This window comes from Ornithorhynchus anatinus, chromosome 21, assembly GCF_004115215.2.
Source record: "Ornithorhynchus anatinus isolate Pmale09 chromosome 21, mOrnAna1.pri.v4, whole genome shotgun sequence".
Classification (NCBI taxonomy): Eukaryota; Metazoa; Chordata; class Mammalia; order Monotremata; family Ornithorhynchidae; genus Ornithorhynchus; species Ornithorhynchus anatinus.
Window position 1 is genome coordinate 572,396 of NC_041748.1, and position 104,771 is coordinate 677,166.

Genomic DNA, 104,771 nt, shown 5'->3' on the forward strand with positions numbered 1-104,771 from the left:
CCGAGGGGCGGTCCGCGGAGCGGCGCGAGCACCCCGGAGCCGCTGCGGACGCCACCCGAGGCCTCGGGGGTCGGACGCACGGTGCCGCTGGTCCGAGCCCCGGGACTCATCCCGGTGGCCCTTCGGGGACCGGCCGGGCTGTCGCCCACCGAACCATCCTCACCGTGACACACGCACGCAGACACGCACGCACGCACTTCTCCTGGGCTGGATCGGCCCTCCTGATCCAGTCACACACAACCGTCCGAGACGCAACTCCCCATCTTCCCACCCAAACCCCGTCCTCCCCCGACTGTGCCATCACTTTAGACGACACCGCCACTCCTATCTCACAAGCCTGCGACGCCGGCATTCTCCTCGACTCATCTCTCCCCTACGACCCACCTATTCCACCTGTCCCTGAATCCGCCCTTTCCTCTCCACCCCAACTGCGACCGGGCCGATCCGAGCGCGTCTCCCGGCCCACCGCCGTACGAGCCTCCTCGCCGACCTCCTGCCCCTCCCCGATCCTGACCATACTTCACTCTGCGGCCCGGATCGCTTTTCTGAAAAAAAAACAAACCCAAGCCGTCGAGCCCACGTCTCCCCGCTCCTCGAAAACCTCCGGTTGTTGCCCGTCCACCCCCGCGGAAAATAGAAACTCCTTTCCAGGGGCTTTAAAGTCCTCGCCCACCCGGCCCGCCCGTTCAGCTCCTCCAGCACCAGCTTGCTCACGGTCTTCCGAGCTCGTCCGTTTCGCTGCCAAGCCCTTTCCCACGTCCTCCCCCTCCTTACACGCCAGACCACGGCTCTACCCGCTGAAGTCGCAACTCCTCCGAGAGGCCCTCCCCGATTAAGCCCTCTTTTCCCCCGACTCCTTCCCCCTTCCGCGTCACCTCCGGCCTGGGATCAAGTGCCATTCAATTCGCCATCTGCGCGCTTACGATTCACTCCACCCTCGGCCCCACAGCCCTCACGTAGAGATCTGTGATCCACCTCTTTAACGCGTCTTCCCCCGCCTCCGGACTCCAAGCCCCTCGTGGGCAGGGAACGTGTCTACCGACTCTCTTGTACCGTCAGGCGCTTCGTACGGCGTCCTGCGCACGGTAAGCACCCGCTGATCCATTACGCCAAGTCGCACATAAACAATCGACTGACGGACGGTATTTAGCGAGCGCTTCCTGTGCGCAGAGCCCCGGCCTGAGTGCTTCGGAGAGTCGGCAGACCCAGTCCCTTCCCACGGTGGGCTTACAGTCTATAGGGCGAGACGGACAGATGCGCGGCACTTATGCCCATATCTGTAACTTATTGATTTCTATCGGGGTCTGTCTCCCCACTCTAGGCCGTAAGGTCACTGGGGGCAGGGGATGTGTCTGTTATTACAGGGCATGCTCCCAAGCGCTTAGCACGGTGCTCTGCACAGAGCAAGCGCTCAGTAAGTACCGCTGATGACTCTCTAGACCGTCAGCTCGCCGTGGGCAGGGAAAGTGTCTCCCACACCTCTTGTACTGAATTCATTCATTCAATAGTATTTATTGAGCGCTTACCATGGGCAGAGCACTGTGCTGAGCGCTTGGAATGGACAATTTGGCAACAGTTAGAGACGATCCCTGCCCGGTGACGGGCTCACACTTTCCCAAGTGCTCAGTACAGGGCTCCGCACGCAGTAAGCGCTCAATAAATACCACTGATTGTTCTTTAGACTGACAGCTGGTTGCGGGCGGGGATCGGGTCTCCCAAGCGCTCAGTAATACGACTGACTGACGTGGATAGAAATCGTTTATAATATATGATGATTTGGGTGGGTAGGTCTATACGCCCCCCCCCCCCGCCCCCCCCCACGCACCCCAAATCGGAGTAGCCACTTCCAGTGCTGGTGGGGAGGACTGGGCCCCGTATGGGTCCCCGGACTCCTCCATCCTCGCCGGGGAAAGTGGGGGGCCGGTGTCCCCGTCAGAACCCTTCCCCGGCCCTCTCCTCCGCCCCAAGCTCGGGCCCGGCCCCGGCTGCCCCCCGTCTCCGTCCCCCTGCCCCTCTCCTTGACCCCCGCCCCCGGTCGCTCCCCCCCGGACCCCCATCCCCTCCGCCCCCTGAGCAGAGGGAGCCGGCGGAGGTGACGGCCGCCGCCTCCTCCTCCTCCTCCTCCTCTTCGGCCCCCGTGGAGCCGCGGGGCCTGTCGCCACATGCCCGGCCGGCCCGGGCGGGGCCCGGTCGGGCAGCGTGGCGGCCAGAGGGCAGGCTGGGGGCAGAGCTCCCCGCCTCGGCCCGCTCCTTCCCCGCCCCTCCCGGGCACCCCCGGCTGTCCGTTCTCGGAACGCCTCGGCCCCCTCCCCACGCTCTCGGGCTTTCTCGGGGGGCCCCGGCCGCCGTCTCCTCCGCTCGGCCCCCCGCCCCTCTCCCTCCCATCTCGGAGTTGGACAGGTTCCCGTCCGCAGCCGAGTCTTGGGACTCGGATCTCTGGCAAAGCGGGGGTCCCGGGGCTGGGGGGCGGGGGGGCCTCGAAACCACCGCCTGACCACTCAAGCTCCCGCCGGCCACCCCCCACACATCACCGCGTGTCCCCCCTCGTCCCTCAGTCCATCCCCGTGGTTCCCTGCTGGCCCCCGGTCCTGCACGCCAATCACCCACTAATAACCGTGGGATCTGTCCAGCGCTTACCGTGCGCCAGGCACCGTGCTGAGCACCGGAGAGGATACAAGCAAATGAGGTCGGACGCGGCCCCCGTCCCGCTCGGCGCTCACGGTCTGAATCCCCATTTTACGGATGAGGGAACTGAGGCACGGAAAAGTTAAGGGACTTCCCCAGGCCGCACAGCAGACGGGAGGGCAAGTTGGGCTACGGACACACCACCCGGCGTGGCTTTGTCCCGTTTCCTGTAGAATCCCGCTTCTTATTCCTCCAGTTCCCAGCGTTTGGAAATCATTTCCGTCCGTGCGCCCACCCCATCGGAACCTTACGGGATGCGTCAAACGCTCACTGTACGCCCATTCGACCGTAAGCTGCTTGCAGGTGGGGAGTATCGATCTTTCCTTTAATGGCATCGACGGGCTTGCCGCGCTTCCGACGCCGTTCTAAAAGCTGGGGTGGGAATAGGTTAATTAGGTCAGGCGCCGTCCTCGCCCCATCTGAGGCTCCGGGTCCCAGAAGGAGGGCGAACAGGTATCCCCACTTCACAGTGGAGCAAACGGAGGCCCGGAGAAGTGAGACGAATACTGTCCTTATCCCCCTCTAGACGATGAGCTCCTTGCGGGAAGGGAACGCGTCTACTGTCCTATTGTACTCTCCCAAGCGCTTAGTACGGTGCTTTGCACACTGTAAGGGCTCAATAAATACGATTAGATGAACGAATTTGCCCAACCGGGAGTAGGACCCAGGTCCTTCCGATGTCCGGGCCTGAGCTCTCCCCACTAGGCCGTGAGCTTTTCTTGTGCCTTCCACCCTCGTCCCAGCGCTTAATACAGTTACTCCGCCCTCGGTAGGTGCTCAGTAAGTATCCACGACGGACAGGCTGAGAGAGAGAGGGATCCAGGCCGGACCCTATCGGAGGCAGTCTGCTCCAAGGCCAAAAGTCTTGGAGGGGTCGCGGGGAGTCGGGCGCAGAGGAGGGGCGGCCCCAGATTAGGCCGGGGTGGGGCTGGGGTGGGCAGGGGAGGCCCCGGGGTGGGAAGGGGCAGAGCCGGAGGGAGGTCAGGACGTGCCGGGGTGGAGCCGGGCGGGGGCTCGGGCGGGCCGGTCTCCCCTCTGCCTCGGTGGCCCTGCCCCAGCCCCGGCTGCCGGCCCCGAATCCCCCGGAGGATGCCCAGCGGGGACGGGGCGGGGAGAGGGGGGGCACAGACTCCCCGGCTCCTCCTCCCAGACGGCCCGGCGCCCCGGCCCCGACTGCCGGGGGCCCCGGGGGCTTCAACGAGGGCAAGCTGGGGACCCCCAGCGGGTCTGAGGGGCTGGACCTCCCACTCCTCCAGCCACCAGTTCAAAACGGAACCCTTCCCCGACGCGCGCACACGTACACGCCACAATCCTACCCCCCTCCCGTCCCCCGTTCCCACCCAAGACGGAGCCCCCTCTCCCCCGCAGGCCCCCGCAGGTCGGGCCCGCCCTGGTCCCACCGCTCCCCGCCGGAACCGGGGACGGCAAGTCTCTCCCGCGTCCCCCGGCGTCGCCCTCCCACCCGCCTCGTCCCCCATCTCACCTCTCCGCCATGGCCTCGCACGGCCCGGCCCGCGGCGGGCTCCGGGGCCCGGGGGTCCCCCCCCCGGGGGCGCCTCCGGCAGCCGGAGCAGGGACGGGAGGAAGAGTAGGGTGCGCGCGTGTAGCCGTGCGAGTGAAATCCGATCTCGCCCGGCCTCGCCCGGCCCAGCCGGGCACCGAGTCAAACGCCTTGGCCCGGCGCCGCCCCCGCCCGCCCCGCTCGGGCCTGCCCGGGCCGAGGGGCCGGGGGAAGGACGAGGACGAGGAAGAGGCGAAGGAGGGGACGCCGGCCCGGCCCGGCCCCGTCGTGCCCTGCCCTCCGGGGGCTCCCGCTCTATCAGGATGGCACAGCCGACGCGACTCCCATCAAGCCCACGGGCCAGAAGGGACCCGGGGTCACGCTCGGGATAAAAGCCGCGCTCGACCGGAGCCGGGCAAGCGATCGAATCGACCGGTCCCGTTTACAGGAGGGGTTACTGCGTGCAGAGCACCGTACTAAGCGGTTGGGAGAGTTGACTACTAATGAGGGTATTGGTTACGCGCTGCGTGTCGAGCACTGTTCATCAGTTAGCGTCGGTATTTGTTGGGCGCTTACTCCGCGCCGAGCACCGCTCCGAGCGCCGGGGTAGAGAGGGGACCGTCAGGTTGTCCCACGTGAGGCTCCCAGTCTGAATCCCCGGAACTGAGGCCCAGCGCCGGGAAGCGACTCGCCTAAGGTCACCCGGCAGACGAGTGGCGGAGCCGGGACGAGGACTGTGAGCCCGTCATTGGGCAGGGATCGTCTCTATCTGTTACCCAACGGTCCATTCCAAGCGCTCAGTACAGTGCTCTGCACATAGTAAGCGCTCGATAAATACTACGGAACGAACCCAGGTCCTCCTGACTCCCAGGCCCGGGGTCTGTCCACTAGGGCAAACCGCTTCTCTGCGACAGAGTTGACAGACCCAGTCCCCGCCCGCAAGGAGCTGAGAGTCTAGAGAATAATTCATGGTATTTACTGGGCACTCACTGTGTTATTGCCCTATTTATTATGTTAATGAGGTGCCCCTCCCCTTGATTCTATCTATCGCGATGACGTCGTCTTGTTTTCGGCCGGCCGTCTCCCCCGATCGGACGGTGAGCCCGTCGTCGGGCAGGGGTGGTCTCTATCTGTGGCCGAATTGTCCATTCCAAGCGCTCAGTACGGTGCTCTGCACATAGTAAGCGCTCGATAAATACTATCGGATGGATGAATGAACGCAGATCGCCGTATTAAGCGCTTGGGAGAGTTCAATAATAATGTTGGTGTTCGTTAAGCGCTCTCACTAAGAGCCTGGGCTTCGGAGTCAGAGGTCACGAGTTCGACTCGCGGCTCGGCCGCTTGTCAGCTGTGTGACCGTGGGCGAGTCACTTCACTTCTCTGTGCCTCAGTTCTCTCATCTGGAAAATAGGGACTAAAAGCGTGCGAGCCCCACGCGGGACGACCTGATGACCCCGTATCTCCCCCAGCGCTTAGAACAGTGCTCGGCGCCTCGTGGGCGCTTAACGAATACCAACATCATCATCATCATCATTATTATTATTACTACTCCGTGCAGAGCACCGTTCTGAGCGCTGGGGGAGACACAGGGCAATCAGGTCGTCCCACGTGGGGCTCACGGTCTTCATCCCCGTTTTCCAGATGAGGTCACTGAGGCACCGAGAAGTGACTCGCCCGCGGTCACACGGCTGACAAGCGGCCGAGCCGGGATTCGAACCCATGACCTCTGACTCCAAAGCCCGGGCTCCTTCCCACCGAGCCACGCTGCTTCCCTGCCTCAGTGAAGACGGTCAGCCCCATGTGGGACAGGGACCGTGTCCAACCCGATGACCTCGTATCCGCCCCAGAGCACAGAACGGCGCCTGGCACTTAACCAGCGCTTAACAGATGGCATAATTATTATTATCACGTTCACGCTAATAGCGGGGACGGTAGAGCTTATTCAGAGCTTATTCCGGGCCAGCCCCGGGGGCAGAGAGGGGACCATCATCGACTGGGACCCGTTCCGGTCCCCCGCACTCTAAGATGGAGGGGCGGGCAGGCGTCTCCTCCTCTCTCTCTCTACGGACGAGAAGGCGGAGGCCCGGAGAGGTCAAGGGACTTGCCGGGGTCACACGGTAGCCGGAGGCCAAGGTGAGATCAGAACCTCGGGCCGCCGGTCCCCCGGGGCCCCGCCGACCTCCCGGACGTCGGCCCCGGCCCCCCGAGGCCCATCAGTAATGATAACGTTGGCATTTGCTAAGCGCTCACTACGTGCAGGGCGCCGTTCCAAGCGCTGGGGGAGATACGGGGTCATCGGGTCGTCCCGCGTGAGGCTGGCGGTCTCCATCCCCGTTTGACAGATGAGGTCACCGCAGCCCAGAGAAGCGAAGCGACTCGCCCACGGTCACCCGGCCGACGGGTGGCCGAGCCGGGATTCGAACCCATGACCTCTGACTCCCGAGCCCGGGCTCTTGCCACTGAGGCATCGATGCCCGCCTCCCCATCGGTCCAGCAGCTCCCGGAGGGCGGGGAGCTACCGTACCTACGGGGAGAAGTGCCGTGGCCTAGGGGAAAGCGCCCGGCCCTGGGGGTCGGCGGGACCTGAGTTCTAATCCCCGTTCCGCCATCCGCCCGCCGGGTGACCTCAGGCCAGTCGCCTCGCTCCCCCGTCCCTCCGTTTCCTCGTCGGTCAAATGGAGATGAAGACGGTGAGCCCCGTGTGGGACGGGGGCCGGGTCCAACCTGATTGGCCTCCATCTACCCCAGCGCCCGGGACCGTGCGCGACGCGGAGGAGGCGCTTAACCGCCACTCTCGTTATTATTATTTGAGAGAGACGGAGACAGAGCGTGTGAGCGAAGGGGGCGCGGCATGGAGGGGGGTTCTTGGCAACCCGGGGGCCGGTTCGCCCGCCGGTCTCCCCGTGGCCGTACCAGTCCGGCGGGTCCTGGGGCGTCGGCCCCACGGCTCCATCACCCAGAATCCTTCCGGATCAAATGTCAGATCCCAGAGAAGCGCGGCGGATCCCGATTATCCCTCTGAGTCACGGAGCGGCCCGGCTCCTCTCTCCTCCCCCGGCCCGCTTCCCCCGCCCCCCGCCCGCCCCGGCCTCGGATCACCACGCCCCGGCGCTTCTCGTCTTCGGGGGCCACGCCGACGCTCACCTCCCGGCCCCGAGGGAAGCCGGGGAGCCCGTGCCCCGGGGGGGGGGGGGGGGGGGAGACTGAGGCACCAAACCGCTCGGGAGCCGGTCCCCGGCCCGCGGGGAGTGGGGCGTGGAGCTGCGGCGGCTCTACGGCGCGGGTCCAACCAAAGGCAGGCCAGCGAGGGGAAAGGAGACGCTGGGGCTGCGTCCGGGGGAGCCCGGACGCCAGCGAAGCGCCGAGGGAGGGAGGCCACGAGGCGGCGGGGCCTAGTGGACGGAGCCCGGGCCCGGGAGTCGCGGGAACTGGGTTCCGTGCCCGGATCCGGCCGCCTGTCTGCCGTGTGACCTCGGACGGGTCACTTCCCTTCCCTGGGCCTCGTCCACACGACGGGGATATAGATCTCCGTTCCTCCTCCTACTTAGACGCTGAGCCCCATGTGGGACGGGGACTGTGTCCGCCCTGATTTCCTCCTATCTGTCCCCAGCCCTTAGAACAGTGCTGGAAATTCAGTAAAATCTTAACGAATGCCACTCCAAAAAAGGAGGGAAGCAGCGTGGCCCAGGGGGAAGAACCCAGGCCTGGACTCAGATGAGCTACGTTCTGATCCCAACTCCGCCGCTTAGCTGCCGCGTGACCTTAGGCAAGTCACTTGACTTCTCTGGGCCTCAGTTCCCTCGCCTGCCCAAGGGGCATTCAACCCCTGGGCTCTCTCCCGCTTAGGCTGTGAGCCCCACAGTAATAATAATAACGTCGGTATTTGCTAAGCGCTTACTCTGTGCGGAGCGCTGTTCTAAGCGCTGGGGGAGATCCAGGGTCATCGGGTGGTCCCACGGGAGGCTCCCAGTCTTCGTCCCCATTTGACGGATGAGGTCGCCGAGGCCCAGAGGAGCGACTCGCCCACAGTCACCCGGCCGCCAGGTGGCGGAGCCGGCATTCGAACCCATGACTTCCGACTCCCAAGCCCGGGCTCTTTCCACTGAGCCACGTTGCCACGGGGCGCCTGATGACCTACCATCCGGCCCAGCGCTCAGTACGACGCGCGGCACATAGAAAGCGCTTAAATGCCGAGTTGTTATTGTTACGAAAGGAAGGAGGCAGGGAGAAGGGAGGAGAGAGAAAAAAGGAAGGAGAAGGAGAGGGAGGAGGGCGAGCACTTACCGCGCGGCTTTTAATCGGCTCTCTATCCGAGGCAGGGCATCAGTCGGGCAGTGGTATTTACTGAGTGTTTACTCTCGTTTCGAACCACATTCCCTCCAACCCCTTATTTCCCGATGAAATCATAGCAGCCGCGACACGGCGCAACGCGGGGGTGAGGCGGAGGCAGCGGACTTATTATTACCGAGGTATCTGTGAGGCCCTTATTACGTGCCAAGCACTGTACCGAGCGCTGGGAGAGACACTAGATCATCGAGTCGGGCGTCGCCTCGGCCCCGCCTGGGGCTCACGGACCGGGTAGGCGGGAGAACGGGTATTTACTCCCCATTTTCCACACGAGGAAACCGAGGCCCAGAGAACCTTCAGGACTCGCCCCGGCTCCCACTCTGACGCTCGGGCGAGGGGCTTCACTTCTCCGGGCCCCGGTCTCCTCATCTGGAAAGTGGGGATGAAGACCGAGAGCCCCACGGGGGACAGGGGCTGTGTCCAACCCGATCTGCTTCCATCTACCCCAGCGCTGAATACAGAGTCTGGCGCCCAGTAAGAGCCTAACAGATACCATAAAAATAAAATAGAATATACCAGGTCCTTCTGACTCGCGAGCCCGTGCTCTTATCAGTTCGAGGAAAACGGAGGTGGACGGTCCTGCCGTCGCCAGAAGAAGCAACGTAGCCTAAGGTCTAGAATCCGGGCCCGGGCGTCAGGGGGGTCGGGGTTCTAATCCTGGCTCCACCGCTCGTCCGCTGTGTAATCGTGGCCGGGTCACCTGGCTTTTCTGGGCCTCAGTGTATCTGGAAAATGGGGGCGAAGCCCGTCAACCCCCCGTGGGACGTGGCCCGTGGCCGGCCTGATTAGCTTGCACCTACCGCAAGGAGCGTAGCTGTTTAACGAAACCATAAAGCCCTCTAGGCTGCAAGCTCGTTATGGGCGGCCAACGTGTCTGCTAACTCTGTCGCACAGTGCTTCGCACATCGTAAGCGCTTAACCAACGCCATCGTTATCATTACTCTGCCGACAGCTTAGAACAGCGTCCCACCTCCAGCTTTTTTGGCCACTTTGATCCCTTTCTCACATTCTTTCTCTCTTTCTCCATCCCTACACTAATAATAATAATAATAACGGCATTTGTTAAGCGCCCACTGTGTGCCAAGCGCCGTGCTAAGCCCTGGGGTAAGTACCAGGTAATCCGGTTGTCCCACACGGGGCTCACGGAATTGATCCCCGTTTTCCAGATGAGGGAACCGAGGCCCGGAGAAGTGAAGCGACTGGCCCGAGGTCACTCAGCAGACAGGTGGCGGAGCCGGGATTAGAACCCACGACCTCTGACTCCCCAGCCCGGGCTCCTTCCACTGAGCCGCGCTGCTTCTAGGCTGATCCTCGGGGACGTCGATATCCACACAGATGTTCCCGCCGACCCTTCCGCTGCCCGCCTTCGATCGCTCCTCAACTCCGCTGCTCTCCTGCTCCGGCCCGGCTCGTCCACTCACCGATCTGGACTCAATCTCATCATCTCTAGTCACTGCACGATCTCTCCGCTCACCGCCTCTGAAATCCCTCTGACCACCATCTCCTCACCTGCCCCATCTCCTCCACACCTCCTCCCCGCCAATCTGTGCCGTTCCCTCACGGAGACCTCCTCTCTTTTGGCCCCGTCCAATTTTCTCTCATCATCCCCCACCCGGCCTCCATACCCAAACCACCCGCCCTCGACGACCGAACGGACGTTCTCACCGCCACCCTCTCACCTAAACTCTACTCGCCTCCCCCCGCCCCCCAGCCCGCCGTCCGTCTCGTACCGCCGACCCACGGCCCCGGCCCGCCCGCGCGGTTCGCCTCCTCGGCTCCCGTGCCCAGGCCGCGGAGCGCCGCTGGCGGAAATCTAGCTATCGGGCCGTCCTCGACCCCTTCAAGTTTATCCTTACCTGCTTGAACTCTCCCCATCTGCCCGGCAAAATTATTTCTCCATCCTTATTGACCCCCACGCCCACCGCCCTCGCCGGTTGCTCCCGATCTCTGACTCCCTCCTCAAACCCCCGTCCCTCCGCCTCCCCCAGCCCTCACCCCTAATGACCTGGCCATCTACCATGTTGAGAAAATCGAAATCATCAGGCTTGATGTCCCTAAAATCTCCCCTGCCCCGCTCCTTCTTCAACTCTCCCGTCCTTCCCCGCAGAATCTCTAGAGGAGGTCCTTCTCTCAAAATCCACCCCCTCCGACCTTCGCACCTTATCAAACCTCTTGTCCCTGCCCTTCTCCCCCCCCACCCCCCGCCGTCTTCAACCGTTCGCTCTCCGATGGCTTCTTCCTCACTGCTTTCAAACACGTCCGTGTCTCTCCATCCTAAAAAAACCCCTCCCTTGACTCCACAGCTCCCTCCGGTTATCTCCCTCCTCCCACCATTCCTCTTCAAACTCCTTAGAAGTCGCTAAAAGTCATCCACACCTTCTGTCTCGAGTTCCTCTCCTCCCATCCTCTCCTCGACCCCCTCCCATCTGGCTTCCGCCCCCTTCGCTGCACAGAGACGGCCCTCCCCGAAGTCACCAGGGATCCCCTTCCGGCCAAATCCGACGGCCTCTACTCCGTCCTGCTCCTCCTCCTCCACCTCTCGGCTGCCTTCGACGCCGTCGACCGCCCCCTTCTCCCGGAAAGGTTATCCAACGTCGGCTTCTCCGACACCGTCCTCCCCCGGTCCTCCTCCAACCTTCCGGTCGCTCATTCTCAGTCTCTTTCGCGGCCTCCTCCGCCTCCCACCCCCTAACTGCAGGTGTCCCTCAAGGTTCAGTCTGGGGTTCCCTTCTCTCCTCCATTTACACCCACGCCCTTGGAGAACTCTTCCGCCCTCACCTACCACCTCCGTGCGGATGATTCCCAGATCTCCACGTCCAGCGCTGATGTCTCTCCCTCTCTGCGGTCTCGCACTTGCTCCCGCCTTCAAGACTCGTCTCCTCGGATCTCCCCCGCGTCGTCACCTCAAACTCGACACGTCTAAAACAGAGCTCATCCTCCCACCAAACCCCGACCTCCCCTTGACCCTCCCCTCCCCGTGGACGGCACCGCCGACTTTTCCGTCTCACGAGCCCGGAACCTCGGTGTTATCCTTGACTCCCCTCTCTCGTTCAACCCACGTAGTCAATCCGTCACTACATCCTTGCAGTTTTCCCTTCGCGACATCATTAAAATCAAGCGCTCAGTACAGGGCTCTGCACACACTAAGTGCTCAACGACTGAATAAAATCCACCCTTTCCTCTCCATCCGAACGGCTACCGCATCGGTCCAGGCACGTCTCCTATCCGCCTCGATGACTCTATCGTCTTCCTTACTGACCTCCCTCCCTCTTGTCTCTCCCCACTCCGGTCCGGGCTTCACTCCGCTGCCCGGATCATTTTTCTACAAAAACGTCCCGTCAACGTCTCCCCAATCCTCGAGAACCTCCCGCGGTCGCCCGTCCACCTCCACGTCGAACAGAAACTCCTCACCATCAGCTTGAAAGCACTTCGATCGCCTTGGCCCCCCTTCTGCCTCACCCCACTGCTCTCCTACTCCAACCCGGCCCGCGCGCTTCGCCGACCTTCTCGCTGTCCCTCCGTGGCGCCTATCGCGTGGCCGACCTCTCGCCCGCGACCTGCCTCTGGCCCGGAACGCCCTCCCTCTCCACATCCAACAGGGCCTCTCCCCCCTTCGAAGCCTTACTCGAGGCACATCTCCTCCAAGAAGCCTTCCCTGACTGCGCCCTCCTTTCCCCTCCTCCCACTCGCTTCCGCTTCGCCTTGACTCGCTCCCTTTATTCACCCCCACAGCATTTGGCACATATCTCTAATTTTATTCCTTTATATTAACGTCTGTCTCCCCCTCCAGACCGCAAGCTCACTGTGGGCAGGGAATGAGCCTGTTATTTTGTTATACCGTACCCTCCCAAGCGCTTAGTACAGTGCTCGGCACGGATCGATAGATTTAAAAAAAAAAAAAAAAACAACCCAGAAAGCCATTCACGCGACCGAAGACTCACGTAAGCGACACGGAGCTACGCGTCATCGCAGAATTCGGCCCCCCGCAACAGCCCGCAGACGCCGCGATAGACAAGGAAGCAGAAAACTGAATCGGGCGTGCCCGCACGCCCCGTGGGAGGTGGTCGGGGCCGGGTGGCAGGGTGGCACCCGACCAGAGTGACGTTCTCCGGAGGCACAGTGCTCCCCCCGGGCCGGTCGGGGCCCGGCGCGGGGATCACCTCCGGTTCCCTCAGCCAGCCGTCTCGCCGGCCTTACCCAAGGGCCCCGATCAACCGGCCAGACGCCATCACGGACCGTGAACCTCTGGACCAAAACAAGTCTCCAAGCTCCGCTCGCCCCAGCGTGGCTGGGTGGACCCCTTGGGGAGGATGGACGACAGCACGAGGCGCCCGTATCTACCCCAGCACTCAGAACGGTGCCGGATACCTACTAGGCGCTTAACCGGCACCGTAATCGTTATCGTCATCTACCCCAGTGCTTAGTACGGTGCCTGGGACATAGTAAGCGTTTAAATACCGTAAAAAAAACCCAAAAAAACCAACATCACTGACGGATTATTTGGTGATTTTACCATCGGTGGCATCTTCTTTGAGGAGAAAAGGCGGTGAAAAACCACCAGCTTCCTAAAAGTACCAAGCTTCGGCTTCTCTTCCGAGACTCCTCTTATCTGAGAAATTATTCCAACCTATTTTTTTTCCCGTCGTATCTGTTCAGCTACGTGCCAGGCACCGTCCTTTGGGCTGGGGGTACGAGCAAGATTATCACGTTGGGCACAGTCCCCGCCCCGGCCTAAATCCCCGTTTTACAGATGAGGCAACCGAGGCACAGAGAAGTGACTTGCCGGATCTCTGGCCTAACGGTCATTCGTAAACACACAGGAAACCCGTGACTTCACCCCCACCCCCACCGTCATCGCCGGTGGTACTGACTGGGCGACTGCTGAGCGCAAAGCAGTGGGCTAAGCGTCCGGGAGAGTCAGAAGCAAGACAAAATTCACTTCCGGGCAAGAACTGACAATTTAATGAGGGGCACAGACCAACGTTAATGGGGGAAGAATAGGAATTAGTAAGAACGTATCAGGATAAAGTAGTTGAATAAGGCAGCGGGCATCCAAACCGATAACAGAGATGAAAATATACGCGGGCTCAGAAGGAATGATCTCTCCTGTTAGACTGGAAGCTCCTGACGGGCAGGGAATGTGCCACTTGGGAATTCTGTCCTTCCCAAGCGCCTGGCGTGGGGACACACAGCAAATGAGCGCTCAGTAAAGGCCGCTGCTACTGAAAGTGCTGAGGAGACGAAGGAAATATAGGAGGGCTGAAGACGGCGTTGGATTAACGTCACCGGGGGCCTTTCGAAAAGGAAACGTTCGGCATCATTCAACGGGCGCGTCGAGCGCCTTGAGACAATGGAGGAAAAACACGTTCCCTGCGAGAAAGGGAATATATTGCTCTCCACCAGCTCCCTCCTCGACCTTCAACGGCGACTTTTTCTTCCCCATCAAGGCACCAACGCCGCATCTTCCCCGACCGTCGAGTGGCTCCTCGTACCCAAAGCCAAATCCATCCCCTGGACTGGAAGCTCCTTGCGGGCAGGCGACCGACTCCGTTCTATCGCACTCTCCCAAGCGCTGAGTACACTGAGCTGCACACTGCGCTCAGTAAATACCACACTGACGCCGATCCTCCTGACCGGAGGGCCTACGTCTTACTTGTAAATAACAGTAACGATAGGCCACGGTTTTTGCCAAGGGCTTCCTACGTGCTAAGCTTCGCACCGAGCACCGGGGTAGATACGAGGTCATCGTGTCCGACACGGGCCGCGACCTACTTCCGCCGTCCCGGTTTGCGGGGGAGGGAGGCTTAGACCGTGAGCCCCGGGACGATCTGATTAGCCGGTATCTACCCCAGCGCTTAATAACAGTAGCCGGCGCATAGTGAGCGCTTGACGAATCCCATTAAAAAAAAAAAGGGGACGACAGGTACCCAAGCCCCATTTTACAGACGAGGAAACCGAGGCACGGAGAAGTTGAGTTGGAGATCCCAGAGCAGATATCCAGTTAGTCATTTGGCAACTTCATCCCGATAATATCGGTACCATTTTCAATCTGATTAGCCTTCACCTACCCTAGGGCAGAGTTTAGTGCCTGGTACATCACAGACGCTTAATAAATACCATGATTATGGTTCCTACTCCTTCTTTTACCCCCACTCCCCATCTCCAGTACTTACGTACGCATCACCGTACCCCATTTCCCCGAGCCGCGATTTATTTTAACGTCCGTCTCCCCCGTCTAGACCGTCGGCTCCTCCCGGGCAGGGATCGCGTCAACCGAGTCTGGGATATCGCTCTCTCTCGAGCGCTCGGTACGGTGCTCTGCACGGACTAAACCCTCAGTGAGCGTTCGGTACGGTGCTCTTCACCTAATAAGGGCTCCGAAAGCACCCCCGATTGCCCGACAGCCTGTTCCCCCTCTCGCTCCCACCAGTAACGGATGCGGGACCAAGCGGGGAGGACGGCAGCAAGCAGGTGAAGTCTCTTCTTTCCATGAATCGGTGGGGTTTACTGGGAATTTACCGGGTGCAGAGCGCTGTTCCGAGTGCTTGGGAGAGTGTGACCCGACAATGACAACTGTGGTGTTGAAGTGCCGACCGCGGGCCGGACACTACTAAGCAGCGGGAAGGATACGAGGAAATCGGGCTGGACACGGTCCCTGTCCCACAGACGGCTCACGGTCTCCATCCCCATTTTCCAGATGAGGTCGCCGAGGCGAGGGGGGAGAAAAGAAGCGACTTACCCAAGGTCACAGAGCAGATAAGCGGCCGAGCCGGCACGGGAACCCAGGGCCTTCTTTCCCCCCAGGCCCGGGCTCTGCCCACTAGGCCGATCCGCTTCTCACGACGGAGTCGGCGGACACGATCCCCGCCCACGGGGAGCTCGAAGTCTCTTTCTTTGTCTCCAGCGGCCTCTCCCACGTCGCCATCGTGGCTCGGCACAGAAATGGGTGGGTTTGGAGGAAAGGGCGGTCCTCCAGCTTTCTGGCGCACCGGGAGGTGAGGGAGTCCGGCCTCACGCTCGCCAGGAGCGGCAAGAAGTAACGGTATCTATCGAGTGCCTCTCTAGGAGCAGCACTGTGCTGAGCACTTGGGAAAACACACCGGAGTTGGTAGCCTTTTTTTTTTTAAGGCACTACCTGTAAGCGCTCACGACGTGCCGGGCACTAAACCACGCGCCGGGGGTAAGATGGGAAGCCGCGCGGCTTTGCGGAGAGAGCCCGGGCTGGGGAGTCGGAGGGCGTGGGTTCTAATTCTGCCTCCGCCACTTGTCTGCCGGGTGACCCCGGGCCGGCGACTTCTCTTCCCTGTGCCTCGGTTGCCTCGTCGGTCAAAATGGGGATTAAGACCGTGGGCCCCACGTGGGACAGCCTGCATCTACTCCAGCGCTTAGAACGGTGCTTTGCACGTAGGAGGCACTTAAATACGACGACGATTATCATCGTCATCGGGTTGGACACGGTCCACGTCCCCCATGGGTCTCGGTCTCAACCCTCATTTTCAGAGACGAGGTAACCGAGGCCCAGAGGAGTGCAGTGACTCGCCCGAGGTCACGTGGCAGGGCCGGGATTAGAACCCAGGCCCTCCCGAATCCCCGAATCCCCAGGACGCGTCGCTTCTCAACGTGATCCCTAATCTGAAGGAGCTCCCAGGCTGGCAGAGAAAACGGACGCTGGAATAAATTACAGGTAGAGGAAGGACGGAGTAAAAGATCTGGACGGGGAACGTGACCGCTTATTGTTGCGTTGTACCCTCCCCAGTGCTCAGCACACGGCGGGCACTCAGTAAATACGATCCAACGAGTGAATTTGGAGCCTGCCCCCGCAGAGCGGGAGGGATAGGGCACGGGAGCCGTCCGTCCGTCCGGGTGCGTGCGGCAAAGGGGCCGGGGCAGGGGCGACCGGGGAGGGGGGCAACAACCGGCCGGCACCGGGGGCGGGGGGCAGGGCAGGGGAGACGGTGCCCGGGGGAGGGTCGGGGCAGAGGAGAAAATGGGCGGCGGGGTCGTCGAGGCAGGGGAGACCACGTGCGGAGGGGCGGACGGGGCAGGGGAGACGGCGTCCCGGGGGACGGGGCAGGCCCGGAGAGACGGTGCGGGAGGGGAGGGGGGTCGACGGGGCAGGAGAGACAAGGTCGGGGGCAGGGACGGGGCAGGGGGGACGGTCCGGGGGGCGCTCCTGGGCCACCTTGGCCGCGGGGCCCGGGCCGGGGAAGCCCGGACCCGGCCGGGCCCGTCAGCCGCGGGCGCTCGGTCCTCGGCCCGGAGGGTTTCGACGACGACGATCACGGTGCCGGTTGAGCCCTCACTGCGTGCCCAGCGCTGTCCCGAGCGCTGGGGGGGATCCGAGGTCGCCGGGGTGTCCCGGGCGGGGCTCGCCGTCTCCATCCCCGTCTGACAGATGAGGGAACCGAGGCCCAGAGAAGGGAAGTCATCCAGCGGACGAGTGGCGGAGCGGGGATCGGAACCCACGACTTCCGACCGCCCAGGCCGGGTTCCACCCACGGAGCCAGACTCCCGTTCGGGGGGCGGGGAGGGGGCGGCGGGCACCGCGTCCCCGTCTTCCCCGGGGGGGGCGCGGGGGACGTCCTAGGCGGTGCGGCAGGAGTCGATGGGGCGGGGCGGGCCCCGGGCGGGGGCGCGGGGGTCGGGCAGGGGGTCGCGGCGGGTCGGGGGTCCGCCTGCCAGGGGGTCGTCGGGGAGGGCGTCGTCGGGGAGGGCGTCGTCGGGGAGGGCGCCGCGGGTGAGGGCGAGGTAGGAGGTGACGGCCTCGCGGAGCCCGGCGCTGATGGGGGAGGCCTCGTCCGGGGGCGACGCCGACGACAGCAGGTGGCGGCTGCGGGGACGGAAGACGGGGCCGGAGGGTTTGGGGGGCGGCCGGGGGCCGGGGGGAGGGGGGGGGGCGGGTCAGGGGGAGGGGGGCGGGGTCAGATCCACCCCCCCCCCGCCTCCGGCCCCGGGGGGTCCCGACCTGTCCAGCTCCTTCCAGTTGACGGCGGGCCTGCGGACGACCGCGGGGGGCGGGAGGGGCTTCCTCGGGACGTGGCGGGCGGCGAGGGGGGCGCAGGGCTCCGACAGCGGGCAGCACAGCTCGTCCCCCACTTCTGCGGCCGGAGGTCAGGGGTCGCGGGGCCTACGCGACCCCCGAGGACCCCCCCCCGCCCCCTCCTTCCCACCTCCCCTCCTCCCTAGTACTATTACTACAGCGTCCGCGAAGCGCTCACTGCGTGCCGGGCACCGTCCTGAGCGCTATTATCGGTATCTGTCAAGCGCTTACTACGCGCCCGGCACCGCTCTGAGCGCCGGGGGAGACACGGGGTGATCCGGTCGCAGTCTTCATCCCCGTCTGATAGACGAGGGCACTGAGGCCCAGAGAGGTGAAACGGCTTGCCCCGGGTGACGCGGCGGGCAAGTGTGTGTGTGTGGGGGGGGGGGATTAGGACCCGCGACCTCTGACCCCCGAGCCTATTCCGTTTCCGCTAAGCCACGCTTTCTCCGGCCTCCCTTCCTCCCTTCCTCCGTTCAGTCGTATTTACTGAGCGCTTTCTATGTGCGGAGCACCGTCCTAAGCGCTCGGAATGGACGATTCGGCAACAGACAGAGACGGTCCCGGCCCAGTAACGGGCTCACGGCCTCCCTGCTTCCCTCCCTCTGGCCTCCCCACTCTGGGCCCCGCTCCCGCCTGCCTCCCTGCCTCCCTCCGGCCTCCCTGCCTCCCTCCCTGGCGCTCGGACCTACCGGAATAGTAATCCACGAGGGCCTGGAGGGACGGGAAGGTGACGCGAGGGGCGATGTAGAGCCAGCCGTTGTCCAGCCGCCGGATCTGGTAATGCCGCACCGAGTCCCAGGCGGCCGCGCGCGGCTGCCGGACCGACAGCGAGTAGCCGCCTGCGACGGGGCGGGGTCAGGGCCCGCCCGAGGCCCCCCGGCGGCCCCCCGAGAGCCGCCCCCCGGCCTGGAATGTCACCCATCCCTGCGATAGCGTTTATGGAGCGCTCACTACGTGCAGAGCGCCTTACTAAGCGCTTGGGACGGCCAATCCGGCGACAGATGGAGACAATCCCTGCCCAAGGGCACGTGTGTCTCGACAGTGTTCTGGTCTACTCTCCCAAGCGCTTATTAAAAGAGGACTTCCCATTCGTTCGATCGTATTTACTGAGCGCTTACTGCGTGCAGAGCACCGCACTGAGCGCGTACTACGGGCCAAGCACCGTTCTACGGGCCTGGCTGCTGCATGACCTCGGGCAGGCCGCTTCACTTCTCTGGGCCTCGGTGACCTCATCCGTCAAAGGGGGACCGGGACTGGGAGCCCCACGGGGGACGACCCGACGACCCCGTATCTACCCCGGCGCTCAGCACAGCGCTCGGCGCGTAGGAGGCCCTTAACAAATACCCTAAATAGAAACGGACGGTAAATTCCAAGCGCCGGGGTGGTCGCCGGCCCGTCAGGTTGTCCCCGTCCCACGTGGGGCTCACGCTCTCAATCCCCATTTGGCAGATGGGCCAAGGGAGGCCCGGAGGGGTGAAGCGACTGGCCCGAGATCGCACGGGTGGCGGAGGCGGGATTAGAACCCGGGCCCCACGCCCGCGCCCTAACCGTTACGCCGCGCCGCTTCCGCACCCGGTCAGGGTTCGGTAAACACGAACGAGTGAACGAAGGGCGAGGCTCCCCGCGGCCGGGCCCGCCCCATCCCCCCCCCCCAACCTCCCGCCCGCCACGGTGGCCGGCCTCGACCCCGTGCCCGGCGCGGGGCCTTCGGGTCGCCGCGGTGCGGTTTCCTGTTTGCGCTGTCGCAGCGCGTCCCGTCCCGCCCCCCCCCCCCCCGGGTCCTCCTCCCCCGGCTCCGGGGGGGGGCTTCCGACCACCGAGGCGTCCCCGCCCCCTTCCCTCTCCTCCCCATCGCACGCAGGGGGCGCGCCCCGGCTGGGGATCGGGGGACCCCTCCCCGACCCCCCCCGTCACCCCGCTGCGGGCGGGGAAACGCGTCTGTCGTATTGCTCTTTCGGACTCCCAGGCGCTCAGTGCGGCGCTCCGCACGCGCTGAGCGCTCGAGCCGACCAAGGGGAAGGGCTCTCCCCGGCCGGAAGAGGAGGCCGGGGCGGGGGGCCGCGGCCGCGACCCCCCGGATCCGCGGCCGCCGGGCCCCCACCTCTCCGGGTCTGGCTCTCGCGGACCAGAAAGGAGCCTCCGCGGTTGCAGGGCAGCAGGAGCAGCTCCTCCGCCTTGTCCCGGCCGAGGCCTTCGTACAGCCACCTGAGGGGAGCCGGGGCCGGGCCCGGCCGGGCCGTCAGTCCCTCCTCCGTCCCGGCCCTCCCTCGGGAATGACAACCGTGCCATCTGTTAAGCGCTCAGGAGGCGCCGGGGACTGGACTGAAGGCCGGGGTGGAGGCAAGCGAATCGGGGTGGAGGCGATCCTTCGTCGTCCCCCCGGGGGCTCACTCATCCTCGTTGGACAGACGGGGGAAGCCGAGGCCCGGGGATGGCAAACGACCGGCCCGGGGCCGCACGGCAGCCAGGCGGCGGAGCCGGGATCGAACCCGGTCCTTTTGCCTCCCGGGCCGGGACTCGGGCCGCCGGGCCGCGCTGCTTCTCAATAATAATAAAAGTAACGACGTCGATGGCAATTAAGGGCTTACTACGCGCAAAGCACAGTTCGAAGCGCTGGGGTTAATACCGGATAGCGACAATAACGACGACGGCATCTGTCGAGCGCTTTACTACGTGCAGAGCACCGTTCTAAGCGCTGGAGAGGATACAGGGTGAACAGGCTGTCCCACGTGGGGCTCACAGTCTTCATCCCCCTTTTACGGATGCGGTCGCCGAGGCTCGGAGAAGCCAAGTGACTCGCCCCAAGTGACCCAGGGGCAGATCAGAACCCACGGCCTCCGCCTCCCGAGCCCGGGCTCTCGCCGCTAGGCCACGTTGCCTCTCGGGGCGACTCCACCCGGCTCCGTCCGGGCCGGGGGAGACCGCCGGGCCGCCGGGGGGGGGGGGGGGGCCGCAGAAGCCTCCCCGGCCCCCTCCCCGCCTCCTCCGTCCCCACGGGGGCCGGGGTCGGGCCGGAGCGGGCCCCCCGCCCCCCCCCCCCCGCGCCCTCCCCCGTCCCCTCCCTCGCCCCCCTACCTGTTGGAGACCCTGGCCACGTGGCCGCTGGGGATGCGATAGGCTTCTCCGGTCACCGCCGACACCACGTCCCACCAGTCGCCGTGGCTGAAACCCAGGCGGAGTGGCCGGCTCAGGCCCGGCTCAGGCCGGGACCACCCGAGCCCCTCGGAAGAGCCCCGGGCCCCCCGGGGCCGGGGAGGCCGAGGGGAAGGGAGGGAGGCGGCCCAGAAGGCCACGGCTGGCCCAGAAATCCTCCCCTCTTCAAAGCCCTACTGAGCCCTGTCCGTCTCCCCCGACTAGACCGCGGGGACCGTCTCTATCTGCGACCCATGTGTCCCTTCCAAGCGCTTCGTACGGTGCTCTGCACATAGCAGGCGCTCAATAAATACTACCGAACGAACGAAGGAGAGCTCGCCTCCTCCAGGACGCCTTCCCAGCCTGAGCCCTCCCTTCCCTCTGCTCTTCCCCCTTCCCCTCAGCGCTGGGCTCATTTGCATATATTCTTTATCACCCTACTTATTTTATTAATGAGGTGCCTATCTCCTAGATCCCACTTAGCTTGACGTGGCCGTCTCGTTCTCGTTTTGTCCTGTTTCGCTTTGCCGTCTCCCCCGTGAGACCGTGAGCCCCTCGGTGGGCAGGGACCGTCCCTCTCCGTGGCCCAACTGTCCATCCCAAGCGCTTAGTACAGTGCTCCGCGCACAGGAAGCGCTCAATAAATGCCGCCGGATGAATGAAACGACGCGGCCGGCGTCCCCGGCCTCGCTCCGGGCCGTTCCCTCCCCGCTGGGGGGGGGGGGTCGGCGTCGACCCCCCCGCCCGGGCCCCCCACTCCCGAGGGAGGGGCCGCCAGGTTCACGGACCTCCGCGGGCGACCGACCGATCTGCCGGGGTTCTGCCTCCCCGCCCCCCGACACTTCACCCCCTCCAGGTGGCCTTCCCCGCGCCTCATTTTTCTCCCCCCTCCCCACCCGTCACCTCCCCCCCCCCCAGAGCCCACCTCAGCACCTGGGCCAACCGCACCACTCCCCACCCTTCACTTTAACAAACCACATACCGTTTAAGCGCTTCCTCGTGCCAGGGCCACCGTTTTACCTCTTTCCCCCTTAGAAATCAGGGTCCGACTCCCCTCCCGGACCCGCGGCGCCTTGAAGGCGGGGATGGTGTCCGCCGACACTGTTTACTGGCCTCTCCCCGGTCCCCAGTACGTCGTAAACGGGTTCGAATCCCGGCTCTGCCACTCGTCAGCTGCGTGACGGTGGGCAAGTCGCTTCTCCGCGCCTCGGTGACCTCATCCGTAAAATGAGGATTAAGACCGGGAGCCCCACGTGGGGCAACCTGATCCCCCCGCGTCTTCCCCGGCGCTTAGCACGGCGCTCCGCACACAGTAAGCGCTTGGCAAATACCAACGTTATTATTATTAAGGCAGGAATCGGGTCTCCTGACTCTATCGGACTCCACCCCGAGCACTGCTGGACACCCTCGCCCGGTACGGAGCTCTGCCCGCAGTAGACCGTCAGCTCCCCGAGGCAGGAAGGATATCAATAACGATATCCGTTAGGCGCCTACTACGTGCCAAGCGCCGGACTAAGAACCGGGGCAGACAGGAGATCAACGGATTCGACCGCTTCGCAGGTGAGAGCCGAGCCCCAGGGGCGGGAAGCGACCCGTCCGGGGTCCCACAGCCGACGAGGGTCTGGAACCCGGGGCCTTCTAACTGCCAGGCTCTCTTCGCCAGGCCACGGCGCTGCTCGCGGCTGCCGCCCGTCCCGTGCTCTCCTCGGGCGCCCAGACCGGAGCACGGACGGGCTGAGGGGCTGGGCCCCGAGGGCGCGACGGCGCTGCCCGGCCGGACCCCCCCCCCCCCCCCCCGGACGTACTCACTCGGAGAGGATGGTCAGCGGCTCGCCCACCGCCAGGGCCGCCTCCGCCCCCGTGGGGAAGGGGCACAGGGCCACGGCCGTGCAGACGTCGGGGCCTGGGGGAAACGGAGGCGTCCGTCAGCGGCCCATCGCCCGCCCCCCCCGGACCTCCCCGCCTCGCTTCCGGACCCGTGGGCGGCCTCACTTCCACCCCCCGCCGATCGCCTCCCGGACCTCCTGGGATGCCTGCCCGCCCCACCCCGGCGAGCCCCACTCCCCGGGGAGCCGCCGGGGCCCGCGGCTCTGCCCCTCGGCCGGCTGCCGGGATCCTCTCCCGGAAGACCCCCCCCCCCCCCTTGGATCCCGGGAAACGGGGTCCCCGACCCACGGGAGGGGCCGGGGACCTCCAGGCTCGGGCCGGCGGTCGCCCACGGGACCCGGGTCCCCGCCACCCGGCCCTCGCCGCCTCCTCCTCCCTTTCGACTCTCGCTCGGCCGGTCCGTCGGTCATCGGGGCCCGTCCGATTTTCCCTTCTGTCGGTCGACCGTATTTCTCGAGAGCGCACTTTGTGCGGGGCACCGCGCCAAAGGCTCGGGAGGGTGGACTGGAACGACGGACACATTCCCCGCTCGCGGCGGTGAGCTTACGAGCTCACAGTCTCGAGGCGAGTTTACGGTCTAGATACTTCCCACGAGCGTCCCCTCCTCGCCATCCTGGTCCAGGACCTCTTTTTCCTCTCCCTCTGCGGTATCTTTTAAGAGCTCACGATGGGGCGGGCGCTGTCCTAAGCGTCGGGGTAGATCCGAACTTATCAGCCCCACACGGGGCTCACAGCCTCAGCCCCTCCAAACCGCACGAGCCCTTCTCTCCCTCTCCCTCCTCGGTGACCGTGTGGGTCTCCCCGCTGACCTCCCTGCCCCTCCGCGCTCCGGTCGAGACCTCCCTCTGCCGCCCGCCTCATTTTTCTACAAAAACGCCCCGTCCGTGTCTCCCCGCTCCTCGGGACCCTCCGGCGGTCGCCCGCCCGCCTCCGACGGAGGGTCCCCGCCGTCGGTTCGGAAGCCCTCCGGCCCCTCGCCCCCTCCGACGTCCCGCCGCCGCTCCTTAGCCCGACCCGGGCCGCGCGCTTGGCTCCCCCGATGCCAACCTTCTCCTCCCTGTCCCGCCATCCGGTCTATCTCGAGGCCGCCCTTTCGCCCACGTCCCGCCTCTGGCCTGGGACGCCCTCCCTCTTCCTCCCCGTCACGCGACGACTCTCTCCTCCCTCGCGGAGCCGTACCGGGGGTCCGTCCCCCTCCAAGAGGCCTGCCCTGACTAGACCCTCGTTTCTCCTTTTCCCACCCCCCGCTCGCCTCCTTCGATCGGCCCTCCCCCCTCCCCCCCTCCCCACGGCACTTAATAAGGTCGGTATCTGTTAAGCGCTTGCCACGCGCGGAGCGCTGTTCTGAGCGCTGGGGGAGATGCGGGGTCATCACGTTGGCCCACGTGAGGCCCACGGTTAATCCCCATTGTACGGATGAAGTAACCGAGGCACAGAGAAGCGAGACGACTCGCCCAAGGTGTCACAGCCAGGTCCTCCTGACTCCCGAGCCCGGGCTCCACCCGCCAGACCGCGCCGCTTCTCGCCTCGACTTGCGCGTCGGCCTCCTCGCCGACCTCCCCGTCTCCTCCTCTCGGGTCCGCGCGTCACCCCGCCGCCCGGATGGTCTTTCGGAGGTTATCCGCCCCTCGACGCGTCGACCGGACCCTCCTCCCTCCTCTACAGTAATTATTACAGTGCCCGTGAAGCCCTCGCCACGCGCCGAGCACCGTTCTAGGGGCCGGGGGAGGCACAAGCTCGTCGGGTCGGACACGCGGCCTAAGTAGGAGGGAGAAGGGGGACCGAATCCCATTTTACAGATGAGGAAAATGAGGCCCACGCGAGTTAAATGACTTGTCCAAGGTCCCACAGCTGGGGAAGGGGCTGACTCCCGCGCCTGTGTTCTTTCCACTCGACCAGACTGTTCCCAATCCCCTCTCTTCCAAGAGACCTTCCCCCATTAAGCCTCGTCTTCCCCGACTCCCTCACCCCCCTCCGCGTCCCCCCTGCCCTCGATGTGGGACCTCGGGGCATTTGCGTCCGTTACGTGTGGCGGCCTTTCCCAGGTGCTTAGTCCAGCGCTCTGCACACAGCGAGCGCTCGTCGGATACGACCGCTTGACGTCTGACCCACTCTCGACCCCAGGTACCCACGTATATCTTTAAATTTTGTATTAGAAATTATTTATACGCGCGCCCGTCTCCCCCCGTAGACCGTACGCCCGGGCCAACCAGGGAAAGCGTCTGCCGGCTCTGTCGTACTGCACTCCCCCGAGCGCTCAGTGCACTGCTCGATTCATAGGAAGCGCGCAATAGATACCATCCAGTGACTTGCTTGCTCCTCACCCACCCTCTTCTCCCACCTCACCCCAGCTCCCGCTCCCGGTTCCTCTCGCGCTAACCTGGGCAAGATTCGGGCCCCGTCTCCCCCCCCGGGAGGAAGCGGGGGGACCGGGGAAGCCGTGGGGCAAAGAGATGGGCCAGAGGCCGCACTCCGGGCAAGTCACTTGGCTTCTACTTCTCTGGGCCTCAGTTCCTCCATCTGTGAAACGGGGATGAAGACCGTGAACCCCAAGTGGGACGGGGACCGCGTTGGAGCCGATCAGCGTGCATCCACCCCCAGCGCTTAGGACAGCGCCCGGCACACAGTAAGCGCTTAACCAACCCTACCCCGATCGTTTGTCGTCTCCGAGAATCTCGCGTGTCCTCGTTCACCCCAGTCCGCCTCCGCCGCTGGACTGTCGGCTTCTTGAGGGCAAGGAATGAGCCCGCCGACTCTATTTTACTTAATAACAACAATAACGTCGGTATCTGTTAAGCGCGTACTGTGCGCCCAGCACTGTTCTAAGCGCCGGGGTGGACACGGGGGGGATCAGGTCGTCCCACGTGGGGCTCACGGTCTTGATCCCCGTTTTACAGATGAGGGAACTGAGGCGCCGAGGAGTGACCGGCCCGAAGTCACACCTGCCCCGGCGCCGGGGACGGCGTTCCGCACCCAACGGGCTCTACGCCCTCGAGGGACGGGGATCGGGCCTGCGAATGCTACCGGGCTTCTCCGAGCCTCCAGTACGGCGCTCGGCACGGGGCAGACGGCCGGGAGGGCGGGGACCGTGCCCCCCGCTCTCTCCCAAGCGTCCGGCACGGCGTTCCGCCCGCTGTCGGCTCGTTGAGGGCAGGGATCGCGCTCGCTGGCTCTACCGTCCTCTCGAGGCGCTCGGTAAAGCGCTCCTCCGACCGCAGGCGTCCATCGAACCATCGGCCAGTGGCCGAGAGCAGGCGGCATCCGATCCGGGGCGGGAGGGTGGGCCGGTTCTTGGTCTCCCGAGGCCCGGGGCCCCCTGAGAGTTGGGGGGGGGGGGTCCCCGTCTTACCTTTCTGCGCCGGGGAAGAGGCCCGGGGCTCAGCGGAGGGGCTCGAAGCTGCCCGGTTTCTCCCTCTGCTGGGCAGACTTCCCATCACGCTTCAGGCGGCGGAACCGGGGCGGACCGGGAGTCGGCGGGGCGGTCATGGGGAGCGGCGGGGAGTCTCGGGGGCGGCCGGGGAGCGGTGGAGGCCGCGGGGAGTCTGAGGGAGACGGACGGGGAGCGCGTCTAGCAGCTCCACCGTCCCGTGCTCCCCCGAGCGCTCAGCACAGCGCCCGGCGCCCAGAAAACCATCGACGAAGAACCACCGGTTGACCGAGAGTCGGGGAGGGATCCCGGAGCTCTGCGGCCGAACCCAGGCCGGGACGCGCCCTCGCTCCTTCGCCCACCCAGGCTGCCGAGCGGCGGGAGGGGCCCCCCCCCCCCCCCCCCCCCGGGCCCCACCTCCCCCTCCCGCGGAAAGCCCCGTCGGCGGCCGACCGGGGCCGGAACGGGACGGGGGTGACGCCCCGGGCCCTTCGGGGGGTCCCGCCGGAGAAGCCGGTCGGGGGGGGGGGGCCCCGTGCCCTCAGAGGGGCAGGTGTCTGTAGCCTCCCGGAGGATCGGGCCTCCTGCAGGATGCAGCGAGGGCGGGGGCGGGAGGAAATGGGGGCAGGCGCTTCACCCCCACACGTCCGCACCTCCCCGAGGCGCTAAACCCCGTGGCGGCCCGGCGGACGCGCCGCAGGCGGGGAGGAGGCAAACACCCCCCCCCCCCCCCCAAATCGACGCCCGGCCTCGCCGGCCCCGACCGGGTCCAGAAACAGCCGCCGCGACGGCGGCCGGGCGACGTCCGCTCCCTCCTCCCTCGCCCCGCTTCTCCCTCCCTCCGGCCGGGCCCCCCGCGGGGCCGCCGTCTCCCCGAGCGGGGACCCCGGGGTGGAGCCGGGGACCCCGCGGGGGGGAGAGCTCGGGTGGACGGAGCCCCGCGGTCCGGGAGATGAGGCGGGGAAGAGGGAAGGACAGAAGGCCGGAGGCGGGGAGGAGAGGAGGAGGAAAGGCCAGGGTCGAGGAGGAGGGGAGGAGGGAAGGCCAGAGAGAAGGAAAGGAGGAAAGGCCAGGGACAGGGAGGAGGGAAGGCCAGGGACAAGGAGGAGGGGAAGAAGGAAGGCCAGAGGCAGGGAAGAGGAAAGGAGGGAAGGCCAGACACGAGGAGGAGGGGAGGAGGGCAGGCCGGGCGTGGGCCGGGATCACGGTCTCACCGGCCTCCCCGAAGCCGGCCCCGGGTGACGGGGCGGAGACCGCTCCATCTACCGAGCCCCGGTGGGGCTCGGCCTCCCCCCTTCCCGGGAGCCGGGGGAGGGGATCGGGGGGCGGGGGCGAAGACCGAGAGGAGGGGCCCGGCCCATCACCTCTAAGGGCCGCGGGACGGGCCCCGGGGGGACGGCCGCCCGCGCCTCGGGCCCACCCCGCCGTCGGCCGCGGACCCAAGCTCACCAGACGGGCGTCCTCAGGCGTCGGGGCTCCGGCCGGGGCCGCGGGCCCACGGCGAGCGGGTCCGTCCCGGGGACGCCCCGCCGCGGCGCTCCGGACCGGTCTCGGGGCGGGCGGCCCGTCCCGCGGCGACCCGAGGTCTCCCGGGGCGGCTCCCGGGCGGGCAGAGGCCCTTCCCCACGCGGGTCCCGGCGGCCTCCCGTGCGGCGCCGGCGCCCTGGGCGGCTGGCGCGCTCTGGGCCGTGCCGGGGACGAGCCCTCTGTGGTTCGCACCCGTTTCCTCTGACGGCAGCAGCTCCGCTGCCGGGTTCCTGTGCGGGCAGGGGACCGCTCCCCCCTCCCCCCGGACCCCCAGACGCGGCCCCGGCCCCCGGCCCCCGGCCGACCGCCGGCTGGGCCCAACTGGGCCGGACGGGTCCGGCTCCTCCGCCCTCGGGCCCGCCGGGCGGCTTGGAGCCGGCGGCTCGGCTCCTCCGGGCCTGTCTGGAGGCGGAAACACCGGCACCCGGCTCCTTCCCCGCGCCCCGAGCCAGGAGGCCTCGCCGGACTGCCGGGGGCCGTGGGGCGGGCCGCCCTCCTCCTACCCGCGGGGCGCCGGCGTGGCCGCCGCCAAGCCGGGCCCTCGCGCCCACCCGCTCCCCGTTCTGGCCCAGGTCGCCGAGGGCGGGGGTCGGGAGGGAGCTCTGAGGTAACCCGGGGGCTCGTGGGCCACCGAGGCAACCGCCCGCTGGGCCCCCGGGAAGCGGCCTGGCGCCGTGGAGCGGGCACGGGCCTGGGAGTCAGAAGGTCACGGGTTCTAATGCCGACTCGGCCCCTCGTCTGCTGCGTGACCCCGGCCGAGTCGCTTCACCGCTCTGCGTCTCCGTTCCCTCATCCGCACGACGGGGATCGGGATCGTGACGGGGACCGTCACCGACTCGATTCGCCCCCATCCACCCCGGTATTTAGTACGGCGCCCGGCCCGGAGTGAGCGCCTAACACCCTCGTCGTCACCACGGGCCGCTTCGCGGTTCGCCCGCGGTGCCCGGGTCCCGGCGGGGCAGCCTCCGGGCGGGGAGGAGAGTCCCCCGGGACGCCGGACCGCGACGCCCTTCGGATCCCTTCCCACGGCCGAGGCGGCGGGCCGGCGCCGAGGACACCCCGACCCGGCGCGGCGGCCCCGGCTCGGCTCCCCTCCAGGGAGAGGAGACGGAAGGGAGCCGGGCTAAGAAGGGAAGGGGCGAGAGGCCAACGGGAGGGAGAGTTTAAAAAAAAATCATCCGCGATGGCGACTCGGCACGTGGCCTCCCTCGGGCCCGGGGCCGAGACGCCGTCCCCGCCCGGTCGCTCGGAGCTCCGGGCGGGCCCGGTCGTCGCTCGCCAAGAGTTCGGCCTCGGCCAGGGCTGGAGAGAGTCCTTCCGGTCACCCGTCTCCAGGACGTCCCCCGACGGCCGGAGGCGGAGGCCGAGCCTGCCCGCGCTTGGTCGGATCCGCGTCTCCCCTCCCGGGCGCGTGGGCCCGGGAGGCCGCCGGCCCCGACCCCACGCTCTCCCCCGGCCGGCCCGGCCCCCCCGCGGCCCCCCCCCCCCCCCCGGTCGCCCCCGAGCCTCCCCGCCGCCGGGAAGAAGGCCAGTCCGCCACGAACGAGACAGGTACGCCCAGCTTTATTGGCCGTCCGAACAAAGCGGCCAGGGGAGAGAGACGAGAGGGAGACTCCCCCCGGTCTGGGGTGACACCAAATAGCAGCGGCAGGAGGAGGAGGAAGGGCAGCGGTAGCCCGGTCTGGTCTCGCGCACCTACTCCCCGGGCCCCGGCGCGGACCTCCGGCCGCTCGAGCGGTCCGGGCCAGGGTCCCGCCGAGGCGGCCGGGAGACCCCAGACCCCTTTCCCGCCCCTCCCTCCCCCATCCGGCGATCGGTCCGCGGGCCCCCGCCGCCCCCCGCCCGGGACAGAGCGCGCCGCTCCGGGCCCCTCCCCCCGCCCACAACAGACACAGACGCCGTGGGAAAAATCCCTTTTTAGCAGAAGCTCGACAAGGAAAAGCGGTTCTACGGGGTCACGGGCCGCGCGCGAACACGCGCGGGGACCCGCGCCCGCGCACACGTAAGAGATCCGCAGGGAGGCGGAGACGGGCCGGCGACGACGGGCCCGCCCGCCCGGGCCCGGACCGTCCCGGCCGCGGCGACGGCCGACGCGGCCCGGGCGGACGGGCCGGGGGGCGAGAGACTCTGACGGCTGCAGGGGGCGCGGGGAGGGGCGCGACCGGGGCCATGCGTGGGCGGGCGGGGGACGACGGGACGGGTCAGTCCGGGGGGCGGGAGCGGCGCCCGTCCTCAGCAGGACACCTCCACGGTCTGCCGGCCCTCCAGGCCGTCGGCGGCCCCGGCCGCTCCCTCCGACTGCGAGCTGGCCAGGGAGCGGCCGTAGACGCTCTCTCCGGAGCCCACGCTGGACATCGAGTGCGTGCGGGAGCGGGCCAGGCGGGTCATGCTGGCGGCCGGGACTGCGGGGGGGACACACGGCCGAGCGTCACCCGGGGTCCCGCGCCGGTCCCCGCCCCCCGCCTTCAGCCGGGACTCGGCCCAAGGGGGCCGGGAGGCGGCGAGGGGGCACGGGGGCCGGCGCTGCGGGGGGGCGGAATACCCGGCCCGGCGCTCGGGCGGGCTGGCGGCGGGGCGGGCGCCCCGGCCGGCCGTGGGAGGTGCCCGCGGGGCACCGGGGCTTCCCGCGAAACCCCTCGGGGGAGCTGGCGGGAGGACACACCGGGCTCGGAGGGCCGGGGGCCGGACGGGAGGGGCGGGGGGAGGACGCGACGGACCGGGCCGGGGGCGAGGGGAGGAGGGCCGACCGACTCAGGAGGGAAGAACGGACCGGTTCGGGGAGGAGCCGGGCCAGCCGGCCCTCCGGCGACTTCCAGCCGGGCCTCCTCCCGCCCAACCCGGTGGAGGACAGGGCACCGTCTCCCCGGCACGGCCCCAGAGGCGCCGTTCGCTCCGGGGGGCCGTCTCCGGGCCTCTTCCGGGGACGGGTGTCGTCCCGTGGCCGGGCCGGGGGGGGGGCGGGGACGAGGACGGGGCCAGGCGGGGTGGGCTGGGATTCGCCTCCCCATCCCAGGACTCGCCGCGTCGGAAGCGCAGAGCCCGAGCGGCTCGGGGAGGCCTACTGGCCCCGGGCCCGGCCGCGGGGCTCCGAGGCAGGACCAGACGTTTCGGAGAGGAGGAGGGAGGGGACGTTTCTGGCCTCGGCTCCCCTGTCCCTCGGAATACTCACTGTAGCCCATTCCCTGGACAAAGTACTTGAAGGCTTCGGTCAGCTTCCCGGGCTGGAGGAGAGGGAGAGAGGGAAACAGAGAGAGACACGCGCACACGGTCACTTGGGGAAGGTCAGGATGGGAAGGGTACGGGGGGGCGGGGGGGGGTGTCGGGTCGGGACGGTCGGGGCGCCGAGGGTGGGGCCGGACACCTTCCGGGGCGGACCCTCACCTGCACGACTTGAGGCAGCCCCCCGCAATCCGCCATCTGCGAGAGAAGAAACCGGTCGCCCGCGGGTAGAGGGCCGGGCCGGGCGCCGGGGAGGGGGACGACGGGACCGGACGGGGCCCGGAAGCAGCCGGTCGCCCGGGGGGAGCGGGCGGGGCGGAGGGGGCCGTGGCTCGCTGGCCTGGGGTGTCGAGGGGGGCCCGGGGTAGGAGGCCGGCCCCCCCAAGGGGCGCTCCCGGGAACACGGGAGACCACTACGCGCGGTTCACGGGAAAACCCAGGTCGGTTGGCCGGTCGTCGGGCGGCCCCCCGGGGCGGTGCTGACCGGCCCGCCCCCGGCCCCCCCAGGCGCCTGACCCGTTCGGTCATTCAGTCGTACTTATTGGGCGCTTACTACGTGCGGAGCACTGGGCGAGGACAACGAGCGGACTCATCCCCTGCCCACAACAATCTCCCACGGCCAGTACCTTGAGTAGCGTTGTGTTGGAGGGGTCCAGGCGTGAATTGCACTCCACCTGAATAATAACGATACGGTGTTCGCTGAGCACCTGCCACGTGCTAGGTCCCGCACTAAGCGCTGGGGTGGGCACGGTTCAATGGGACCGGTCACAGTTCCCGTCCTACACGGGGCTCACGATCTCCATTTGACAAAGGAGGCCCAGAGAAGTGAAGTGGCTTGCCCGAGGTCGCGCAGCAGAGAAGCGGCCGAGCCGGGACTGGGACCCACGCGGGACACCACGAACGAGGGCAGAGGGGGCGGGGAGCGAAGGGGAGGGAAAAGGGGGGATAAACCTCCGCTGGGGCGCAACGGCACGGCCGGAAACCGAGGGCTGGGGTGGGGGTCCCTCGGAGCGGCCGCTCCCGCTCTCCCTTCCCGCCCGCCGGGCCCGGGCCGGGCGGGTTTCGGAGCGCGAGCCCCGCCCCGATCCAGGGAATTCCGGAGGGCGGCCGCGGGGACGGGGGGGGGGCGGCCGGCCGGCGTGAGGTCCGAGCTGAGTTCGGGCGCCCGCGCACCCCGGGCCCCGGCCGCCTCCCGGGCCGTCCGGCAAGCGGGTACTCACCACGGCCTCCACGGCGGGCGAGCCGTCCCCCACCACCAGCAGGGCCGGGCACCTGAGGGAACCGCACGCCAGGCCGGGGCCGCTCAGAGGCCGGCGGCCCCGGCCCCTGGCAGACGCCGCCCGCGCCCGCCCACCCCGCCGCCCCCCTCTCCCCCCGGCCCTCCGTCGACCCCACGCCGCCGTCGCCCTGCCGCGGGCCCGGCGGCGGGCCGACCCCGCTCCCGCGGTCGGGGGGCACGGCGCCGCTGGAGAAAACCGGGGCGCTAGGGCCGCCTCCCTGCCAACCGCCGCCGTCCCCTCTCTTCTCGACTCCACGTCTCTCCCCTCCTCGACGCCGGACCGCCGACTCCTTCCCCCAAACCCCCATTTTATTTGGCAAAATGGAGACGGTCGCATCCCCCCCCACCCTTCTCTCCCCGTTCCTGGCCACTTCTCAGACCCACCCCCGGCCTCCTCTCGACTTCCGCCTCCCCCGCCTGGACCTCCGACCCCATTCGCTTTCATCTGGGACAATTCTTTCTGTCTGTAAGCCCTTACTACACGCCACGACCCTAGGCTGAGCGCTGGGGTAGACGCAGGGTCGTCGGGCCGGACCCGGTCCCCGTCCCACCGAGAGCTCACCGTCTTCGTCCCCGTTTTACAGACGAGGTGACCGAGGCCCAGAGAAGCGAAGCGCAGACACGCGGCGGAGACGGAACGAGAAGCCGGGTCCTTCTGACTCCCGGTCCCGGGCTCTACCCGCTGGGCCGCGCCGCTTCTCTCCCCTTCCGGAAGCGCTCGGTTCCCGTCTCTCTCGCTTCCCGCCCGCTTCCCGACGGCGCCCCCTCTTCCTCCGCCTTCGAACATCTCTGCACCTCCCCTCGACCTTTCTCCGGCTCCCTCGGCACTTCCCGATCATCTCCCCGGCCCCCGCTCCTCGCCCCGGCCCGGACCTTCCACCCACTTCCCGGTCATCCTCCTCCCCGAGCCGGTATTCGTTAAGCGCTTCCTACGCGTCGAGCGCTGCGCCGAGCGCGCCCCGAAACCCGAGAGGCCGACTACTCACTTGAGCGTCCTCGCTCGGCCGTCGGCGGTGCCGCCCAGGACGGGTCTCTCGATCTCCAGGTCCCTGCGGCTGGACGGCCAAGCAAAGCGCCACTCAGGAGGGCGGACGGGCGGGGCCGCGGCCCCCGCCGGGACCCCGGGGGGGGTCTCGGGCCCGGAGCCGGCCGCGCCGGACGGACCGCTCGCTCCCCTGGCCGGGCCCGCCTCCGCACCTGTTGTACGAGCCGAGGAAGAGGCCCAGGTTGTCTTGGTTGATATCCTGGGCGATGTGCAGTCGGTACGTCTGGATCAAGTCCAGGTTGGCCTGCAGTTCCTCCTGGGGGAGGGGAGCCGGGTCGGTCCCGGCGGGGGCGGGGGGCCGCCCGCCCTCCCCCGATCCCTCCCCCCCGGACCGCAAGTCTCCGGGGGAGCGGCGAGGCCGCGGGGGCGCTTACCGGCCCGAAGTGATGAGCCAGAACGATGTCCACGACGTTGGTGGTCCAGCCTGACAGCTGGGGACAAAAACCTTTCCTGTCCCGGGTCGCCGCGGCGGAGCCGGGACCGGCTGGGCTCCTGGGACCGACGTCGGGGGCTCCCCCACGCTCCCACCGTCGCTGCCTCACCCTCCCCGACCCCGTGCCGGGAAACACGGCCCGAGCAGGGGGCGGAGAAGCGCGCGGCCCGCCGCCGTCCGTAAGGTCGACGGGTCAGCTCAGTGGGGGACGCCGCGGATGCGCGTACGTACGCGCGCGCGCGCATACGCCCGTGGGCGACCGCGTTTGTCTCAAGATACCCGCAGGATCAAGCGTGCGCGTGGGTACGTCTGTAAGCGCCCGCCGTGTGCCGGGCACCGCACACGACGCTGGGGTGGATACCAGCAGATTGGGTTGGGCACCATCTCCGTCCCCCGTGGGGCTCACGGTCTCGATCCCCACTTTCCGGACGAGGGAACTGAGGCCCAGAGAGGTGAAGTGACCCGCCCCAGGTCGCGCGGCGGACAAGGGGCAGAGCCGGGATCAGAAGCCACGACCTCGTGACCCCCCAGGCCCGGGCTCTATCTGCCCAGGGCGCGCACCGGGACTCGAGTTGACGGGGCCACCCGGGAGCTCCCCGGGTCCACTGCAGTTTGGAGACGGGGGTCAAGGTCGGGGAAGGTCAGGGGAGGTCGGGGTCCCCACCTTGGCAGCCGCCCAGTCGATCCACCCTTTGGCACAGGGGTCCACGTTGATGAGCACCAGACCCTCTACCAGCTCCGGGTGGCTGAGCTGAAACCAAGCAGAGAAGGCCTCAGGGGACGGGGGGAGGGGGTCTCGTCCCGGCCCCGCCGTCAGGCCCGGCCTACTCACCGCGAACCTGCTCAGGACGTAGGCTCCGGCTCCCACGCCGATCCCGATCACCCCTTTCAGGCTGCGAGCGAGACACCGGGCCGGGGATCAGCCCCGGCCCCCGCCCCTCCCCTCCCCCTCGGGCCGGCCACCCGGGCCGGGGGGGCGCCACGGACGGGGGTTCCCGTTCCGACCGAGCCCGCCTCGGGGCCTCCCGGAAACCCGGAAGCCAGTTCCCGACCCGAGCGGGTGACGCCGTGGTCACTCCCGCCCGGCCCGGGTCACCTGAGGAGAAGCTGACTTCTCTACAGCGTCGCCACCCTGACCCCGCACAGATTCCACTGCCCGGCGAAGACCGCCCCCCCCCGCCCAGCGTCGCGACCCGTCCCGGGCCCGACCGCGCTGGGGACCCCTCCTTCCTCTAGGGTCCCCGGAGGGACGGGGACGGGGGGAGGGACCGAGCAGAGGAGGAAACGGCCCGGCACGCCCCGGCGTGGCCCGAACGGGGAGAAGACGGAGAGCGGGAGGCCCGCGCGGGACGGGTCCGGGTCCGGGCCGCCAGCTCTGAGGGGGGCCCGCCGGCCGGGGACGTACCTCAGGTGGGTCAGGACGGCCGGCAGCATCTCGGCCAGTTGGTCCATGGTGGGGTACTGGAACCTGGAGAGCGCAAGGGGCCCGCCGCGTCAACGCCGGCGGGCGGCCCGGCCCCCCCCCCCCCCCCCCCCCCCCCCCCCCCCCCCAACCCGGAGGGGAACGGGGGCGCCGCCTCTTGCTGGCCGGGGGCGTCGACGTGGCAGACGATAAAGTGCCGGGTGATCTCCTGCATGTCCTCGAAGTTGAAAAACGCGTTGAAGCACGACTTGTCTACAACGGGGGGAGAGGGAAACCCTCAGAAGACCTCACGCCGCCCTTCGCCTCATCCGGGAAGCGGGGAGGGGGGGGGTCCCGGGGCGGGCGTCCGCCCGAGCCGGGCCCCGAAGAAACCGGTTGGGCGACCGGAGGAGGACGCGTGCGCCGGGGGCGTCCGGTCGGGGCCGGGCCGGCGGACGTACGGTTCAGGCCGATGTCGTGGTAGGTGAGGATGACCGGTCGGTTGCCCCGGGGCGAGCCGCGCACGGTGACGTGGACCACCCCGTGGGGGGTCTCGATGTCGTGCTCCTGCAACGGCAAGGTGACCCTCCCTCGCCCAAGCCCACCTTACTAGCCAGCCCGGGGCACCGCGAATCCCTTCGGGGCGGGGATCGGGTCTTCTCGCTCACTCGACGGTATCCGTCGCGCGCTGACTCCGCGCACGGCACCGTCCTCAGCGGCCGGGAGAGGCCGGGCACTCAGGACAGCGCTCCGCCCCCCGGGAAGGGCTCGGCCCACGCGCCTCTGAGGCCGAGCGAGCCGGCCCGCCCGCGGGGGGACCGGCCGCGGGGGCCGGCGGCATCTCGGGACAGCCGGGAGGACCGCCGGCCACACGGGAAACTGAGTCGCCGCATCCACCTCCCCCCTTCTGGGGGTCCCTCTGGCCGCCCCTCCCCGCCCGGCCCCCGCCTCGGGGCCCGCCGGCGTTACCTGGCAGTCAAAGTCCTGGAAGTTGCGGGTGCCATTCTGTTGGCGGAAGACGGAAAACACAGTCGGTTTCCCCACGAGGGCCCCCCCGACCGCTGAGGGGTTTGCGGGCCCGGCGGGCCGGTGATCCGGGGAGGGGGCGGCGGGGCGCTACTCACTGGGCTTAGACCAACGTCCGTCTCCGGGCCTCACCTGCGTCCCTCCGTCCGCCCCTCCCTCCGTCCCTCCCGGCTCCTCGGCGCGCGAGCCGACGGAGAGACCCCGTCCCCGCCACGAGGAGACCCCACCCCCGTCGGCCCCTCCGCCCTTCACCTTGTCGTTGAGGAGGGGCTTGATTTCGGTCAGCTGCACGTCCTGGAGCTCCTCCATGAGGGCGGGCGAGGGTCCCCACCGGATCCGCGGTCGGCGACCCTGGGCCGGGAGGCGGGGGAGAGGGCGGGTCGGGGAACCGGTCCGAGCCCGTCCCCGGCGGCGGCCGGCGGGGGCCGGGCCGGACCCCCCGGGCCGCCGCTCCTCTCCCCGGGGCGAGGCGGGGAGGACGCGAGGCCAGGGGTCGGTCGAGTCGGCCCCGGACGCGAGGGCCGACGCGCGCGGGGCTCCCCGAGAGCCGCCTTCTCCCGCGGTCCCCGGCTCTTCACCGCCGGAGACCACCGGTCGGTCGACGGCTCCGCCGGGCGCTTCCCGTGTGCGGAGCCCCGGGCCGGGCGCCTGGGACGGTGCACCCGACAGAGTCGGCAGACGCGTTCCCTGCCCGTGACGAGAAGCAGCGCGGCCTAACGGCTAGAGCCCGGGCCCGGGAGCCAGGAGGACCTGGGCTCTCAACCCGGCTCCTCCCCTCGTCCGCTGCGTGACCTCGGGCGAGTCCTTTCACTTCTCCGGGCCTCGGTTCCCTCGTCGTGTAAAACGGGGGATCAGGACCGTGAGCCCCACACGGGACGGGGACAGGGTCCACCCTGATTAGCCTGTAGCGATCCCAGCACTTGACCCGGCGCCCGGCACACAGCGAGCGCCTAAACGCAGATCCCCGATCCGCTGGGCCACGCTCCTTCTCCAGTTCCGCCCGTGCCGTGGCCGGGCCACGAGGATTTATGAATCGGCGGCCACACGTCCTTCCCGGGGGGCCGACACGGGATCCCTTGGTGGCTCCCGACTACTGCTCGGCCAGGTGGGGCCAAAACCGGGCGGGGCTCCTGGACGCCTCCGATCCGAGCGCCCCTGCCGGAAGAGCTCCGAGGAAGCCCTCCGCTCTGCCCGATGCCTCCTTGAAGGACTCCTCCCTGCAGTCGCTAGTTCGGCAGCCCCACACCCCAGAAGACCCCCCACATTTTACAGGGGTACGTGGAAGGGGGAGGAGAGAGGGGTGTTGGGGGGGGGGGGGTGTCTCAGAGCTGAGCACGGACAAGGGCGAGAAGCAGCGTGACCTAAGGGGACAGAGCCCGGGCCCGGGGGACAGAGGACCCGGGTTCTAATCCCCGCTCTGCCACTTGTCTGCCGCGTGACCTTGGGCAAATCACTTCTCTGGGCTTCTGTAGCCTGCGAGCCCCACGCGGGACACCGACTGCGTCCGACCTGATTCGTCTGTACCTACCCCAGAGCTTAGTACGGTGCCCGGCCCGGAGTAAGCGCTTAATACCCCCGAAGACAAATCCGGCCGAAGGGTACCCGTCTCGCCTCTCCGCCCCGCTCCCCGGCGCTCTCCAGAAGAGCCGGGGGGGGGGGGACCCCTCCCCTCCTCCCGACTCGAGGCCGAGGGTTCCCCGAGCGCACCCAGGAAGGAACCGGCCCGCCACGGGGCCGCCCGTTAATCGCGGTCCAGAGTCCAGGGGGAAGCGGGAGCCCGTGCAGGGCGGACCGGGCACCTCGGTGGTGACTGTAATGGTCTGCCATTGGGGCCTACCCTGGGCAGCGCTTAGCCCTGGAAGATGGGGGGAAAGGAGTGAAGAGAGGGGAGGGAGATGAGGAAGGAGGGCAGGGAGAGGGATGAGGGGGAAAGGAAGAGGGGGAAAGGGGGAAGGAAGAGGGGTGAGGGGGAAAGGAAGAGGGATGAGGGGTGAGGGAGAAGGAAGAGGGGTGAGGGGGAAAGGAAGAAGGGTAAAGGGGGAAGGAAGAGGAATGAGAGAGAAGGAAGAGGGATGGGGGAAGGAAGAGGGAAGAGGGGTGAGGGGGGAAGGAAGGGGGAAGAGGAATGAGGGAGAAGGAAAAGGGACGGGGGAATGAAGAGGGAAGGGGGAAAGAAGAAGAATGAAGGGGGAAGGAAGAGTGAGGGGCCAAGAGGAATGAGGGAGAGGGAAGAGGGAAGGAGGCAAGGGGGAAGGAAGAGGAATCAAGGGGGAAGGAAGGGGGGAGGGGAGAAGCAAGAGGGGTGAAGGAGAAGGAAAAGGAATGGGGGAAGGAAGAGGAATGAGGGGGCAAGGATGACGGGTAAAGGGGGAAGGAAGCAGGGTAAGCAGGGAAGGAAGGGGGAAGAGGAATGAGGGAGAAGGAAGAGGGAAGGGGGGAAGGAAGAGGGATGAAGGGGGAAGGAAGAGGGGAGAGAGGGGAAGGGAGAGGAATGGGGGAGAAAAGAAAGGGGGTCAAGGGAGAAAGAAGGGGGTGAGTGGGGGAAGGGAGAGGGGTGAGGAAGAATGAAGAAGGGTGAGGAGAAAAGGAGGAGGAGTTAGGAAGAAAGGAAAAGGGAAGAGGGGTGAAGGGAGAAGGAAGAGGAATGGGGGAGAAAGGAAGGGGGTGAAGGGAGAAAGAAGGGGGTGAGTGGAGAAAGGGAGAAGGGTGAGGAAGAATGAAGAAGGGTGACGGGGGAAGGAGGAGAAGGAGGTGGGAGGAAAGAAAAGAGGAATGAGGGGGATAGGAAAAGGGGTGAGGGAAGAGAATGGGGGGGAAGGAGGAGAAAGAGGTGGGAGGGAAGAAAAGAGGAATGAGGGGGATAGGAAAAGGGGTGAGGGAAGAGAAAGGGGGGGAAGGAGGAGAAGGAGGTGGGAGGAAAGAAAAGAGAAGAGGAATGAGGGGGATAGGAAATGGGATGAGGGAAGAGAAGGACGGGGGAAGGGAGAAGGATGCGGGGCGAAGGAAAAGGGAAGGAGGCAGACAGACGGATGAGAAGAGACAGAGCTGGGGGGGAGGCAGGAGGAGGAAGAGAAGGGGCAGGAGGAGCAAGAGGAGGAGCAGGAGCAGGAGGTGCAGGAGGAGGAGGTGCAGGTGCAGGGGGGCTGGAGGATGCTCAGGCTTCGTCCGTCCGTGGGGGGGGGGTCGGGGACCATTTGGGAAGGGGCAGCACGGACGGACGGGTGGGGAGGAGATGATGATGAAGAGGAGGAAGAGGAGGAAGAGCAGGAGGAGGAGGAGGAGGAAGAGGAGGAGGAAGAGCAGGAGGAGGAGCAGGAGGAGGAGGAAGAGGAGGGAGGAAGAGGAAGAGGAGGAGGAAGAGGAGGAGGAAGAGGAAGAGGAAGAGGAAGAGGAAGAGGAGGAGGAGTCCAGGCCCGGGGCCGCAAGGACTGACCTGGACGACGGCCGGTCCTCGAGTGCGGCGGGGCAGGGGCGGGAGGAGGGGCGCGCTGCGCAGGCGCGTGGCCCCGAGCGGCGACTGCGCAGGCGCGTGGCCCGGCGCCTGCGCTCTCCGCGGGACTACAGAGAACATGGCGGCGGCGCGAGGGGCGGGCGGGGCCGCCATCTTGCTTGTAGTCCCCACCCCCCCCCCCCCCCCGCCCAGTCCCGCTCCTTAGCCTCCCTTTCATTCAATAGTAGTTATTGAGCGCTGACTATGGGCGGAGCACTGTACTAAGCGCTTGGAATGGGCAAATAGGAATCACCAAGAATGGTGGCATTTGTTAAGCGCTGACTCTGTGCGGAGCACCGTTCTCAGCGCTGGGGGAGACGCAGGGGAGTCAGGTCGGCCCACGTGAGGCTCCCGGTCTTCATCCCCATTTGACGGATGAGGGAACTGAGGCCCAGAGCAGCGAATAATAATAATGTTGGTATTTGTTAAGCGCTCACTATGTGCAGAGCACCGTTCTAAGCGCTGAGGGAGACGCAGGGTCATCGGGGGCCCACGTGAGGCTCCCGGTCTTCGTCCCCATTTGACGGATGAGGGAACTGAGGCAGAGAGAAGTGAATAATAATGATAGTGTCGGTATCTGTTAAGCCCTTACATGTGCAGAGCACTGTTCTAAGCGCTGGGGTAGACGCAGGGGAATCAGGTCGTCCCCCGTGAGGCTCCCACTCTTCGTCCGCATTTTACAGGTGAGGGAACTGAGGCCCAGAGAAGTGAAGTGACTTGCCCAAAGTCACACAGCTGACAAGGGGCAGAGTGGGGATTCGAACCCATGACCTCTGACTCCCAAGCCCGGGCTCTTTCCCCGGAGCCACGCTGCTTCCCCCCACTTACATCTACCCCAGCGCTTAGACCGATGCTTGGCACAGAGTAGGCGCTTAACAGATATCATTATTATTTTACAGATGAGGTCACAGAGGAGCAGCTTGGCTCAGTGGAAAGAGCCCGGGCTTTGGAGTCAGAGGTCATGAGTTCGAATTCCGGCTCTTCCACCGGGCTGGTGAAACGGTAGCCAGCGGCCTTCTAATCTCCGTTCCGCCGCTTGGCTGCGGAACCTTGGGGAAGCCACGTCGCCCCCCTGGGCCTCAGTGACCTCATCTGTCAAATGGGGATGAAGCCTGGGAGCCCCACGGGGGAAAACCCGATGACCTTGGATCTCTTCCAGTGCTTAGAACAGTGCTCGGCCCGTAGTAAGCGCTTAAATGTTATTAAGAGCCCGGGCTTGAGAGTCAGAAGGTCACGGGTTCCAATTCCAGAACCCACGAAGGTCGCACGGCAGACACGGGATTGGCACCCAAGTCCCGAGGAGAGGGCGTGCGGAGGGGCGGGGAAGGGGAGGCTACCGCCTCTCCGCAAGCAAACGAAGCGGCGCGGCTCAGTGGCGAGAGCCCGGGCTTGGGAGTCGGCGGTCATGGGTTCGAATCCCGGCTCCGCCGCTTGCCGGCTGGGCGACTTGCCCCAGGTCACTTCTCTGGGCCTCGCTTACCTCATCCGGAAAATGGGGATTAAAAACCGTGAGCCCCACGCGGGACAACCTGGCATCCCCCCAGCGCTTAGTCCGCTCCAAACAAAAACTCCTCACTCTAGGCTTCGAGGCTCTCCGTCACCTCGCCCCTTCCTACCTCTCCTCCCTTCTCTGTTTCCACCGCCCACCCCGCACGCTCCGCTCCTCCGCCGCCCGCCTCCTCGCCGTCCCTCGGTCTCGCCCGTCCCGCCGTCGACCCCCGGGCCGCGTCCTCCCGCGGTCCCCGAACGCCCTCCCTCCTCGCCTCCGCCGAACCGATTCTCTTTCCCTCTTCGAAACCCTACTTAAAAATCGCCTCCTCCGAGAGGCCTTCCCAGACCGAGCTCCTCTTCCCCCTCTACTCCCTCTGCCGTCCCCCCTTTACCTCTCCGCAGCTTAACCCTCTTTTTCCCCTTTCCCTCCGCTCCTCCACCTCTCCCTTCCCATCCCCACGGCGCCGTACTCGTCCGCTCGACTGGATATGTTTTCGTTACCCTATTTATTCTGTTAACGAATCGTACATCGCCTCGATTCTATTTAGTCGCCATCGGTTTTTACGAGATGTCCTTCCCCTCGACGCTGTTCATCGCCATCGTTCTCGTCCGTCCGTCTCCCCCGATCGGACCGTGAGCCCGTCAGACGGCAGGGACCGTCTCTATCCGTTGCCGACTTGTTCATCCCAAGCGCTTAGTCCGGTGCTCTGCACATAGTAAGCGCTCAATAAATACTATTGACTGAATTGAATGAATGAATAGTCCAGTGCTCCGCGCACAGTGAGCGCTTAACAGCTACCACGTTATCATTAAAACGCAACGCCGAGCCTGCCGTCGAACCGCAACGAGGTCATTTACAGATGAGCATTTCCTTAATCCTGAGCTAATAAGAGGCGAGTTAAAGTTTATTGGAGGAAGGGAGCGGGTCGGGGGGGCGCGCCGGCCGGCGACGGGTCCGCGAGGAAGTTCGGGGCGTCATCGGGGGGCCTTTGGCGGCTGAGACTCGAGCAGTTTTCGGGCCGGGGAGCTGTCCAGTCGCCGAAAGGTCCTCGACCCTGGGGACACAGCGAACCGCCGAGCGCTCGGAGAAAATCCTCGGGACCCCCAAACCCTAACGGGGGTGGGGGTTCGTTCACTCGATCGTATCGACTGCGCGCTTAACTCCGTGCGGAGCACGGGGGAGGGCGTCCCGGAGGAGCTCCGGCTCCGGGAGGAAGCTCCGCTAGCTGCCCGACACCCCTCAGTCCGTTCGTGCATCCGACGGTATCTACTGAGCGCTCACTGCGTGCAGAGCGTTGGGAAGATTCCGGCTCTCACCCGCATCAGAGCGGAAACTCGCCGCCGGACGGGCAACGGCTCGCGGTTCTTCGCCTCCCACGTATCTACTGCGGTACGCCGCTCCTAGAGGGGGTCCAATAAGTGCTCCTCCCCCTCCCCGGCCGCGCCCCCGGGACCCGTCCCGCACTGACCGAGCTGGCCGGACATCTTCTGGAGGAGCCGGGTGCTGTCGTCCATGAAGGCGTGCAGCTGCCTCACCGACGCCTGCAGCTCGTCCATCTGCGGATTGTACATCCCGAGCGCTTAGTGCGGCGCTCCGCACATAGTAAGCGCTCGACGAATACCGTCGCCCTCCGGGCCTTCCGGGAAGAGTCCGCTCCGCCCTCGCCCGGTCGGCCCCGACACGCCCACGTTCCCGCCGAGGGAACCGAGGCACGGAGAAAATGAGGTGACCGGCCCGAGGTCACGCGGCAGGCCCGGGATTAGAACCCAAGTCCCGCGGGCTCCCCGGCCCAGGTCCCATCCGCCGGGCCACGCTGCTTCTCGGGGACGTTTCTTTTCAGGGTCTCGGTGAAGGGCTCACTGTGCGAGAAGCACTGGGGCAGACAGGAGTTTATCGGGTAGGACGCGCTCCCCGCTCCACAGGGGGCTCGCAGTCTGCGGAGGGGGGAGGATCGAATCCCCATTTTACAGGAGAGAGAACCGAGGCCCAGCTAAGCCAAGTGACTGGCGCGAGGTCACACAGCAGACGGATGGCAGAGTTAGGATTGGAACCCAGGTCGTCGGACTCCCCGGCCCGGGCTCCCTCCGCTGGGCCGTGTCGCTGGGAAGCCCGGCCTCTGTTTCCCCCATCCGTAAACCGGGGATCGATCCGTCAGTGGTATGTACCGCGCGCTTGCTATGTGCTCGGCACTGTTCTGAGCGCTTGGGAGAGCCCAACACAACCAAATTAGGAGACGCGTTCGCTGCCCACGGCCAACCTCTAGGGACGAAGAGCCCCCCGCGGGACGCCGACCGCGTCCGACGCGATCGGCTTCGATCTACCCCGGCGCTCGGTACAGCGCCCGGCACGTGGTAAGCGCTTAAAGAAATACCATAACACCCCCCCTCCCCCCCCGGAAGCCCGCCGCCGGTTTCCGGTCACGGTGCGGGGGTCCGCCGAAGCCCCCGGGGGACTCACCACCAGCTCCACGCAGTCGAAGACGCGGCCCTGGCCGCTGACGATCTGGCCGTAGTCGGGCTTGGAGCCGAGGACCTCGCTCTGCGACGTCTCCAGGTACGAGGCGGGGTCCACCGGACCGGCCGCGACTTGGTCTTCCCCCCGGGGCCTGCCCGCCGACCCACCGGTCGCTGAGATTTACGGAGCGCCGACCGGGGACGGTCCGCTGGACACGTCGTCCGCCCACCACGGGCCCCGGACGACCGGAGTGGACCGTATTCGCGGAGCGCTGGGCGCGGAGCGCCGCGCTCGACGCCCGGGAGAGTCCGCCACGGTCCCCGACCGCGACGGGAATCCCGCGCCCCCCCCCAGCCGGCGTCCGCCACGCCGCCTCTCTGCGCCTCGGTTTGCTCCTCTGGAAAACGGGGCCGAATGCTGCGAGCCCCACGGGGGACGGCGTCCCACCCGGCCAGCTCGGCTCCACCCCGGCGCTTAGAACGGCGTCCGGCGCACGGTAAGCGCTTAACGGATCCCGCCGGGCTCGAAGGGGGATCTGAGGACCCGCCGGATTCCCGGGAGGCGGCCGCCCAACGCTGTCCTAAGCGCTGGGGTTGGATACGGCCCATCGGGGCTCCCGGTCTCCGTCTCCCGGAGGCCCAGAGAAGCCGCCCGAGGTCACCGGGCCGACGGGCGGCGGAGGCGGAACGAGAACCCGGGTCCTCCGGACGCCCGGGGCCCTGACCGCGGGGCGGGCGCTCACCTCGACGCCTCCCTGGCCGTGTCCTCGTGGTGCAGCAGCAACCGATCCCACGCCTGACACTCGGAGGAGAACCTGAGGGCGGGGAGGAAGAAGGGCCCTCGGTCAAGACGGACGGCGGCCCCGTCCCCCGCCCGCCCCGGCCGGACCGCTCCTTCGGAGTCGGTCGGATTAACTGAGCGCTCGCTGGGTGCGGGGCGCCGTACCCGACACTCGGGAGGGTCCGCCCGGACAACCGAGAGACACGTCGCCTGCCCACGGCGAGCCGCCGGTCGGCGGCGGGACGTCGCCCGGGCCCGGACTGGCACGGTCCGGGGCGGCCGGGCGCTCCCACGCCCTCGGCCCGGTGGTTTTTTCCGGATCGTATCCGTTAAGCGCTCACCACGGGCCAGGGACCGCGGTAAGCGCCGGAGTAGAGCCGAGCTAATCGGGTCGGACGCGACCCCCGACCCCCGGAGGGCTCGCGGTCCCGCCCCCCGTTTTCGACGGGAGTTAACCCAGGCCCGCAGAGGGCGGGCGGCTCGCCCGAGGTCACCCGGCGGACCAGCGGCGGAGCCGGGATCGGAACCCAGGTCCCTCCGGGTCCCGGGCCACGCCCCGGATCCCCGCCGCTCACCTGGTTATGAACTCCTTCATCTCGCCCACCGCCGCTTCCATGCCCAGGTTGGGGGACGACCTGCAACAGGGCATCCGTTCACTCGAGCGTATTTACCGAGCGCTTCCTGGGTGCGGAGCGCTGCACTAAGCGCTCGGGGAAAGTACAGTTCGGCAACAGAGAGAGACGACCCCTGCCCTCAAGGAGCTCACGGAGCGGGGCGGGGAGACAGACGTCGATACAAGCAAACCGACGTCGACACAGATAAATAAGATCACAGATATAATAAATATAAAACGGGTGGGCCACCCGGCCTATCTTCCCTCCCTGCCCGTCGCCCCTCCCGCCTCCCCCGTCCCCTAGGCTCAGTCGGCCCGCGCCACCCCAAATTGCGTACTCTCCCGAGCGCTTGGTACAGTGCTCGGCACACAGCGAGCGCTCACTAAGTCCAACCGGGTGAAGTTTCCCGACGCGAGGAGGATCCGCAGAGACCCACGCCGGGCCGCCCGATGCCCATCGGGGCATCTCTCCCCGCCCGCCGGGTCTAACCCACGGGCTTCCCGGCCCGACGAGGCCCGAGCGGCGGGTCTCTCTCCCGGGGGGACCCCCCCCCGCCTCCCGGGACCGACCCCCCCCCCCCCCGCCCGACTCCGCTTACCTCGGACGCGGCTCGCAACACCTCCGCAGGGTCCCGTCGCGCTCCAGTCGCTCCGTGTGGCGCGCGAACTCCTCCGTCGCCCAAGCCGCTGGGGCGGGAGGAGGGGAACGGGCGTCAGAGCCCGCCGAGGGCCACTCGATCTCGCGGCCCGGAGGCCCGGGATGGGGAGGTGTGGGGGGGGGGGGACACGAAGCAGCGCGGCTCAGTGGAAAGAGCATGGGCTTCGGAGTCAGAGGGCGTGGGTTCGCATCCCGGCTCCGCCACTCGGCAGCTGTGTGACCGTGGGCGAGTCGCTTCACTTCCCCGGGCCTCAGTTCCCTCATCTGTAAAACGGGGATGAAGACCGCGAGCCCCACGTGGGACGACCCGATTCCCCTGTGTCTACCCCAGCGCTCAGAACGGTGCTCGGCACGTAGTGAGCGCTTAACAGATACCGACATTTTTTTTTTTCCCCGCCGCGCCGCTTGGACGGCTTAACTGGCGCCTCCCAAGCGCTCAGGACATAGCAAGCGCTCGGTAAACACCACCGACCGACTGGCCTCCGAACCGTAAGCTCGCGGCGGGCCGAGAAGCAGCGCGGCCTAGTGAAAAGAGCCCGGGCTCGGGAGTCGGAGGTCGTGGGTTCTAATCCCCGGCTCCGCCACGGCGTGGCTCAGTGGAAGGGGCACGGGCTTGGGAGTCAGAGGTCAGGGGTTCGAATCCCGGCTCTGCCACCTGTCAGCTGTGCGACTCCGGGCAAGTCGCTTCTCTGGGCCTCAGTGACCTCATCTGTAAAACGGGGATGAAGACCGTGAGCCCCACGTGGGACGACCTGACGACCCTGTGTCTCCCCCGGCGCTCACGACAGCGCCCTGCACATAGTAAGCGCTTAACCGACACCAACGTTAATTGTCAGCCGTGTGACTCGGGGCAAGCCGCTTCACTTCTCCGGGCCTCGGTCATCCCCATCCGTAAATGGGGACGAGGACCGGGAGCCCCCCCGTGGGACCACCCGATCGCCCCGTATCTCTCCCAGCGCTCAGAACGGTGCTCGGCACGTAGTGAGCGCTTAACAAACGCCATCATTAGCACCAGGTCGGTCGCGTCAGACTCTCCCCGGTGCTCCGCACAGAGCGAGCACTCAATAAACACCAGTGATTGATCGAGGAGACTCTCCCAGCCGTCCGACGAGGAGGATCGACAATCTACTGAGCGCCTTCTGCGGGCAGAGCACTGTACTAAGCACTTGGGAAAGTACAAGGGGACAATACAACAGACACGGTCCCCGTGAGCTGCCGGCTCCTAAGCCGTCAGCTCGTCGCGGGCAGGGAACGCGTCTACTCGGCCGGACCGGACGCTCCCAAATGCTCAGTCCGGTGCTCGGCACGCAGTCAGCGCTCAGTAGAGATCATCCACCGACGGGTCAATCGGGGTGGTTGGGGGCTGCAGCCAGGAGGGCCCGCTCCGACTCGGGGCAGGAGCAAGGGCACCGTCCTCCCGATGTCCCCATTCATTCCTTCAGTAGTATTTATTGAGCGCCTACTACGTGCAGAGCACCGTACTAAGCGTCTGGACAGGACGCTCCGGCCACCGATCGAGACGATCCCTGCCCACTGACGGGCTCACGGTCCCCATACAGGGTGGAGAGAACCGAGGCGCCAGTTAGGCCGTCCAAGCGGCGCGGCGGAAAGAGCCGGGGCTCGGGAGTCAGAGGTGGTGGGTTCCGATCCCGGCTCGGCCGCGTGTCTGCTGGGTGACCCTGGTTAAGTCGCTTCACTTCTCTGGGCCTCGGTGGCCTCACCTGGAAGAGCGGGGATTAAAAAACGGGAGCCCCACGTGGGACCTCCCCATCACCCCATCCCCGGGCGCTTAGGACAGTGCTTGGCGCACGGTAGGCGCTCAACAAATATCACGGTTATCATTAAGGAGCCCTGGTGACCGGCAGGGGCCTCCCCGTTGGAGCGGAAGCTCCCCGTAGGCAGGGAACGTGCTCGGAGCAGGGCCCGGCATCCGGCGGGCGTCCGGTTAAAGACCATCATCGTTCCTGGGCCACCCCTCAAGCCGCGGGGGCGACGGCACTGACGACCGTGTATCTCCCCCAGCGCTTAGAACGGTGATCCGCACATAGTGAGCGCTTAACGAATACCAACGTCATTATTGTCATCATGCCAGGCCGGGGGGGGCGGGGAGGGGGGGGCGTCCTGGCCAGCCCGGCCCCCCCCCCCGGGGCGCTCACCCTTGGCTTTGAAGTCATCCGGGTCGAAGCCTTCCAGCTCCTTCAGGAGGGGCTCGACCTGCAGGACCGAGAACTGCGGAGACGACACGCAGAGACAGACAAGCGTCTTCCTCACCGGGAGCTCGGCGTCCATCGCCGCCCCTCCCGTGCCCGCTTCGGGGGGCGCCGCAGGCGCCGTGCCTGCCCACGCTCTAGTACCGACCGCCGTCTCCCTGGCGCTCGGCGCAGGCCTCCGCACGCCGAGCCCTCAGCGGGCAAGCCCGGGCTCGGGAGTCAGAGGTCACGGGTTCGGATCCCGGCTCGGCCGCCCGTCCGTGGGCAAGCGGCTCCGCTTCTCTGGGCCTCGGTGACCTCATCTGTCAAACGGGGATTAACCGCGGGCCTCGCGGGGGACCGCCCGATGACCCCGTATCCGCTCCGGCGCTTGGCACAGTGCTCCGCACACGGTAACGACGTTATCGTCGAACGCCACTGATCGTCCTCTGGACCGGCAGCTCCTCGAGGGCACGGACCGTGCCGCGAGCCCCGACTCCCCCGCATCTCCCCCAGCGCCTGCAACGGCGCTCTGCACACAGTAAGCGCTTAACAGATACCAACGTTATTATCGTTACGACGGACGTCACCGGACCGGACCCGCCCAAGCGCTTAGCGGAGTGCTCGGCGCACAGTAAGCGCTCGACGGGTGCCGCCGCGTGTCCCCTAGACCGGCGGCTCCCGGAGGGCGGGGACGGTGCCTCCCACCGCTACTGGACCGGACTCGCCCGAGGGCTTAGCGCGGGGCCCCGCGCGTAGTAAGCGCTCGACAAAGGCCGCCGATGGATGGACGGGGCCGGGAGAGGTCTGGCCGAGGGAGGAGGTTCTTGCCCTGAGCCCCTCACGACCCGCAAGCGCTCGGGAATACGGGCCGGGCCTGGGAGTCAGGAGGTCCCGGGTTCTAATCCCCCGCTCCGCCCCCCCCCCCCCCCCCCCGACCCGACCTCCGGCCCCGCGCGCCCCACGGGGACGCGAAGCCGAGCCGGCCCCTGACCTGGAAGCTGGAGAGGAGGAGCCGGCCCAGGCGCTCGTCGGCCGCCATCTCCTCGCCGACGGCCCGGCTGAGCTCTGGGACACGAGAGAGTCGGTGAGGGTCCCCCGCGCCCCCCCGTCGGACCCCGGCAGTCGCGGGGACCCGGGTTCCCGGCCCGGCCCCGGCCCCCGTGTGACTTCACTTCTCCGGGCCTCGGTTCCCTCGTCCGCAAAACGGGGATGACGGCTGGGAGCCCCAAGCGGGCCGAGGACCGCGTCCGACCCGATCATCGGGCGCCGACTACGGCGCGCGGTACAGCGTCGGACACGGACGAGGCCCTCGACGGATACCGTGGTCGCGATTATTAGTTGGGCGGTCCCCAGGGCCGCGCCCACAGTTCGCAGACACCGGCCGGCGGGCGCGCGCCCGCGCGGGGCACCGCCACGTGGCCTTCTCGGCTTTCTCCGCCCGCTCCGTTCATCCGGTCGTATTTGTCGAGCGCCTCCCGGGTGCGCGGCACCGTACTAGGCGCTTGGGAGAGGACGCCACAACCACAAACCGGCACGTTCCCCGCCCGCGGCGAGCCGACGGAGAAGCAGCGCGGCTCAGGGGAAACAGCCCGGGCTTGGGAGTCGGGGGTCGTGGGTTCGAATCCCGGCTCCGCCCCCCCGTCGGCTGGGTGACCGGGGGCGGGTCGCCTCACTTCTCTGGGCCTCAGTTCCCTCAGCTGGAAAATGGGGACGGACGCCGGGAGCCGCACGGGGGGACCACCCGATGACCCCGCGTCTCCCCCGGCGCTTAGAACGGTGCCCTGCACGTAGTCGGCGCTTAACAGATACCGACATTATTGTTATTATTATTATTATTATTAGAGTCGGGGGTGACGGACACCCCGGGCAAAGAAACGAAACGACGGCCGTGAACAGAAGCGGTGCGGGGGCCGGGAGGGGAGGAAAAGAGCAAAGGGAGCGAGCCGGGGCGACGTGGGAGGAGGGGACGGCAGGGTGCAGGCCGGGAAGGCTTCTCGGAGGAGGCGGGCCGCCGACGGTATTTACTAAGCGCTTACTGTGCGTCAGGCGCTCTGCTAAGTACTACGATAGAGAGAGAGAGAGAATGAGAAGCAGCGTGGCTCGGTGGGAAAGAGCACGGGCTTTGGGGGTCAGGAGTCACGGGTTCGAATCCCGGCTCCGCCACTCGTCGGCTGGGCGACCGTGGCCGAGTCGCTTCGCTTCTCCGGGCCTCAGTTCCCTCATCTGGAAAATGGGGATGAAGACCGGGAGCCCCACGTGGGACGACCCGATCACCCCGCGTCTACCCCGGCGCTTAGAACGGTGCTCGGCACATAGTGAGCGCTTAACCGATACCCCCGTCGTCATTACTAGTATAGGCGTCTACATCTACAGACGGATCGTCCTCCCTGTAGACTGCCAGCACATTAGGGGTAGGGAACACCTCCCCTCATTCCGTTGGATCGGACGCTCCCAACCGCTTAGGACGGTGCCCCGCGCACACCGAGCGCTCGGTGAATAGCACCGATGGATCACCTGGCTAGAGGAGGCCCCGAGGCGCCCCAGCCGGCCCCTCCTCCTGCTTCCTCCCTCACGCACGGGACGGGACGACGGGGGTGAGGCTCAGGGACGGAAAGGGCGGGCGTCCCGTCGCCCCGCCGGCCGGGCGGCGCCCCCGGCCCGGGGTCCCTCCTTCCCGTCCGTCCCCTTCCACGCCGAGCCGCCTCCTCCTAAGCCCTCCAACCGCTCCCTTCGTCCGCTCCCCTCTCCCGCCCCACCCCGGCTCGCGCTCTCCGTCTCTGGCTGCCGTCCTCATCGCTCTCGACCTCCCGGCTGACGTCCCTCCCCCCCCGCCTGAAACGCCTTCCCTCTCTCGGCGCATTGGCCTCTCCCGAGCGCCGAGTACAGTGCTCCGCACGCCGTGAGTGCTCAATAAATACGATCCGCCGGGCGGATCCGCCGGAGCACGGCTCCCCGCTCCCTTCGGAGCTCTTCCGACAGGCCGCCGCACCCGCGCGGAGACCGGACCGGCGGACGGGGAGCGGAGGGCGGGGAAGACCGTCGGCCCGGGGTCCCCCCGAGGCTCCGGACCGCCGGCGGGGGGGGACGGACGGACCCCCGAGGCCCGGCCGCCGCGTGCGCCCCCACGCCCCGCCGCCCGCGCCGCCCCACCTGTGATGCCCCGGTGAAAGGGAGGGAGCGACTTCCGCCGGGACGTCCCCTTCAGGCTGGACCGCCGCCAGGACCGCCGGCCGGAAGGCCGCCCCGGAGGGCCGGGATCCCGGTCATCGTCCGGGGGCTCCCGGGAGGCGGGCGCGGTCTCGCCGGTTCCCTCGGGGCCGGGCGCTAACGCACGGGTCTCGGCCTCCGCCGCCTCTTCCGCGGCCACTTGTTGCGAGAGCGAAGACACGGTCAAGGGACCGCCCCTCCCCTCCCCGCCGCCCCCGGCGGGCCGGGTCTCGGCGGGCAGAGGGTGGGCCGCCCCGTCGCGCCCGCCGTCCGGAACCCACTTACCCAGGGGGTCCCCCGAGACCTCCACGGTGCCGCCCGCCGCCGTGGCGACGGCCTGAAAGGCAAGGAGCCGGGTCGGGATGTGGGGGGGGGGGACCCGGGCCGGAGGGGAGGAAAGGACAGGGGAGGGGGGCGGGGGGAGGAGCGAGAAGGGGATGCCCGACCGGCGGCTCGTCGCGGGCGGGGACCGCGTCCGCCCACCCCAAGCCGGACTCTCCCCCGGCGCTCGCCGTCCACGCAGTCGGCGCCCGGTAACGGCGCGCCGGCCGGAGCGGGGGCCCGGGGGGCGGGGGCCGATCCCGCATCCGCTACCCGTCCGGGGCGCGGGTCGGGGTGGGCCGCTCCGCCTCTGCGCGCCCCGGTTAACTCATCCGTAAAATGGGCGTGGGGCCCGCGAGCCCCTCGCGGGACGACCTGATCACCTCGCCTCTCCCCGCCCCCCGCGCTCGGGCCCGGCCTTCGCACATACGGAAGGCGGCGGCGGCGGCAGGAGGGATTAGGGGAGAAGGGGAGGGGGGGTTGAAAGGGAGGGGGCGGGGCGAAGGAGAGGGGGCGGAGCCTATGGCCGACTGAGGATCCAGGGGGCGGAGCCAGCCACCAGGGGGCGGGGTTTGAGGAGACGAGGGCCGGGCCTAAGGAGGGCAGAGGGGACCGGGGGCGGGGCCAACCATCGGGGGCGGAGCCTAAGGCGGGCCGAGGGGCGGGGCCAGAGGACGGGGGCGGGGCCTAAAGTGGGTTGGGGCGGGGCCTGAGGAGACGGGGGCGGGGCCTAGGGGGACCAGAGGGATGGGGGCGGGGCTGGAGGGAGCAGGGGGCGGGGCCAACCACCAGGGGCGGGGCCTAAGAGGACCAGAGGGATGGGGGCGGGGCCAACCACCAGGGGCGGGGCCTAAGGGGCCAGGGGGTGGAGCCAGCCACCAAGGGGCGGAGCCTAAGGCGGGCCGAGGGCCAGGGGCGGGGCCTAAGACGGGCTGGGGGGCCAGGGGCGGGGCCTGATGGGCCAGGGGGCGGAGCCTATGGCGGGCTGAGGGACCAGGGGGCGGGACCTGAAGGCACGGGGGTGGAGCCAGCCACCATGGGGCGGGGCCAGGGGGAGGGGCCTGAAGGGGCCGGGCCTGGGCGGATTGAGGGACCGGGGGGCGGAGCCAGCCACCATGGGGCGGGGCCTGAGGGACCAGGGGGCGGGGCCAGGAGTCAGGGGCGGGTCCGAGGCGGGATAGGGAAAGGGGCGGAGCCAGCCGCAAGTGGGCGGGGCCTGAGGGGCCAGGGCGTGAGGGGGGATGGGGAAGGGGCGGAGCCAGCAGCCGGGGGCGGGGCCTGAGGGGCCAGGGGGCGGCAAAGGGGGCGGAGCCAGCCACCAGGGGGCGGGGCCCGAGGCGAGCTGAGGGGTCAGGGGCAGGGCGTGAGGGGGGATGGGAAAGGGGCGGAGCCAGCCGCCTGGGGGCGGGGCATGAGAGGCCAGGGGGCGGAGTCAGCCATCGGGGGGCGGGGCCTGAGGCGGGCTGAGGGGGCGGGGTCTGAGACTGGAGGGAGGAAGCATAGAGGCAGGGGGCGGGGCCTGGGGCGGGGCCACCGAGCGGGGGGGCGGGGCCACAGGCGGTGAGGGACGAGGGCGGGACCAAGGAACGGGGGGCGGGGCCAGTGATCCGGGGGGCGGAGCCTGCGGCGGGATGGCGGAAAGGGGGCGGGGCTAAAAGCGGGTGAGGGAACGGTGGGCGTGGCCAGGAACAAGGGGGGAGCCGGAGGCGGGGGGGAGTTGGGGGAGGAGCCTGAGGTGGGATTGCGAAAGGGGGCGGGGCCTGAGGCGGGGCCAGGGAGGCGAGCCGCGCGCGCCGGGGGCGGGGCCAGGAATCAGGGGGCGGGGCCTGAGGCGGGGAGGGGGACGAGGGAGGAAGGAGCGGGGGGCGACGGAGGGGTTACTGACCTCCGGCTGGCGCTGCTCCTGCCCCGCGTCTCCGCCGCTGCAAAAAACCAAACCCAAGCCGCCGATAAACCGCCGCCCGAGCCCGAGCCCGCCCCGCCGCCCGCCAGCAGCGGCCCCTTACCGGCCGCGGCTCGGCTCCGCGCCCTCCATGGCGGCCGCCGCGGAGACCCCCGCGACCACTCGCCGAATCCCGCTAAGAATTTGGCGGGGAACCGCCAGGGCCCAGCGCGCATGCGCGCCGCCCGCCGCGCCCCGTGGGGCTTGTAGTCCGCGCTCCGGCCCTACCCCGCATGCGCGCCTCCCGCCGCGCCCCGTGGGACTTGTAGTCCGCGCTCCGGCCCTACGCCGCATGCGCGCCTCCCGCCGTGCCCTCTGGGGCTTGTAGTCCGCGCTCCGGCTCTACTCCGCATGCGCGCCGCCCGCCCCGCCTTGTGGCAGTTGTAGACCGCACTCCGGTCCTAGTCCGCATGCGCGTCGCCCGCCGCGCCCTGTGCGAGTTGTAGTCCGCGCTCCGGCCCTACTCCGCATGCGCGGCGGCCGCTGCGGGGCGCCCCCTGCCGGCTGCTTCTGGCCCTCTTTCCGCCTCGATTAGCGGGTCCCACGTGGGCGGCTCGCACTCAACCCATGATTATCATTTTTATTATCATTATTATTATTATCGTTATTGTTATTATTATTTCGACACTGGTGAGCAGCTGTTGCGAGGATCGACTCCCCCCCCCACTCGAAGCTCATTGCGGCGTCTAATAATAATAATAATAATAAATAATGGTATTTGTTAAGCGCTTACTATGTACCAAGCACTGTTCTAAGCGCTGGGGGGGGGTGGGGAATACAAGGTCATCGGGGCGTCCCACGTGGGGCTCCCAGTCTTCATCCCCATTTTGCAGATGAGGTCACTGAGGCCCAGAGAAGTATAGGGATTTGCCCAAAGTCACACAGCAGACCAGTGGCAGAGGTGGGATTAGAACCCATGACTTATGATTCCCGAGCCCGGGCTCCTTCCGCTGAGCCACGTTGCTTCTCACTGTTCATTGCTGGAGTGTACTTTTCCAAGCGCTTAGTGCAGTGCTCAGCACTATTTATTATTCTATTTATTTTATTTTACGAACGATGTGTATATATCTATAATTCCATTTATCTATTTTGACGCTATTGATGCCCGTTTCCCCCCTTCTAGACCGTGAGCCCGTTGTTGGGTAGGGATTGTCCCTGTCTGGTGCCCGAATTGTACTTTCCAAGCGCTCAGTACAGTGCTCTGCACGCAGTAGTTCTCATTCTATTTATTTTTGAGTGAGGTGTATATAGCTATAATTCTATTTATCTATTTTGATGCGATCGATGCCTGTCTACTTGTTCTGTTCAGTTGTCTGCCTCCCCGTTCTACACCGTGAGCCTGTTCACCTTGTATTCTCCCCAGCGCTTAGAACAGTGCTTTGCACATAGCCAGAGCTTAACAAATGCCATCATCATCATCATTACTGTTGGGTAGGGATTGACTCTGTTGCCAAACTGTACTTTGCAAGCGTTCGGTACAGTGCTCTGCACACAGTAAGTGCTCAATAAATACAATTGAATAGATGAACAGTAAGCCTTTAGGAAGTAATAATATAGCATTTAAGCGCTTACTACGTGCCAGGCATCTATGTTCTAAGCGCTGGGAGGGAATACAAGGTGATCAGGTCGTCCCACGTGGGGCTCACGGTCTTCATCCCCATTTGACAGATGAGGTCGCTGAGGCCAGAGAAATGAAGTGACTTGCCCAAAGCTGTAAGCCCATCACTGGGCAGGGACTGTCTCTATCTGTTGCCGAATTCTACATTCCAAGCGCTCGGTACAGCGCTCTGCGCATAGTAGGCGCTCAATAAATACTACTGAATGAATGAATCCCACACAGCTGACAAGTGGCGGAGCCGGAATTCGAACCCATGACTTTTGACTCCCAAGCCCGGGCTCTTTCCGCCGAGCCACACCAAGCCAACTACGATGGAGCGAATGAACGAACTCTGTCGCACTGGACTCTCCCACCACCTGGCCCAGCGGTCCGCCTCCGGTAAGCGCTCGGTAAATCCACTATTTGGGGGGGGGGGGGGGTCCCCCGTCACCCCACCGCACACACGCAGCACACGACCGGCTGACGAGAAGTCCTTTATTGCAGACGTACAACCGGGAGAAACCTTTCGGGGAACGGCGGGTCGGAAAGGCCGGCACCGGTCGGGGAAGAGAGGGCCGCCAGTTTGGAATATCGTCCCCTGATCCCCGGGCGGGAGCCCGGGGTGGGGGGAAGGTGTCCTCTCCAAAGACCCCAGTTGGAGGGTTGGGGCGGGGGGGGCGACACACAGAAAGAGGGAGAGGGGTGGGGGAGACGAGGAAAGGGGGACGGAGCGTGTGTCGGGCGGGGGGTCTATCACAGTCGCGCTGGTCCTGGTGGAGGGACGGCGGGCCTGGCGGCGGACGGGGCGGGCGCCGGGCCCCAACCCCGGGGGCCCCCATCCGCTCGGGCCACAGCCGATTACGTCGCTGGCACCACGGCGGCGGGTTGGGGTGGGAGGAGGTGGGGAGGGGGCGGGTGACGGGAGGAGAGAGGGGTGTCCCCCACCCCCCTGCCCCGGGGGCGGCCTCCCCCTGGGCGTCCTTGTGCCCCGGAGGGCAGGGGTCCATCTCTTCTCGCCCTCTCGGCGCACAGGTGCTCGGGATTTGCCGTTGTGAAGAACAGAGGAAGCCCAAGGTCACACGGCCTAGCCCGACGGCCCCTTGCGGGCAGGGAGTGTCTGTTGTACGGACTCTCCCCAGCGCTTACTACGGTGCTCTGCACACAGGAAGCGCTCAGTAAATACGACCGACCGGCCCCCTCGCCGCTCCTCCGAGTCGGTGGGCTTCCGGACCCCGTCCCCGTCCCGCAGCCGCTCTTCCGGGGTTTCCAGGGCGGAGAGGGGCGGGGGGGGGGGAGGGAGGTGAGGTTCGACTCTGCGCCCTGCCCCTCAGGGTGGTCTCGGAGGGGCAGGAAATGCCAGTCGCCGCCCACCGGACAGTAGCCGTCCCTGTCCACCCGCCCGCTCGCTTCCCACCCCCCGGATCTCCCTCAGCAACGTGGCTAGTTCCCATCACCGGGCCTGGAAAACCAACCTCACTCCCCTTGGGTTGGAGGGGGGAAGGAAGCGAGGGCGGCTTGATGGGCCGGTCGATTCTGGTCCCCCGTCCGCGAGGGTCCGCGGCCGGGTTCCGCGCCTCCCCCACCCCGAGGACCCCCGGGCTCCCGCAGCGTGAGGCCGGGGCGGGAGGAGAAGGACAGAGGCGGCGGACGGACAGGTCTGGGTACGAGTTAGGCCCGAGAGAGCAAGACCCCGCGGGCCGGAGGAGGAGGAGGAGGAGGCGGAGCAGCATTCGATCGAGGGCAGTTAGTGCTGGTGTCGAGTCTGGGCGTCCCCCGGGACCCCAGAAAAGTCCAAATGGCCACCCCGAGCCCCTCTCCCCCCGGGGCCTCCCGGCAGGAATCCGTCAGCGCCCGGGCTGGCCCGGCCCGGGGCCTTGGCGGGGGGCAGGGGCGGCTGGCTGGCTGGAGGAGCTTCTCCGCGCTTCGGAATTCTCAAAATAAATAAACGAATAAATACGGGAACACGCGAACGACATCGAAAATCGGGGAAACCTACGGCGGCCCAGTCGACAGCTCAGGCACTCCGATAGTAGGTCTGCAACTGGGGGCCCTGGGCGGGACGGGGGTGGGGGTGGCGAGGCGCCGGGGGCCCGTTGGGACGGGGAGTCTGCGCCTCCGTTTTACGGATCCAAAAAAAGCGGGCAGTCGGGCGAGGCGGGTCCAGAGCGCGCCCGAGGATGACGTGGAGCGTCGCCCTTCTTACTCGAAAACGAGAGAAAACAGAGGGAGGGAGAGCGCGGGGCCGAGTGCGGTGGGGTGGGCGCCCCGGGGCGAGCGCACGGGGGCTGCGCCGTGTACACGGGGGCGAGCGTACCACGGTGGGGAGCGGGCTCTGGGGACGCGGGGAGAGCGTACTACGACGAGGAGCTGGCCCAGCCCGGGCACACGGGGCCAACAGTAAGGGTGAGGAACGGGCGCTGCGTACGCCGGGCGGGCGCGCACAGGTGATCAAGATGTGTAAGTGAAACGTGCACGGCCAAAAGAGTGAGCCTAGGAGTGCGAGTGTGCTGGCCTTCGGAGGCCTAGAGGAAGGATGCGTGTACAGGCGGGGTACGTGGACCCCGAGCACAGGGCGGCAGTCCCAGACGCCTCGGTGGGCGCCGGGGGATCAAGAGTACGCCGGAGGGCCCAGGAAGAGGAGGAGGAAGGAGAGGAAGAATCGGGAAGGGATGAGAGAGAAGGGAGGCTGGAGATGAACGAGGGGAGGAGAGAGAGGGATGACGGGGTCTCCCTCCTCTCCTTTCTCCGCTGAGGCGAGAGGATGCAGGGGGCAGTTGGATGGAGGGGCCGGAAGGCAGATGACCCCGGGGCTGATTGCTGGTATGCGGGGAGGAGAGGGGGGCTCTCCCCGCGCGCTGCCCGGGGCGGGAGGACCGACGACCAAGACGAGCCCCCCCCCCCCGGCCCCACGGAGGGTCTGGTCCTCAGCCACGGGATGGGTAGTCCCTGAGGGCCCGCCCCCTGCCCGCCCGCCGCTGCCGATCGGGGGGTGGGGGCGGGGGACCGGGGCCGGGACCCCCGCCCGACGCCCCGGCTCGGAAAGGCCACGCGGCCGGCCGACAACCCCACCGCTCCCGTCCCCGCCGTCCGAGGCCGGGGTGGGGAGGCGGAGCCCGCCGGCGTCCGCTCCGGCCCGACCGCCTCGAGCCCTCTCGGGATGACCCCCGGCCCGCGGTCCGGGCTCGGCCGGCGACTGGGGGTTTCGCGTCAGCCCCCGGCCGCCCGCCGAGCACAGGCAGGTGGACCGCGCGGACGACACCCGCTCTGGGGAGGGCCGGGAAAAGGAGGGAGAGTTTGGAAAAGGAGCAGGGGGTGCGTGCGCGCCTGTGCGTGCACCTGTCGGGGGGGCCTGGGGGCGGGAGCCGGTCAGCTGGGGGGCTACGGGTGAGGGGACGGGCCGGGGCCGCGGAAGGGAGCTCCAGCCGGCGGCCCCGGGGGGTCCGAGCCCCCCGGCCGAGACCGGCCCCGAACGGAGCGACGCCCCGGGGGAGGGGGCGTGCCGGGGGGAGGGGAGGGAATATCTACCCCGCCTCCGGCTCCCGTTGTATTCTCCCGGCCTCGCGCACACCCAGGCGCCCCGACCGGCGCTGGGCACGTAATGGGCACCTCATCCAGAACCGCGCACACGGCGGGTGCCCGGTCCGGAGTTCCGCACGCAGCATGCGCTCGGTCCAGCGCTCTGCACACACCGACGCCCGGACCGGTGCTCTGCACACAGTGGGCATCCAGTCCAGATCTCTGCACGCGGCGGGTACCCAATCCAGGGCCGCGCGCACGGCGGGAGCCCAGTAAATAACACCCAACCAACGACCGGAGCACCGCTCCCCCTCCACGTTTCCACGTCTGTGACCGCGGGAATGACCTCTCGACTCCAAATAAATTACCCCAAGGATCTCGGGTGAGTTAAATTACTAAAATCGGGTCCAAGACCTCGAAGGGTCCTCGCCACGGAAAGGGGTGTGAGCCCGGCCCCCGCCTCCGCGGGCTGCCCGGTGTCTGGCGGTGAACCCCGGGGCGGGGTGCAGCTGACGCTATTTGGGGCCCCCGCCCCGCCGCACCCGGGGCGATAATTCCAACGTTCCCCCGCCGGGCGGGCAACTCCCGGGAAGCGACGGGCACGACCGTCCCGCCGCCCCAGCCGGGGCGGGGGACGCAGTCCGGCCCTTCCCGGGGTCCTCCGACGGTCACCGCGCCGCACGGGGTCCCCGACCGGTGATCCGGGCGTGCGGGGCGGCGAGGCGGGGGAAAGGAGCCCCTCGTCCGAGCGGTGGCCGGCGCGGAGCCGGGGCGCCCCGCTGTGGGTCGGGGCGCCCGGGCCAGTCGGGGCGGGTGCGAGAGGCCGGCGGTCCGGGGAAGCGGGGCGGGTGGAGCCGGAGGGACACGGCCCCTCGTTGGACGCCCCCGGCTCGGCCGGCCGAGCGACGTGTCGCCGGCGCCCCGGCCCGCCCCCCCCGGCCCGGCGCCCCTCCCCGTCACCCGCGCAGGTGCCCGTCCGAGGCCCGGGGCGGCGTCCGAACGCCGAGCTCCCGCTCCGAAGACGGCGGGCGGGCGGCCGGTCCGGTCCCCCCGCGGCGGGGCCGTCCTGAGGTCCGGAGGCGGCGGGGGCTGGGTCACTCAGCGCAGGGGCCGGCCCTCTCGTCGGCGGTCCGGACGGCGTCGGGGGGATGCAGTCGGCACGGGGCGGGCGCGGGGCGGCCGGGGGGGCGCGGGGCCCGGGAGAAGCAGGAGGCCGACGGCTGAGCCCCGCAGCCGCACACGGGGTCCTGCGGCGGGCGACCGGGACCAGGAGAGCCCACGGCGACCACGGGGGAGAGACGGCAAGAAGGGGCAGTTAGGAGTGGGGCCGGGCCACCGGCCCGCAAGTCACCATGGTCAACGTAATAATTAAGAAGGACAGCCTCGGTTAAAAGCTCTCACTGCGCGTCAAACCCTGTTCTGAGCTCCGCGGTGGATACGAGCTATTCGGGTTGGACCCAGTCCCTGTCCCGCACCATCATCATTATGGTATGTGTTGAGCGCTTACTAGGCGCCAGGCACTGTTCTAAGCGCTTGGGTGGACACAAGTTAATAATAATAATCATCATCATCATTTCGGTATCTGTTGAGCGCTTACTATGGGCCAAGCCCTGTTCTAAGCGCTGGGATAGATACGGTGATGAGGGCGTATCCCCTTTTTCCAGATGAGGGAACGGAGGCGGGGAGAAGTGAAGTGACCTGGCCCAAGTCACACAGCTGACGGGCGGAAGGCCCATCTCCTCCTCCGAGAGGCCTTCCCCGACCGCGCCCTCCTTCCCTCTTCTCGCGCTCCCTTCTGCGTCGCCCCTCCCGGCCCCCTCCCGGCCCCTCGCCGCCCCTGTCCGTTATCTGTCCTTCATTCAACTTGCGGTAAGGTCCGTCTCCCCCCTCTGTCATCTCTTCACGGGCAGGGAACGTGTCTCTCACGTCGCGGCGCCGTCCCCTTCCGCGCGCTCGGTCCAGTGCTCCGCACGCAGCGAGCGCTCGCCCCCCCCCCCCCCCCCCCCGCCAGGGACGGGTTATTATTCACTGAGACGGGGAGGGGCCGGGGCCCCGCGAGCGGCCCCCCGAGCCCCCCGTCCCCGCCGCCGTCGGACGAGGGTCCCGGTTACCTCCGAGGCGAGGGCCGGGGGTGTGTCCGGGTCCCGCGGCGAGCCCTCTCTCCCGCCGGGCGGGGGGCCGACGGTCCCGCCCTCCTCCCGCCGCCGGGCTTCGGCGCCTTCTTGGGCCTGGGCCCGGGCGTCCGGGGAGGGTCGGCCGCGGGCGGGGGGGCTCGGGGCGCGGCCGCAGACGCTGCGGAAGAACTCGCGCACCAGGCCGTAGCGGGGAGGCTCCGGGCGGCCCCTCCCGTCGGCCGGCCCGGCCTTGGCCCCGGCCTCGGGCCCGCCGTGCTCCACCACGTTGAAGAGGCTGGACAGGCCGTCGTTGACGCCGCTCAGGACGGGGCTGTCCCGCGTGGTGGTGGAGCGGGCCCAGGCCGAGCCCTTCTGCTTGCCCGGCGGCGGGACCCAGGCGCCCCCGCGCTCCCGGGGCCCGTCCAGCCTGGGGCCCGACCGGCGCCGCAGCTGGGGCGAGCCCGCCTTGGGCGGGCAGCAGGGCCGCTCGACGCGGGCGTGGACGCGGTCCAGGGCCGGGGAGGCGGGCTTGGGGCGGCCGGGCCCCAGCGGGGACCCCCGGGGGGCCCAGCCCCGCCCGGCCAGCGGCCCGCGGGGGGGCTCCGTCTGCAGCCCCACGCTGACCGTGCGGGCCGTCTGGGTGGCCACGCTGGCCCGGCCCGCCGTCTGACAGGCCACGCTGCGCGCGGGCCGCTCCAGGGAGCCGGACCGCAGGGCCTGCCGCACGCAGTTGGTCATCTCCTTCATGTCGTCGCTCAGGTTGCTGGCCAGGTCCAGGTCGCCCAGCGGGGGCGGGGCCGGGGCCGGGGCCGGGGCCGGGCCCGCCTCCCGCTGCTGGCGCTGCCGCTGCCGGGAGAAGTCGCAGAGCCAGCGGCCGTAGGCGCTGCCGGCCAGCGGGTCCGCCTCCCCGGGCCCCCGGGGCCTGGCCGAGGTGAAGAGGAAGCCCGGCTCGGCCAGGACCCGGTCGTCGCGGGCCCCGGGGGGGGCGGCCGAGGGGCCCACCCTGCGCGCCACGGGGGGGCTGTAGTAGATGCGGATGCCCGTCTTGTCGGGGGCCGTGTGGCTGCGTTGGACGGGGCCCCCGGCCCGGCCCCGGCCCGGCCCCGCCGGAGGGGCCGGCTCGGCGCCGGGCGGCTCGCGCCGGGGGTCCCCGGGGCCCGGGGCCCCCTGGCCGGGGAGGAAGGGCGAGCAGCCCAGCAGGCTCTCGAACTCGGACACCGAAGAGATGGACTTGGTCCTGGAGGGCGAAGGGAGCGGCGGTGAGGCCCGCGGGGGCGGGGGGGGCTCGGTCAGGGCGGGGCGGGGGCGAGGCCCGAACGGCCCTACCTCTTTAAGTTGGTTCCCTGAGATTCAGCATCCGTCTCTTTATCGAGGACCTTCTCGCCGAGGGTCTGCGGGGACGAGAGGAGGGGAAGAGGGGGGCCGGGCGCCGCCTCCCCGGGGCGGCCACCGACTGACCTCCCCTCTTGTGGGCTTCTCCCCGAGAGCCCTCCTCCTCCTCCTTCCCGGCCCCCGACCCGCCTCCCCAGTGCTTTCTCGGCACAGCGGGGCGGCCTGACGGACAGAGCCCGGCCCTGGGAGTCAGGGGGACCCGGGTCCCGACCCCCGCTCCGCCTCCCGTCGGCTGTGCGACCTCGGGCCGGGCGCTTCCCTTCTCCAGGCCTCGGTTGATAATGACGTCGGGATCCGTCAAGCGCTCGCTATGTGCCGAGCACCGTTCTGAGCGCTGGGGTCCACACGGGGGAATCGGGTCGTCCCCCGTGGGGCTCACGGTCTTCGTCCCCATTTTCCAGATGAGGTCCCGGAGGCGCAGAGAAGTGAAGCGACTCGCCCGAGGCCACCCGGCCGACGAGTGGCCGGGCCGGCATTCGAACCCATGACCTCTGACTCCAAGGCCCGGGCTCTTTCCGCTGAGCCATGCCGCTTCTCGGTTCTCTCATCTGGAAAAGGGGGACGAAGGCCGAGCGCCCCGTGGGGGACGGGGACCGCTCGCACCTACCCCAGCGCCGAGGACGGCGCCTGGCACGTATTAAGTGCTGAACAGGACAAAATAAAAATTGAGACCGTCAGCCGACCGCTTCCCCGATTCTCTTCACGTCTTCCCTGTTCTCCCGCTTTCCCGCCGACCTCCCCGTCTGCTTTCGGAAACCAACGCCCTCAACCCACACCCCTGACCCTCTTCCCATCTCCCTTTCTTCTCCCACTTCTCTCCCGGATCGCTCCCTCCCCGTCCTCACTCCTCCCGGCCCCCCGAAACACGTCCCGGGCCGCCCGCCTCCTCTCACCTCCTCACCTCGTCACCCCCCGGCCCCCCGTCGGTCCAACGTCGGGTTTTACCGAGCGCCGACCGCGTGCGGGGCGCCGTCCTACGCGCTTGGGAGAGTACGCTCCAGTACGGTTGGCGGACGTGATCCCCACGCTCAGCCTAGCGCTCTCCGTCTCTAATAATAAGGCTAACTGTGGCATTCGTTGAGGGCTTACTACGTGCCGAGCGCTGCCCTAAGCGCTGGGGTGGGTTCATCGGGTCGGACACGGTCTCCGCCCCACATGAGGCTCGTGGTCTGGACTGTAAACCCGACGTGGACGGGGACCGTCCCTCTTTACTGCCGAGTGGTAATGATAATAACCACGTCGGTATTTGTTAAGCGCGTACCGTGCGCCAAGCACCGTTCTAAGCGCCGGGGTAGATGGAAGGTAATCGGGTTGTCCCACGTGGGGCTCCCGGTCTTCATCCCCGTTTTCGGGATGAGGTAACTGAGGCCCAGAGAAGTGAAGCGACCTGTCCGAGGTCCCGCGGCTGATAAGCGCCGGAGCCGGGATTGGAACCCACGACCTCTGACTCCCGAGCCCGGGTTCTTTCCACTGAGCCACGCTGCCTGTCAACTGAAATCGTAGTTCCCGAGCGCTCAATACAGTGCTCTGCACCCAGTAAGCGCTCAGTAAATACTACCGAATGAATGAATAAGGAGGAGGGATTAACAGACACGCAATCCCCATTTTACAGCCGAGGGAACTGAGGCCCAGAGGAGTGAAGCGACTGGCCCAAGGTCGCAGAGCAGACGAGCGGCGGAGCCGGGATCAGAACCCAGGTCCTCTGACTCTCCAGCCTGGGCTCCTTCCACTCGGTCGGGCTGCCTCCCCAACGGTCAGTCCCGTGCTCTGCACACAGGAGGCTGTAAGCTCCCCGAGGACAGGGAACGTGTCTAAAATAATAATGTTGGTATTTGTTAAGCGCTTACTATGTGCCGAGCACTGTTCTAAGCGCTGGGGGGGGGGGGTTGTCCCACGTGAGGCTCCCCGTCTTCGTCCCCATTTTCCGGATGAGGGAACCGAGGCCCCGAGAAATTAAGCGACTTGCCCAGAGTCACACGGCTGACGGGGCCGGGATTCGAACCCATGACCCCTGGCTCCTAAGCCCGGGCTCTTTCCACCGAGCCACGCCGCTTCTCTAAAAGCCGAAAGCTACCTACGGGATGAGACGGGGGGCGGCCTCACCTCCTTCCAGCCGCTGTCCTTCTTCTCCTTCTCCGTCTCCGTCTCCGTCCGCTTCAGGGCCCAGGAATCCGCCTCCTTCTGCAGCTGTGGGTCCCAAAAATCAATCAGTGATCGTGACGACGATGGTATTTGTTAAGCGCTTACTTTGTGCCAAACGCTCTTCTAAGCGCTGGGGGAGACACGAGATTATTAGGTTGCGCCGGGGGTCACAGTCTTCATCCCCGTTTTCCAGATGAGGTCACTGAGCCCCAGAGCAGTGAAGGGACTCGCCCGGGGTCACCCGGCTGACAAGCGACGGAGCCGGGATTAGAACCCGCGACCTCGGACTGCCCGGCCCGGGCCTCTCTCCACCGGGTCGGGCTGCTTCCCAAACGGTCAGTCCGGTGCTCCGCACGGGGTACGTCGGAAGCTCCCGGAGGACAGGGGACGTGTCTAAAATAATGATGGCGGCGTCCGTTAAGCGCTTACTACGTGCCGAGCACTGTTCTGAGGACTACCTTGACAATTACCTTGACCAAACCGGGACCCAGAGGGGCAGCTGTCCGGCCCACCCCGTCTTACATAAATATGACGTAAATATAATCACGTAGCTCTAGACCGTGAGCGCGTCGCGGGCGGGGACTGGCGCTGCTTACCGGGCCGTACTTTCCCAAGCGCTCGGCACGGTGATCGGTAAGCGCGTAATAAATACCATCGAACGAAGGGATGAAAACAGAGCCGTGGATATCTCCTCAGAGAGGCGCGTGACCCAGCGGGTGGAGTCTGGGCCCGGGAGTCCGAAGGACCCGGGTTTTAATCCGCCTGCCCGCGGAGCGACCTCGAACGGGTCACCTCTCTTTCGCCCGGCCTCAGTTCCCTCGTCGGCAAAATGGGGACGGAGACGGGGAGCCCCACGTGGGGCGGGGGCCGCGTCCAATCCGATTGGCCCGGATCTGTCCCGGCGCTCGGTACGGTGCCCGGCCCATAGGAAGCGCTTGGCAAGTTCCATCCGAGAACAAGATGGGGGAAAAAAAATGCCGTGGGTGGGAGGAAGAGCGGTGAGCTAAAACTAAACGATACTCAGGGTGCTCTTTAAAGGGCCTCCCGCGGACCCAGCGCTGTTCTAAACGCTGGGGCAGATGCGAGTCGAGCGGGTCGGACCCAGTCGCCCTCGGGGCCCCCGGTCTCCGTCCCCACGAGGGAACCGAGGCCCGAGGAGCGAAGCGACCGGCCCGAGGTCACACGGCAGCCACGTGGCGGAGGATCGGAATCCAGGTCCTCCCCATTCCCAGGCCCGCGTTGCTTCTCGGAGGTGACGACAATAACAACGTCGGTACCGAAGCGCTCACTATGTGCCGAGCACCGGGGTAGATCCGGGATAATCAGACCGTCCCACGGGAGGCTCCCGGTCTTCGGCCCCATTCTCCGGATGAGGTCACCGAGGCCCAGAGAAGCCAAGCGACTCGCCCACGGTCACCCGGCCGACAGGCGGCGGGGCCGGGGATCGAACCCACGGCCCCCGGGCTCTCTCCGCTGAGCCACGCCGCTTCCCGTAGGTGAGCTCGAGGCGGGCGGGGGGGCGGGGGGCGGAGAACCGGGGGGGGGGGGCGTCTGACCCGGCCGAGCTGCGCCTGCAGGTCGCGGAGGCGCTGGTCCGCGCGGGCCCGCTCCTCCTGGAGGCGCCGCAGCAGGTCGCCCTGGTCGCGGGCCCGGTTCTTCTCGCTGCGCTGCAGCCGCGTGGTCAGGTCCATCACGGCGCCGTAGGACTCGGCCAGCAGCTGCTGGTGCTCCTCCCGCTCCCGCTTCTGGGCCGCCTTCCAGTCGGGCGGAGGGGCCCGCTCCCCCGGCCCTCTCCCGGCCTTCGGCTCCAGCTGCGGGGACGGCGAGGCGGGGGCGGTCGGGCCGGGGGCCGCGCGCCTCGGGCCCCCCCCCCGGGGGGAGCGGGCCGAGCCGGGGAGGGGCCGCCGCCCGCCTCACCTGCGCCACGTGGCACTTGAGCTCGGTCCTCTCGGTCTCCCAGGCGGACCTGGCCTTGGCAAACTGTTGGCGGAGCTCGTCGGCGGCCCGCCGCTCCTCCCCCAGCTCCCCGCACAGCTCCCGCAGGACCCCCTTCAGGTCGGCCAGGGTCTGGGCGCGCTCGTTGGGCTGGGGAGGGGGACGGGGGAGGCGGAGCCGTGAGCCCCGGGACCGCCCCCCCCCCCCGCAGACGCGGGCCGGGGGAGCGGCCCGTCACGGCCCCGCGGCGGCCCGGTGGGCCCGGCCGGCAGCCTCCCCCTCGGGGCGGGTCACGGAGCCCTCTGGACCGTACGTGGGCGGGGAATACGTCTACCCGCTGTCCTCTCCCCAGCGCTCAGCACAGCGCCCCGCACGCGGCACGGGCTCGGTTAAACACGACCGACTGGCCGACGCCTCTGGACGCGTCCGTCTGTCGTTCTACTGCCCTCTCCCCAGAGTTCAGTGCAGTGTTCTGCACGCGCCAAGAGCTCAGTGAGTACGAGGGACTGACCGACTGACCCCTCTAGACGGTCAGCTCGTTGAGGGCAAGGAATGTTGTCCGTCACATCGTTCTGCCGTCCTCTCCCCGGCGCCTCGGACGGCGCTCTGCACCCCGTAAGCGCTCGGGGAACGCCACCGACTGACTGTCGGGCCCGGCTCGACCGAGAAGGCGGTGAGAGAGAGGGAGGCCGGGCCCCGGGGGGGGCGGGGGGCTGCCCCAGGAGACGAGGCCCGGCGGCCCGCACCCCCGGTTCGGACACGGGGCGACTCACGGAATTGAGGGTCCAGGCGCTGCCCACGCAGTCTGCGAGCTGAGGGCTCCGCTCCTCCTCCTCAAGCAGCAGGTAGAGCTCCTTCACGCCGCTCACCTGAAAACGGGAGACTTCAGGACCCGGGGGCCGGCGGGGAGGGGGCCGGGAGCAGGGGTTGGGGCCGCGGGGGGTCCCCGAGAGGGGAGCCCGTGGGCGGGGAGGGGTTCGACCGATTGATGGTCCACTCGTTCGATCGCATTCATCGAGCGCTTCCCGCGTATCGTCGTCATCATCGTGAGGGGAGCGGGGGTCGCTCGGACCCGAAGACGGGGCGGCGGCCGGGGGCCGGGGGGGCCCCGCCGCCGGCCCCCCTACCTCCAGGAAGTCGTCCGGGCCTCCGTCTCCGTGTCCGGGCAGGACGTCGCCCTGCCTCCAGCGCTTGAGGAAGGCCTTGAGCTTGAGGGCGAGCAGGAGGAGGCCGTGGCGGAACTGCTGGGTCTCGTGGGCGGCCAGCAGGTTCTCGGCCTGGCTCCAGAACTTCTGCTCCAGCCGCCGCTGCAGGCTTAGGCTCTGCTCCTCGAACTCCCGCCGCAGGGCCGCCTTGTGACGTTCCGCCTTCAGCTGCGGGAGGAGAGCCGGGGGGCGGGCGAGGAGGGACGCCCGGTCGGCGACGACCCCCCGGATCACCGTCCCCCCCGGCCCAACTCCAGCCTCGCGGCGGCCCGCCCCGATTCTGCTCCTCCCAGCCCCCCCAGTTTTGCCCCGACCCCACTTCCCTCCTGCACCGACTACCCGAAGACGCGTCCCCCCGGTCCCGAATCCCGCTCTGTCCTCACCCCGCGCCCCCAGCCCCGATCCTGCTCCCGCTAGCCCTGCCCGGCCTGTTTCTCTTTCCCCCGCGCCCCGCGGCCGCCCCGGCTGCCCGTCCCCGGCGTGGGCACGCTGGCCCCGTCCCCTGACCTGGAGGATTTTCTGGTTGAAGTGTTCGGCCTCCTCCTTGCGCAGCTGCCGCTCCTGGGCCAGCTGGGCCTGGAGGCCCCGCAGGCTCTCGTGGGCCTCCGAAAGCACCAGCTGCAGCTCCCTGATCTGGGGGACCGGTCCGGGGGGGGTCCACGTCACCGGCCGCCCCCCGGGCCGCGGCCCCTCCGCGGCCCCTGCCCCGCGAGGGGAGGGCCCGGAATGAGACCGCGCCGGGGTCGCCCACCCCTGGGGTCACCCCTCCCGGCCCTCCTCCTCCTCCCTCTAGTCCTCCTCGCCCCCCTCCACGCCCCTTCCCCGCCGCCGGGCGGCCCGGCCCCCGCTCCCCGCCCCGGGAGAGAACGGGCCCGTTTTTTACGATCCAAATTTCCAGATTATTTGGAGTTTGCCAGCCACACACAATTGTTCTTGCCGAAGAGACCGACTTTTCCACAGGCGGGGAGAGGGACAGTGTGTGAAGGGAGAATGAAGGAGAGAGAGTTCTGTGTGCGGGTGTGTGCGTGCGGGCTGGCACCCGGGTTCTGCCCTAACACAAAGGCCCACTCTGCTGTGGAGACAATCGGTCTCTGTGGCGGTCCGCTGCAGCCGCTGGACTCGAACCCGCACCGAGCAGCCCGCTCGCCCACTCCCTCCCCGCCCCTCACTCCCCGCGGCGGCGCCCGCGGTCCGATCCCGGCCTGCCCTCCGGCGCCCGGGGAGACCCGGGCACCGTCGGAGCCGGGATCGAGCCCGGCCCGGTCCGGCTACGCCAGTCCCGGTTCCGAGACGAGGCCCAAACCCCCGACACGCTGGCGGGCCGTGGGGGACCACTAATCCCTTTACAGGGTTATACGGTCCTCTCCCAAGCGCTCAGTACAGTGCTCTGCACACAGTAAGCGCTCGATAAATACCACCGATCGATCGACGAGGTCTGGCGCTAGACCGGAGTTCCGTGCGGGTTCCTACTGTCCTCTCCGGGCGCTCGGCACAGGGCTCCGCGCCCAGTAAGCGCTCAGTACGTGGCACCGACCGATTGACCGACTGAGGGGGGGGCTTCCCTCTGAGCACAGGGCCAGGCAGGGTCCGGCTCCAAACGCCCTTGGGACCCCTGGTCTTCACCTGAGCCCGGCGTTAAGTCTCACACCTTTGAGGGGAAGCCGGGGGTCGGGCAGTCAGGCGATGGTATTTACTGAGCGCTTCCTGCACGCGGTGCACTGGGCTCAGCGCTTGGGAGAGCGTTTCTATATTTTGATTACCCCATTTATTTTAATGAGGTGTACATCCCTTTGATTCTATTTATCCCGATGAAATTGTCTTGTTTTTTTCTCCGTCTGTCTCCCCCGATTAGACCGTGAGCCCGTCAACGGGCAGGGATTGTCTCCATCTGTTGCCCAGCTGTCCATTCCAAGCGCTTAGTACAGTGCTCTGCACATAGTAAGCGCTCAGTAAATACTACTGAGCGAACGAATGAACGAGAGGACGACAGTACAACAGAACAGACGTATTCCCTGCCCACAGTGAACCGACAGTCTAGCGCGGGAGACAGAGACGCTAATATAGATAAATGAAATGACCGACGTGGACATTAAGTGCAGCGGGACTGGGAGAGGGAATGAATGAAGGGAGTAAACTGGGACGAGGCAGAAGGGAGTGGGAGAGGAGGAAAGGGGGGCGCAGTCAGGGAAGGCCTCCTGGAGGAGACGGGCCTCCGATAAGGCTTTGGAGGAGGTCGCTGCGGGATATGAAGAGGGAGGGCGTTCCCGATGGGGGTGGAGAGGTGCGTTGGTGCCCGGATAGTCCGTTGGCAGGGGATCCCGGGCGCACGGAGGAGCTACGGGGGCACCCTGGCTCCCTAAGGCCCCGGCCCCCCCGCCCCGTCCGAGGCAGCCCCCCGGGCCCCGTGCCGCCCAGCCCGGCGCACCTCGGCGGCGTAGTTGTCTCCGTCCTCGGCTCGGTAAGTCCCGCACCCGTGGGCGAGCTCGGCCCTGGGGTCCGCGTCGCTGGCGCCGTGGGGGCCCTCCCCGGACCGGGCGCCGGCGGGACCCCGGGCGGGGGGGGGACCCGGCGTCTGGCGGCTGCGCTCGCCGGAGGCCGACGGGGACCCGGGGGGGAAGAGACAAACAGAAGGGAAAAACGTGGGTCTCCGGCCCCATCCCTCCTAGGGGATCACCGGGTGGAGGACGACGGGGAGGAGGAGGGAGAGGGGGGAAAAAAGAGGAGAGAGCCTCCTCTATGTGGCATAGGGACAGGGTGGAAAACAAAGGAAAGAGACCGTGAGGAAACAAGTCGGATTGTCCGGGGAAGGGGGAATGGGAGAAGGGGAGAGAGGGAGTTGGGAGGGAGAGAGGGAGAGGGAGGATGAGCAGCTTTGGCCCCCGGCAAGAGGGCAGAGAAGGAGAGGGCGGGACCGGGCCAGGCAGGGCAGGATCTGGACGAAGAGAGCACCCCCATCATTCATTCATTCATTCATTCATTCATTCATTCATTCATTCATTCATTCACTAAATACGATTGAATAATAATAATAACGATGACGACGGCATCCGTCAAGAGCTCGCTATGTGCCGAGCACCGTTCCAAGCGCCGGGGTAGATACGAGGCCATCTGGTTGTCCCGCGTGGGGCTCGCCGTCTCCATCTCCATCTCCCAGATGAGGGAGCCGAGGCACAGAGAAGTGACTGGCCCCAAAGTCACACGGCTGCCAGGTGGCGGGGCCGGCATTCGAACCCACGACCCCGGCCTCCCAAGCCCGGGCTCTTGCCACTAAGCCAGACCGCGGGCAAGTCACTTCACTTCTCTGGGCCTCAGTCCCCTCAGCTGTCAAACGGGGATGAAGCCCGGGAGCCTCACGTGGGACAACCTGATGACCCTGGATCTCCCCCAGCGCTTAGAGAAGTGCTCTGCACACAGTGAGCGGTGAACAAACACCGACATCATTATTGTTATCGTTATTACAACGCCAGCTGCCATCACTCCACCCTGAGGGTCGGCGGGTCAGGCCGGGGGGACAGGGGGAGCCCCTCTAGATCGTCAGCCCGCTGTGGGCAGGGAAGGCGTCCGGTAGATCGCTCTCCCGGACTCTCCCAGGCGTTTAGTACGGCGCTCCGCCCGCAGTAAAGGCTCAGTAAATACGAGCGACGGGCTGAGTGAGCCGGGCCCGGGTGGGCGGAGGCGGGGCGGGGGGCCGTCGGGGGCTCTCACCTGAAAGCCGCCGCCCGGGGCTCCCTCGCCCGGCGCCTCCCTGTTGGGGTCCCGGTCCCCCGGCGTCCCCTCGGAGAAGGACGCCTCCAGCTGCTCCTTCAGGTCGTCGCCGAGCCCGTCCACCCGGCGCACCAGGGCGTCCAGCTCCCGCCGCAGGGCGCCGAGCCGGCCCAGCAGGGCGCCGCCCGGCTCGCCGGCCCCGGGGGCCCCGCCGTCGTCCGGCTCGCCGGGGCGCCCCGAGCCGGCCGCCATCAGCCCGTCGATGGCCCGGCCCACCGAGGCGGCCTGCTCGCGGACGCCGGGCAGCCCGTCCAGGCCCCGGGCCTTCAGGAGCCGGGCGAGGCGGGGGTCCGCGGAGCCGTCCCCGGACCGCCGGCCGCCGGCCCCGCCGGGGCCCGGGGACCAGGGCGGGGCGGGCACGCACTGGGCCGAGTCTCCGGCCTCGGCGTCGGTCTCCAGGGCGGGGCGGGCGGCCGGGCAGCCCGCGGCCAGGTCGCAGCGCTGCAGGTTGGACAGCAGGACGCGGTTCTCGTACTGCAGCTTCTTCACCTTGCCGCTCAGCTCGCTCACCTGCGCCCGGGCGGCGGCCAGCTCCTCCCCGCAGGCCTCGGCCCCGGGCCCCGGGGGCCCCTCGGCCCCGGGGGGCCCCTCGTCCCCCGGCCGGCGCTCGGCCCGGTAGCGGCCCAGCTCGCGGGCGAGGCCCTGGTTCTGGCCCTCCAGCTCGGCCAGGGAGCGGCGGAGCAGGCCGGCCTCCTCCTCGACGAACTGCAGGTGACGCCTCAGCTCGGCCGCGCTCTCGCCCGACTCCCCGCCGGCCGCCGGGCCCCCGGGGTCGCCCCCGCCGTCGCGGTCCTCGTCCCCGCGGCCGGCCCGCAGCTCGTCCGCCTCGGCCCGCAGCCCGCGGGTCTCCACCTCCAGCTCCACCACGCGCCGGCTGAGCCGCGTGGCCTCCTCCTCCACCAGCTGCAGGTGGGCCTTGAGCTCGGCGGCCCGGGCGTGGGGGGCCTCGGCCAGCTCGCGGGCCGTCAGGGGGCCGGCCAGCTCCCCGTGCAGCGAGCGGTACTGCAGCAGCTCCTCGCGCATGCTGTCGTTCTCCCGGGCCAGCTTGGTCACCTTGCGGCACATCAGGGCCGACTCCTCCTTGGCGAAGTGCAGCTGGCACCGCAGGTCCGCGCTGTCCTCCTGCCGGTAAATACGGCCGAGCGGGTGAACCGACGCGCCCCTGGCCCGGAACGCCCTCCCTCTTCGTACCCGACTGACCCGCGCTCTCCCGCCCCGTTCGGAGGCCCGCCTTCTCCGAGGGGCCTTCCCCGACTAAGCCCCCTTGGCTTTTTTGGGACGGCATTTTTTTTTTTAAGCGCTCACTCTGTGCAGAGCGCCGTTCTGAGCGCCGGGGTAGCTACAAGGTAATCAGGGTGGCCCACCTAGGGCTCACGGGCTTCATCCCCGTTTTAATAACAGTAACGACGTTGGTATTTGTTACTATGTGCCAGGCACAGTTCTAAGCGCCGGGGCAGATACAAGACGATCAGGTTGTCCCACGTGGGGCTCACAGTCTGAATCCCCATTTGACAGATGAGGGAACTGAGGCCCAGAGAAGGTAAATGACTCGCCCAGAGTCACACGGCTGACAGGTGGCAGAAGCGGCATTCGAACCCACGACCTCCTCCGACTGGCAAGCCCGGGCTCCTTCCACTAAGCCCCCGGGGGACCCCGGTGGTCACCTCCAGGCCGTCCGGGAACCCCCCCCCCCGAGGCCGCGACTCGTCTCCCCCCGCCAGCCGGGACGGGGGTCCGCGGAAGGGGCGGCCCGGAAGCCCCGGCTCTAGCAGCGGAGACTGATCGGCCCACCCCCTCCACCCACCCCCGGCCGGCCCCCGGTACCTGGATCGACGGCTTCTTCTCCGCCTTCCCCAGAGAACGCGTGCCCCGTTTCTTCAGTGAGTGCTGTAGTAACAACAGTAATGACGGCATCTGTTAAGCGTTTACTGTGTGCAAAGCACCGTTCTAAGCGCCGGAGAGGATATAAGGTGATCAGGTTGTCCCCTGTGGGGCTCACAGTCTTCATCCCCATTTTCCAGACGAGGGAAGCGAGGCAAGGAGAAGTGAAGCGACTCGCCCAGAGGCACACAGCTGATAAGTGGCGGGGGCCGGGATTAGAACCCATGACCTCCGACTCCCAAGCCCGGGCTCCTCCCTCTGAGCCGCGCTGCTTCTCCTGCAGGGACACCGACCAATCGGTGGTATTTATTATTATTAATAATAATAATATTGGCGTCTGTTAAGTGATCACTTGGAGCCCAACACTGCTGTGAGCCCTGGGGTGGATCCGAGCTCATCGGGTCGTCCCCCCGTGGGGCTCCCAGTCTTCATCCCCATTTGACAGATGAGGGAACCGAGGCACTGAGAAGTTGAGAGGCTTGTCCAAGGTCACACAGCAGACCAGCGGTGTCCTCGGACTGCCGGGTCCGCGCTCCTTCCGCTAAAGCCCCGGTGATTCTCACTTACTGAGCGCTTACTACGTGCGAAGCGCGCAATCAGTCGGCGGTGTCCGCCGAACGCCTCCCGCACGCGCGGTCCCGGACTGAATGCTGAGGAGAAGACAGCGGTTAGCAGACGTCACCGCTGACCTCCAAGACTCTTTCTCTCACGGGACTTGTTGAGCGCTCACTACGTTCCGAGCACCGTACCGAACGCCGGGGTAAGGTACAACCTAATTAGGTGGGACGAGGGTACGGTCCTCATTCCCATTTTACGGATGAGATAACAGAGGCCCGCGGAAGAGGAAGAAGAAGAACGATGGTATTCGTTAAGCGCTTACTACGTGCCAAGCGCTCTTCTAAGCGCTGGGGTCGACACGAGGTCATCGGGTTGTCCCCCGTGGGGCTCCCAGTCTCCGTCCCCATTTTCCAGACTAGGGAACTGAGGCCCAGAGAAGTGAAGTGACTCGCCCGAGGTCACCCAGCAGACGAGTGGCGGAGCCGGGATCAGAACTCGGGTCCTCTGGCTCCCAGGCCCGGGCGCCAAACATTAGGCCGTCCGGGAGGGATATGAAGGCCGTGGACCCAACCGTGGGACCGCAGGGGAGCGTTCAATAAGCAGCGGGGCCTACTTGATAGAAGCCGGGCCGGGGAGTCTGTTGCGGGACCGTGGGCAGGGCGCTGAACTTCTCCGTGCCTCAGTTCCCTCATCCAGAAAATGGGGATAAGAGCGTGAGCCCCGTGGGGGACGGGGACTGTGCCCGGCCCGATGCCCGTGTATCTACCCTAGTGCTTAGAACGGTGCTCGGCACACAGTGAGCGCTTAACAGATACCAACATCATCATTATTACTATTATTCCTCGCCCACCTAATGCCCCCGCCTCAGTTTCCCCTCTGCCGGGCAAGCCGAGGGAAGGCGTCACACTGAACCCGACGAGTTCTCTCCGGTCCCCTCGGGACGGAGAAGAGCGGGCGTGAAAGGTGACCGGCAGGCTGGTCCGGGGCGAAAATCCTGGCCGTGGCAACGGCCCTGGGCCCTCCCCGCTCCGTGGCAACCCACCAGATGAGGGACTCCCGGGGAAATGAGCCGCCGAAGCCGGAGGATGGCTCCGAGATGCCCGTTTCCGGGGAAACCGCCCACCGGGGGAAAAGAAATGGGAATTCCGGCGGCCGGGAGGTTCGCTGGGGACGACTCGGTCGCTCCCTCTACCGCCGTCAGGGCCTTTCCCGGGGGCGGGGGGGGGGACGGGACGCGGGGGTGAACCCCGCGTGGGGAGGGGGGAGTCGGATGCTGGGGATGGACGGGGGGGGGGCCCTCTGCACAAGCTCTCGACTGTAACAATACTGTCGGTATCTGTTAAGCGCTTACTACGTGCAGAGCGCCGTTCTAAGCGCCGGGGGAGATGCGGGATCATCAGGTTGTCCCCCGTGAGGCTCACGGTCTTCATCCCCATTTTCCAGATGAGGTCACTGAGGCCCAGAGAAGCGAAGCGACTCGCCCACAATCACACAGCTGACAAGCGGCAGAGCGGAGATTCGAACCCATGACCTCTGACTCCCGAGCCCAGGCTCTTTCCGCTGAGCCACGCTGCCTGTAAGCTCCTCCTTTAGACTGTGTATGTTTACTGTTCTATCGTCATAACAATACTGACGACGATGGTACTTGTGAAAGCGCTTACTGCGTGCCAAGCGCCGTTCTAAGCGCCGGGGGAGATACAGGGTTATGAGGCTGCCCCACGTGGGGCTCGCGGTCTTCATCCCCCTTTTACAGATGAGGTCACTGAGGCCCCGAGAAGTGAAGTGACTCGCCCGGAGTCCCCCGGCTGACAAGTGGCGGGGCCGGGTTTCGAACCCACGACCTCCGACTCCCCCGCCCGGGCTCCTTCCACCGAGCCGCGCCGTTTCTCCTAGTGCTGTGCACACGGTGAGCGCTCGGTAAATACCACCGACTGACTGAGACGGGGGCCGAAACCACCCCAGGAGGGAGGACGGGGGAGTCTTCTTCTAATTAATCAGCCCAGATGTTCAGGCTGCTTCCCCGGCCTCGACCTCCCCGTCCCCCGCTGGCAGACCCCAGCCCCTCTCTGCCTCAAACCCGCCACACCCCAGATCCCACCCTCAAACTCACCAGACCCCCCACCTCTCCCCCCTCCAAGGCCATTTGGAAACGGCACCTCCTCCTCAAAGACTTCTCTAAGTCCCCGGACCCATCCTCGGACCTCGCGCGTGAACACGTCCCCGCCCTCACCCCTTGCGCGTAGTCTAGGCGCGGCCTACCGTCCGATCGGTTATTATTTCCGTCGACCCCTTACGTGACCGCGTTCTCCCCAGCCCAATTCCCTGCCCCCAGGAAGGGGCCGGGAAGCCAGCGTGCCCCGTCTGATCAGCGCCGGCGTCAGCGACTTGCATAACACGCCTCCCGGCTTCTTAAGCTCCTTAGTAACTGCGGTATTTATTAAGCGCTCGCTATCGGCCCGAGCACCGGACTGAACGCTGGGAGCCGATACGAGAGCGTCGTCGGGACCCGCGTGGGACTCAGAATGTAGGCAGGAGGGAAGACGGGCACCGAATCCTCATTCTGTATACGAGGCACCCAGGAAGTGAGTGACCCGCCCGAGTGTTAGAGCGTCGTAAACGGCAGAGCTGGGATTAGAACCCAGGACCTCGGACTCCCGGGCCTCGGCTATCCCCGCGGGGCCGGGGACCTATGTACCAGATGCTACAGTCTGCTCTTCCAAGCGCTTGGTCTGCTGCGTGACCTCGGGCAAGTCACTTCACTTCTCTGGGCCTCAGTTCCCTCCTCTGTAAAATGGGGATGAAGACTGTGAGCTCCACGCGGGACAGGGACCGTGTCCCCCCTCGATTAGGTCGTATCTACCCCAGAGCTTAGTTCAGCGCCTGGCGCAGAGTAAGCATTTAACAGCTACCATTTAGAACACAAAGCTAAACCGAAAAAAAACCAGAACCGGCTGGCCGGTCTCGGAGGAGACCGCAAATGAACAGCTCTGACGTCAGGAGGGCCGGCCGCCCCTCTAAACCGTAAGCTCCTTGTGGGCAGGGACTGTGTCTGTTTACTGTAATAGTGTCCCAGGCGCTCAGCACAGCGTTTTGCACGCACTAAACGCTCAATAAATCCGACTGAATGAACGAATGACGCCTTGGAGGCTACCGGAGGGGGGAGAGAGAATCCCGACGACGAGCCGGGGGCAGCTGGATCCCGCCACGCCCGCCGTGCCCGGCCGCGCCCTGCCCGCCGCCCGGGAGCGGGAAGGCTCCGGCCGCTTCCTCGGGAGGGCGAGCCCGCCTCGGGGGTCCCAGGAAGGAAGCGGGCGGAGCCCTCGGCTCACCGCCCCCTCGGGTGTCCTTCGCTCCCCCCCCCCCTCCTCTCGGCCGCCGCCGGCCGGCGGCTCCCCGGGGCGGCCCCGCCCGCGTGTCTCCCTCCTCCCGGCCTCGCTCCTCCCGGCCGGGAGGCGCAGAATCCGGCTGGAACGGCCAAAGCGGGCTCGGGGCCAGGGGAACGGAGACGTGGCCTCCGGCGGCCGGTCCGGGGCGGAGGAGAAGCAGCTGGCGTCGTTCGGGTATCGTCCCTGGGCCCCGCCCCTCTGGCCGCCCGAGAATCTATCGGGGCGGGAGGGCGCCGGCGCGGCCTCCGAGTCCGGGGACCCCGAGGGGCCGGCAGAAGCGGGACCGGCCGGGACCTCCCGGGCAAAGGGTCTCCCGACCCCTGGCACCGGAAGGATGGTCGGGAAGCAGAAACCCCTGCCGCGGCGAGCTGCCCGCTCCTCCCCGGGGTCCCCCGCACCACGGAGGGTCGGGCCGCTCGCCCTGGGCTGCGCCCGCCCCGGCCCTCGGCTGCGGACACGACATTCTGCGCCGACCTGTCCGGACCCCCGAGGAGGTGAAACGGGAAGCCCGGTCCCACCCCTCTCCCCCCCTTCCCCTTCCGCGAAGCCCTCCGGAAATCACATCTCCTCCAGAAAGCCTTCCCGGACTACCCTTCCCTCTCCCCTCCCTTCTGGGTCGCCTCTACGCTTCGGTCCGAACTCGCTGAGCGCTCTGATAGCCCGCGCCCGGAGCACCTCCGCCCACGGCTCCTTCACTTCTCTCGTGGCCATCTCTACGTCGCGGGCAGGGAACGCGTCGACCGACTCTGTCGCGTCGGACTCTCCCAGGTCTCGGTACGGCGCTCTGCGGTCCCGCGGGGGCCCCCCCCCCCGGCCGACCCACCTCTCGCAGCTTGTCCAGCTCGTTGTGCAGCACCTGCTTGGCCAACTGGGTCTCGACGAGTCGCTGGTGCAGGGCCTCGTTCTCCTCCTCCAGCTTGGCCCGCTGCTTCTCCACCGCCTCCAGCTCATGGTGGAGCCGCACGGAGATGTCCTTGGACACCTGAGGGACGGGGGGCAACGGGAAGGGGGGCGCTTAGCGGGGGTGGGGCCTGGCGGGCCGAGCTCGGCTTGAGCTGGAACTGTACCGAGAGCTCGTTGTGGGCGGGGGGAGTGTCTGTTTATTGTTCTCTCGTCCTCTCCCAAGCGCTTAGTACAGTGCTCTGCACTCAACAAGTGCTCAATGACTATGACTTCATCCCCCCCCCCCCAGCCCCTCACCGCTTATCCATATCTGTCGTTTATTAATCTCTATTCGCGTCTCCCCCTCCAGACTGTCAGCTCGCTGTGAGCGGGGGATGTGTCCGTTCTATTCTTCTAGCGTACTCCCCCCCCCCCCTCCCCCCAGCGCTTCGGAACAGCGAGCGCTCAATAAATAGAGACGCCGCCCCGCTCCGGCCCCCGAGGAAGGGTTTAGGGGGCAGAGACTCCGAAGGTCAGGGCGCGGAGCGAGGGAGAGGATCACGGGACTGAGAACGGCTGCCTTGATCTTCCTCTATTCAGTTTCCCCTCCTGTCCTTGACCGGACTGGAATAGCTGAATTTTTTTTAGGGGGGTGGAGGGGTGGGGTAGGGAGGTATTTATTAAGCGCTTACTACGATTTAACAACTCTTCTCGGCCCTGGAGTAGATACAAATTGGAAAAAGTCTCTGTCCCAGATGGGGCTCCCGGTCTAAGCAGGAGGGAGAACAGGTGCCGAATCCCCAGCTGGGGAGACTGAAGCACGGAGGAAGTGCAGTGACTAGCCCAAGGTCACACGGCAGACAAGTGGCAGACCCGAGATTAGAACCCAGGTCCTCCGGCTCCCAGGCCCGGGCTTGCACCACTAGGCCACCCTGCTGGGGGAAACTTTAATAATAATGTTGGTATCTGTTAAGCGCTTACTCTGTGCAGAGCGCCGTTTCTAAGCGCTGGGGGAGATCCAGGGTCATCGGGTTGTCCCACGTGAGGCTCACAGTCTTTATCCCCATTTGACAGATGAGGTCACTGAGGCCCAGAGAAGCGACTTGCCCCCCAGTCACACAGCTGACAGACGGCAGAGCCGGAATCCGAACCCATGACCTCTGACTCCCAAGCCCGGGCTCTTTCCACCGAGCCACGAAACCTTGGAGGCGCAGCTTCTATCCACCCCCTACGGAGAGCGGGGGCTTGCCTGCCCTGAGTTTCCGGTCCACCGACTCAGAGGTCCCCCCCGGGGAAGGGGCGGCGACTCCCCCAGAGAAGCCGGCCCCGGCGGACGGGCGGAGACCCCTACCAGCCCCCCAAAAGACAGCGGCGAGGCAGGAGGGGCTCAGGGAGGGGGCAGCGAGCTGCCATCAGCGCCGACGAATAACAACAATAATAACGTTGGTATTTGTTAAGCGCTCACTACGTGCCGAGCACCGTTCTAAGCGCCGGGGGAGATCCTGGGTCATCGGGTTGTCCCACGGGAGACTCACGGTTAATCCCCATTTTACAGATGAGGGAACTGAGGCCCAGAGAAGTGACCTGCCCGCAGTCACGCAGCTGCCAACTGGCAGGGCTGGGATTCAAACCCGTGACCTCGGACTCCCGAGCCCGGTTGCCTTCCACCGAGCCACGCTGACGAAGGGCAGACGGGGGTCGGCCTCTGACCGCCCGGGGGCCTCAGCCAGAGTCCCTCGTCCGGGACACGGGCCCCCTCGTAGCAACGCCGCGGAGCGTCGGCCTTTCCCCCGCTGGCGCGGGCGGCGGATCCGGTCCCCCGGCCCGGAGACTTCATCTTCTCTCCCCTTCCCCTCCCCGCTGTCAGCTGGGGCCTGGGCCAAGGAATGAGGATGATGTCACCATTTTTCCTGCCGGTCCCGCGGAGGGGGGGGATGCGGGACCCTGCCATTGGGCGGTTCGAACGTAAACCAGGAGGGACCGGGTGGGATTGGCCCGTTCGAACGTAAACCAGGAGGAGCGGGATGGGGCGGAAGCCGGGCCCGCCGTCTCCCCCCCGCCCCGGGACGGGACGCCTCTCCGGCACGCCGGCGAAGCCCCCGGGAAGAAGAAGGGACAGAGCCTGGGGTCCCCGCTTTGTCACGACGGGGCTCGGGGGGACGCCTCCGAGCGGGGAACGCAACGCGGGCTGGCGGAAAGGGCACCGGCCTGGGAGTCGGAGGACCTGGGTTCTAATCTTGGCTCTGCAGACTGCCTGCTGTGTGACCACGGGCGAGTCGCTTCCCTTCTCCACGCCTCCATTTCCTCCGTAAAACGGGGATTTGATAGCAGTTCTCCCTCCCGCTTACACCGTGAGCCCCGTGTGGGACAGGGACCGTGTCCGACCCGATTAGCTTGAATCTACTCTCACGCTTAGAACTGTGCTTGGCACAGGGAATGTGTTATAGCGCCATACTGTCTTCTCCTAAAGCGCTCCGTACAGTGCTCTGCACACCGTCGGGCGTTCGGTAAATAGGACCGACTGACCTAGTAAGTGCTTAACAGTTACCATTAACGGAAAAAAAATATTCGGCCGTCGGAACGACCGCTCCCACTTGGCTCCTCTAACGCCAACCTTCTCGCTCTGCCTCCATCTTGTCGATCTCGCTGCCGGGCCCTTGCCCGCGTCCTGCCTCCGGCCTGGGGCGCCCTCCCTCCTCAAATCCCACAGGGACTCTCCCCCACCGCCTTCGAAGCCTTATGTCATTCATTCAGTAGTATTTATCGAGCGCTTACTATGTGCACAGCACTGGACTAGGCGCTCGGAATGTACAATTCGGCAACAGAGAGAGACGATCCCTGCCCGACGACGGGCTCACGGTCTAACTTATTTGAAGGCCCGTCTCCTCCAAGAGGCCTTCCCCGCCTAAGCCCTCCTTTCCTCTTCTCCCGCTCCCTCCTGTGTCACCCTGACTTGCTCCATCTACTCAATTGCCCCCGCCCCCGTGCCCCCCCCCAGCTCTAATTTATCTATTCCTTTAGCGTCCGTCTCCCGCTCTGGACAGGGCCAAGATCCGCTCTTTCCCCTCCATCCTAACCGCGACCACGCTAGTGCAATCATTCATCTTATCCGGACTGGTTTACTGCATCGGCGTCCTTTCCGACCTGTCAACCTCCCGTGAACCCCCACTTCAGTCCACACTTCACTCCGCTGCCCGGGTTATTTTTCTACAGAAACGTTCTGGGCATGTCAGCCCCTCCTCAAATATCTCCGGTCGTTGCCTATCGCCCTGCGCGTGAAGCAGAAACTCCTCTCCATTGGTTTCCAAGCTCCCCATCACCTTGCCCCTTCTCTGCCGGGATTATTTTTCTACAGAAACGTTCTGCGTGTCACCCCGCTCCTCAAAAATCTCCAGTGGGTGCCCTCCCTCCTCAAATCCGCCAATCACACTTCCCCCCCTTCAAAGCCCTACTGAAGGCTCACCTCCTCCACGAGGCCTTCCCAGACTGAGCGCCCCTTTGTCCTCAGCTCCCTCTCCCCTCCCCATGACCCCCTATATAGCGATAATTCTCTTTATACTGATGCTATCGATGCCCGTTTACTTGTTTTGATGTCTGTCTCCCCCCCTTCTAGACCGTGAGTCTCTCTTCCTGGCCGACCTGTACTTCCCAAGCGTTTACTACAGTGCTCTGCACACGGTAAGGGCTCAATCAATACGACTGACCGACTGCCAGTTTTATATCTGCATTCCCCCCCCTCCCCGCCCCACAGCACCTACGTATCAATCCGTAATTTTATTTTATATCGATGCCTGCTTATGGGTATCGATGTATTGACGCTTAATAAATTCGAGTGAGTTGAACGAATGAATACCGTTCTGTCGTCCCCTCATTCGATCGTATCTACTGAGCGCCTACTGTTCTAACTGTACTGGGAAAGTACGATTCGGCAACAGATCGGGACGATCCCTACCCAACGACGGGCTCGCCGGGGCCGAGTTCAACGCTCTGCACGCGGTGACGGCTCGCCCGGTAGGATCGCCCGTCCGCGGGCGGGCGCGCTCACCTTGACGTCCTGCTCGAGGCTGTGGATGAGCTCCCCGTCCACGTGTCCGGTCTGGGCGGCCCGCAGGCTTCGCCGCTCGGCCTTGCGCAGGCGGTACTGCAGGATGCGGCAGGTCTTCCCGGCCTGGTCCAGCTGCTGCCGCAGCTCCTGCAGCTGGTACACGTCCTCCTCCATGTACACGTCGCGCAGCTCCAGCATCTCCGCACGCAGCTCCTCCATCTCATCCTGCCCGCGGCGGAGAGACACCGGGAGGGGGGAGGGGAGCCTCAGCGGCCGGACGGGACCCCCCCCGACTTCCATCTCCCCCGCCTCCCCTCTTGACTCCAAGTCCCCCGAGTCGACCGTCCTGGGGTCCAGGGGCCCAGCGAGGCACGGGGAGAGCCAGCGTGGCCTAGTGGGTAGCGCCCGGCCTGGGCTTTAGAAGGATCCGGGCTCTCATCCCGGCTCCGCCACCCGTCCGCTCTGTGATCTTCAGCAAGGCACTTCTCTGGGCCTCGGTTACCTCGCCTCTAAGCTCGTTCTATTACTGTCCCGTTGTACTTTCCCAAGCGCTTCGTACAGTGCTCCGCACCCAGTACGGGCTCGAGAAATACGACCCAACGAATGTGAGCCCACTGTGCGACGGGGACGGTGTCCGGCCTGATCTGCCCGTGTCCGCCCCAGAGCTTAGTACAGTCCCCGTAAGCGCCTCACATCATTATTTTTGTTATGGTTCTCCACCCGGTCCCCCCCCCTCCCGCATCCCAAATAATAACGGAGGCATTTGTTAAGCGCTTACTACGTGCCGAGCCCTGTTCTAGGCGCCGAGCACCGTTCTAAGCGCTGAGCACCGAGACCGTGCAGAGGAGAAAGGAGCCAGCGGACTGGAAATCGTTACCAGGGAGCTTCCTAGGGACGAGAGCCACTCCTCGTCACCTGGAGAGCGTTCTAATGTCCCCCCAGAGATGTCACCTCAATCCGCCCTTCCCCTCACAGTGCCCGGCCCGTTTCACATCCCCCCGTTGACAGGAGAGGAAGCTGGGGTCCAGAGACGGCCCAAGGGCACAGAGCAGCCCGGCAGATTGCCTCAACCGACCGTATTGGACCTAGACGACACCGTGCTGGACGGGCAGTAAGCTTTTAACCCCCACATTTCATTTCTTTTTCTTTAAATGGTATTTCTCAAGCGCTTACTCTGGGCCAGCCACTGTACTGAGCTCTGGGGTTGATACAAGATGATCCGGTTGGACGCAGTCCCTGTCCCACCTGGGGTGCACGGTCTTAGTCGGTGAAGAGGTGGGATTAGAACTCAGGGCTCCTGGATCCTAATAATAATAATGTTGGCATTTGTTAAGCGCTTACTAGGTGCAGAGCACCGTTCGAAGCGCTGGGGTAGACACAGGGGAATCAAGATGCCCCACGTGGGGCTCACGGTTAATCGCATTTTACAGATGAGGTAACTGAGGCCCAGTGAAGTGACTTGCCCACAGTCACACAGCTCCAAAGGGCAGAGCCTTGATTCGAACCCATGACCTCTGACTCCCAAGCCCTAATGCTGTGCCAGGCCCCGCGGCTACCCCCAGACTGGTCCCGAAGGCCAGCTCTCTCTGGCGGGGGACTAACTGTAATCACGGCGAACACAAGCGCTTAAGCCACAGCGTGGCCTCCTGCAAAGAGCCCGCACCTGGGAGTCAGAGGACGTGGGTTCTAATCACAACTCTTACCCATGTCTGCTGGGTGACTTTGGGCAAATCACTTCACCTCTCCGGGCCCCAGTTCCCTCCTCTATAAAATGGGGGTTAAGACAGGGCGCCGCACATGGGACAGGGGCCGTATCCAACCCGATTAACGTCTATCTACCCCGGTATTCAGAAGGGTGCTCGGCACATCGGAAGAGCTTAAATACCGCTATCATTAGTAGTATTATTAATAAATGTATCTGACCGATGATCACTCTCCCCAACTTCAAAACCTTACTGAAGGTCCATCTCTTCCAAGAGGCCTTCCCTGACTAAACCCTCATTTCCTCTTTTCCCACTCCTTTCTGAGTCACCCCGATTCGCTCCCTTTATTCACCCCTCCCTCTCCCCCACGGCACTTACGTCCAGATCCGTCACTGATTTATTTAGATGGCCGTCTGTCTCCCCGTCCAGACTGTGAGCTCACGGTGGGGAGGGAATATATCTCCCCCCTCCGTTGGATTGGACTCTCCCAAGTGTTTAGTAGAGTGCTCACTAAATACGATCGATTTTTAAGCACCTGGCCCACGTCCTCCCTCCTCCCCTCCGCCAAACTCACTCTCTTCCCCTCTTCAAAGCCCTGCTGAGAGCTCACCTCCTCCAAGGGGCTTTCCCAGACTGAGCTTCCCCTTTTCCCTCTGCTCCCTCCCCCTTTCCCCCCTTCACCTCCCCTCAGCTAAGCCCCGTTTCCCTCTGCTCCTCCCCCCTCCCTTCCCCTCCCCTCAGCACTGTGCTCATTTGTCTATATTTTTATTACCCTATTTTGTTAACGAGGGGTCCATCCCCTTGATTCTATTTATTGCTATTAGGTTGTCTTGTTTTCGCCCGTCCGTCTCCCCCGATTAGACCGTGAGTCCGTCCATGGGCAGGGAATGTCTCTCTCTGTTGCTGAATTGTCCATTCCAAGCGCTTAGTACAGTGCTCTGCACCTAGTAAGTGCTCAATAAATCCTATTGAATATTGAATTTACAAGATAATAAGGTTGGACCCAGCCCCCGTCCCATAAAGGGCCCCCTTTTCCTTTTCTTCGACTCTCTTCTGCATCGCCTTGACTTGCTCCCTTTATTCATCGCCGCTTCCAGCCCCACACCATCTATGTCCTTATCTGTCATTTATTTATTTCTATTCACGTCCGTCTCCCCCTCTAGACCGTCGGCTCTTTGTGAGCGGGGAATGTGTCTGCTACATCGTTCTATTATACCGTCCCTGCTCGCGATACAGTGCTCAACGCACAGTACACGCTCAATAAATGCAATTAACTAAGCAGTGTAAGTAGGGGGGAGTAGGATTCAATCCCCGTTTTACAGATGAGGCGACCGACGGCCCCGGAGGGACGAAACGATTCACCCGGGGTCACCCAGACGGCAAATGGCAGAGCAGGGATTAGAACCCAGGTCCCCCGCCTCCCAGGCCCGGGTTCGGCGGTGTTGTTTCTCGCGTCTCGCCCCGGGTGCCCCACCCCCACCGAGCTGGGACTGAGCGGCTAAGGATGTGGACAGTGAAGTCACTGGTCTCCCAGAGCACAGGTGCCATGGCAACAGGCCCTTGGGTTGTGCGTGTGTGTGAGCGAGGGAGCACGAGAGAGCAGGAGAGGCAAAAAGAGAGAGAGCACGAGAGAGAGAGAGAGATTGAGAGACGGCAAAAGAGAGCGAAAGAGAGAGAAAAAGAGAGATAGAAAGCAAGAGCGAGAAGGAGAGGATGAGTGTCTCCGCTAGGTAGCTCCCAAATAGCTCAATGCGTGTTGGTTTAGCAAGCAGGTGACCCCATCCCGCCTCTGGCCCAGTCTGGGGGTTCACGGGAGAGGGCCGAGAAGGGGGACGGGACCCACATCTCCTTCTGATGCGACCGTCCACTGTGCGGCCGGACAGAAAGCTCGCCGGGCCTCTTGCTACCGGGCGGAGGCTGGGGGCAGGCCTTTCCCGCTCCCCAAATTGAAGCCAGGAGGTCCAGCAGCTCCTCCGTTCCATCCGGGAAAGGGGGAATACGGACTCCCACCCCCTCCGCCCGGAGTTCCGGCAGGGAGACCGCTGCCCGGACGTCCGCTCCGCCGGACGATCCGGCGTGGTTCTGGAATACCTACAGCGCGCCGAGCACGGGGTCGAGAGCTCGGCAGAATAAAGTGGACTGAATAATCATGACAGTAACTGTGATCCTGGTTAAGCGCTCGCTATGTGCCCGGCACTGGGCTAAGCGCCGGATAGATACAAGGTAGCCGGGTCGGACAGGTCACGGTCTTAATCCCCATCGGACAGATGAGAGAACTGAGGCCCAGAGAAGTGAGGCGACTTGCTCGAGGTCACACAGCAGATGAGTGGCGGTGCCGGGATGAGAATCCAGGCCTTTATTAATAATAATAAAGGTACTTGTTAGGCATTTACTATGTGCCAAGCACTGTTCTAAGTGCCGGAGTAGACACAAATTAATCGGATTGGGGACAGTCCCTGTCCCACAGTCTTAATCCCCGTTTTGCAGGTGAGGTAATTGAGGCCCAACGAAATAAAGTGACTAGCCCCAGGCCACAGACAAGTGGCAGAGGCGGGATTAGAACCCGGGTCCTTCCGACTCCGACCCCCCAAGCCCGGGCTCTATCCACTAGGCCACCCTGCTCCCCTGGATTGGAAGAGTTATGAACTCTTTGGAGGAAAGCGCACTTCCCGAGACTTGGGAAGGGAAACTCGGCGTCGCCGGCGGCTCTTCCTCGTCCTCGAGGAGCTTACAGTCCAGCGGAAGCTCTGAGTCGAACGCCTCTGTGGGGAGCGGGGAGCTGAGGTGACCCAAAGAATTCCCCTCTAGACTGGAAGCTCCCGGTGGGCAGGGATCACCTCTACCAACTCTGTTACGTTGCACTCTTCCAAGGGCTTAGCGCAGCGCTCCGCGCGCAGCCCGCGCTCCGAAAACACGATCGAGCGAATCCAGGCTGGGGAGAGTGGATACGACGCAGGAAGCGGCGTGTCTAAGTGGTTGGGGCACGAGTCTGGGAGTCAGGACCTTGGTTCTAATCCCGGCTCCGCCACGCGTCTGCTGTGTTACCTTGAGCAAGCCACTTGGCTTCTCTGTGCCTCAGTTCCCTCATCTGTAAAATGGGGATTGCGACTCCGAGCCCCACGTGGGACAGGAACCGCATCCAACCCCACTTGCTCGTATCCGTCCCAGTGCTTAGTACGGTGACAGGCACACAGTAAGCTACTAATACTGTTATTATTATTAATATTCTCTCTGCCTCAGTTACCACATCTGTAAAATGGGGATTAAGAGGGTGAGGCCCATGTGGGAGAGGGACTGTGTCCAACCTGATTATCTTCCATCTAGGGAAGCGGCGTGGCTTAGTGGAAAGAGCCCAGGCTTGGGAGTCAGGGGTCGTGGGTTCTAATCCGGGCTCCGCCACTTATCAGCTGGGTGACTTTGGGGAAGGCACTTCACTTCTCTGGGCCTCAGTTACTTCATCTGTAAAATGGGGATTAAGACCGCCAGTCCCACGTGGGACAACCTGATTACCTTGTATCCATCCTTGTATCCTTGTATCTAGGCGCTTAACAAGTACCGTAAGTACGATTAGGAGGAGCAGGAGTCAGCGGAGGACAGAAACTGCTTTCCGTTGGCTCCGATGCTTCGGGCCAGCGGAGGAAGAATTGAGCTAATTATTGAACCGGGCCCAAACCGCTAAAATTGGAAAGAAATTGATTGGTGGGAATGGGAAAGCCCGGCGCAGAGATTAAAAGTTAAGAACACCAGCGTGCACTTCTAGGGGGTGAGTTCAGTCAATAATAATAATAATAATAATAATAATACTTGTGGTATTGCTCAAGGACTTACTACTAAACTCTGGGGTGGAGACAAACAAAACGGGCTGGACACGGGGGGGGCTCACAGTCTCGATCTCCATTTTACAGCTGAGGTAACTGAGGCCCCGAGAAGCGAAGTGACTCACTCAAGGTCACAAAGCCGAGCGGAGGAGCTGAAATTGGATCGCCTGACCTTCTGACTCCCAAGCCCGGGCTCTATCCACTACGCCCTGCTGCTTCTCTCAATCGATAATAATAATAATAATAATGATAATGTTGGTATTTGTTAAGCGCTTACTATGTGCAGAGCACTGTTCTAAGTGCTGGGGGAGATACAGGGTATTCAGGTTGTCCCACTTGAGGCTCACAGTTAGTCCCCATTTTACAGATGGGGTAACTGAGGCACAGAGAAGTGAAGTGACTCGCCCACGGTCACACAGCTGACAAGTGGCAGAGCCGGGAGTCGAACCCATGACCTCGGACTCCGAAGCCCAGGCTCTTTCCTCCGAGCCACGCTGCTTCCCAGTCAATCGTATTTATTGAGCGCATACCGTGTGCAGAGCGCTGTACTGAGCACTTGGGAGAGCCTAAGAGAACAATGTAACGGCCACATTCCCTGCCCACCAGGAGCTGACAGTCGCCGCTCACTGGCGGGGAATCTGGCCCACCGAGGCCTCGCCCTCCAGCTGCCCCCGGCTTCGAGAAACCCAGACGGCCGACATCCGAGAGGGCGAGGGGGAACGTGCGGTCTGGGGGTGTCCGGCAGCAGGATCACGAGTGGAATCCCCCCGCCCCGCCCTCGGACGGGAGAGGCCGAGTTCTCAAGCCGCGGGACCCTGTGGCTGAGGGCAAACCATGCCTTGGCCAACCCTTTTTTAAGGCACTTCTTAACAATAATAATTATAAATTGTCATATTTGTTAAGCGCTTACTATGTAGCCAGTACATTCTAAGCACTGGGGTTCATCCGGTCGGACACAGTCCCTGTCCCACATGGGGCTCGTACTCTTATCCCCATTTTACAGCTGAGATGACTGGGGCCCAGACAAGTGAACCGACTTGCCCGAGATCTCGCAGCCGATGTGAGGTGAAGCCAGAATTAGAACCCAGGTCCTTCTAACTCCCAGGTCTGGGCTCTATCCACTCATCTACGTGCCGGGCACTGGGGTAGGTACAGGCTACTCGGGTTGGAAACCGTCCCCGTCACTCGTTCGTTCATTCTGTCGTATTTCTGGAGCACTCCCTGCGTGCAGAGCACTGTACTAAGCGGTTGGTATTTGTCAAGCGCTTACTATGCGCCGAGCACTGTTCTAAGCGCTGGGGGAGATACGGGGTCATCAGGCTGTCCCCCGTGAGGCTCACAGTTCATCCCCATTTTACAGATGAGGTCACTGAGGCACAGAGAAGTGAAGTGACTTGCCCAACGTCACACAGCCGACAAGTGGCCACAGCCGGGTTTCGAACTCATGACCTCCGACTCCCGAGCCCATGCTCTTTCCACTGAGCCACGCTGCTTCACCCTCGGAAAGGGTCCTCCTCTGGGCCGCCAGTCTTCACCCCCATTTTAGAGACGAGGGCACCGACAAGGGAAGTGACTCGTCTAAGGTCACCCCAGCAGAAAAGTGGCAGAGCGGGGATGAGAACCCAGGTCCCCCCGGCTCCCAGGGGCGGAAGCCCCCGGGGCCGAGAGGCGAACCTGGGAGTCAGGGGGAGGGTCCGCGACAGGGAGGAAAGGAATGGGATTTAGCCAAGTATGGAATACGACGGACGGGACCGGTCACCCCCGACCCCTCCCCGGGGGAGCGCGACGGATGTTTCAGCCCGGCGGTCTCTCCCTCGGTCCCCCTCACGGCCGGCTGGGACGCTCGCTCCGGTTCTCACGGGAAACGTGGGAAGGGAGAGCCCGCTCCGTGACCCCCGGCCTCGAGGGCGGAAGCGGCAGCTGCTCCCCGGCTCCGCGACGGGCGCCGACGATGATTCTGGTAATTCGTCGAGCGCTTACTACGCGCCAGGGACCGTACTAAGTGCCGGGATGGGGCTGGGTCCCTGTCCCGCGTGGGGCTCACAGAGTCCGTCCCCATCTGACAGATGAGGGAACCGAGACGGCGATTAAGACTGCGAGGCCCAGTCGATCACGGTTACCGGGTGCCTACTGTGGGCAGAACACTGTACTAAACGCTTGGGAGAGGACGCTACGAGAGCGTCGGCAGGCACGTTCCCTGGCCACGATGAGCTTAACCAATTGGTCAGTTGGATTTATCGAGCGCTCACCGTGTGCAGAACACTGGAGTAGGCCCCTGGGAGGGCAATTCATTCACTCATACCTAATGTGCGCTTACTGGGTGCACAGCACCGTACTAAACGCTTGGGAGAGGACAATGTAAGAATAAACAGACACATTGCCCGCCCACAAGGAGCCGACGGACTAGAGGGGGAGACGGACACGAACAGAAACGAATAAACGAGGGACGGGGACGTAAGCGGTGCGGGGCCGGGAGGGGGGATAAAGAAAGAGAGCGAGTCGGGGCGACGCAGAAGGGAGCGGGAGAAGAGGAGAGGAGGGCGCGGTCGGGGAAGGCTTCTGGGAGGAGGGGGGGGGGCTTCGACCGTGTCCAACCTGGTTGGCCTGAATCTACCCTAGCGCTCAGTACAGTCCCCGGAACTGAGTGAGCGCTTCGCCAAGACCATAAACAACCCAGTCCCGTTAGGAGGAGAGGCCCTGGAACCGTGCTGTCATTTCCCCGGCCCTCCCCAGTCGCGGCGAAGGCCACGCATCACATTTTCCATCTCCCTGCGGGGTGGGGGGGTGGGGGACGGGGGACGGGGGACGGGGGGGGGGACGGGGCTTCCCGACGGCGTCAGCGACGATGGGCGAGCTCTTAAAGGGCCACCGTCCCTCAGGCCCCGGCGGCCGGGGACGCAACGGCGGAACGGCGGGTGCGAAACGTGTGCAGCGGCAGGAGGAGGAAAAGAGGAGGAGGAGGAGGAGGAAAAGGGGGGACGGAGAAGAAGAGGAGGAAGAGGCGGAAGCAAAGGAGATGAAGGGAGAGCGTCAGAGAAGTTAGAGGAGCCGCCCACCGCTCCTTTCCTTTCCAAATTCTGTAGGATCAATTATTGATTGATGTTCACATCTGTCTCCCCCTCCAGACTGTCAGCTCGTTGGGAGCAGAGAAGCAGCGTGGCTCAGTGGAAAGAGCCCGGGCTGGGGAGTCAGAGGTCAGGGGTTCGAATCCCGGCTCCGCCGCTTGGCAGCTGTGTGACTGTGGGCGAGTCGCTTCACTTCTCTGGGCCTCAGTGGCCTCATCTGTAAAATGGGGGTTAACCGTGAGCCTCACGTGGGACAACCTGATGACCCTGTATCTCTCCCAGTGCTTAGAACAGTGCTCTGCACATAGTAAGCGCTTAACAAACACCAACATTATTATCATCTATTGGCAGGGAACGCGCCCACCCATTCTGTTGCGTTGTACTCTCCTAAGCGGTTAGTACGGCGCTCTGCACACCGTAAGCCCTTTTCACTTTTCTACAGAGACGTTCAGGGCACGTCACCCCACTCCTCTAAATCTCCAGCGGTTGCCCATCCACCTCCGCAAACAAAAACTCCTCACCACTGGCTTTAAAGCCCTCGATCCCCCCGCCCCCTCCTACCTCACCTCGTTTCCCTAACTTCAACCTCCTCACTGCCCCTCCAGCTCGTCCATCTCGCCGCCGACCCCTCGCCCACGTCCCGCCTCTGGCCTGGAAGACCCTCCCTCCTCAACTCCCACGAACAATGATTCTCCCCCATTTCCAAGCCTTGTTGAAGGTCCATCTCCTCCGAGAAGCCTTCCCTGATTAGGACCGCCCCCCATTTCCTCTTCTCCTACTCCCTTCTGCATCGCCCTGACTTACTCCCCTTGTTCGTCTCCCCTCTCTCGGCCCCACACCACTTCTGCCCATATCTGTCATTTATTTATTAATAATAATAATAATATTGGTATTTGTTAAGCGCTTACTATGTGCAGAGCACTAAGTGCTGGGGTAGATACAGGGTCAGCAGGTTGTCCCACGTGAGGCTCACGGTCTTCATCCCCATTTGACAGCTGAGGTCACTGAGGCACAGAGAAGTGAAGCGACTCGCCCACAGTCACCCAGCTGACAAGTGGCGGAGCCGGGATTTGAACCCATGACCTCCGACTCCCAAGCCCGGGCTCTTTCCACCGAGCCACGCTGCTTAATGTCTGTCCCCGCCTGCTCTAGACGCTAAGCTCGTCGTGGGCAGGGAACGTGTCTGCTTACCGTGGTATTGCTCTCGCCCAAGCACTTAGTACAGTGCTCCGCACAGAGTAAGCGCTTCATAAATACGCCTGAATGGACGAACGAAGGAAAGTGAGCGCTCAATAAAGAGCACCGGCGTTGACGACGGTGAAGTGGATCAAAGCCGGGGCCAAGCTGGGGACTAAGAGGAGTCGGGTCCAGGGCGGTGCAGCGAGCACCGCTGTCGGGGTCCGGAGGGAATTGGGGGGGCTGGCCGAGAGGATTGTGGGTAACGGGGCAGGGGGTGGGTGCTCAAGGTGCTCGAGGCCTGACCTCTGACCTCTACCCCCCCCCCCCCCCCCGCCTTAGTTAAACTGGGGCAGCTCATCCCTGCTGCACAAACAGGCTGAGAAGAGCCTTTTTTGCGGGCTGCCTTGCTCCCGTTTTCGCCGATCGACCCATCGATCGTGTTTATTGAGCACTCGCACTGTACTCGGCACTTTTCATTCATTCATTCAGTAGTATTTATTGAGCGCTTACTATGTGCGGAGCACCGGGAGAGGACAGTACAGAGTAGGTAGACACATCCCCCGCCCATAAGGAACTGACAGTTTAGAGGGAGAGACAGACATTACTAAATAAAGAAATTATGGGTAGCTGATAAATGATAGCTATATCGATTCAAAGACATTAGAGATAGGTAAATAAATTATGATGCATAGATAAATTACAGATACATAAATCGATTACGGATGCGTCAATAAACTACGCCTATGTATTCGGCCCACGCCTATACCCACTCCCATCTCTGGGTCACCTAAGCGCCTGGAGTCCAGGCCTGGGAGTCAGAAGGACCTGGGTTCTAATCCCGGCTCCGCCGGCGGGCAAGTCGCTTCACTTCTCCGTGCCCCAGTTCCCTCCTCTGTAAAATGGGGATGAAGACGGTGAGCCCCATGTGGGACGGGGACTGCGCCTAACCTGATTAACTTGTGTCTACCCCCCAGCGCTTAGTACAGTGCCTGGCCCCAAAAGCCATAAAATAAAGAACGTTCCTGAGAAATGGGTCTAGCGCTCCTGCTCCGGCTCTGCCCCCGGACGGCAGAGCCCGGGCTGACCGGACGCGGGCTCTGTTCCGCTCGGAGGAGGCGGGCTCGGATCGGGGGGAGGTGCGGGGGGTCGCAGGGGGTCACCTACGGTGCCCGCTCTGGCGGGCGTCGCTCAGAGATGCCAGGGTAGTGGGGCGGCGCCGTCCCGGAACGCCGTCCCTCCTCACCTCCGCCAAACTAACTCACTTCCCCTCTTCCAAGCCCCACTGAGAGCTCCCCTCCTCCAGGAGGCCTTCCCAGACCGAGCCCCCCCGTTCCCTCTGCACCCCCTCCCCCCCACTCTTCCCCCTTTCCCTCCCCTCAGCACTGTGCTCATTCCTATATATTATTTATTACTCTATTTTGTTAATAAGGTGTGCATCTATCTATGATTCTATTTATCTTGACGATGTCTTGTTTTCGTTTTGTTCTGTTTCGCTTTGCTGTCTCCCCCGTTTAGACTACGAGCCCGGCATGGGGCAGGGACGGTCTCTATCTGTGGCCCAACTGTCCATGCCAAGCGCTCGGTACAGCGCTCTGCACAGAGTGAGCGCTCAATAGATACCACTGAATGAATTCGGGGCGAGCGGGCACGGCCAGGCGAGGGCCTCGGCTCCGACCCCTGCAGACGCCTGCGTCTCCGCCCTCGGCCGCGCCCGCTGCCGTATGCGTGCCCCCGGGCTCCGCGGGCCGGCCCGCCCGGCTCCCTGGCACCCGGCGGCCCGCCGCAGGGGCGTAACCTGTTCTTCCGGCAGGTAAGGATCCGGCGGGCGGCCCGCGCGGGGCCCGCCCGAGGCCCCGCGGGGACCAAAGGCAAGCCACGGAAGGCACACCCCCCCGCAGCGGCACGGCGGCCTAGATCAGGCCTGGGAACCACAGAACCTGGGTTCTCAAGCCAGCTCCGCCACGTACCTGCTGTGGGCCTTGGGGCGTCACTTCGCTTCTCTTAGGGAAGCGAGGCCTAGGGCACAGAGCCCGGGTCCGGGAGTCAGAGGGCCTGTCTGTCGGTCACGCGTAGTATTGAGTACTTCCTGTGTGCACAGCGCCGTACTAAGCGCTTGGGAGAGGACAATATTACAATGATCAGACACATCCCCTGCTCACAATAAGCTTCCGGGCTAGAGGGACGTGGTTCTCAAGCCGGCTTCACCATCTGCCTGCTGTGGGACTCGGGGCAAGTCACTTCACTTCTGTGGACAGCAGTTTCCTCCTCCGTAAAATGGAGATTTGATACCTGTTCTCCCTCCCCTTAGGCTGGGGGCCCCAGGTGGGACGGGGCCTGGGTCCACCCGGTTGATCTTGTACCTTTTTTTTTTTAAAATAGTATCTGTTAAGTACTTATTAGGTGCCAGGTGCTGTTCTGAGGTCTAGGGTAGAAACAAGCTAATCAGGTTGGACAGGGTCCATGCCCCACAGGGGGCTCACGGGTTTAATCCCCATTTACAGATGAGGGAACTGAGGCCCAGAGAAGTCAAGTGATATACCCAAAGTCACGCAGCAGACAAGTGGCGGCGCCGGGATCAGAACCCGGGTCTTTCTGCCTCCCAGGCCCGGGCTTGCGCCGGGTCCCACCCACCACCCCCCCGGTGAACGGCCCCTGGTCCAGTCAGCCGGGTTCCCCGGTGACAGATTGTCCGATCGGTCGGGTTTCGAGGTGACAGATTGGTCGATCGGCCGGGTTTCAGGGTGACAGATTGTCCAATCAGCCGGGTTCCACGGTGACAGATTGTCCCATCGGCCAGGTTTCCCAGTGGGTTTCCCGGAAAGAGGAAGAAGGGCTTGGCGTGGGAGGCGCCTCCTGCTCCCGGCCCCTGAATGTGGACCCTGGAGCTCCGGGCCCCTGGACAGTTCTGACCCCGGAATCTGGGCCACCCCCCAAAATCTCCGACCCCCGGCCCTAGGCCCCCGAACGGCTCCAACCTCGGGCCCTAGGTCCCCGAACAGCCGCGACCCCAGACTCTGGGGCTCTGAACAACTCCAACCCGGGGCCCTAGGCCTCTGAACGGCTCCGACCCCGGGCTCTGGGCTCCTAAAAAGCTCCGACCCTGGGCCCTAGGCCCCCCGAAGAGTTCGCCCCCAGACTCTAGGCCTCTGAACAACTCCGACCCCGGGCCCCAGGCCTCGGAACAACCTCGGTCCAGGGCCCTAGGTCTCTGAACAGCTCCGACCTCGGGCTCCGGGCCCCTGAACGACTCCAACCCCGGGCTTTAGGTCTCCAAACAGCTCCGACCTGGGGACCCCAGGCCTCTCAGTAGCTCCGACCCAGACTCCGGGGCGCCGAAGAGCTTTGACCCCGAGCTCTGGGCCCTGAAAAACCCCGACCCTGGCCCCCGGTCCCCAGACGGCTCCGACCTCGGCCCCTAGGCATCCAGACGACTCTGAACAGCTCGGACCTGGGACTCTGAACAGCTCCAACCCCGGGCCCTAACCCCCCTCAACAGCTCCAAACCCAGGCTCTGGACCTCTGGACAGCTCCGACACCGGGCTTCGGTCCTTCAGGGAGATGTGGTGAGCTTTGGGGATAGGGCTAGGGTACAGAGACTCGAAAGGATGGGAAATACCAATAATAATAATCAATAATAAGAGATTATTATCGATAATAGTAATAATCACCCTCACCATCATTTCAGTAGTCAATCACTGGGTGTCAAGCTCTGGATTAAGCACCGGGGTAGATACAAGATCATCAGGTTAGACACAGTCCCTGTCCTACACGGGGTTCACAGTCTAAGGGGGGCGGAGAACGGGGACTGAATCCCCATTTTACAGATGAGGAAACCGAAGATCAGAGAAGTGATCTGCCCAAGGCCACACAACAGACACTTGGATATTCTTCTGACTCCCAGGCCCGGGCTCCATCCACTAGGCCACGCCGCTCCTTGACCTATGCTCTGGTGAGAATTAGCCATCGCCTAGAGGTGCGAGCCCCTCGCTGGGCAGGGATTGTCTCTATCTGTTGCCAAACTGTCCATTCCGAGCGCTTAATACAGTGCTCTGCACATAGTAAGCACTCAATCAATATTATTGAGAATAAACACTATTGAGAGAAGCAGCGTGGTTCAGTGGAAAGAGCCCGGGCTTGCGAGTCCGAGGTCATGGGTTCGAATTCCGGCTCCGCCCCCTGTCAGCCGTGTGACTGCGGGCAAGTCACTTCACTTCTCTGTGCCTCAGTGACCTCATCTGCAAAATGGGGATGAAGACCGGGAGCCTCACGGGGGACAACCTTTCATTCATTCATTCATTCAATAGTATTTATTGAGCGCTTACTATGTGCAGAGCACTGTATTAAGCGCTTGGAATGAACAAGTCGGCCACAGATAGAGTCCCTGCCGTTCGACGGGCTTACGGTCTAATCGGGGGAGACGATGACCTTGTATCTCCCCCAGCGCTTAGAACAGTGCTCTGCACGTAGTAAGCGCTTAACAAATACCAACATCATTATTATTGAAAGAATGAATGAGGGATTCGGTCTAAAAATGTAAGGAGAGAGAGAGAGGGGCTGGCGACAGCCGCACGAGGGGAGACGGCCAAGCGACGGGATGCGGGCGGAGGGCGGCGCTGCCCTGGGGTGTCGGCGGCCGGGACCCCTCCCGCATCCTCCCCGGGCCCTCGCCCAACAGGCTGCCCGAGCCAGCCGACCCACGCTCCCCAGTCCCCACCAGCTCTGGGAAACCGTCCGTCGAGGCCGTTCCGCCGCAGCGGCCCGGCGCTCGGTCCCGTCCGCTACCGCGGCCCCGGGCTCCGGCCCGCCCGCCGCCGGGCCGCGGGACCCCGGGCCCGCCGTGGCCCCGGGCGGAGGCTCGTCCACCGCTGCGGCCCGGCGCCCGGGGCCCGTGCCCGGCCGCCGACCCCGTGGAACGTGGCAGCTGTCCAGGGCGTGTCCTCGGCTCGCCCCGCCAGAAGCCCGGACGGCGGGGGCGCCCGCCCCGCTCGCTCCCCACCCCGGGGGGGCGGGGACCCAGCCTCAAATCTGAGGACGTTGGGAGGACCGGGCTGTTGCGGCCGCAGCTGCTCCGGCCCCGGAGCCTGGACTCCGGCCAGCCCCGCCGAGCGGCCGGAGGAGGCCTCAAGCCGCTCCTGCAGCCTCCCTGCGTGCTCCGCTCCTCTCCCAAGCGCTCGGGTCAGTGCTCTGCACACAACGGGCGCTCAGTAAATAGTGCTGACGGATTCTAGGCTTCCTCTAGACCGGTCGCATTATTGTGGGCAGGGAACCTGCCTCCCAACTCTATCACGTTGGACCCTCCCAAGCGCTTACTCCAGTGCTCTGCCCACAACGGGCGTTCACTAGATGCCACTGACGGACCGTAAGCTCCCTCTAGACCGCCGGCTCGTCGCGGGCGGGGAAACCGTCGGCCGACTCTGTTACGTTGGACTCTTCCCAACGCTTAGCACAGGGTTCGGTCTGCAGGAGGCACCCAGTCGGTGCCAGAGGGCGGGGGAATGAATAAATGGAACATCCCGGCCCGCTCCCAGTGATCCCTGGCCCCGGGCCAGTGTCCGACGATGAATGGGCCCATTCAGGAAGCAGCACGGCCTAGTGGAGAGGGCCCGGGGCCTGGGAGGCGGAGGACCCGGGTTCTAATCCCAGCTCCGCCGCCTGTCTGCCGTGGGACCTTGGGCGAGCCGCTTCGCCGCGCCTCAGTTTTCTCACCCGTAAAATCGGGCTTCGGTAGCCGTTCTCCCTCCCCCTCGGAGCTGGAGCCCCACACGGGACGGGGGCTGTGTCCGACCCGATGATCCCGCCTCCGCTCCAGGACTCGGCCTAGTGCTCTCCTCAAAGTGAGCGCTTCACGAATGCCGCAAAGGCCGTTCGGGGCTGCAGGGATGAAGGTACCCGAGGAGGTCTACGCTCCCGCGGCCCGCATAGAGAAGCAGCCCGGCCGAGGGGAAAGAGCACGGGCCCGGGAGCCAGAGGACCTGGGTTCTAATTCCGGCTCGACCGATCGCTTGCTGTGCGACTTTGGGCAAGTCACTTCACTTCTCTGTGCCTCAGTTTCCTCAACCGTAAAACGGGGCTTCAATACCCGTTTCTCCCTCCTCCTCAAGCCCGTGAGCCCTCCGTGGCACAGCGATTGCGTCCGATCTAAATTAACCTGTACCTACTCCAGCGCGTAGAACAGTGTTGGACACATACTGGGCGCTTAACGAGCACCGTCAAATGAACCGCCGAGCTGCCTTTTCGAGAGGCTGCGGGGAAAGGCAGGCCTGGGCATCTGCCAAGCAGGGCACGCGGCGGGCACCTGCCCCAGGGCGGCCGGGGAAATGGCAGAGGGCCGCGGAACGGGACGGATAGGTCTCCGCCGCCCGGTCCCGCTGCCGGCCACCGGTCCCGGCCTCTCGCCGGGCGGCCGGCTGCACCCCAGAAGATGCCAGGTGCCGGCCTCGGCAGGGTGGCCCCAAGGCCGCCCCCGCCCGAGACGCCCCCAGACCAAATGCCAGCCAGGTAAGACGCAATCCAACCCGTCACCCAGGCCGGGGCCCCGCCGGGTGGCACGGATTTCGCCAGTGCGGAGGGGCACCTAGGGTTGTCATGCCAACGGCACCGTGCAAGGGGAAGCCGGGGTGGGGGGGTGGGATGGGGACGGGGTTCCTGACGCCCTGGCTCTAGCCGACAGCCAAAACCAGGTTCAAAAGGCCCAGGCTAGACGGTGGCCGAGGTCTCCTCGGCCCCCACTGCCCTCAGACCCCCGGGGACCACCCCCCATCCCGGCTCAACTTTGGCCTGCTCGGAGCGGGGTGGGGAGGGGGATGCTAAATTTTGCCCCTGGACCCCCCGGGGGGAGAGAGCTGGTTTCTGGAAAAGGAAACTTCGTCGAGTGTACCCAGCTGGGCCCTCAGAGACCCGCTGCTCACGGTCACTCGAGGTTCCAAAATTGCCCCCTCTGTCACCATATCCCCTCTCCCTTGCCAACCCCTCAGGAGCCCGGCCCCCTCGACTCTCACCGTCCCCCCAGGCTCCCTCAGATGATGATTCCCCAGGCCCCCACCCCGGGACCCCCGAGGTCCACCCTTGGAGCCTCGCTCCCTCCAGGGTCTCGAGGATCCCCCCGGCCACGGGACCCAAGTTAAGCGGCATGAAAGGCGGCCCGGCGCAGTGGCTGGAACCCGGGCGTCGGAAGGTCACGGGTTCTGATCGCGGTCCCGCCACTCTTCTGCCGGGTGACCTCGGGCAAGTCACTTCCCTTCTCCGGACCTCAGTTCCCTCATCGGTGAAATGGGGATTGTGACCGTGAGCCCCACGTGGGACAGGGACTACGTTCAACCCGATTTGCTCGGATCCATCCCGGTGATTACTGACACACAGTAAGCGCTTATCAAACACCCTAATGATAATTATTACCCCGGCTCCCCCGGTCGCTCCGGACCCGGGCGGCCCCCGGTCTCCAACACCCTGGGTCCCCCGGCCGTCCAGACCCGGGGAACCCTAGCTTGGCCGGCCGAGCCGGTCCCCGGCCACCTCGGTCCTCAGGACCCTGGATCCCCCGGCCCCCCTGACCCCCTGGACCCTTCATCCCCCGGCCTAACCGACCCCCCGGATCCTACCTCCGCCGGCCTAGCTGGACCCCTGGATCGCCCGGCCTCCTCGACCCCCGGGATCCTAGTTCCCCGAGAGACCCCGGCCCCCCCGGCCGTTACCTCCACCGGCCAGGCTGGACCCCGGCCTCCCCGGCCCCATCCTCCACCGGCCAGGCCGGACCCCCGGACCCCCCGTCCTCCTCGACCCCCGGCCCCCTGGCTCCTGCCTCTGCCGGCCGAGCTGGACCCCGGCGGCCCCCCAGCCTCTCCGACCCCCCGTCCCCACCTCCACCGGCCGAGCCGGAGCCCGGAGCCCGGAGCCCCCGGCCTCCCCCGGACCCTCCCTCGGCAGGCCAGGGGGGCCCCCTGGATCCTGCGGTCCCCCCACCCCCCCTCACCTTGAGATAATCGTTCTCGGAGCGGAGCTCCTCCAGCTCCCGGAGGAAGGCGTCGGGCCTGCAGTCCAGCAGGTCCTCGGTCAGGTCGGAGAAGGCCACGGAGGCGCTGAGGGGCAGCCGCCCGCTGCTGCCGCTGCTCAGGCTGCTGCTGCTGCTGCTCGGGCTGCTGCCGCCGCCGCCCCCGGACCCTCCGGACCCCCCGGACCCCCCGGACCCCCCGGACTCCTCCGGGGGCCCGGGGCGCCTCGGGGGCCCGGCCCGGCCCGGGGATCCCGGAGCGGCCGCGCCCCGCCGGGCCTTGGCCGAGCCCCGGCCGGGGGCCTCCTTGGGCCGGCCGGGCGACGGGGCGCGCCCGCCCGCCGTGCTGGGGACCGGGCCCACCGGGGGGCCCGAGGGGACCGGGGCCGACGACGCCTTCTTCCTCCGCCCCGGCTCCGGGCCCGCTCCCGCTCCCGGCCCGTCCATCCCGCAACGCGCTGCTGCGCCCTGCTTGCAGCCCTTCTCCTTCCTTCCTTCCTTCCTTCCTTCCCTCCTCCTCCTCCTCCTCCTCCTCCTCCTCCTTCCCTCCTCCTGCCGCCGCCCCTTCCCCTTCCCTCGTCCCCGCCCCCCGCCCCGCCGGCCGGGAACAAAAGGCGGCCCACAGGCCCCGCCGCTCCCCCGCCTCGCCCAACGCCTCCCTTCTTCCTCCTCCTCGCCCCTTCTTCCCTTCCCACTTCCCACCTCCCACCACCCTTCTCCTCCTCACTCCGTCTCCTCCTTCTCCCCTTCCTTTCTCTCGCCCCCCCCTTCCCTCCCTTCTCTCCATCCCCTCCTTCTTCCCTTCTCCCATTCCTCCCATCCTTTCCTTCCCCTCTCCCATTCCTCCCTTCCTTTCCTTCCCTTCTCCCATGCCCCTCTTTCTTTCCTTCCCATCTCCCATTCCTCCCCTTTCCTTCCTTCCCATCTCCCATTCCTCCCCTTTCCTTCCCTTCTCCCATTCCTCCTCTTTCCTTCCCTTCTCCCATTCCTCCTCTTTCCTTCCCTTCTCCCATTCCTCTCCTTTCCTTCCCTTCTCCCATTCCACCCGTTTCCTTCCCTTCTCCCATTCTTCCCTTCTTTCCTTCCCTTCTCCCATTCTTCCCTTCTTTCCTTTCCTTCTCCCATTCTTCCCTTCTTTCCTTTCCTTCTCCCATTCGTCCCTTCTTTCCTTTCCTTCTCCCATTCTTCCCTTCTTTCCTTTCCTTCTCCCATTCCCCTTTTTTTCCTTCTCCCATTCCCCTTTCTTTCCTTTCCTCTCCCATTCTCCTTTCTCTCCTTCCCTTCTCTCACCCCCCCTTCTCTCCTTCCCTTCTCTCACCCCCCCTTCTCTCCTTCCCTTCTCTCACCCCCCTTCTCTCCTTCCCTTCTCTCACCCCCCTTCTCTCCTTTCCTTCTCTCACCCCCCTTTTCTCACGCCCCTTTTCTCCTTCCCTTTTCTCACTCCCCTTCTCTCCTTCCCTTCTCTCATCCCCCTTCTTTCCTTCCCTTCTCCCATTCCATCTTTCCTTCCCTTCTCTCATCCCCCCCCCATGCTCCCCCTTCTTCCCTTCCCTTTCCTCATCCCTCCTTCATCCCTTCTCCTCCTTCTTCTCTTCCCCTTCACCTCCCAGCTGTCCCCCCCCCCACACCGCTTTTTTAATGGCATTTGTTAAGCACATACTAAATGTCAAACCCCGTTCTAATCGCTGGGGTAGATGCGAGTTAATCTGGTCAGAGACAGTCCTTATCCTCCGTGGGGCTCACAGTCAAAGTAGGAGGTTGAACAGAGATCGAATCCCCATTCTGCAGTGGAGGAAACTGAGGCCCCGAGAAAACTTGCCCAAGATCCCACAGCAAACAGGTGGTGGAGCTGGAATTAGAACCCAGGTCCTCTGGCTCCCAGGCCCGTGCTCCATCCAAGCTGATTCCCTTCCCTCCCCCTGACCCCACGGGCCCCCGGCCCTAGGGGTCAGGGGTCAGCCGGCCACAACTGCCCACCTGCTCCCTAATTAGGAAACCAGACACCTCCGGGAGTGAACTGAGCTCCAGCTGGCGGAGGGGGTTGTGGGGTGGGAAGGAGGAGGGGGTGAAGGAGAAGGGGTGGGGCGAGATTTATATTTATATTGACCTCTGTTTATTCATATCGATGTCTGTCTCCCCCCACCTAGACCGTGAGTTCGTCGTGAGCAGGGATCGTCTCTATTTCTGTATTGTACTTTCCCAAGTGCCGAATAAAGTGCTCTGCACACGGTAAGTGCTTAATAAATATGAATGAATGGAAGGGAAAGTGGAGGGGATTGGGTCCAATCTTCTAACTACCCCGGCGCTTCCTACAGTACCTGGTACATAGTAAGAGCTTAACAAATACCATTTTAAAAAAACCAGCAACAAGCGGGCCCCGGAAGGGGAGCTTAAAGCAGCAGCGGCCCGGCAGGCGGCCCTGGGGGACAAGTGGACGCCCGGGCCCCCGGCGGGGGGCTGACCCGAGGGAGGGCCGGCTGGGGGAGGTGGCCGCTTGTCCTGTTCTATACCGGCGGCTGCAACCCGGGCCCCAGCCTGGCGCCGATACGGATCCGGCTGCCTCGGTGTCTGGGAGAAGCAGGGTGGCCTGATGGTGAGGTCACAGGCCTGGGAGTCAGAAGGACCCGGGCTCCAATCCCCGCTCCGCCACTTTTCCGCTGTGTGACCGTGGGCAAGTCACTTCGCTTCTCCGGGTTACCTCATCTGTAAAACGGGGATGAAGACCGTGTCCAACAAACTTTTTTTTATGGTGCTCCTCAAAGTGCTTACTTTGTGCCAGCCTCTGTACTAAGCGCTGGGGTAGATTCCAGCTCGTCGGGTTGGACACGGTCCATGTCTCACAGTCTTCATCGCCATTTTACGGATGAGGAAACTGAGGCCCAGCAAAGTCCCCTCCGCAGATAAGTATTAGAGCCAGGGATTAGAAGGCAGGTCTCCTGACTCCCAGACCTGGGCTCTTCCCAGCAGAACACGTTGCTTTTAGACTGAGTGGGGTGGGGGGGCCCCAGGCAGTGGAGCGGGGCAGGGAAGCCCCTGAGGGCAAAAGGGCAGAAATGAGGAGGAGCACGCGTGGCTAAGCGTGTTGTCAGTCCAAACACACATTGCAACAGTCGTGTCCCAAGTAGCAACAAGGCCCCGGAGCCTGCCGTCCTCCCTCCCCGCGGGCCTCCCCAAGGTGACCCACGTCACGGCCGGTCTCCCGGCTCCCAGCCCGGGGCCGGCGGGGGCTGAGAGCGAGGAGGCGCGGAGTTCGTCACCCACGGTCACAGCCACGGGCAAAGTCTCAGCCAGAGCCGCGGTCACGGGCATAACCTCAGCCAGAGCCACAGCAGATTTCGCCTCTCCCTCCGCTGACCCTGTGCTCTCATTCGTTCGTTCGTATCTATTAAGCGCTTACTATGTGCAGAGCACTCTACTAAGCGCTCGGAATGAACAATTCCACAACAGATGGAGACAATCCCTGCCCAACGACGGGCTCGCGGTCTAAAGGGGGGAGTCGGACAGCAAAACAAAACAAGTAGCCTGGCGTCAATGTCATCAAGATAAATAGATTTATAGACATATGATTCCATACAGCAGCATATAGAGAAGCAGCGGGGCTCAGTGGAAAGAGCCCGGGCTTGGGAGTCAGAGGTCACGGATTCAAATCCCGGCTCTGCCACTTCTCAGCCGGGTGACTTTGGGCAAGTCATTTAACTTCTCTGTGCCTCAGTGACCTCATCTGTAAAATGGGGATTAAGACCGTGAGCCTCATGTGGGACAGCCTGATTACCCTGTACCTACCCCAGTGCTTAGAACAGTGCTCCGCACATAGTAAGCGCTTAACAAATACCAACATTATTATTATTATATATATGCAATATATCACATATATAGAGATATGGATATATCTTTTTAGATATATTGAAATATATCGAGATAGATATATCACATCCTCTCTCCCGCTTTGTACCGACCAGTCTGCCTCTTTCTGAAGTCCTGCCAACAGCCGATCTCCTCCAGGATGCCTTCCCTGATTAACCTCTCATCTCCCCCTCCCTTCCCTGTCCTTAAATTAATTGGTTCATTCGTTCAATCGTATCTACTGAGCGCTTCCTGTGTGCAGAGCACTGTACTAAGCACTTGGGAGAGTACGATACAACAATAGATACCTTCCCTGCCCACAAGAAGCTTACAGCCTGGGGGGCGGGGCGGGAAACAGACATCGATACAAATAGATAAATAGAGCCCGGGCCCGGGAGTCAGAAGGTCATGGGTTCTAATCCCAGCTCTGCCACTTGTCTGCTGTGTGACCTTGAGCAAGTCACTTCACTGGACTTCAGTTCCCTCATCTATAAAATGGGGTTTGAGACCGTGAGCCCCCAAGTGGGACAGGGACCGTGTCCAGCCTGATTACCTTGTACCTACCCCAGAGCTAAGAACAGGGCTCGGCACGTGGCAGGCGCTTAAAAGATACCGTCGTCGTTATTATTATAATTATTCTCTGGGCCTCAGTTACCTCATCTGTAAAACGGGGGATCGAGACTGTGAGCCCCACATGGGACGGGGACTGTGTCCAACCCGATGCTTGTATCCAATCCAGCGGTTAGTTCAATTCTTGGCACCTAGTAAGAGCTGAACAAATACCACAGTTTATCATCATCATCATCATCATCATCATTATGAGACACCCTCACCCAGCTAAAACGGAAGCGGCACCCCCCGGCGCAGGGGCCCCGGGAGGGGCGGTGGCCGAGGCCCTCTGTCCGGGCGCGGAGTTGACCTGGACACACTGGCCTCGGCCACGGGAATCGTGCGGGCCCTTGGGGTGCGGGGGGAGTGTGTTTGTGTGGGTTTGGGGAGTTGGCATTTACGGTGAAAGTGGTCAGGGCTGGGGACTGACCAGCTGGAACCTGCCCTAGGCGGGGGGGAAGGGGAGGAGGGGCCCCGGCTCTATAAGAGCCCGGGGGCCAGCAGCTGGAGGCTCCGGCCACCAGGCTCCCCGGGTCGGTGAGTTGGTCCGGCGGGCGGCAGAGGGCAGGGGGTGCGGATGCCCGTCCCGAGCGCCGTTCGAAGACGCTGGCGGGGAGCCGGGAGGTCCTGATTCCTTCCCCCACAGCAAGTCTCCCCGGCAAATGGTGGGGGGCGGGAGCTGTGTGTGGGGGGGGGGGGGGCAATCGGTCAGGACTCCGCCGAGCTGGGTGTGGTTTCGGGGGGCCACAAATGGGGGGGGGGGGGAGTGAGTCCCGGCTCCTCACGGGCCTCGGGGCGGGGGGGGGGACCCCTCTACCGACCCCTAACGGACCGGACTGACCTCCAGCCGACGACCGGGGGCACGGGCCTGAGGGGCAGCCGGCGAGTTGTTGCGGCGAGAGAGAGTTGGGGACAGTGGGTAGAGTCCGGGCCTGGGGATCAGAAGGCCCTGGGTTCTAATGCCGACTTTGCCTCTCGTGTGCTGTGAGACCTTGGGCGAATCACTTCACTCCTCTGGGCCTCAGTTCCCTCATCTGGAAAATGGCGACTGAGCCCCATGTGGGACAGGGACTGTGTCCAACCCGATCTCCTGTATCTACCCCGGCG

The 104,771-nt window shown here is 65.5% G+C and overlaps 4 protein-coding genes and 1 long non-coding RNA gene across 7 annotated transcripts; all 5 read right to left on the minus strand.

The window, feature by feature from the left end:
* Positions 1–13,472: 13,472 nt before the first annotated feature.
* LOC114806057 lies at positions 13,473–15,814 on the minus strand. The gene is made up of 2 exons (XR_003754173.2): positions 15,273–15,814; positions 13,473–13,903 (listed from the first exon to the last, which is right to left on the minus strand). It is a non-coding gene; the product is annotated as an uncharacterized LOC114806057 (long non-coding RNA).
* A 1,302-nt stretch (positions 15,815–17,116) lies between these two features.
* On the minus strand, positions 17,117–26,099 carry SLA2 (Src like adaptor 2). Its single transcript, XM_029049546.2, has 7 exons — positions 25,945–26,099; positions 22,518–22,611; positions 20,652–20,738; positions 19,678–19,781; positions 18,266–18,415; positions 17,499–17,631; positions 17,117–17,363 (listed from the first exon to the last, which is right to left on the minus strand). Exons 1-7 carry the CDS (start codon positions 26,027–26,029, stop codon positions 17,117–17,119), a joined length of 900 nt encoding a protein of 299 aa, XP_028905379.1. The 5' UTR covers positions 26,030–26,099.
* A 3,558-nt stretch (positions 26,100–29,657) lies between these two features.
* NDRG3 (NDRG family member 3) lies at positions 29,658–39,383 on the minus strand. The gene is made up of 16 exons (XM_029048800.2): positions 39,327–39,383; positions 36,146–36,244; positions 35,837–35,872; positions 35,329–35,434; positions 35,020–35,140; positions 34,871–34,933; positions 34,298–34,358; positions 34,130–34,216; positions 33,407–33,463; positions 33,185–33,288; positions 32,974–33,042; positions 31,929–31,980; positions 31,335–31,382; positions 30,871–30,906; positions 30,659–30,710; positions 29,658–29,891 (listed from the first exon to the last, which is right to left on the minus strand). Exons 2-16 carry the CDS (start codon positions 36,200–36,202, stop codon positions 29,722–29,724), a joined length of 1,119 nt encoding a protein of 372 aa, XP_028904633.1. The 5' UTR covers positions 36,203–36,244; positions 39,327–39,383; the 3' UTR covers positions 29,658–29,721.
* Positions 39,384–41,758: 2,375 nt separating this feature from the next.
* On the minus strand, positions 41,759–53,210 carry DSN1 (DSN1 component of MIS12 kinetochore complex). 3 transcript variants are annotated; one of them, XM_029048801.1, is made up of 13 exons: positions 53,107–53,210; positions 52,986–53,022; positions 51,065–51,116; positions 50,723–50,938; positions 48,564–48,637; positions 47,537–47,609; positions 45,322–45,409; positions 44,685–44,744; positions 44,072–44,143; positions 43,333–43,480; positions 42,344–42,431; positions 42,192–42,275; positions 41,759–41,929 (listed from the first exon to the last, which is right to left on the minus strand). In XM_029048801.1, exons 1-13 carry the CDS (start codon positions 53,133–53,135, stop codon positions 41,850–41,852), a joined length of 1,101 nt encoding a protein of 366 aa, XP_028904634.1. In that variant the 5' UTR covers positions 53,136–53,210; the 3' UTR covers positions 41,759–41,849. The 3 variants fall into 3 exon arrangements, with proteins under 3 accessions (XP_028904634.1, XP_028904636.1, XP_028904635.1); XM_029048803.2 differs by lacking the exon at positions 50,723–50,938 and having other exon boundaries at positions 53,107–53,209; XM_029048802.1 differs by lacking the exon at positions 42,192–42,275 and having other exon boundaries at positions 53,107–53,209.
* Positions 53,211–55,120: 1,910 nt separating this feature from the next.
* On the minus strand, positions 55,121–99,364 carry SOGA1 (suppressor of glucose, autophagy associated 1). The gene is made up of 16 exons (XM_029049547.1): positions 99,195–99,364; positions 81,461–81,685; positions 77,357–77,515; positions 72,533–72,595; positions 70,779–71,830; positions 70,649–70,744; positions 69,369–69,522; positions 67,451–67,576; positions 66,866–67,111; positions 66,512–66,607; positions 65,721–65,888; positions 65,360–65,614; positions 63,765–63,848; positions 61,596–61,660; positions 60,267–61,506; positions 55,121–59,402 (listed from the first exon to the last, which is right to left on the minus strand). The coding sequence occupies exons 2-16, from the start codon at positions 81,677–81,679 to the stop codon at positions 59,250–59,252; spliced, it is 4,176 nt and encodes a 1,391-aa protein (XP_028905380.1). The 5' UTR covers positions 81,680–81,685; positions 99,195–99,364; the 3' UTR covers positions 55,121–59,249.
* Between the last annotated feature and the right edge of the window lie 5,407 nt (positions 99,365–104,771).

Coding starts and splice junctions, on each gene's coding strand:
- SLA2 (XM_029049546.2), bottom strand. CDS start 26,029: ATGGGAAGTCTGCCCAGCAGAGGGAGAAACCGGGCAGCTTCGAGCCCC. Junction 20,739..22,517: donor CCGCTGACCATCCTCTCCGA/GTGAGTACGTCC, acceptor CCTGGGTTTCAG/CCACGGCGACTGGTGGGACG. Junction 17,364..17,498: donor AACTGGAAGGAGCTGGACAG/GTCGGGACCCCC, acceptor CCGTCCCCGCAG/CCGCCACCTGCTGTCGTCGG.
- NDRG3 (XM_029048800.2), bottom strand. CDS start 36,202: ATGGAGGAGCTCCAGGACGTGCAGCTGACCGAAATCAAGCCCCTCCTC. Junction 34,934..35,019: donor GCGCCCCCGTTCCCCTCCGG/GTTGGGGGGGGG, acceptor TGCGCTCTCCAG/GTTCCAGTACCCCACCATGG. Junction 29,892..30,658: donor TGTCCAGGGAATGGGCTACA/GTGAGTATTCCG, acceptor TCCCCCCCGCAG/TCCCGGCCGCCAGCATGACC.
- DSN1 (XM_029048801.1), bottom strand. CDS start 53,135: ATGGAGGGCGCGGAGCCGAGCCGCGGCCG. Junction 51,117..52,985: donor AGGAGCAGCGCCAGCCGGAG/GTCAGTAACCCC, acceptor CTTGCCTTTCAG/GCCGTCGCCACGGCGGCGGG. Junction 42,432..43,332: donor TCGACTGCGTGGAGCTGGTG/GTGAGTCCCCCG, acceptor TACAATCCGCAG/ATGGACGAGCTGCAGGCGTC.
- SOGA1 (XM_029049547.1), bottom strand. CDS start 81,679: ATGGAGGAGCTGCGTGCGGAGATGCTGGAGCTGCGCGACGTGTACATG. Junction 66,608..66,865: donor GCCCGGACGACTTCCTGGAG/GTAGGGGGGCCG, acceptor TCCCGTTTTCAG/GTGAGCGGCGTGAAGGAGCT. Junction 61,661..63,764: donor AGGACAGCGGCTGGAAGGAG/GTGAGGCCGCCC, acceptor TCGTCCCCGCAG/ACCCTCGGCGAGAAGGTCCT.